Here is a 144,179-nt window from a genome sequence, read left to right on the forward strand (position 1 = left end):
CCATAACCTAAAAGAGGCAAAGTGAAATGGTTAAGAAACCTTACGGCCTCTTTTATTTCATGTTAATTTTAGGCTTTTTGATCACACTCCAATAAGATTGAACTGACTGACCAAGAGAGACTAGCATGAATCAAGATGATGTGAGTAAAAAAAACTTAGTTTTCACGGGCAGGGTGCACTGTGAGACGAGTGCAAATTACAAATAGTGCGCGCGCTGTCAAAATTTCGTCTGTCTTGACTTTCTGTGATGCTTTTTTCTTGTTTATTACACCCATTTTGAAATCACTGGTGGTCCCTGTAATCTGATTGGTTCTAATTGATGCGATTTATTCACGAATCGCACCATTTTTTGCTTTAAATCGCATCTTTTTCCCAGCCGATGAGGAGGCTAAACTAAAAACAAAACTAAAAACAAAACTACCAATCAGATTCTAAGGCTTCTTTAAAGTAACCGATCAAATTGCAAGAAAATGAAAGACAAAGAGTATCATGTAGCGATTTTGCAACTTTTGTTTCTTAACTCTTCCTTTTTCCCCCAAAAAAATGGAAATGAATTTAATTTCAGATCGGCTCAGTACTGCATCAATAAAATATTTGAACTGTCCAAGTCCTGTATTTGGGCGATTTCAAAATGGGTGTAATAAGGTGGTAATTGAGTTCCATTGAGAGAAAACAAAGGAGAAAAAAAGTCACACATTCCAAATAAAAAAATTGATTTAATCTCTCTCTTTTTATATTTCCAATTTCAATCCTTAAAAGCGCTTCTGGCTTAACTTTAATTTTATTCAAACTGAAAACGTTTTTCGAAATTTCCAAACCCTACTGTTTCACTTCGATGGGTGAAAGATCAACAAAATCTACTGCCAGTACGACAAGTTCCATGAAAGGGAAAAACAGAAGACAGATAGAACACTCGCTTAAGCAAGAGAGACCGAGACTTATCTTCTGGTTTTTCTTCTTCATTCGGCTAGCCAATTGACTAATTATTGCGTTGAACTTAGTTTCTTGTGCACTTAAAGGATTCTCTTTCGTTCACTTGTTGCTTAACTTTTTCAATACTTTTGCTATTTCTGTTATTGGTTTGTTACCCTAGAACCTGGTGCACTTTAAGAAATTTAATTATATTTCATTCCATAAAGACGCCAGTTTCTTGGGTGCTTTTTGGACTATCTTTTAGTTGATTTGTTTTCAGGATTCTCTCTCATTCAAAAGTCACTTTAATGTCTTGCGCATTCTTAGCATTGTCTTAGATTGGATTATTACTTTAGTATCTTTCACACTTTTAAGCTGCTCTTGTTTTCGACTGTTATATTGCTATCATGGGCACGTTAAGTTTCTCTTTCTTTCGATTGCTAGGTTAATATCTCGCACACCAAAGGCTTTCCTTTCAATCGATCACTACTTAGGTGTCCTGGACACTTTTGGGATTCTCTTTTTTTCCGATTGTTACGTTAGTGCCACACGAGCTTTTAGAATTCCATTTTGTAGATTATTACGTCAGTACTTTGCGTACTTTAAGAATTCTTTTTCGTTGGATCGTTACGTTGGTACTTCGTGCACCTTAAGAATTCTCTTTCATTGGATTAGTATCTCCTGCTCCATTAGATTGTTACGTTAGTATCTAGCTCACTTAAAGAATTCTCTGTCATTAGATTGTTAAATTAGTATCTCGTGCATCTTAAGAATTCTCTTTCATTGGATTGTTACGTTAGTATCTCGTGCACCTTAAGAATTTTCTTTCATTGGATTGTTACGTTAGTATCCCGTGCACCTTAAGAATTCACTTTCATTGGATTATTGCGTTAGTATCTCGCCCACATCAAGAATTCTCGTTCACTAGATTGTATATCGAAAAGTAACATCAAAGCAAAGACAGATTTAACAATGACCGATATGACAGAATCTACTGAGCTTCAAGCTTTTAAAAGACAAAAGGATAGATAAAAAGTTACTATAAAAATTTCCTTGTGTATTCGTGTTGTTCTATCTTGAGACGAACTCAAAGTCCCGCAAAATTTACTTTCTAGCGACTATGAAACACACCTTGTGTGCCTCCTTGTCGCCACCGTTTACTGGCATAAATTACTACAATTTGTGAAATAAAAGCTAACATACCTGGTTTATTTATGATTTAATGAGCTGTTTCGATGATTACGTTATGCTCTACCACATTCTACCCAGAATCGAGTTCCAGATTATATATCTTCTCCATCTTATTAAATCAGTTGCACGACAAGCGTGACACATAAATTCAAAGATAAATCAACTTCCGAAATACCAAGAGATGGGTTTTTTTCCTCTTTGAATGATACCTAGAAAAACCTTTCAGGAATTACTGCGTTCAAAACTAAAATGTCGAGATCCATCAATGATTCCTTTGGCGGCAAAAGTCAAAGAATGGTTACAAAAGTCTATGCCGGTGATTGACAAGCAACATACTGATTTAGCTTATTAATCTGTTGTTTAAGCGTCTCATCTTACAATCTAACATGGAGATTTGCTTTTCATTTAAATCTTTCGCTGGTGGAAAATGTGGGTTTAGTTCCTCAGAAGACCGAAGTTGCATATCTCAAGTCGTTCCTTTGCATAGTTGTAAAAAAGACATTTCAAGTCACTTCATCTTATTTTGTCGCATGCCGGCATCTTCGAGACGATGATTTTACAATTTGCCCCACACATAGATGTTGGGTGGAGTCGTGGTTCCAATAGTAGAAGTAGAGTGCCTAGAGAAGTGTCCGGCCATTGCAATGGTAGGATTAAGCCGATTCCAAAAGTCGATAAGGGAATTGGCAAGCGTGTATCACAGGTAACACTCAAGATGTCTGGAAAATTCATACAGCCTGGCTCCGGTAAGTAGGCTACTTACCATCGTGAGCAAAATTAGGCGTCCCGCCAGACTTAAGTCTCGATTGGGAATTGGTCAATACGCTACCAGAAGTCCAGGCAGAGGCGGAATTTTCTATACTAATGCCTGAACACTTTGTTGGCTTCCCGCCCGCTGGCGGTACGCGTAATTATGCCCACGGTGTTAAAGGGCCCTTCCGCACAAACTACTATTTGTGATTTGCCCCAGTCGCCCCCACCTCAAAAATCTAATGTTCCGTCCGTAAGGGACCTTTTACATAATTCCAAAATGAGTTTCGTTCCGGAACGAAATGAATTTCATACCGTGTTTATATGCAAAATAATTTAGCCTGTATAAACAAGTATTTGTGTCCTTTTCTGTCTTTTTCTATGCTTCTTTCGCTCCTAAAGAGGATTTATACAGATACAAGAGTCGTACCGCGTTTATATTATACAGTTACAACAGGTCGTCCAAAATGAGTGTTTCGTTCTGGAATGAAAACCCCAGTAAACTCTAGTAAAGTTCACATGGCAACCAGGTGGACAATCAGACATAGTTTGATGCTACTCTGGTTTACAGATTTAATAAATGTAACCGAAAAAGTTACAATTCATAGACCCAACGTTTCGACACTCCTGTCTAGTGCCTTCATCGGGAGTGATCTAAACGCTGCAACTAGAGGTCCTTTTATACGTTCACTAATTAGCTGTCTTTTTCCTGACGAGGAGTAAATAGGCGTCAGGAAGTAAGCCGCCATCATCACGATTTAATGGAGCGTAGGCGGAGTTAATATGCCAAGCCGTCCAAACAAAGGCGCTGGTGGTAACGCCGATTAGTGGTGATAGTTTTAGACTTATCCCACCCAATAGTGTGGTTAGTTAGGCATTTGTGGTCCGATAAAACTGAATTTTCTTTTTTACAAAAGAAGACCGCTTTTTGATGCTTTTTCAAACGTGTACCAAACTGACGTTTGGTCTGTCCGATGTATTCGTTGTCACAGTCATTGCAAGGAATTGAATAAATGGCGTCGGTTCGTTGTTCTTTCGTGACAGGATCCTTAGGTTTGGCAAAAATATGCGCCAAAGTCTGAAAAGGTTTTTGAGCAACTTGTGGCTAACAAAGATATGGAACGGTTTACCGGACTATATAAGGAAAGAGAACGATTTGATATGTTTAAGAGACTCATTAAAACGCACTATTTTAAAGAGACCAATAGCGACCTGTCTTAAGCTATTTTAGGTTTCTTTTATATTCTCTTTTATACTTCTTACTTGTTATGAGTTATGCTTAATTACCGATCAGCTTTAGTCAAGAAATATAACACCTTTTTTTTAAGTCAAGCAACAACAAAAAACAAAAACAAAAACAAAAGAATGAAATTGACGAATAACACGTCAATTTGTTACTGGGTTACTTGAAGTGCATTGGATGCGACACTTCAAGTGTGATTTACGAATGAACTGCTGCTTTCACGACTGAGAGAAAACTAAGTTAGAAGTTAAACTACTCGTAAGGCGTGGAATTTCGCGAAACATGGGACCGAAAGCTGTTTGAAAGGGTTCATACTTCAGACAGTCATCATCGAAAAGAGAGACTTGAGGTTGGGTAAGAGAACTTTTCTTTCGCTGTATAGCAAGCATTTCAACGATTTTGTTGAACTGCTGATGGAGTTGAAGCATTGCGTTAGAGGCTTTTTTCCTGGGTCAGGAAAGCACTTGACATGTACCTGTAACAGGTGGTTCGTCACTCCTTGCGACTGGTCGCTGTTGCCAATCGGTTATGTCCGGGTTGAAATTGGGACGAGCGCATTTTCTAAATGGAACTGAAGAGGCTACACGAGGTTTCACATTCAAAGTAATTAACAGGATTGGGAATGTCGACGTGCGGGTTAGGCGCGATGACTTTTTGATCGAAATGAACTCTAGGACCAACGAGTTTTGCCAAGGAGGTAACGATTCGCTGTAGAGCTTGAGATTTAGAAATTTCAGTTTCGAGAGAGCTAGGTGTTTTTTTCTTTGCTAAATATTAAATTTCTGCTGCTATTGGGAGTGCCGTTCCTGGAAAATCGTCACTTCAAGTCCTGATTCTGCGACTTGTGTAGGTTTTCTTAGCTCTAGTCATTGATATAGACGACATATTACTTATACCTGAACCACTGCGATGAGGAAAATGCCATTTTCTTCTTGAAATTCGAGAAGAACCGATTTGAGTGGCTGAGTGCTCAGGCGGTGGCTGAGCGTTGAATTGCGCTGTCTTTTGTTTCCCTCGGATCCAGCTTTAAGGTTGTTAACAGAAGTCTTCTTTGAGTGCAGACTCTCGATAAGGTGGTCGTGGAAGCTAAGAATATTCGACTAATCGGTAAATGGGATAATTAAATAAAACGCGGTTCTGTATACCATTCAAAGACAACAACGTACTTGGATAACTTATTCTTTATGGCGGCTACGTTTTCTTCGTCTGTATTTCTTTTCCCTTTTTCGTATTCACAACTGAAAGAAATCCAGAATTGTTTAAATTAGAGAGCTCTTCGACTTTTATTTTACCGCGCTCTTCGGTGGGCACGAAAGACGTACTTAGCCTTAAAGGTAGGTTCAGAAGGTGAAATTTAAACGCTCTTTATTTGATGTTCTGGCTTGTAAAATCGAAACATCTATCAGATGTTACACCTGACAAAATTTTTTTTCAGCTCCGAAGCAGAAGAACAATGCTTTTCGAGACTGATAACGAGTCACAAAATTTGGTAGGATAAAAAATTACCGGGCGCACTTGCCTCACTGAAGAGAAGACAGTTTTTTCCCTGAAAAGACTGGCAAAATTTTCCTAGTGCACCTGGGCCCTTATAAGTGGTGTTTGATTCTTAGAGACTAGTTGAGAATTTACCTGTATATTTAAAATGTAGCATCGATAATTAGAGAAAGAAAAGTCTCCATTTAGATTGTATTCGTCGTTTTAAATCAGGAATGATTTGTAGTGGAAGTTCGATTTTATCAGACAGAGGGTACGAGATGCTAAAAGCAACTGACGTGGAAGTATATGGCTAAAAATATGTTGCCTAACGAGGCAATTGGTAGTGTTGGACCGGTTTGTTGCTGGGGGAATATTGGTGAATATTAGTCTCCTAGTAACGAGGTTGTTGCTAAGAAAGATCTATCATGCAACCGGTTTGTTGCAGCAAAGAGCCGAAACATACGACGAGCTAAACGATGGCGTCGAAGTTTGGAATATGTTTATTGTTGTATGGTGAATCGTTCGTAGACAATAGAAATGGTTTTAGATAAAAAAAAAAATAAAAAAAAAAAAGAGAGAGGAAAGTCAAGATGAAGAATTTCCATTTGGAAATTGCTTTTAAGATTGCTGGTGAGTAGGATACAAAACAGGGGAACACTGGAACTATGATTTTTACTGCAATTGTTCATCGCATGGTAAAAAGGTAATTTTGCTTAGTTAAAGTTTGTAAATGTTTTTGTCATTCGGTGTGTTGTTTTGGTCGCATCAAGGTGTACGTATTAATCACAGTTCAAAGGCTTGAAGAGTTAATATTGTTGTCGACTTGAAATCATTTTGTACAGAAAAAGACCATCGTTTCCAAGCTTATTTATTTGGTGATCATTTCTTTTATTCTCATGACCTTACTGTGTGATTTAGGGCCATCACTGTTATTCCTGTTGCAACTTTGGCTGAGAAAAATGCCAATTGTGAGGATTTTCAGGGCGCAAACTACCTCTACGTGGACAACGGTCCAAATCGTAGCGTGCGGTCTTGACTTCTTCTTATAAATGGATGAAATTTCGTTCCCCATAGTATTCCTTATAATGTGTTCAAATTCTCATTCTTCGGACGCCTTTTGTGTGGCTAATATGTTATTTCATTGAAGTGACAGCCAGTTTTGAGAAGTAATATTGATTAACAAGATAACATTTTATTAAAAAAAAAACATGGGTTGTCATAACTGTCACAATTTGTTATTGGATTCTGAAATTGAATGCATTGATGACTTATCATTAAATCAGTGTTGTGCAGCTCTTTAGGTCATGTATAGACTATATCAAGTTGCAAATGTTTGAAGTTATGCTATTAACATATAATGCAGCATTTTGATATGAAGCTCAGTACATAATGGTGTAGAAGAGTATACTAGGAAGGTAATGAAGCAGAATCTTGTTTATTCGTCCTCAGCATCATTTTCATCAGACGTTGTTGACATGTTCTCAAGGTTTGATGTGGCAAACTGTGGGAAAAGAAGTCATTAACAGAAGGAGTGCATTAGAAGGAAGAAATGACATTTTAAGTGGGCATAAAAACTTCACAAAGGTGTATGATTATTGCTCTAGTGTGTAAATGTAAATTTTTGTGTTTTAACTATCAATGGTAATTGCCTTTCTTGTCTAATTGTAGTTGTGATTGAATTTAATTGTAAACTACATGAGTTGAAACTTACTGTTTTGCACACCTCCAACATATGATTAACAAAGACTCTGTTTTGTTGTGAGTTCTGTGAAATATAGGAAAGATAATTTGTCTCTAAAATGATGTGATCCACCTTAACCCTTCAACCACTAAGAGTGACTAACATCTAATTTCTCCTCACAACATCACCCTTGAACCAAACATTAAGGTCATGAGAATAAAGGATATGATCACCAACTAAAGAAGCTCTTGATTGTTGAACAAATTCTCCTTGTCAGAACCCTGGGAAATGTCTAGGAAGTAGTATGGAGATTATTCATACTGATGCTAGGGAGGAGAGGGTTAAATAAATACTTATAGTTGACAAGATCTGCAGAGGAAACCTGCTTTTTAGATTAAATTTGTGATGTCAGTGAATTAAATCTTTTAAAAAATGATCAAATGAATACACAATTAAGGTGTTACACTATGTTGAATTGGGTTTTTCACTGTACCAAAAGTTCACTTAAGGTTTTAAAGAATTTTTTTAGTTCCCTTTAACTCCCAGGATCGAGTGACCAAGACACAGTTTCTCCATACAAAATCAATAAAAATGTTCTAAGTTATGTGCAAGTAAGGAACTATGAATTAAAATGTATGCTCATTCTGTTAGGATTGATAAGATTTGATCAAATTTCATAGGCTGGGTATGGTACATAAATATGTATCCCTTAATTTGGAGCTTCAACATCCCCCTATCACAGCAACCTCCTCAGGCATTTGAAGTTTTGAAGATTTATTCTTGTTCCTGGGGCCAAAGTGTTGTTCAAATTCCCTACTCAAAGTGTTGGATTTAATAGTTAATTTTTGTAAAAGGCAATTGATAGTTAGTGCTATTTTTCTGTTTCGCTGTACCAGCGATCCAGTGATTTATAGTTAACATTTTTAATTGTTTGATGCAACAACACAGGTGATTTGGGTTCGTGAGAATGACAAGTGAATTTATGAACAAAATAATACAATAATTGTTTGTGCTAACAGTAGTTAGTGGGTTTTAGCTCTTGTGGTTCATATTTTAGGCATACATTAAATGACTTTCCATCTTCACTAAGGTTTTAATCATTATGCTAAACTTTGCAGACCTTTTTTTCTGAGTTGCCCAGGTTGAAAGGGGGATTTTAAAAGTTTGAATTTATTGGTGCATTACCTCTGTTCCTATCTGCTAGTTGTTTGGTGTTCATTTGTGCTACAGCATTTGCAGCAAATTCTGTAAAAAAGTAATAGTCAGTGATATCAATTCAATATCAAAAAGATGATTAAGGAAATCAAATAAAACATCAATTACAGCACAATTTGTTGATCAAATACAAAATTCTCCAATAAACCAACATTGTTATTTTCCTGCATATAACTTACAACATGTTTTGTAACGAAATGTGAGAAATATGCAGTCAGTAATAATTTAATGGACAACAATATTTGTGGCATATTACATAGAGCATTTAACCATTAGAAAGTCAATTTGCGATGTAATTAGAGAATTTTCCCTCTTCTTCTAAGTTGCCCCATGGTGAAAAAAGGATTTTAAAGTTTTGAATTTATTGGTGCAAATTACCTTTGTCTTGCAACTGTTGCATTTCCACTTTATGATCTCACTAATATTTGTTACAAATTCTGTACAAAAGTAATACAAATATGTGGTCACTGATGTTGCAGTTGACAACCATATTCATGTGGCTTATAACATAGTTCATTCATAAACATAGAAAAAGAGACACTTTTTGGTGAGAAAGCAAAAGGTATATATATTTCATGTATTTTTTTCAAATGGCATTATTTCAAAACAGGTGTGTATATGTATATGTATATGTATATGTATATGTATATGTCTAGTTATATCTGAGTGAATTCACCAAAACAGACCCAAAAAAACAACAAACTCAAAGTGAATATCGCAGAAAAAAACTTTCAAAATTAAACATTTTTTAACCCTACCCCACCCCTAGCCAAAATGATTAAGTGCATGAGAAGTGATGCCATGAAGTATGAGTCTGAAATGAATATACAGACAAAGTATAAAACAAATCCAGCCTCATAACAACTCAAAACAAGATGTCCACTTTTATGCAAAAAACAAATTCCTTGTAACTTGCAAGTCAAAAACCTACTCTACCCAATTTGCGCACAAAGCCATTTGCAACCCCACCTTGGGAAGGTTGGTGGTTGGGTTACATTTGGTTACTAGCCTTAATGTTTAAAGCCCTCTGCACTTTTTTTGGCCAGGCTCATTTAAAGGTGGGCAATGCCAGCTTTCCAGTGATTAAACCTTGCAATGTCAATTGAGCTCTCTTTTCCAAAGGCATGCTTTTGACACCCAACCACCCTCCAGCCATGGAGTGTTAGCTTAGTGAGGAGGGCATTGGGTTCTGTTAGAAACTGCAAAACCAAACATCCCCATGCCCCCCTCTTCAGGGGTTGAAGTGTGACAGGTTGCAAGGCTGATTACCAGTTTTGCAATGCAGGCTTTCAACCACAAGGAATAAGACAAGTGTTTTCTAGCCTCAGAGAAAAATGCCAGTCTACCAAAGGGTTTCAAAAATCTATCCTCTCCACCCCCTGAGGTTTCCATACAGAGTCATTTGTAAGTCACCTTTGGATTGTTTGGTGGCCAGGCTGCATGCAGGCACTAGCTTAAACATTCAATCCCCTGCATTTTCTTTAACCAGGCTGGCTTGAAGGAAGGCAATGCCCACCTTCAACCAAAACCTAAAAATCAGGTTTTTGCAGCCTCTGCTAAGCCTGCTGCTTTGGATGTTCAACAAGCCTTCAACCACAGGGTGTTCACCCGTTAGCTAAGCTCTAGCAGGGTGTGAACTCAAATGTCAATCTTGCAACATAATGGGCATGTTTTTGCCAATGCAATCAGATATATTTGTATATATGGACAAGTTGTATCTAGAACAGGAATGAAATTTGTAATTTGTGATGTATATGTATACCTACATTCAACTTAATTGGCAGTTGGGCTGGCACCCTGGTATCCATTCAAATACATACACTCTGTAATGTGTTGAAATTCTGAAAAAAAATATATATATATAGTTAGGTTGTCAGTGAAATTATCTGCAAGCATATTTGTTGCATATCATGTGATTCGTTATTTATACATGCAGGTTGATCAGAAGAGATGTTATGTTTACACACAATTTATACATACAAAAAATGGTTTAATAAATAATTAAAATGCACCAATTACATTATGAATTGTTGATTGCAGTGTTTGGAATTTTATTGTGTCTTGTGTCAGGTGGAGGACAATACAAAAAGGCTGCTTAAAACAGGTTTGATTGTAGCTCTGAATGTATTATTTGCAGGTTTCCATGTAAAAATTAATTTGAGTATCCCATTTCCTATTAACTATTGGCCTAACTATCCTGTATTCCATTAATTCCTGCAGTTGGTATTGCTATAGTTCCAATTAGATATTCTACAATCATCTGTTTAAAATATTTCCCATTCCATTGAATTTTTTCTTCAAGTATCCTGTATCTTTATAATTTTGACCTAAATATTCTCTATCTGACTGAAACTTCATTGATTGACACACATCAATCACAAACCCAGCTCCCTCTATAAAAGCAAAAAGAAAAATTTTTCCTCAAATTACTGTGCAAGAATAGATCATTGTTGAATATGTACGTAGCTTTAGGGTTTTTGTGGAATTTTGCATTTCTTTCTCAGCAAAACAAAGTAGCACTTTTAATATTGTTGGTAGAGTATCAGCAGGCTTCTAAGTGGCTACTATCAGCTTTTAGATGCAGGAGACAAAGCTGGAAATAGGATATGAAAAGCCAATAATGAATATAGGATGCAAATATCAGTCAATTTAATTGATTGCTTGTCAATCAAAAGAGGCAAATAAATGACTGTGTTTTTAGACTTTCGATTCATCCAATATTTGATAACTTTGAGGTCAACTATCTCTCCTTGCCAGAAAGCTACAACATTAATTTAATTACCCTTTATAATCCATCATTTCATCTCTGGAAACCATCCAAACAATATTTGGGCACTGCCGTATTTTTGTCTCAGCCTTTTTAAACATGCGACTATACCTTGAAGCTTCCATCAACTACACCTGTCACGCAATTCTGGCTCTAAGCGGTCACTTGGGTAAATAAACGTCTATATGTTACAGCTCGTTAAACATGATGGTTGATCAGGGAAGCTAAGAAATGTGAACAATTTTCGAGATTTTTTTTAAGGAATGGAAATTAATTTCACGTCGACAGAGATGCGTGTAGGCGAAATGTTGATGGGAAATCGTAGTGTTTCTTTCTTTTGTCCTTTATTGCTTTGGAGATTTACTAAAATCAGCAAATATGGCTTTTGTACGGCACAAACAATCATTGTTACCGCTCATTTCAGGAGATTTTAAAGTCACATGCTGAGTATTAGTTGACATACAAGCTCCCTGTGCAACAACTGCGGCTTTTAGAACCGCGAAATTCTGCCCTCTTGCTTGAGAGAAAATACCAATAGCTCTTTTAAATTCAAAAACTGCGCTACTATTCCAGAGATAGAACTAAAATAGTGTTGTCGTTGACACTTACCGCCATCGAACACTTCCGTGCAGAACTCCGCCAAAACTAACACGTACATAACGATGTACATCGTGACCCGAATACTTTTCGTTGCTCATGCTGTCTGCTAGACAAAAATTTCACAATATTCTGCAGATCTCTATTTGAATCTGCCTACCTCGATCGTAAAATATCTTCCCTTTTTTCAAGCATCCTATATCTACATGTGAATCTACATCTCTCTCGTTCGAGTGTTGCCGACGTTGACTTACCGATGTTGAATTGCGTGACTCAAAGAATGAGCCAGTAATATTTTGACCAGTGGGCTTCCTGCAAAATTTCCCGTGATGAAAAAATGCAAGGACATAGCCAGTTGGTAAAGACGATAAATTTGAGAGGAAAGTGAGATGCAAAGGTCTGTATTTATTTATAGCCTGTGGCAGCTGCCAGCTGTACCCTCCCCTGCAGTCTTTGCCTAAATTTTTCAAGGTCCCATCTGATCTTCTACCTTGTTCGGTAAGTTTCTGAAACGAGATCATAGGCATCAACCTCTTCGTCCTTATTCATACTTACAGAGGAAAACCTCTTCAATAAACCAGCTTTTGTCAGGGCAGATATTCGACTGAAGTATCCAGCGAGCTGCTGCTCTATCAACCAGTCTGTCCTATACAACATTTCTGGCCGGTGTCGTCTCTTAAACTCCATATTTGGAAAGCCATACTAGAGGCGGTTGACTTCTAACTAGTTTCCTCCCCTGTCCGGTACACGTCGAGGAGATACTTCTTTGCTTTCTGAGAAAAACGCATCTGCTTTTTGTGTTTTCCAAGGGGCCCATCCAAAGGGCCCATCCAAAGCGGTTCACCTGGCTTGTGAGGGATTGTTCGTCAGAGTTTTTGCCTCAGGTCCGACCTTGAACGTACCCACCCCTTACAGATTGGCAAGCTTCAGTCTATTTCCTCTTGCTCTAATCAAAGGCGGATTCTTTTGTCAGCCTCAATTTTTATCTTCCTATGTTAAGGTGCTTTTGGAAGGCAGTAAATATGACTGTAACGTTTTGATACATCCTTCCTCTTGACAAGAATATCTCACTTTCTTGTTCTGCCTGAGACTGATTGAGTAGTTCACGTGATGGCCCGGGTTCAGAGATCTGTGATCTGTGTACTGATAACCACCCGCTTCTACGATTAATTAGCTGAAGGCTTCCAGTATGATGATCCAAGTGAGGCCCTGAGGTGCTCCAAACTGTGCCAACTAGTCTGCGCTATAAACTTGTCGCAGTTCCAAAGTCAGAGGGAGGATCGCCTGCCTCCAAACTGTTTATGTGAGCGCCTCTACAGTATCTGCATATCCCCGGCAATCATATCATATAAAGTTCATCGCAGTCACCACTCACCAGTTAGGAGAATTGATGTTCAAATAAGCGCCCTTCTTGCCTTTCTTCCTTATTCATTGACTCTAAGATAACAGTCACAGTATGCGTACTTTAAGGTTTACAGTCACTTTGCCACCTGGAAGACTCGCCACGAGCTTTGATTTCTTCTGCCATCTTAAGATTTACCTCTCTCTCAACTTTACGTCTTCGATTTTTATGAGGAGGATACTAGCACTTACGATCCCGAAAGTCTGAATCACACACCAACCTGTGCACGATATTTGAGGCATATCGTGAAATCGTGGCCTTCGTAATCTCCAAATAAGCCAATACGAGCTAGAGTAAGCTTCTTCTCGGACTAAATGCATATTTGGAATACATTTACGTCTCTTAAGTTTTCTTTTATGTTTTACACCCACGAATTAAGGGTATGAGCTGTTGTCCCCCTGGCTAGCGCGAAAAAAATAACATTTGATTTACAGTCAGTTGTAAATAAACAAGACAACTGCGCCATCTTGACTTACTCAATTCGAGTTTTAGGTTGAATTGAGGGATTTTTAGACACTCGCTTACTTATGTAGCATCACTATGAGGACGCAATACAACTGATACACGTACACTGCATAGGATCAATACTATCTCTTGAGTTGTTGGGAGAGAGGGGAATATATTACTAGAAGTGTAAACTCTTTGAAAGTTACATGACGTTTCAGAGTTGTCTGTCTCCTACTGTCACTAAACATTGACCACCTCTCAAATTTTGTTGCATTGCAGTGAGAGCTTCATATATTTTACCCATTTTGAGGCGATTTCCCTGGTGAAAACGAGAGAAACTAGGAGGTGGTCTATCCTCCCCCGGAAAGAACCAAACCGGCAACCAGTTTGTCTGTTTGAGTTTTGGGGTAGATCCTTTAAACTGGCAAAGTTTCATTGAAATAAGTGAGATGGCATGTAGACTGCCTGGTGCTCTCGTGGACACACCCTCAAATTTTTGTCTCCGGATATTTCATTTCTAGTGTTCTAATTTTTTCACTCACCTCAGGTAATCAGCTCATATATCGAATCACCTTATATGGGAAATATTCACCTAACTGTTGCTAAGCACTGTTGCTAAGTTCCTTTTTACTTACGCCTCTGTCCATTGGAAGTAAAGTAAAATGCCCAAGAAATTGCACTTGACAGTAACGTTTCATGGTCTAGAAAAAGCGCAACACTACCAGAACAGAAAGAGAAGCCAGCTACCTACAAAATTTCAGAATGACTTCAAAATTTTGCGCACCAATTTCTTATTAAAAGCTTTTAAAATAACTGTGAGAACTGTTGCGGGCTAATTGGTCGAGAGCAAAAAGAATAAAACAATTTATCCAGCAAACTGATTACTACTATATTCGCTCTTTGAAGCAGTACGGAGTAGGGGAAGGAGGGAGGTTGGGGCAAGTAGGTTGGGGTAGGAATGATCGATGTTCTTGATTCATAAGAAACATAACTCACAGAAAGGTTTCCGAACAAAACCAGCCAGAATCCATCTCTTTAATTTCCTTTTTTAAGCAGAGCGAAGTGGAGGAGGGAAGGGGTTTGGGACGAGTAGGTTGGGGTAGGAATGAGAATTCCTCATGCACTCATACTCATAGTTCAGGTATATTAACGTTCGGAATAATTAGTGTGATGTTAAACGCCCTTAGAAATAGCTAAAGAAGGAGACGAGAAAGACACCATATCAAGAAAACGTGACATGATCGAGCCTTTTGTCGTGCATGCAATTACTTTTTCATGCCTCAAGAATGAAATTAATGTCATTTGCATCAAATGTAGGGATGAAAAACTCGTTTGGCTCCTATAATACGATAATTTGACGCTATATCTAGTGATACATGTATTAGGTTTACTATTTGACACTGGAATGCTGATCACCAGAACTTCATCACCAGAATTTATTTGATTGTAGGACGAGAATCAAGTCACATGGTTGGAGGAGAAACGATCAGAGAAATGCACGCCTGAACAATGAACAACAGTGCTTTCTGTTTTACTCTGTAACCTGGTTAAAACAGACGCTCACGATATTTTCTAAGATTTCTCTCAAGCTTTCTTTTATATTAGTGTCTTTGGAATTACTACATAATCCCTTAGGAAAGTTTCCCAAAAAAGAGGTGTGTATAAAAGTGTGGTAAAAACAAGAATATTTTTATTCTCAAACCAACTTTCTGACAATAACCTGACTTGAAAACGGTTAAATCACCATGAAAAAATTAAAACGTATCCGATGCTTAAGTGACTTATTGAACCAGTTTCAAAATATTGCTGCCGTAACTTTTCCACTTTTTAGTAATACCATTCTTGACTTTGATAGCTTTTTCCATGGTCCTATTTAGAAATCCATGTATTTTTCAGTCTTTTAAGCATTAAAATGTGATACTTGAAATGACCATAAGGAAAGGTTTTCTTTTAGGACTTTTTGTCAAAAATTTAGGATTCTGTGAACGAAACCTATAACAAAAAAATCAAAGGCTTTGAGAGAAAACCCTTTAAGACAACTGGCTCATTTTTGATGCTTAAACTACTGTTTCAACTTTCCTGATTTCACTTTACTTAAGAGCCCTTCGTCAATAATGTTTCGTGCTACTTATATCGGTCGGATAAGATCATTTTTGCGCAGAATAAAATCTCTCTCGAATACGTAACCAATACCTCCTTCTGAGAAGATCGGAAAAGAAAACGCAAAAAAAATTATAATTAATATGCCTAATTGAAGATTGCCCATTCTTTAATTACACAATAAAACAACTGAAAGAGAATTTTTTTAACTCGTTCTATTTGTTCATCCATTTAAAAGTCTCTAAGGTCTGTTTCCTTCGAGATATTCTCATCCTCTTTCCTACAACAAACGTAAAGAAGAAAAACAATTATAAATAAACAGTTATACCAGGCGCAATATGTAGGCAAATGTGTACTTGTATCTCATCGGCAGAAAGGCGCTTTCTAGATTATATATTTTACATCTAATTGGGAGAATCAATTATTACTATTTGAAAGAAACCAAAAAAAAATTATATAAAAGTAGCTTTGGCATTCAGGGTGACAAAGGATTCCCGCCGACAGTCAGCGACCAGTAAGTCAAAGTCACCTTCACATCTAATTTAACTTTCATTTATGAAATACCTGTTCTCACCGAGTCTTACCTCTGCTTGTCAAACTCGAGCCTCACATCATCTCCTATCAGCGTAAACGAAGCCCACTCAGACATTTTTCTCGAGCGGTTTTTTCTCATCCACTTCATGGCTTGATGAAGGGATTCACTGGCACTTTCTCCTTTAACAAGGTGTTTGTAGAACTGATTCATCAGCTGCTCCGTTGCTAAGTCTGGAATGGCCCACAGCGCAGCTAACACCGAGCGAGCACCAGATCCTAAGAACGCACGGGCAATTCCTATCACTCCCTCGGCTGTTATCTCACCTCTTCCACTGTGACAGCAGCTAAGTACCACCAGTTTAGCTCTAACTTTCACTCGTGAGACATCAGCCATCGTCAACATGTAAGCTTCCTGTGGTGGGATAGCATTTTGACTGTTGGGAATAGGAATGGGGGAGAGGGCAATTTCTCCTCTTTGGGCGTTGCCATGGGCAGCAAAATGTATCAGGCTCACTGAACCTATCCGCTCAAGCACCGCCTGCTTCGTTGCTTTCTCTTCTAGCAGAGGCGGAACACGCATCAGTCGTCCAACCATCTCCGCTTCCTTTCTTGCAAATGGCAATGACGGCAGCCCATTAACCTTGGGATTGCCTATTATCAAGGCACCAGTGTTGCTGTGATAGTCCTCTGGACTATCTTGAATGATCTTGAGTGTTGTCAAGGAAGGAATGACACGGATCTTATGAGTCTCCGAGAGGAATTCGGCTCCCTCCTTTTCACTCAGTGCAGCAAATGGAACTTTGTACAAACTGCGGTCAGGAACGATGATGACTTCAGGCCTCTCCAACAAATCATAAACGGGAGCTATAAACATTTTGTAACACAAAGATAGACTTGAAATAACTTCCTTGTCCTCGTCCTCCTCGACGAGTCGCAATCTTGCTGAGCTCTTTTGTGCGGGAGAGAGAGGTTGCACGTTAATCGTATTTAAAGACCGATCTTCACAATCTTTAGTAGGCAAAATACCAAGACCCCGGAAATTATCATCCAAAAATTGACTCAAAGACAAATCTTTGGGCAACCCAGCCTGAACTAGATTCTCTTCTACTGATATTCTTCTATGGTGAAGGACTCCACTTGTTTTCAAGATCCACAAATGCAAACGTTTCTGAAAATAAGAAATGTACAGACAAGTACAGTTATTTTTCGTTCTTAAAATGTTCTCAATGCCAAACCAAGATTGTGGATTAGCAAAGATATGCGTTTCAACCGAGTACTTCTCTGCCATTAAGTCTGATAGGCCTCTAGCTCGACCCAACTCCTCTACATAGAGAGCATCCCGAGCATTTCCGGTGTCACAGAGCAAAGTACAAAGCAGCTTGTAGGGAAATATTCCTGAGTGCTCCAGCAATGATGTTTTGAACTCATCATTGGCGCCCAAAAAATATCTCAGCTCCTCATACTTTTCAACGCACAGATGAAGACACGACAGAGAGTCTTTGATTTTATTTTGAAATAAATACAAAATGGCGTACTGTTCAAGGACTTCGAACTCTTTTCTTCCAGCTCCAATATCTCTGGATATGAATAAAGCTTTCTCCAAGCATACTTCCGAAGCTTCATAATCACCAACAATTCTAGACACTCCTCCAAGGTTTGTAAGATGTGCTGCTTTCACTTTCTTATCACCAATTTCAGTTGTGATGACAAGCCCTTTTTGAAGATACTGTTTTGCCTTATTGTATTGGCCAAGCGACTGAAACACAGTACCTAGGTTTCCATAAGATGATGCTTCCCCTTTTCTGTCGCCAATTTCAGTTGTGATGAAAAGCGCTTTTTGGTGATACTCTTTAGCCTTGTCGTATTGGCCAAGCGACCAAAACACAGTACCTAGGTTTCCATAACATGATGCTTCCCCTTTTCTGTCACCAATTTCAGTTCTGATGACAAGCGCTTTTTGGTGATAATCTTTAGCCTTGTCGTGCTGGCCAAGCGAATAAAACACAATACCTAGCGTTCCATAACATGATGCTTCCTCTTTTCTGTCGCCAATTTCAGTTGTGATGACAAGCGCTTTTTGGAGATACTCTTTAGCCTTGTCATATTGGCCAAGCGACTCAAACACAGCACCTAGGTTTCCATAACATGATGCTTCCCCTTTTCTGTCGCCAATTTCAGTTCTGATGACAAGCGCTTTTTGGAGATACTCTTTAGCCTTGTCATATTGGCCAAGCAACAGAAACACAGTACCTAGGTTTCCATAACATGATGCTTCCCCTTGTCTGTCGCCAATTTCAGTTTTGATGACAAGCGCTTTTTGGTGATACTCTTTAGCCTTGTCGTATTGGCCAAGCAACTTAAACACAGTACCTAGGTTTCCATAACATGATGCTTCCCCTTTTCTGTCACCAATTTCAGTTGTGATGAAAAGCGCTTTTTGGTGATACTCTTTAGCCTTGTCGTATTGGCCAAGCGACCAAAACACAGTACCTAGGTTTCCATAACATGATGCTTCCCCTTTTCTGTCACCAATTTCAGTTCTGATGACAAGCGCTTTTTGGTGATAATCTTTAGCCTTGTCGTGCTGGCCAAGCGAATAAAACACAATACCTAGCGTTCCATAACATGATGCTTCCTCTTTTCTGTCGCCAATTTCAGTTGTGATGACAAGCGCTTTTAGGAGATACTCTTTAGCCTTGTCATATTGGCCAAGCGACTCAAACACAGCACCTAGGTTTCCATAACATGATGCTTCCCCTTTTCTGTCGCCAATTTCAGTTTTGATGACAAGCGCTTTTTGGAGATACTCTTTAGCCTTGTCATATTGGCCAAGCAACAGAAACACAGTACCTAGGTTTCCATAACATGATGCTTCCCCTTGTCTGTCGCCAATTTCAGTTTTGATGACAAGCGCTTTTTGGTGATACTCTTTAGCCTTGTCGTATTGGCCAAGCAACTTAAACACAGTACCTAGGTTTCCATAACATGATGCTTCCCCTTGTCTGTCGCCAATTTCAGTTTTGATGACAAGCGCTTTTTGGTGATACTCTTTAGCCTTGTCATATTGGCCAAGCAACAGAAACACAGTACCTAGGTTTCCATAACATGATGCTTCCCCTTGTCTGTCGCCAATTTCAGTTTTGATGACAAGCGCTTTTTGGTGATACTCTTTAGCCTTGTCGTATTGGCCAAGCAACTTAAACACAGTACCTAGGTTTCCGTAGTCAGTTGCCTCCCCTTGTCTGTCGCCAATTTCAGTTGTGATGACAAGCGCTTTTTGGTGATACTCTTTAGCCTTGTCATATTGGCCAAGCGACTCAAACACAGCACCTAGGTTTCCATAACATGATGCTTCCCCTTTTCTGTCGCCAATTTCAGTTCTGATGACAAGCGCTTTTTGGAGATACTCTTTAGCCTTGTCATATTGGCCAAGAGACAGAAACACATTACCTAGGTTTCCATAACATGATGCTTCCCCTTGTCTGTCGCCAATTTCAGTTTTGATGACAAGCGCTTTTTGGAGATACTCTTTAGCATTGTCGTATTGGCCAAGCGACTTAAACACAGTACCCAGGTTTCCGTAGTCAGTTGCCTCCCCTTCTCTGTCGCCAATTTTAGTTGCGATGACAAGCGCTTTTTGGTGATACTCTTTAGCCTTGTCATACTGGCCAAGCAAATAAAACACAGTACCTAGGTTTCCATAACATGATGCTTCCCCTTCTCTGTCGCCAATTTCAGTTGTGATGACGAGCGCTTTTTGGAGATACTCTTTAGCCTTGTCGTATTGGCCAAGCGACTGAAGCAAGACTCCAAGGTTTCTGAAACAGGATTCTTCTCCGCTTCTGTCGCCAATTTCTGTTGTTATGGCAAGGGCCCTCCCAAAATATTCCTTCGCTTTTAGGTTTTCACCTAGTTTATAAAACATTATTCCAGACTCGCTGTATAAGTCAAACAGTTTCCTCCCGTATCTTTCCGCACTTATGTCGTCTGACATATGACGATAAGCGCTGAAAAGAACGGTATAGATGTCGCTGTAAAATTGTAGCAGTACTGAATCAAATTGGTCTTTGCTGTTTTGATCGGGGCTATTTAGCAAAATCAAACATTCGCTGCATATCTCGATGGCTTTCTGAATGCGATCTGAGTTGAGCAAGAACAAGGCAACAAATAAGGCGATGCTCATGAAAGGTGTCATGGCTTCTGCTGTTAGGTTTCCATTGCAATCCTCTACTGTAATCAGGGAAACATTATTTTAGTAACACATAACTAAATGAGTCGATAATCTGGATTAATAACGAGTCACTACAAGCAGGAACACACATGTTAAGTTACAAAAACGGGCTGGGTCGATTACACCCGGAAACTATTTGTAACAAGCTGAAAGTGTTAGCACAATATCCCCTTAAAACAGAAAAATAAGTGAAGATAAATACGTTTGTCACCTTTCATTTTACTCAAGTTGTGATTTTTGCAGAACATTACATGACTTTAAAGTTTCAGAACAAAGATAAACAAAACTGACAGCATTTATCTTAACTTTTGCAATGGGAACTTTTCTTATGCATAGTTTTTATAAACAACATTAATCAACGGGGTAAGTTTTTAAAGAAACTTTGGTGGGGTATTACAAAACTATTTGGCTTTACCAACTTAGTTGACGATGTAAATTGGCCATCATAATGAGTTTCTGAAGGTGACGTTTTGAGCGTTAGCCCTTCTTTAGAGCATTTGATAATCCTGAGGAATCAATGATGTTGTGTTGCCAGTATTCCGCAAAGAAACCAGTAAAGAGTGGTCTGCCGTATAAATGTAATGCTTCGTTTTCTATCTGCATTTTTACCGGCCGCCAGAAAGTATTTACAATAAAGCCTCTTGGGATCAAGCTACATGCATTCAAGTTTTAAGTGTTTCAAGTTTTTAGGCTAACAAGAGAGATAACCTTTTACAACAACTCTCTGGAAGATTTCTTGACATTCCACAATATTGCATTGGAATATTTGAAAATATTGTGAGGCCTCAGTGGTTTGACGAACTCCGGCTTTGTAGCAAATTCATTTCATTCGGTGGCGATTTTTGCAAAACATAACATGACTTAATAGTCACAGGACATGACACGACTAAAAAAACAAAAAAAGAAGATTATGGACAAGATTATAGGAAATCAGTCAAGTAACGTTCTGTTCCCCACAGAAAATACATTACCTTTCTTCGTGAACTTTTCAGCGTCATACGCGGACTTATCTTCTTACGCAAGACTTTGACGCTTTAACAAGAAGAGGTTAAGTTAATTATTAATGCAAATTACGACCACTGGAAAACCACGAAATCTCATCCTATGACATCAGCAGCGGAGTAAGTAGATTTGCTTTTTAAAAAAAATCAATAAATAATCGTCAAAACCATCATTTTCTGCATTTTTTATCCAAAAAGTTTGTTATCAGACAGGTCAGTGAGTCGATCAAACTATCAAACAGTTAAACAATTTACGCCTCCTTTGTCAGTCTTTTAATGCAAATGTTTTACTTTTCTTTCATAACCTGGATGTTCTTCTTTTATTGGAAATTGTCATTTTCATGATTGATTGGTAATAAGACTTTTTGTCGTCCAGTTCAGTCTGTAATCATACTGGCGATAAACAAATCGGACTCCCGCTGCGCAGTCGTCCGACTTTGACATCAATGGTATGATTACAGACTCTTCTCGATTCTATTACCGGTACGTATACGTGACCCTCCACGGGGTGTCAGGGAATTAGGTGAACGCACGTACACGGCACGTTATAACACGCTCGCACGCTAACGGCATGACACACTTATTGCGCAGATATGCGCATAAAAACAATTGATTTTGAAAAGCATGTTCTAGCTATTGTTCATATCTGGCTAACACTGTAGAGCTTCCTTTCTATGGCACGCTTTTTTTTTTTTTTTGCTTTTGTTTTTTTAACAAACTAAGTTCCTTTGTGTCTTATCACACGAGCTTATCTTGTAAAACCCGGCTTACTTTGTTACTTGTGTTTGTCAGCTTCTTAATAAATTATTGTGAGAATGGTGTTTGTAAAGTATATTACTCACCGAATATAAGCGAATATGAAGAAGATCTTCTGTCCTATCCGAAAGTTGTAATAAAATAAGAAACATTCACGGCAAATCACGGCTCTCTCCCTCAAGATTTTCACAAGGAATTCAGTGAGCACGAAGTGTTTCACAAGGTCCAGAGGAGCTCAGTTTGGACACATAAATTACTTTGTTAAAAATCAACTCTAATCTTTTTTAACGAAGTTAATAAGCCCAGTACTGAATCTTTGTGAATACATTAGCAACATATTCCCGGCTCCATGTCCTCTACGCGGTCGCTGTTCGTCACTCTATGCAAACCGGCATTTTTAAAATAAATAACTGACCGCAAGTTAGCCGGCGCAAAACGAAGCTTTCCGAGCGAAGCCGCGTATTATTTACTGTACACTGATCTTGGCATCTTACGAGCTAAGAGGTGTGTTATAAAATTGGCACGGTCACCGTGTTATATCGTGCAAAGTTGCCAGCAAGATCTTAACACGTTTCATTGTTTCTACCGTGCGAAGCAAGACAATGGCTGCGAAGTTAATGAGACAAGTAACTTACACGCAGCTAACGTGTTAAAGGCACGTTCCTTTGTTTTAGCGTGCTAGTGTACCGCGAGCGTGCGTTCACCTTCTTCCCTGAAATCCCGTGATGGGTCACATACATGTATGATCATAGTGAATTCAAGTAAGTTACTTAGTTGTTATAGCTGATGAAAAACCGGGTAAGATAAACCAGTCGCGGTCAGATAAAGTTTAAGAAATACTGTAATTGGTCCTGTTGGGGGCCAAAAAGATAGCCCAAATTGTTCAGCAAATTTCACACGTACCATAGAGGGTCTTTTTGTTCAAGACAACGTTCCTAACTTGGAAGATGAAAGTGTGTGTGTTAGTCTAATGATTAAAGGTGGAAGATTTAATGAGCGATCAGATGACAATGTTATAGACCAAGGTCCTTTAAAAGAATCCGCTGATAACTTGACTTATGAGAAAGAATTCAAAACTGAAAAAAATGCGAAATTCGCAATGAAGAATGACACCAGCAGTTAGAAAGGCTATGGAAAACAGACTTTGAAAACACAGAAGTAGAGACCAAAGTTTGCGCACCAGTCGAAGATAAGAGAGCCTTTTAGATCATGGAAGGGATTCTGCAGCAAGTCCATGGACACTTTCAAGTTACTTTGCCCTGGCAACACGACCCACCATACAAACTCAACAACAAGGTGATGGCAGAGCGAAGAGCTCTGTTTTTGAAGAGGTGTCTTATGAAGGAGCTTTGATGCGCAGCTTTCATCGGAGTAGTTGTGTGGCGAAAATTTCAAGCCCGCGGGGAAAGTCAAGAAGCACAGCACCTTATGGATTCTTGTGGGATAAGCTGTTAAGAAATTTCATTTCAAAAGCCATAATGCCATGACATTTTTTCCATTTATTTTTTAGAAGGATGTTTAAGAAACTTTCCTATTCACAGAGGTGTGAGCATTACCGCTGTGCAAATAAAACGTAAAGACTACGGATTGAGATCCTGACAAGAAGTAAAAGCGTAAAACTTGCACGTTTATTATCATTGTTACACAGGGTGATCTTTGCTTACACCAGCGTTCCTTGATAGATAAAGTAACAGATACCTTCAAACCAACTGACCTGAGTGTAACTGATTTGAAACCATCTGGGTTGAAATTATTAACACTAAAGCTAAAAACATCTTTTATCGTTGCGCCTATTTGCACCCATCTTTCAATCCTGTAAGGTTTAAGGAAAATTTTGAGTCAATTTTATCTCAGTTATCAAGATAAAATAAGAATATCTTTCTTAAGGCAGACTTTAATATTAACCTATTAAACTGTTAAAGCCATCCGGAATCCAATGATTTCTCGCTGATGCTGAACTCTTATTTTCTTCTTCCCTATATTTTACAACCAACCCGTATCACTGAAAGATCTGCAACCCTAATCGATGATATATTTTCAAATACTTATGCTGCAAATACTACCAGTGCTAACTTAGTCCTAAGAACCCAGATCATCTTCCCCAACTTTTGATTGTAGATAATGTTAAGGTAAATCATAAAACTCTACACTATTATAAAAATGATTATTCCAAGTTTGATGAAGAAAAATGAATCAATGATTTCGCACTTCTTGACTGGGCTAACATTTTTAATAATAATTTATATGCTAACACTAAATTTGATGTTTTTTTTTTATGATCAACGACGACTACATAGAAAGAAGACATGCAGAAAGAGTTCTTGAAGAAGAGTTGAACACAAGGGGTAAACCAGTGTGGTACCTCCCTCACTACCCAGTAAAGCATCCCTTAAAGCCCGGCAAAGGTGAGGCTGGTTCATGATTGTGCAGAAAAGTTTGGATAAATATCACTAGTAGTTGGTGACATAGAAGCAATGTCTCACCAATTCATAGTGGACCCAAAAGATTGTGACACCTTTTAAATCTTAAAAGATTTTTATGGTGGCCGAATAGGGACCTGGCAAAGGAAATGCAAGATTATCGAATGGTGAAACATCTATTCGGTGCTACATCTTCACCAAGTGTTGCTAACTTCTATCCTAGGAAGGCGCCTCAGTTGAATCAGGAGGGGGTCAGAAAAGTCAATCTTGGACCAAAATCGAGACGAGGCAATTGCCTCGTCTTTCCTCATGCTAGCTACGACCCTGTGAAGCGCAGCATGTATGAAGATGACAAAAATGTATGTAGGTGCCACAAAGAAGGCAGTCATTTTAGCAATTCAACTGCGCAGGTTGTTAGAGGAAGGCGGTTTTCGCTTGAGGAAGTGGTATAGTAATGATAGAGAAGTGCTGGCTGCGATCCTGGAGTCTGAAAGAGCCAAATCTCTGGTTAATGTATAGCTTAAACGACTTCCTACAGATAGTGCTCTTGGCCTCAAGTGGAATGCAGAGAAAGACAAGTTTGCATGGGAGGTATTGGAGAAGATATTGCAGCTAGCGAACCAGAGACCAATTACACGAAGAGGGATTGTGTCAGCTGTTTATCCCATCTTCAATCCTTTGGGATTCATCGCGCCATATGTCATGAAGGCTACGTTGCTGTTGCTAACACTCAGTAGAAAGAGTTTGAGCAGGGATGACCCATTAGAGGAAGATGACAAAAAGCAATGAAAGTGCTGGCTAGATAATCTACCAAAGCAGCAAGAAATGCAAGTAGTCCACTGTTTCAAGCTCAAGGGATTTAGTGAAGTTAAAGAAGTACAACTACGCCTCTTCTCAGACACTTCTCGTCAATGATATCCAGCCGTCATTTACCTCCATTTGAAAGATGTCACCAACCAAGTTCACTGTGCATTTGTCATGGGAAAAGCAAGATGAGGTCTCATAAATGAAATTTCAATTCCAAGATTGGAACTGACAGCCAGTGTTATCTCCGTGAGGCTCTCCAGAATTATTCGAGAAGAATTGGACATGACAGTAGATCAAGTTTACTACTTGACTGACTCAGCTTCCGTGTTGAAGTACATCAACTTTGTTAACTCGTAGGTAAGCGAACCGTAGAAACTGGTAGGGACTATGATGTGCAAATGTTAACTCACTCACTGAGTCACTCTGTGTAGACACTGCCGTAAATAAGTTTCTTTGATCTAGTTTTTTGGTTCGTTCATCTCGTCAAGCGATATAAAAGAAATCGTATGATTACAGACTCCATTCAGTCCTATTACCAGTACATTTCACTCGCTCACTGACTCACTCTAGTGTGAGACTGTTGGATATAAGTAACTTTGATCTCGTTTTTTTATGATCGAAACAGAACTTACGGTTTTACTGATCACGTGAGGAAACTCGAAAACCTTTTTGTTCCGGCCTTCAAAACGTATATGTGATGAAACTTCCTAGGATCGAGCATCCTTATTTCTTGTTCATGGTAACAACAAAATGAATGAATTACAGCCGGGACTTTTCCCAACCTTCAGAACTTCCGCTATCACAGTGTTTTGGGCATCCAGATCACGTGTGTTTAAGAATATTCCTTTCCCCCATCTGGGCTAATCGAAATGAAAAGGAAAACTTTTAATTACAGAATTTATACGTGCTTGTATGCCCGTCTATTGCGTCCTATTTAAGTTGAAATTTTCAACAGCTAGTGGTCATATGATAAAATGCTTATTGACCGTATTTAGTGGGCCGGACGGTAAAATATTTGGCTCTAGGTCATGAAGCAAGGACCTTACTGCGCTCGGTCCGTAGGTCATGACCCCGAGCCAAATATTTTTCCGGCCGGCCCTACCACTCAATCAATAAGTACACAGTATTTCGATTTTGTAGGTCACACATTTATTACTCATGATTTAATTAAACACAGAAAATGAAATGCGTCATTTCTGGAATAGGGAACGACAGGCTTTAATGTTTACCCTTTGAAATGTTTGATTTTCATCACATGATCTATCACAGTACAACTTGAGTAAGTTTCTTTCTCGAAACGTTAAGCTATCTTTGCGTGATAATGGACTCATTGTCTTCGTGAACTTTTCATTTTCAAGCTGGTGTGATTTGCACGAGCGAAGTCAAAATTGCTTAGAATACCGAGGGACTGTATTTCGGTCTGGCACGTTATACATTTCTAACTAATGGTGGATTTTAGCATCCAAAGATGAAACATCTTACTCTGTTTCACCGAAACGTCAGGCTTCAGGGTCCATCCCTTTTAGACCAGTTGGATTTGCATCGCGAGATCGAGAGTACAACTAAAGCTTCTGTCTTTAAACAGTAAGCTATCTGTGCGAGAAAATTGACCCATTGTAATCATTAACTTGTCATTAACTCGGACGGAGTGGATCGGATAATTTGCTCGAAAATAACCACATCACTGGTCTTACATTTGAAAGCGCTGATCCAGTGACTGAAATATGGCAACAAGTAAATGACATCAGAGAGAGCAGCTTGACTTTCAGTAATAATCAATAGTTGATATTTCTTTTGGGATATGGAGGGGAGAGAGGTGGGGGTAATGGAAGGGGAGGGGAGAGAGGTGGGGGTAATGGACTGGACTACAGTTACGTTGTAAGATCCACGCATCTGCAAGGCACTCCTCTGAAAACTCCCAACGACAATTCGCGCTGTTTAACATTTTTTTTCCCTCTTTACCCAGACAATTGCATGAAACGTGCAACTAGAGGCCACTAACACCGAGCGATTATCTCAATAATAAAAATTATATTTGGCTGAGGTTCTTCCAGTTGTCTTCGAAAAATAATAAACAATTGCAAGCTTGACAACCTTGACAAGCTTGACAAGCTTGCTTCCCGGCTAATTTAGTATTGGTGTCAACCTTGCTCGATTTCTCCAAATTCGGGGAAATCTCATTTTCGAGGGTCACACGGTCAAAACCAAACACGTCGTATTTGAGAATTTGTAGTGAAAGGAGGGGTGGGGGGGGGGTTAGCTGCGTCAAATTTGAATTTAAGAGCATACCGGCCAGAATGTATTATTATCGTGAATTGTGGGATAGGGGGTAAAATCTCTTAAGTATCAAGAGGGAGTGTTGGCATGGCTTTTACGTCTAACGGTTAACTCTTTCCATTGTTGTCACCAGAAATTTCTTTTACCCCTAACGGCTAATTTGTGGGCCGTTTTACGTCTCACGATTAACCTTATTAAGACCCTCTATCAAACACTGTTACTGCCAATTTGTGATTAGGAAAAATGAAAATTGTGATCAAAAGTATTTAACAAAATTAATGAGAATAGGAACTGATCAATTATCAAATAGGATTGAGAAAAAGATCAAAATGGTATGCTTTTTTTTTCCTAAAGTGATTCGTTATGTACGAGACGTGAACTAATGATTCTCTTTTTACAAAATCTTGCAGAAGATGGTGAGAGTTCAACTCCCCGGTTTCCATGCGACTGTCAAAATTCGAATACTCAGAGAGAATTAATGGAGGGAGATATGGAGAGCGAATTAGCATTTACTCTGAAGATTGAAGTGTTCCAACTCACACGAATGAATTTCGGTTTTGTACGTCACACCTTTATAACCAATAATGGAACTGAACGTGTAAAAATAAATTATTTCATTCTTTTTTAATAGAAAACTTCAGGCTTCTGTGTTCATCCGTTTCGAAATTGTAATTTCATTACAAGATCCACACCAATAGAACTAAAGCTTCTTTAAATGGTAAGCTAACTGTGCGAGATAATCAACTTTTCATGAACTGATATGGAAAACCGATCGACAGTTTACTCCACAGAGAGTCTATTTCGGTTCATAATTTCAAATCGACCATATTTCGTTCTCATACTATTCTTTATAACATGTTCAACTCTCGTAACTTAACGCCGAGTCACATAACGCGTGACGCTTTCATGAATTAATCGTTTGCTCTTTTTCGAGATGTGAGCTTTGGCCGTCTCTGCTGTCATCAGTAAAGAACATTCTGCATGATAAATGTGTTTTAATATAGGATTGACTTTAGTTTTTGATCACGTGATTGTGGAGACTATCAGTTTTTCAAATTTAACAATGTCAGGAGCCCATCTCTTGACAATGTTTAACAATCTTAGCTATTGAGGTTGAAATGTATTATATAAAACCTTAACGGGTTGAAGAAAGCCATTTAACGGTGAAGATATGAAGCATCCGATCAACGGAAAAGTACGCTTATACTATGTATGCAATAGCATTGAATTTAAAAAAAAGTTTCAGTTTCTCTAAGAAAATTAAAACAACTCTCTTCGTGGGCGCGCAGCGTCATGAATTATCTTCTTATGCGAGACTCTGGGGCTTAAACAGACATAAAAAGGATTTGTGCTTGTATGCCCGTCTATTGCGTCCCATTTAGGTCGAAATTTTTAAGAGTTAGCGGTCATATGATAAACTGCTTATTGACTTAGTTTGGTTGGGCCGTACGGGAAAATATTTGGCTCTCGGTCATGAAGCAAGGACCTCGCTGCGCTCCTACCACTCGATTAATAAGTACACGGTATTTCGGTTTTTACGTCACACTTTTATCACTTATGATGTAATTGAACATGAAAAATGAAAAATGAAAAGTGCTATTTTATTTTTAATGGAGAACGCCAAGCTTAAGTGTTAACTATTTGAAAAGTTTGGTTTACATCACAAGATTAATCACAGTACAACCTAAGTTTCTTTCTTTGAACGGTAACCTATCTTTACGTGATAATCGATTACTTGTCTTCCTAAACTTTTCATTTTCTAGCGGGTGTGATTCACATGATGGAAGCCAGAATTGCTCAAAAAACTGAGTGACTGTTTAGCCCGTCACACTTTTCTGACTAATGATGGATTTTAGCGTCCAAAAATGAAACGTCTTACCCTGTTTAACCGAAACGTCAGGCTTCAGTGTTCATCCCTTTTGGAACGATTGGATTTGCTTGACGAGATCGATGAGATCGATAGTACAACTGAAGCTTCAAACAGTAAGCCATCTGTGCGTGAACATTGACTCATTGTACTCAAGAACTTTTCATTTTCTTATGGGTGTGACTCATGAATTAATCGCTTGCTTTTTCTCGAGATGTGAGCTTGGGCCATCTCTACTACACCAGTAAAGGACATTCTGCATGATAAAGCCATTTAACAGTAGAGATATGAAGCATCCAATCAAAGGAAAAGTACACTTATACTAGGTATGCAATAACTTTAAATTTAAAAAATTTTTTCCTCTGAGAAAATAAAAACATCTCTCTTCGTCAGCGCGCAGTGTCATGACCTATTTTCTTATGCGAGACTCTGGCGCTTAAAAATAAAAATAAAAAAATTCTGCGCGTATGCCTGTCTAATGTGTCCTATCTAGGTCGAAATTTTCAACAGTTAGTAGTCATGATAAAATGCTTATTGACTGAGTTTGGATGGGCCGGACGGGAAAATATTTGGCTCTCGGTCATAAAGCAAGGACCTGGCTGCACTCCTACCACTAATCAATAAGTCCACTGTATTTCGGTTTTGTACGTCAAACTTTTATCACTAATGATGTAACTGAACATGAAAAATGAAAAGCGTTATTCTATTTTTAATGACGAACTTCAAGCTTTAGTGTTGACTCTTTGAAAAGTTTGATCTACATCACAAGATTGCTCGCAGTATAACCTAAGTTTCTTTCTTTAAACGATAACCTATCTTTGCGTGATAATCGACTCTTTGTCTTCGTGGACTTTTCATTTTCTAGAGGGTGTGATGTGCATGATCGAAGCCAGAACCGCTAAAAAAACTGAGTGACTGTATTTCGGTTCAGCACGTCACACTTTTCTGACTAATGATGGATTTTAGCGTCCAAAAATGAAACATCTTACTCTGTTTAACCGAAACGTCAAGCTTCAGTGTTCATCCCTTTTGAAACGATTGGATTTGCTTGACGAGATCGATGAGATAAGGAGCACAACTGAAGCTTCTGCCTTTAAACAGTAAGCTATCTGTGCGTGAACATTGACTCGTTGTACTCAACAACTTTTCATTTTCCTATGGGTGTGACTCATGAATTAATTTTTTGCTGTCTTTAAACAGTGAGCTGTCTGTGCGTGAAAATTGACTCATTCTACTCATTAACTTTTTATTTTCTTGCGGGTGTGATACATGAATTACTCGTTTGCTTTTTCTCGAGATGTGAGCTTGGGCCGCCTCTGCTGACATCATTAGAGGACATTCTGCATTATAAATATGTCTTAATACAGGATTGATTTTAGTTTTTGGTCACGCGATTGTGGAAACCATCAGTTTCTTAAATGAAACAATGCTGAACAATCTTAGCTAATGAGGTTGAAATATATTGTAGAAAACCTTAACGGTTTGAAAAAAGCTATTTGCATACTATGTATGCAATAAAAGTGAATTTAAGAAAGTTTCAGTTCCTCTGGGAAAATTAAAACAGCTCTCTTCGTGAGTGTCCAGCGTCATAACTTATCTTCTTGTGGGAGACTCGGGCGCTTACGGCCTTTCGAAAAATATGAAACGTAGAACCCGCCGCTGGTATCCAAAATTTTTAAGGAATGGTATCTCGACCATAAAACGCTTGTGTACAAGTAGAAAATGGAAATTCAATTCGAATCTGCCGCGATCTCTGAATCGATCGTTAAATCCTCCTAAAACAAAATTAAGTTAACAGCTACATTTCAGATCATAGCCATTGGAAAACCACATAACGGAGCACCATGGATTTCCTATGATATCAGCGTGGGACAGTCCACAAAATAAATAGAGGTCTGAATTTAACCTTATGATCATCAATTTCTCAATTGAATGATACTCAATAACCTTAATTAATGAAAATAAATAATTTGTTATAAAGGCACACAGATTTGCAAAACGTCGCCGTAGAACCAATTCATTTCACCGTGGTGACGATTCAATCGCGCCATCAACCGATTTAACGAAGGGCTACCGCTCGAAACGTGACATATTGCAAACATAAAGATCAAAAACGCAGTTACTGGGCTTTGCCATAAGAGCCTTACCTCTTTACAGTTACTAAATAACTAAAGCTGATAAAAACCGAGTGACTAGAAAAGATTTTCAATCGCACTTACCAAGTTGTTGACAATGGGGCTGATACTTTCAAAATGAAACGACAAAAATAAGGAATTACTTTTCTAACCTTCTGAACTTCCGCTGTCACAGTGTTTTAGGTATCCAGATCACGTGTGTTTATGTTATTCCCTTCTCTCCTCTGGGCTAATCGAAATAAAAAGGAAAAGTTTTGATTGCATATTTTTTGCGTGCCCGTATGCCCGTATGCCCGTCTATCACGTCCTATTTAGGTCGACATTTTCATCAGTTAGTAGTCATATAATAAATGCTTATTGACCGAATTTGGTGGGGCCAGTGTGGAAAATATTTGGCTCGGGGTCATGAAGAAAAGACCTCGCTGCGCTCGGTCCGTAGGTCATGATCCCAAGCCAAATATTTTTCCCGTCCGGCCCTACCGCTCGATCAACAAGTGCACAGTATTTCGGTTTTGTACGTCACACTTTCATCACTCATGATGTAATTGAACATGAAAAATGAAAAGTTTTATTCTTTTTTTAGTAAGAAATGTCAGGCTTTAGTGTATACCCCTTTGAAAGGTTTGATTTTCATCACAAGATCGATTACAGTACAACCTAAGTTTCTCTTTTTTAACGCGTGATAATCGACTCATTGTCTTCGTGAACTCTTCATTTTCTAGCGGGAGTGATTTGCATGATTGAAGACAAAACTACTCAAAAAGCGAAGTGACTGTATTTCAGTTTGGCACGTCACACTTTTATGACTAATGATGGTTATAAAATAATTGAGATAGTTCGCACGCTCTTATAGGTCAATTAGTTAGTTTAAATGAGAGTATGTAAACACAGTTTTTTTGGACGTCATACTTTTAAAGTTTGCCGGGGCAATTTGAAAACATTTCAAACTCAAAGTTTTCCTTATACTCGTAGAGTAGTTTCAAGTACAAATAATAAATATCGGAATTGGAGAAAAACTTGCCAAGTTTTGATCTGGGGTTAGGCTATCCCCCTTTCCTAGTGAGGAACAAGAAGGAGGAAAAAGAGGAACTAGCGCTTTGCCTGCCTTGATGATCACGAGCTGTACGGCCTCTTCGAGGAAGTTCAAGTAAAGACGACAAACATGCAACAAAATGCGCAGTAAACATCGAAATGTAAGGAAACAAGGAAAAATTTGGGAAAAACATTTGGAAAACTCGTTCTACGCACCCTACTTTCAAAGAAACCGTGGAAAACTATCTATCACTGAAAAGTTTATAAAGTATAAAAGAAGAGTTTTAAAATTTTTTTTTTCCAGCAAGTTTAGTTTCAATGTTTACTTTCACCTGTCACGTAATTCTGGCTCTAAGCGGTCAATTGAGCAAATAAACCTGTATACGTTATAGCTCGTTATACACGATGATTGATTAAGGAAGCTAAGAAATGTGAACAACTTTAGAGATTTTTTTTTAAGGAATGGAAAATTTCACGTTGAGAGAGATGCGTGTAGACGAAATGTTGATGGGAAAATCGTAGTGTTTCTTCCTTCTGTCGTTTATTACTTTGGAGGTTTGTTAAAATCAGCAAATATGGCTTTTGTACGGCACAAAACATTCATTGGTCTATGATTTGTTTACCGCTCATAGCTAAAAATATTGACGTAGAAGGGGATCATTGCGTGACAACTGACCAATGAATTCGTTCCGCGCCATGTAGAGTTTCCAATAAAATCTCGCTCAATCAATGAACTTCCACATTCATTTAGCTTTGGAAGCATTTATCCCACAAAAGTTTGACACAAATTTTACCCGGTAGGGGTTTCACCAAAAAAATTAACTCAATAGATTTACATTGTTCCGTTCTGTTTTATACCACGTCCCATTCCACCAGCTTTTGTCTATTCTTTGGTGAGGTTTCCGTTTATGGAAATTTGGTTTGAATTTGTTGCTGATCATGACACAAAGCTCGGAAGTTATAAACTTTCTTCTAACACTTTAGTTTAAGCCTGGCAGCTAGCGAGCGTAACGATCTCAGTAACGCAGTTTTCAGTTAAAGGACGAATTCTGTAAAATGTTTGTGTCTTTAAAGATGCAAGCTGCCTATTACATAATAAGACCCCATTTACATAGTCTCAGGTACCACAGACAACCCTGTCCCCCAAGTTACCCTCGGCGAGCTAACTTTTCACTTATTTCTTTTAAAAAATTCAGCCGACCGTTTACATGAAGTTATGAACTCGTCTCAGGTACAAGAGAAAACGGGGGGGGGGTGTGAAGCGGGACAACTTTTCCACTTTTCCACATGTAAACAACTTGTCTCGCCGACCCGAGACGAGACAACTCGAGCAGAAAATGCGTGCACAAGCCATGACCAGGATTTTTATGATATTTTCTTCCTGTTGTCCGCCCTTTTGTCAAATATGTAACCTGGCTGAACGAGGGTCAGCAGATGTTAAATTTCACATAAACCCTCCCTAAAGTTGTCTCAGGGCGAGGGTTGTCTCGGGTACCCGAGACCATATATATGGGGCTTAAGAGTCCGGAACGCCACAGATCTTCATTTATTCCAATTTTTACAAAATGTTCTCGAGAGAGTGACGCTGACTTTAATTGCATCTCTTCTGGCCGTGAATTATTTGAGGACATAAAACTACTCATCTCTTACTCATTTTTGTTTGTTTGTTTGCTTCTAAAACGCCTCAGCAAGCCGAATTCCTAACTCGTCTTATCTTTCTCTCTCGTATCGGTGAGGCATTTTTTATGATAGAGTTTGTCTCACATTTTACAAAAGGAGATTAAATTACTTTCTTGAAAATTTCATTCTTGAAGTGAGGTCTGAGACATTATTACAGAAAGGTAAAAAAAAATTCTGTGTTAGTTTTGATTTTAATTAATTCCTGTTGTGTAGCTCTACTAATGACAACTTTACTGAATTAAGATAGCTATCCTTGAATGTCCATGTTACTTCTTTTACTGCAGAGGTGAGGTAAAGATCCACCACTTTTTACGACTCCGAGGTAAATAATTGTTTTCGTATATACCACACAAGTACCGAAAAATAACTGTATTTCTGTCAATACACCAAAAACATGGTCTGAAACTAAACTCTCGAAGGGCGATTTTGTCTCTTCAGCTGCCCAGCTTTGAAAAGAACTTGCCCATCATTGCCAGCCAATCGGGTTGCACGAAAACCACCTCTCGCCTGGTGGTATATACTTTGTGATCGAAAACAATCCTGTCTGGACGATCAAACCACCTAATCAATATAACCGTTGGAGTTCTTGGTTCAAACCAGTTCTTGCAAGACATGACATGAACGTAACGAAGGTTATCATGTCGTTATAACATTTGTGTGAATATGAAGGTGAAATGATAAACGGGCAAAATAGTAAGATTGACAGAGTGACATAACCGTGGTTCATACTAGCAACACAGAGACGTAACAACTGAAAGAGATCGCTGTATCATTATGTTAGTGGTGTGAACAAGCAGGCATGACAGTCAAGTAGCAAAAGTTCAACACAAACATAGACGTCTATGACAATGGAAAAAAGTGACCTCTTCTTCATGCCGTTATGTCATTCTAGGGAAAGTGTAAGCCAGGTTCACTCAAACAGCAATTCTAAGTTTAGGGACTAATGGTAAAAAAGAATCCAGTTACTTATGGACCCCTTAAAATATTATATATGCTCGATGCATCAAGATTTCTTTATGCCATGGCTATTCATTTTTAGTTACAATGCTTTTCTAATACCATCTACATGTGAAGAAAAGTTGATCTCGCTCGTCCTAACAGATGGTGTGCATATAATAAAGGAAAAAAGCTCGAAAGCGCTTAACATTTTTTACAACTGAATACTCCAGGTAGAATGAAGGGCAGATGGAGCAGGCCAGAAGCTTATAGCTCCATTATGGAAGAATGGTTCGCTCCTGGATCATGGAAAGCGTAACAAGATCGACTTCGTTGGTCCATCAAACAACCTTTGCTATTTCAAGGGCTAAGAGACCAATAATGATATACTTGCAGACTATTCCGTAACGTTTCTACGCCTCTACAATACTGACACAGACACCACATGATAGCGAGTGTTCAGGAATTGCAGTGTGATTCTTCATATTCCTATCGACTAGTCGCGATCATTTTGTACTGTATGATGCGCCAAACTCACAAATGGACTTTTCCGTCTATCGTAAAGCTCTTTAAGATTTCTCTATTACATTCTCAGGAAACAATCTTGTCTCACACAAGCGTTTCTGTCTGTGCAAATTCCTGCCTCGCATCCTGTTCATCTACATTCTCGTTATTTTTTCTAGTACACTTTTCTTTCATTTGTAGAAAAATCCTCTGCACCCGATCATTGCAATGGTGAATTGCAAAAAGAGTCCACTTAGGTCTTCTACCTTAAGTTGAGCTGGAGGAGTTTCTCTCGGGCATTCATATTTTGACGCCCAGAATTCTTGGATAAAGTCCGTCAGTTCCTTAGCTTTAATTCTTTGAGGAGCCTCTTATACTTGGAAAACAAAGAATTGTTCTTTTTAACAGCAACGGAGGCTCCAGACATTACAAAAGGTTCACCAACAACTCTGAGTTCACAATGAGGATCATTCCTTGATTCATATTCCAGGCCCATGTGATCTGCGACGAAAACGTCCAGACTCCCGTTCATAAAAATCAAGCAAAATGATACAACATTTGTAATGTTGTTGTTGTTGTGTGTATGTTGTGTTTTATTTTCCAAAATGAATTTTTTCTCTAATTTTGTTCCTAGTTTGGAAAACCAGCAACCACACAGCTTGCATGCTTGAGAGAGCTGAAATAAAGATGATCAAAACAAGATTTAACTGAGATTTCGGATTTGAAGAAGCGTCAACTTTTAAAAGTACAATCCATCCGGGAAAGTAGTCACCGTAGCCCAGAGTGGAAAGTGTAGAGAACCATGCGTAAAAGCTTCTACAAAAGTCCAACCTTCCACGTACATTCCTTCTAATCCACCGAGACAAACGGTCAGAATCATGAGGGCAAGTGTCACAAAAACACTCTTCTTCTTAACGTTTTGAGGTCGTGTCCTGCTGAGCACCTTTGTCTCGATTGCGTAAACGAGGTCATAAACCAGTTTGGAAATCATTTTTCCCATTGTTTTCAGAGTTAGCATCGTCAGAGGAACACCAAGAAAGGTGTATAAAACAGTGACGATTTGTCCAAGTGGAGTCTCTGGTGTAATGTGGCCATAACCTAAAAGAGGCAAAGTGAAATGGTTAAGAAACCTTACGGCCTCTTTTATTTCATGTTAATTTTAGGCTTTTTGATCACGCTCCAATAAGATTGAACTGACTGACCAAGAGAGACTCGCATGAATCAAGATGATGTGAGTAAAAAAACTTAGTTTTCACGGGCAGGGTGCACTGTGAGACGAATGCAAATTACAAATAGCGCGCGCGCGCTGTCAAAATTTCGTGTGTCTTGACTTTCTGTGATGCTTTTTTCTTGTTTATTACACCCGTTTTGAAATCACTGGTGGTCCCTGTAATCTGATCGGTTCTAATTGATGCGATTTATTCACGAATCGCCCTATTTTTTGCTTTAAATCGCATCTTTTTCCCAGCCAATGAGGAGGCTAAACTAAAAACAAAACAACCAATAAGATTCTAAGGCTTCTTTAAAGTAACCCATCAAATTGCAAGAAAATGAAAGACAAAGAGTATCATGTGGCAATTTTGCAAGTTTTGTTTCTTAACTCTTACTTTTTCCCCCCAAAATATGGACATGAATTTAATTTCAGATCGGCTCAGTACTGCATCAATAAAATATTTGAACTGATCAAGTCCTGTATTTGGGCGATTTCAAAATGGATGTAATAAAGAGGTAATTGAACCTCTTCTCGTTCAATTTTGGACTGAAATCATACTTCTGATTTCAAATCGAACGAGCACTGCGCGATCGTTCGATTTTGAAATCACGTGTATGATTTCAGTCCAAATTGCGCTCCACTCAGTTCAGTTACCGTTATAAATTATAAACAATTATCACATAAACTGCGGTGTTGTACAAGGATTTCCGGCCCTGAGAAAATCCCTAACAACACGTGAAAAAATATCATATTTTTCACGTGTGTTGCTAGGGTTTTTAAAAGCAAAGCAGAATAAAGGGAAAGAAGAAAATCAGAGAGTGGAATGCATTGTTTATAAGATCTGTCATTCCTTCACTTTTTCAATTTTAACTCATTGCAATTTTTCAATCACTTTTCTCCAACAAATTTGAAACTTAAAGCAGCGGTTGAGCCCAGGACATTGACAGAAATAATTCACGCAGAGCAAAAATGACAAAAACATAATTAAAACGAACTAGACAAAACAAGATAAACCCACTCAAAAATTGACCAGACAACAGAAACGCTAATGATTAATAATTCCTTTCCCTCTATCCTAAGCCATTTAATAAGTAAACCCCCTCGGTGGCTGTTTGTCGGCTGTCCACGGCTAGCTGAGAGATTGTCTGAAAAAAGAATATTTGGCCGAGAAGCGAAGGCTTCGAGGGAAAATGTGAAATTTTGAGAACAATCCAGAAGCCGAGGACATTATCAGCCAGCATACCAGCAAGGCGGAAAGCGGTTTATTTATTTTAAAACCCTGCTACAATTTTTTCATATCGCGCAAAAACCCCTCTTAAAAAAGCTGGTTTTGTCTGATAGTGGATTTATCTTTGCGCTCATGCAGTATTTTACTATCACCAACACCGGATTCTACAAAACGGGTTTGTTTTTCTTCTATGCAAAATGGTAGAGATGGTAGAGATGAAAACACAAAACCTTTGTGCTGTCTTCCTCTCGCTGGCTTTGTTCCTTTTCGATGATCGCGAATATAAAACGGAGGAAAAATAGATAATTTTTAAGGTATCGTCACGGCAACCACTAATAAAATCATATTTTGGACACAAAAAAAAGACATTCATCTTTCTTTAATGTGTCGATCTACGAAGATACTCAAATAATTAGTAACATAGGGTCAAAATTGGATGACGTTCGGTTTTCGATTGTTACACTCACTCACTTTGATATTCAGATCACAAAGTTGCTTCGCTTCCGTTGGAGCCAGTGGCTGAAAAAAAAAACTCGCATGATGAGTTTCTAAAAGAAAAGTCATTGATGTTGGCTTCTTTTTTTTGCATGCACATGAATATTTCATCATTGCTTTGAGGCGTGGATATGGGAGCTTAAATGTTTTGGCGACGGTTTAGTTAGTTCCAGAGGAGAGTGTAGTTCTCGTTTGTAACGCGTGAAACTCTAAAAACCTAGTTTGGCAGCAAGAAGAGTTCCATTGAGAGAAAACAAAGGAGAAAAAAAGTCACACATTCCAAATCAAAAAAATTGATTTAATCTCTCTCTTTACATATTTCCAACTTCAATCCTTGAAGGCACTTTTGGCTAAAACCATAATTTTACTCAAACTGAAAACGTTTTTCGAAATTTCCAAACCTTACTGTTTCACTTTGATGGGTGAAAGATCAACAAAATCTACTGCCAGTACGACTAGTTCCATGAAAGGGAAAAACAGAAAACAGATAGAACTGAAAGTCACGCTACCTCTCGGACCACTGATAGCACTGCGACATACCATTGCCCGCAAGGAGATGCAATGTGTTACGACCAACTTTTGAGGGTTGGCTCTAGAACACTCGCTTAAGAAAGAGAGACCGAGACTGATCTTCTGGTTTTTCTTCTTCATTCGGCTAGCCGATCAACTAATTATTGCGTTCAACTTAGTTTCTTGTGCACTTAAAGGATTCTTTTTCGTTCACTTGTTGCGTAACCTTTTGAATACTTTTGCTAGTGTCTGTTATTGGTTTGCTACCCTAAAACCTGTTGCACTTTAAGAAATTTAATTATATTTCATTCGATAAAGACGCCAGTTTCTCGCATGCTTTTTGGACTATCTATTAGTTTGTTTGTTTTCAGGATTCTCTTTCATTCAAAAGTCACTTTAATGTCTTGCGCATTTTTAGCATTGTCTTAGATTGGATTGCTACTTTTGTATCTTTCACACTTTTAGGCTTCTCTTGTTTTCGATTGTCATATTGTTATCATGGGCACGTTAAGTTTCTCTTTCTTTCGATTGCTAGGTTAGTATCTCGCACACCAAAGGCTTTTCTTCAATCGATTAATACCTAGGTATCCTGGACACTTTTAGGATTCTCTTTTTTTCCGATTGTTACGTTAGTACACACACGCTTTTAGAATTCCATTTTGTAGATTATTACGTCAGTACTTTGCGTACTTTAAGAATTCTCCTTCGTTGGATTGTTACGTTGGTAATTCGTGCACCTTAAGAATTCTCTTTCATTGGATTGTTAAGTTAGTATCTAGTGCATCTTAAGAATTCTCTTTCATTGGATTGTTAAGTTAGTATCTCGTGCATCTTAAGAATTCTCTTTCTTTGGATTGTTAAGTTAGTATCTCATGCACTTTAAGAATTCTCTTTTATTGGATTGTTGCGTTAGTATCTCGCGCACCTTAAGAATTCACTTTCATCGGATTGTTACGTTAGTATCTCGTGCACTTTAAGGATTCTCTTCTATTGGATTGTTAAGTTAGTATCTCGCGCACCTTAAGAATTCACTTTCATCAGATTGTTACGTTAGTATCTCGCGCACCTTAAGAATTCACTTTTATCGGATTGTTACGTTAGTATCTCGCGCACCTTAAGAATTCTCTTTCATTGGATTGTTGCGTTAGTATCTCGCCCACATTAAGAATTCTCGTTCATTGGATTATATATCGGAAAGTAACATCAAAGCAAAGACAGATTTAACAATGACCGATATGACAGAATCTTCTGAACTTCAAGCTTTTACAGAAGGATGGATAAAAAGTTACTGTAAAAATTTCCTTGTGTATTCGTGTTGTTCTATCTTTAGACGAACTCAAAGTCCGGCAAAATTTACTTTCTAGCGACTATGAAATATACATGGTGCGCCTTCTTGTCGCCACCGTTTACTGGCATAAATCACTACAATTTGTAAAATAAAATCTAACAAACACTCTTACCTTGTTTATTTATGATTTTATGAGCTGTTTCGACAATCACGTTATGCTCTATCACATTCTACTCTGAATTGAGTTCCAGATTATATATCTTCTCCATCTTATTAAATCAGTTGCACGACAATGGTGACACATAAATATAAAGATGAATCAACATCCGAAATACCAAGAGATGGGTTTTTTTTCCTCTTTGCATGATATCTAGAAAAACCTTTCAGGAATTACTGCATTCAAAAAACTAAAATGTTCAGACCATCAATGATTCCATTGGCGGCAGGAGTCAAAGAATGGTTACAAAAGTCAATTTAATTGACAAGCAACATACTGAGTTAGCTAATTGATCTGTTGTTTAAGTGTCTCATCTTACAATCTAACATGGAGATTTTTTTTCATTTAAATCGTTCGCTGGTGGAACATGTGGGTTTAGTTACCGAGAAGACCGAAGTTGCATATCTCAAGTCGTTACTTTGCATAGTTGTAAAAAAGACATTTCAAATCACTTCATCTTATTTTGTCGCATTCCGGCATCTTCGAGACGATAATTTTACAATTTGCCCCACACATAGATGTTGGGTGGAGTCGTGGTTCCAATAGTAGATGTAGAGTGCCTAAAGAGGTGTCCGGCCATTGCAATGGTAGGGTTAAGTCGATTCTAAAAGCCGATAAGGGAATTGGCAAGCGTGTATCACGAGTAGTACTCAAGATGTCTGGAAAATTCATACAGCCTGGCTCCGGTAAGTAGGCTACTTACCATTGTGAGCAAAATTACGTGTCCTACCACACTTAAGTCCCGATTGGGAATTGGTCAATACGCTACCGGAAGTCCAGACAGGCGGAATTTTCTATACTAATGCCTGAACACTTTGTTGGCTTCCCGCCCGATGGCGGTACGCGTAATTATGCCGACGGTGGTAAAGGGCCCTTCCGCATAAGCTAATAGACGCTGACAAAACTTGTTTCTCTTCAACAAAAATCACATCAAAATTTGTCCTTGCTAAACTTCAAGAGTGCTGCACGCATCATCACCCCCTGGGGGACACCTTTACTTAGGAGGGCGGGGCTGCGCGCTGGGAATTTCGAAAACGAGCCCTATAAAATCATAAAAGGTACCAGAGTCTTATCTATTTGGGAGTGGCAACAATTGATGTCTACCCCTAAAAAGTACTAATTCAAAAGAAAAAATCGAAAAATCCCGAAAAATAAAAACTCCTTGATCGATGTGCTCTAGAGGCTCAAGTCAAATCATCAAATCGTCCTAGTAATGCTTATTTCAGGTTTTTTGTCGAGCGAAAAACACCCTAAAATGTACCAGCTAGGTCCCTGGTAGTCCACTTAAGTTTGAGAGACCGTTAAAGGTACACGATCGCTGATTTTGACCGCTAAAAGGTATGTAAAGCATCCCCACCCATTTCCGATCGCCTTCTGCCAGTCGCCCCCACCTCAAAAATCTAATGTTCCGTCCCAAAGGTACCTTTTACATAATTCCAAAATGAGTTTCGTTCCGGAACGAAATTAATTCATATTGCGTTTACATGCAAGATAATTTAGTCTGTAAAAACAAGTATTTGTGTCCTTTTCTGTCTTTTTCTATGCTTCCCTCGCTCCTAAAGAGAATTCGTACAGATATGAGTCGTACCGCGTTTATATTATACAGTTAAAAAAGGTCGTCCAGAATGAGTGTTTCTTTCTGGAATGAAAACCCCAATAAACTCTACTAAAGTTCACATGACAACCAAGTGGACAATCAGACATGGTTTGATGCTACTCTGGTTTACAGATTTAATAGATGTAACCGAAGAAGTTACAATTCATAGACCCAACGTTTCGACACTCCTGTCTAGTGCCCTCATCAGGGGAGATCTAAACGCTGCAACAAGAGGTCCTTTCATACGTTCACTAATTAGCTGCCTTTTCCCTGACGAGGTGTAAATAGGCGTCAGGAAGTAAGCCGCCATCATCACGATTTAAAGGAGCGTAGGTGGAGTTAATATCCCAAGCTTCCAAACAAAGGCACTGGTGGTAACGCCGAGTAATGGTGATAATTTTAAATTTATCCCACCCAATTGTATGGGTAGTTGGGCATGTGTGGTCCGATAAAGCTGAATTTTCTTTTTTTGCAAAAAGAAAAAAGAAAACCGCTTTTTCATGCTCTTTCAAACGTCTACCAAACTAACGTTTGGTCTGTCCGATGTATTCGTTGTCACAGTCATTGCAAGGAATACAATAAATGGCGTCGGTTCGTTGGTCTTTCCTGACAGGACCCTTAGGTTTGGCAAAAATATGCCCCAAAGTCTGAAAAGGTTTTTCTGCAACTTCAACGTTAAAGCTGTTCAAAATTCTCTGAATGAGTTCCGTAACACCCTGAATGTAAGGAATAACAGAAAAACCAGTCGCTGCTTCCCTTTCATCAGGAGGCTATTAGTTGTAACTGGTTTTTGGCAGTTACGGAGAAAAGCTTTTGTATAGCCATTCGCCTTTAAGACATCAGAAACATATTTCCTCTTCTCAGCCTTCGAATCGAGTGTTAAAACTGTCTTTGTTTTAATGTTATTTTTCGACATACGAAAAGTATGTCGGACAAAAATATCCACCACAAAAAAAAAAAATTATTTCTTTGTCAGCTTCAATAATGACAGGGGATTAAGTTTAGATGATAAAACAAAGGACTATGTTGGCGGAAGTACATTCGTTACATGAGGTCACACAACTTGCATATTGGAGCGCTCGAACGAAAAAATTAATTTCTCGAAAACTAAAGTACATTTTCACAAAAAAAAACTACACCAAAATTATTATGAGATATTAGATACTGTCATATCACCCCACTGCTGCTTGCACTGCATTGGTTACCGATGAAGTTCCGAATTTCCCATAAAATCGCTGTGATCTCTTTCAAGACTATTCACAATATGGGGCCTGCGTTTTTAAGTAACCTCATAAATATTCAACGATGTTCTCGCTATAACCTGCGGAGTATTGTGGGCGTTATTTTGCAAGACCATACCGCTAAGTTCAAATGCACTCTTGTGGACAGATCATTCACTGCGGCTGCTCCAAAGATATGGAACGGTTTACCGGACTATATTAAAAAAGAGAATGATTTTGATATGTTTAAGAGACTCATTAAGACGCACTATTTTAAAGAGGCCAATAGCGACCTGTCTTAAGCTATTGTAGGTTTATTTATCTTCTCTTTTATACTTCTTCCTTGTTAAGAGTTATGCTTCATTACCTATCAGCTTTAGTCAAGAAATATAACACCTTTTTTTTAATTCAAGCAACAACAAAAAAACAAAAACAAAACAAAAGAATGAAATTGACGAATAACACGTCAATTTGTTACTGGATTTCTTGAAGTACATTGGATGCGACTTCAAGTGTGATTTAAGAATGAACTGCTGCTTTCACGAGTGAGAGAAATCTAAGTTAGAAATTAAACTACTCGTGAGGCGTGGACTTTCGCCAAACATGGGACCCGAAAGCTGTTTGAAAGGGTTCATACTTCAGACGGTCATCATCGAAAAGAGAGACTTGACTGGTTGAGTAAGAGAACTTTTCTTTCGCTGTATAGCAAGCATTTCAACGATTTTGTTGAGGTGCTGATGGAGTTTAAGCATTGCGTTAGAGGCTTTTTCACTGGGTCAGGAAAGCACTCGACATGTATCTGTAACAGGTGGTCCGTCACTCCTTACGACTGGTCGCTGTTGCCAATCGGTTATGTCCGGGTTGAAATTGGGACGAGCGCATTGTCTAAATGGAACTGAAGAGGCTACACGAGGTTTCACATTCGAAGTAATTAACAGAATTGGGAATGTCGAAGTGCGCATTAGACGCGATGACTCTGTGGTCGAAATGAACAGTAGGACCAACTAGTTCTGCCAGTGAAGTAACGATTCTTTGTAGAGCTTGAGATTTAGAAAGTTCAGTTTCGAGAGAGCTAGGTGATTTTTTCTTTGCTAAATATTAAATTTCTGCTACTATTGGGAGTGCCGTTCCTGGAAAACCGTCACTTCAAGTCTTGATTCTGCGACTCGTGTAGGTTTCTTAGCTGTGGTCATTGAGATAGACGAGATATTATTCATACGTGAACCACTGCGATGAGGAAAATGTCATTTTCTTCTTGAAAATCCAGAAGAACCGATTTGAGTGAGTGAGTCCTCAGGCGGTGGCTGGGCGTTGAATCGTGCTGTCTTTTGTTTCCTTCGGATCCAGTTTTAAGCTTGTTAACAGAAGTCTTCTTTGCTTGCAGACTCTCGATAAAGTGGTCGTGGAAGCTAAGAATATTTGACTAATCGGTAAATGAGATAATTAAATAAAACGCGGTTCTGTATACCATTCAAAGACAACAACCTACTTGGATAACTTATTCTTTATGACGGCTACGTTTTCTTCGTCTGTATTTCTTTTCCCTTTTTCGTATTCACAACTGAAAGAAATCCAGATCACAAATTGTTTAAATTAGAGAGCTCTTCGGCGCTAATTTTACCGCGCTCTTCGGTGGGCACGAAAGACGTACTCAGTCTTAAAGGTAGGTTCAGAAGGTGAAATTTAAACGCTCTTTATTTGATGTTCTGGCTTGTAAAATCGAAACATCTATCAGATGTTACACCTGACAAAATTTTTTTTCAGCTCCGAAGCAAAAGAACAATGCTTTTCGAGACTGATAACAAGTCACAAAATTTGGTAGAATAAAAAATTACCGGGTGTACTTGTCTCACTGAAGAAAAGGCAGATTTTTCCGTGAAAAGACTGGCAAAATTTTCCTAGTGCACCTGGGCCCTTATAAGTGGTGTTTGATTCTTAGAGACTAGTTGAGAATCTACCTTTATATTTAAAATGTAGCATCGATAATTAGAGAAAGAAAAGTCTCCATTTAGATTGTATTCGTCGTTTTAAATCAGGAATGATTTGTAGTGGAAGTTCGATTTTATCAGACAGAGGGTATGAGATGCTAAAAGCAACTGACTTGGAAGTATATGGCTAAAAATATGTTGCCTAACGAGGCAATTGGTAGTGTTGGACCAGTTTGTTGCTAGGGGAATATTGGTGAATATTAGTCTCCTAGTAACGAGGTTGTTGCTGAGAAAGATCTATCTTAATGCGCAACCGGTTTGTTGCAGCAAAGAGCCGAAACATACGACGAGCTAAACGATGGCGTCGAAGTTTGGAATATGTTTATTATTGTGTGGCGAATCGTTCGTAGACAATAGAAATGGTTTTAGATAAAAAAAAAGAATAAAAAAAAAAGAGGAAAGTCAAGATGAAGAATTTCCATTTGGAAATTGCTTTTAAGATTGCTGGCGAGTAGGATACAAAACAGAGGAACACTGGAACTATGATTTTTACTACAATTGTTCATCGCATGGTAAAAAGGTAATTTTGCTTAGTTAAAGTTTGTAAATGTTTTTGTCATTCGGTGTGTTGTTTTGGTCGCATCAAGATGTACGTATTATAATCACAGTTCAAAGTCTTGAAGAGTTAATATTGTTGTCGACTTGAAATCATTTTGTACAGAAAAAGACTATCGTTTCCAAGCTTATTTATTTGGTGATCATTTCCTTTATTCTCATGACCTTACTGTGTGATTTAGGGCCATCGCTGTTATTCCTGTTGCAACTTTGGCTGAGAAAAATGCCAATTGCGAGGATTTTCAGGGCGCAAACTACCTCTACGTGGACAACGGTCCAAATCGTAGCGTGCAGTCTTGACTTCTTCTTATAAATGGATGAAATTTCGTTCCCCATACTATTCCTTATAATGTGTTCAAATTCTCATATAATGGTTCCTCTCGTAACTTAATTAGCACCGAGTCACGCATCATGTGACGCTTTCATGAATTCATCGTTTTGCTTTTTCTCGAGACATGAGCTTCGGACGCCTTTTGTGTGGCTAATATGTTATTTCATTGAAGTGACAGCCAGTTTTGAGAAGTAATATTGATTAACAAGATAACATTTTATTAAAAAAAAAACATGGGTTGTCATAACTGTCACAATTTGTTATTGGATTCTGAAATTGAATGCATTGATGACTTATCATTAAATCAGTGTTGTGCAGCTCTTTAGGTCATGTATAGACTATATCAGGTTGCAAATGTTTGAAGTTATGCTATTAACATATAATGCAGCATTTTGATATGAAGCTCAGTACATAATGGTGTAGAAGAGTATACTAGGAAGGTAATGAAGCAGAATCTTGTTTATTCGTCCTCAGCATCATTTTCATCAGACGTTGTTGACATGTTCTCAAGGTTTGATGTGACAAACTGTGGGAAAAGAAGTCATTAACAGAAGGAGTGCATCAGAAAGAATAAATGACATTTTAAGTGGGCATAAAAACTTCACAAAGGTGTATGATTATTGCTCTAGTGTGTAAATGTAAATTTTTGTGTTTTAACTATCAATGGTAATTGCCTTTCTTGTCTAATTGTAGTTGTGATTGAATTTAATTGTAAACTACATGAGTTGAAACTTACTGTTTTGCACACCTCCAACATATGATTAACAAAGACTCTGTTTTGTTGTGACCCTTGCGAAATGGCTTTTGGAATTCCTAGGAATTCCTAGGAATTTATTCCTAGGAATAAAGGTGTGAATTTTCACGGTAAATTCGGACTGGGAATTCCTAGGAATTCCTAGGAATTCCCAACCATAACAACTCTGTTTCTAAAAACCTAGAAATTCCTAGAAATTCCAAGAAATTCCCAGAAATTCCAAGTTTATAGCCAACAGGACTTGGAATTCCTAGGAATTCCTAGGAATTCCTAGGAATTCCAACTCAGAGAACCAATGACTTTCCCTGAAAAGCTGTAAATCTAAAAAATTCCTAGGAATTTCTGGGAATTTCTGGGAATTTCTGGGAATTTTTGGGAATTTTTAGGAATGTTTAGGAATTACTGGGAATTTTAAGCAAAAATTTGAGGCTAATGATATAAAATAAATACTTTAAATAAAAAAAAACCCAGCTAAAATTCAAGTACTCAATGAAATTTATTTAGAAGCTTAATTAAGGCTTACATGTAAAATATTTTTGATTAATTAACATCAATGTGTGGTAATATTAGGATGGAATTTGATTTATTTTTCTTTTCTTGAAAACTTCATACGGATTAATCCTCAATTATAGCTATTCGTATAAAATAGTTCTAATCAATCATTAAATTTGGTTTGACACAAATTGTGAATAAAATCTGTGGATTCTTTTCCATAAAATACAATATCTTAAGTTATATTTGAAAACCAAGCACTCTTGGGAGTGAAGGGGCTAATTACAGACAAATAAAATTGATTTTTTGATTTAAATCTTGTTGTAACTGTAACAATAAATTAGAATGAAGTTATCCTAAACTGCAAACTTAGCTGCTGTTTGTACTGTTTGTATTTTTTTTCCTGGGCTCACAATGAGTTGGCCTTGAATGAGGTTGTCAACAAGAACCTTGACCATTTTGTATCTGGATTCCTTGACATCTGAATTTGACAAAAAATAATATATTAAAATATGTATATTTAAAGCTCAGACCAGGCTTTTAAGATGGCTATGAGGAAAAGGGCATTCATTGGATTCTCAAATTGAGAACATTATTTTGTTTTTACCAAGGAGGGCTTCTTTATGTACTAAGGTTTGTTTAATAACAGTTCCTATAATGAATCTTGAATGTTCCCAAACGTGACTAGAGGAATCTTGAAACCTTACTGATAGGTTTATTTCATTGTAAAGCATAAGCTTAAGAAACTGCGGCATGCAAGTGACCGATTCGATTCTCAGAATTATTCTAGAATCAGTTGCGCCGAGCGTTATGTAAGCTTAATTCAACCCGCTATATCTATTCTTTTATAAGATTTTGATCACGTAACGAATATCGCAATTTTTACTCACCACAAACTTTCAAAATCGTAGCCTTACAGATGGCCACTCGACCCTTGTTTGTACCAGTCAATATGTCAACTGTTGTCCTTTCTTTTAACTCCACGGCGCCAACGACTTTCTTTTCTTTTACAACACTCACGCTATTCTCGTTTTCCCATTGAACCACAATAAAAGCTATCTTTAGAAATGTTATATTAAGCAAAACAGTTGAGAAAAGCGATCAACCGATGAAAAGTACATTCAAAGATGAGCGCCAAATGGAGTCGTCTTTGTTTCCGATCACGCGCATGATCACGTGGATCGTTTAGGACTTGTCATTGGCTAGAAAAGTGAATCCGCTGGCTTGCCGATTGCAGTGTTAAGAGAAGCGCCCAACTTTATTCTGACTTCTCCGACCGGTTCTCTGCTTCTAGAAGATGGATAGCTTGGTGATATAAATAAAGATGTGAGCTCACTCTATGTAGAAATAATCGAAAAGAATCGATCGTATTACAAATGCACGATTTGTGGCCGAAAGTTGTCGAGGAAACAAAGACTCGAAACTCACTTGAGTTGTGTTAATGGCCAAGGTGAGAAATAACACAAGCCAATCACAGTTTTGAATGCGACTACAAATCGTCTTTTACCCTCATATTTATAAAAGAAGGATACCACATTCGGAAGTATAAGAGATACATAGATGATCCCAGTGTACCAGTACCTAAATCTACAAAGCTTGACCGTAGCAAGCGTTCAGCAACACGTTCCAACACCGCCATCTCGATTCCTCAGTCAGTCGTTTCCAATGAACTTAAAGCAGTATTGACAACAGAGTAGAGTGCGTCTTACAAAGGAGAAACATTTGTACAAGAGACAGGAGTAGCTATATGCGATTACAGAGGTGCGTTGGAACTCTGGTCCACAAATAGTTATGCACTACCCGAAGTATAAAACAATCTTGTTGATAGCTGACAGACAGAGAAGAACAACAAGTAAACTTAAGAGCTGTTATTATTGAAGTGTGACTATCACTTTTCATTTTTATATAAAGAAGGACTTGTAATTTGCACCAAAAATAAAAAGATGTAATATTTTTTTGGGAGATCCAGTGATTGGAACATTTAAGAAATTAAGTTATGAAAGGAAACTTGGTTGGTACTTCTCACTACTAAGAAGTCTTGTTGACAAATATTTTCAGATCAGAGTTTCAAATAAAGTAAATTGAAGACGTCATATAAAAGGTGTTTTTCCTCTAAGGGAACATTGACTACCTCTGTCTTGTCTGCATGCCAAATGTTTGCAAAGTGTGTGGATGATCCACAAGTATTGGAACTCTTACAAAACATTTTTGCAAGAGTTCCAATACTTGTGGATCATCCACACACTTTGCAAACATTTGGCATGCAGACAAGACAGAGGTAGTCAATGTTCCCCTTTTCTTATAAAAATGTTTTGTAAGAATAAAAACAGCAAAACAAATTACAGTAATTAGTCATGAAAATAGAGCAAAAAACTGAAAAAAAAAGCAGCAACAACAATCATGAAAAAAGAAAGATTAATTAGGTGTTGAATTTGTTTGTCTAAGGCTTGAAATTTCTGCTAAAAGTATTGTCAACAAAAAGTCTCTGACAGCGTTTGAGGCAACTGAGTTTGACTGTTCCAAGGTTTTCTTACAAAGGCAACCAGTAATGTAGGTTAGGGAAGTAAGATAACAATGTAATTATTGTTAATTATTGTGGAAGATGGCAATTTCCATTTAACATAACTGACAGCTGGTTCATGAGAAAATCCATATTAATGTAAAGATTTACTAAAACTTAGTTTGAGTAATAAATTTCATGATCTTTAAGTTATAAACATGTACATGTATGTATATCTCTTGGTAAGTTTTGTATAGCATACCTTTTATTGAGCCAAAGTTTTAAGCCTCTGAAATTACTCTTTTTCTTAAAACCTTCACATTCAAGGTATTGAGAATTTCTTAGAATTTATGTGGACCTCAGGGTATTAAAATTGCCTCAAATTCAATTCCCAGAAATTCCCAAGAGTTCCACACTTCTTAAATTATAGGTAGTTTGTAAAGCTGAGAATTCCTAGGAATTCCTAGGGATTCCAAGTCCTCACAAAACTGGAGTCTTCCTTTCCCAGAAATTCCCAGTAATTCCAAGCTTTTTAAATCAGAGTTAATTTGCATAGTTGGGAATTTTTGAGAATTCCTAGGAATTCCTAGGAATTTTTAGGAATTCCTAGGAATTCCCAGAAATTCCCAGAAAACTGGGAATTCGGTTTGCAAGGGTCATTTGAGAATTCCTAGGAATTCCTAGGAATTCCCAGAAAACTGGGAATTCAGTTCGCAAGGGGAGTTCTGTGAAATATAGGAAAGATAATTTGTCTGTAAAATGATGTGATCCACCTTAACCCTTCAACCACTAAGAGTGACTTAAACATCTAATTTCTCCTCACAACATCACCCTTGAACCAAACATTAAGGTCATGAGAATAAAGGATATGATCACCAACAAAAGAAGCTTTTGATTGGTGAACAAATTCTCCTTGTCAGAACCCTGGGAAATGTCTAGGAAGTAGTATGGAGATTATTCATACTGATGCTAGGGAGGAGAGGGTTAAATACATACTTATAGTTGACAAGATCTACAGAAGAAACCTGCTTTTTAGATTAAATTTGTGATGTCATTATATAATCTTTTAAAAAATGATCAAATGAATACACAATTAAGATGTTACACTATGTTGAATTGGGTTTTTCACTGTACCAAAAGTTCACTTTACAGTGTAGGTTTTAAAGAATTTTGTTATTTCCCTTTAACTCCCATGATCCAGTGACCAAGACATAATTTCTCCTTACAAAATCAATGCAATACCAAGCAGACAACTAATGAGAATAAAGACAAATATTAATCAGAAGATTATTACTTGATCCAATACCAAATTCGCCAAACTAACTGAACATCAAAAGAACTGTATGACAGTCAGTTAGGAGAGTTGCCAATGAGATCCTCGGAGTTAAAGGGTTAAGATTGTATTTTCTATTAGAAATAATTGAAAAGTGTTACCATTATTTAGCTTTATTGGTAATCTTCAATTCTAGGAATCAATTTAAAAAAATTCACTTATCATGGCTGGTGATTGGCACAACAGATTACCAATGGAATTGAGTTGGGTGTCAATATTCGATAAATTTTGAATCATTACTATTAATGATTACTTAATTTTCTCCAATTGATCTAGAAATGAACTGAAAGGCGACTGTGGCATCTAAAATGTTTCCACAGAAATGTTTTCACAAACAGCTGATATAGTGAGTGTTAAGAACATAAATCCTACTTGAAATGAACTGAACTGTCTTGCAACAGTATTATTTGTTTATTGTAAGCAGAATTAAGTAGTAATTTACAAGCTATTTTATAACTATATTTTTACAGTGCCATTGTACATTTTGTCTCCTCGTTGCTGCCTGTGTAGCATGTTCTGCAAAAAAAATTGCATTTAAGTCTGAGTACTTAAGTTAAGTTTCTTTTCAATGAAAATTTCAATTGACAGACATCTTGCAGATTTTTTGGATGTTTGGTGTTCTATGATTGGATTAAAGGAAAAAACTTTCTTATAAGTTGGAGTTTTTGTGTGTATGTGTGTGTTGTGGGAAGAACTGTTCTCAGGATGTTCATGATGTCACTGCTGAACAAGTGGATGTTCTAAGTTATGTGCAAGTAAGGAACTATGAATTAAAATGTATGCTCATTCTGTTAGGATTGATAAGATTTGATCAAATTTCATAGGCTGGGTATGATACATAAATATGTATCCGTCAATTTGGAGCTTTAACATCCCCCTATCACAGCAACCTCCTCAGGCATTTGAAGTTTTGAAGATTAGTTTGTTCCTGGGGCCAAAGTGTTGTTCAAATTCCCCACTCAAAGTGTTGGATTTAATAGTTAATTTTTGTAAAAGGCAATTGATAGTTAGTGCTATTTTTCTGTTTTGCTGTACCAGTGAGTTATAGTTAATATTTGTAATTGTTTGATGCAACAACACAGGTGATTTGGGTTCATGTGAATGACAAGTCAATTTATGAACAAAATAATACAATAATTGTTTGTGCTAGCAGTAGTCAGTGGGTTTTAGCACTTGTGGTTCATATTTTAGGCATAAATGACTTTCCATCTTCACTAAGGTTTTAATCATTATGCTAAACTTTGCAGACCCTTTTTTCTGAGTTGCCCCAAGTTGAAAGGGGCATTTTAAAAGTTTGAATTTATTGGTGCATTACCTCTGTTCCTATCTGCTAGTTGTTTGGTGTTCATTTGTGCTACAGCATTTGCAGCAAATTCTGTAAAAAAGTAATAGTCAGTGATATCAATTCAATATCAAAAAGATGATTAAGGAAATCAAATAAAACATCAATTACAGCACAATTTGTTGATCAAATACAAAATTCTCCAACAAACCAAGATTTTTATTTTCCTGCATATAACTTACAACATATTTTGTAACAAAATGTGAGAAATATGCAGTCAGTAATAATAAAATGGACAACCATATTTGTGGCATATTTAACATAGAGCATTTAATCATTAGAAAGTTAATTTGCGATGTAATTAGAGAATTTCCCTCTTCTTCTAAGTTGCCCCATGGTAAAAAAAGGATTTTAAAGTTTTGAATTTATTGGTGCAAATTACCTTTGTCTTGCAATTGTTGCATTTCCACTTTATGATTTCACTAATATTTGTTACAAATTCTGTACAAAAGTAATACAAATATGTGGTCACTGATGTTGGAGTTGACAACCATATTCATGTGGCTTATAACATAGTTCATTCATAAACATAGAAAAAGAGACACTTTTTGGTGAGAAAACAAAAGGTATATATATTTCATGCATTTTTTTCAAATGGCATTATTTCAAAACAGGTGTGTATATGTATATGTATATGTCTAGTTATATCTGAGTGAATTCACCAAAACAGACCCAAAAAAACAACAAACTCAAAGTGAATATCGCAGAAAAAAACTTTCAAAATTGAACATTTTTAACCCCACCCCACCCCTAGCCAAAATGTTTAAATGCATGAGAAGTGATGCCATGAAGTATGAGTCTGAAATGAATATACAGACAAAGTATAAAACAAATCCAGCCTCATAACAACTCAAAACAAGATGTCCACTTTTATGCAAAAAACAAATTCCTTGTAACTTGCAAGTCAAAAACCTACTCTACCCACTTTGCACACAAAGCCATTTGCAACCCCCCCTCGGGAAGGTTGGTGGTTGGGTTACATTTGGTTACTAGCCTTAATGTTTAAAGCCCTCTGCACTTTTTTTGGCCAGGCTCATTTGAAGGTGGGCAATGCCAGCTTTCCAGTGATTAAACCTTGCAATGTCAATTGAGCTCTCTTTTCCAAAGGCATGCTTTTGACACCCAATGACCCTCCAGCCATGGAGTGTTAGCTTAGTGAGGAGGGCATTGGGTTCTGTTAGAAACTGCAAAACCAAACATCCCCATGCCCCCCTCTTCAGGGGTTGAAGTGTGACAGGTTGCAAGGCTGATTACCAGTTTTGCAATGCAGGCTTTCAACCACAAGGAATAAGACAAGTGTTTTCTAGCCTCAGAGAAAAATGCCAGTCTACCAAAGGGTTTCAAAAATCTATCCTCTCCACCCCCTGAGGTTTCCATACAGAGTCATTTGCATTGTTTGGATTGTTTGGTGGCCAGGCTGCATGCGGGCACTAGCTTAAACATTCAATCTCCTGCATTTTCTTTAACCAGGCTGGCTTGAAGGCAGGCAATGCCCACCTTCAACCAAAACCTAAAAATCAGGTTCTTGCAGCCTCTGCTAAGCCTGCTGCTTTGGATGTTCAACAAGCTTTCAACCACAGGGTGTTCACCTGTTAGCTAAGCTCTAGCAGGGTGTGAACTCAAATGTCAATCTTGCAACATAATGGGCATGTTTTTGCCAATGCAATCAGATATATTTGTATATTTGGACAAGTTGTATCTTTAGAACAGGAATGAAATTTGTAATTTGTGATGTATATGTATACCTACATACAACTTGATTGGCAGTTGGGCTGGCACCCTGGTATGCATTCAAATACATACACTCTGTAATGTGTTGAAACTCTGAAAAAATATATATAAACAATTAGGTTGTCAGTGAAATTATCAGCAAACAAATTTGTTGCATATCATGTAATTTGTTATTTATACATGTAGGTTGATCCGAAGAGATGTTATGTTTACACACAATTTATACACACAAAAATTGGTTTAACAACTTATTAAAATGTACCAATTACATTATGGATTGTTGATTGCAGTGTTTGGAATTTATTGTGTCTTGTGTCAGGTAGAGGACAACACAAAAAGGCTACTTAGAACAGGTTTGATTGCAGGTTTGAATGTATTATTTGCAGGTTTCCCAGAAAAAACTGGTTTGAGTATCCCATTTCCTATGAACTATTGGCCTAACTATCCTGTATTCCATTAATTCCTGCAGTTTGTATCCCTATAGTTCCAATTAGATATTCTGCAATCATCTATTTAAAATATTTTCCATTCCATTGAATTTTTCTCAAATATCGTGTATCTTTATAACTTTAACTTAAATATTCTCTATCTGACTGAAACTTCATTGATTGACACACATCAATCACAAACCCAGCTCCCTCTATAAAAACAAAAAGAAAAATCCTCCCTCAAATTACTGGGAAAGAATAGATCGTTGTTGAATATGTTCGTAGCTTTTGGGTTTTTGTAGAATTTTGCATTTCTTTCTCAGCCAAACAAAGTAGCACTTTTTATACTGTTGGTAGAGTATCAGCAGGCTTCTAAGTGGCTGCTATCAGCTTTTAGATGTAGGAGACAAAGCTGTAAATAGGATATGAAAAGCCAATAATGAATATAGGCAAAGAAATGACTGTGTTTTTATTTGATTCATCTAATATTGATTGAGGTCAACTATCTCTCCTTGCAAGAAAGCTACAACACTAATTTAATTCCCCTTTATAATTCATCATTTCATAATTTTGCGACTATGGCTTGAAGCTTCTATCAACTACACCTGTCACGCAATTCTGGCTCTCAGCGGTCACTTGGGCCAATAATTAACAATTGCTTCATACGTCAGCGTGTGTTCTTTGAGATATGAAGCACGCGGGAAATTTGGAGAGCACGAAAGATGTGTAAGAGTTGCTCAAGGCATAGCTGAGAGCAACTCTAGCTTATTGAGTGCTCTCCAAACTTCCCAAGTGCTTCATATCTCGATGAAAGCACAGCTGACGCATGAATCCATTGTTTTATAACATTTTCAACCAGATGGAAAATTTGTTTTCTCAAGGGTACGTTTGCTGACGTCATGAGCGTGCACAATAGGAATATGAAGCACGCTCGTGCAATTGAATTTGATTACACAAATTTACTAGCTATGTTATAAACCTCTGTATGTGACAGCTCGTTATCCATGATGGTTCATTAAGGAAGCTAAGAAATGCGAACAATTCTCGAGATTTTTTTTTAAGGAATGGAAATTAATTTCACGTCGAGAGAGATGCGTGTAGGCGAAATGTTGATGGGAAATCGTAATGTTTCTTTCTTTTGTCGTTTGCTAATTTGGAGATTTACTAAAATCAGCAAATATGGCTTTTATACGGCACAAAACATTCATTAGTCAATGATTTGTTACCGCTCATTTCAGGAGATTTTAAAGTCACATGCAAAGTGTAAGTTGACATACAAGTTCCCTGTGCAACAACTTCGGCTTTTACAGCCGCGAAATTCTGCCCTCTTGCTTGAGAGAAAATACCAATATCTCTTTTACATTCAAAAACTGTGCTTCTATTCCAAAGATAAAACTAAAATAGTGTTGTCGTTGACACTTACCGCCATCGAACATTTCAATGCAGAACTCCGCCAAAACTAACATCCCTTGCGAACTGAATTCCCAGTTTTCTGGGAATTCCTAGGAATTCTCAAAAATTCCCAATTATGCAAATGACCCTTGCAAACTGAATTCCCAGTTTTCTGGGAATTTCTGGGAATTCCTAGGAATTCCTAAAAATTCCTAGGAATTCCTAGGAATTCCTAGGAATTCTCAAAAATTCCCAACTATGCAAATTAACTCTGATTTAAAAAGCTTGGAATTACTGGGAATTTCTGGGAAAGGAAGACTCCAGTTTTGTGAGGACTTGGAATCCCTAGGAATTCCTAGGAATTCTCAGCTTTACAAACTACCTATAATTTAAGAAGTGTGGAACTCTTGGGAATTTCTGGGAATTGAATTTGAGGCAATTTTAATAACCTGAGGTCCACATAAATTCTAAGAAATTCTCAATACCTTGAATGCGAAGGTTTTAAGAAAAAGAGTAATTTCAGAGGCTTAAAACTTTGGCTCAATAAAAGGTATGCTATACAAAACTTACCAAGAGATATACATACATGTACATGTTTATAACTTAAAGATCATGAAATTTATTACTCAAACTAAGTTTTAGTAAATCTTTACATTAATATGGATTTTCTCATGAACCAGCTGTCAGTTATGTTAAATGGAAATTGCCAACTTCCACAATAATTAACAATAATTACATTGTTATCTTACTTCCCTAACCTACATTACTGGTTGCCTTTGTTAGAAAACCTTGGAACAGTCAAGCTCAGTTGCCTCAAACGCTGTCAGAGACTTTTTGTTGACAATACTTTTAGTAGAAATTTCATGCCTTAGACAAACAAATTCAACACCTAATTAATCTTTATTTTTTCATGATTGTTGTTGCTGCTTTTTTTTTTTTTCAGTTTTTTGCTCTATTTTCATGACTAATTGCTGTAATTTGTTTTGCTGTTTTTATTCTTACAAAACATTTTTGTAAGAGTTCCAATACTTGTGGATCATCCACACACTTTGCAAACATTTGGCATGCAGACAAGACAGAGGTAGTCAATGTTCCCTTAGAGGAAAAACACCTTTTATATGACGTCTTCAATTTACTTTATTTGAAACTCTGATCTTAAAATATTTGTCAACAAGACTTCTTAGTAGTGAGAAGTACCAACCAAGTTTCCTTTCATAACTTAATTTCTTAAATGTCCCAATCACTGGATCTCCCAAAAAAATATTACATCTTTTTATTTTTGGTGTAAATTACAAGTCCTTCTTTATATAAAAATGAAAAGTGATAGTCACACTTCAATAATAACAGCTCTTAAGTTTACTTGTTGTTCTTCTCTGTCTGTCAGCTATCAACAAGATTGTTTTATACTTCCGGTAGTGCTATTTGTGGACCAGAGTTCTAACGCACCTCTGTAATCGCATATAGCTACTCCTGTCTCTTGTACAAATGTTTCTCCTTTGTAAGACGCACTCTACTCTGTTGTCAATACTGCTTTAAGTTCAGTGGAAACGACTGGCTGAGGAATCGAGATGGCGGTGTTGGAACGTGTTGCTGAACGCTTACTACGGTCAAGCTTTGTAGATTTAGGTACTGGTACACTGGGATCATCTATGTATCTCTTATACTTCCGAATGTGGTATCTTTCTTTTATAAATATGAGGGTAAAAGACGATTTGTAGTCGCATTCAAAACTGTGATTGGCTTGTGTTATTTCTCACCTTTGCCATTAACACAACTCAAGTGAGTTTCGAGTCTGTTTCCTCGACAACTTCGGCCACAAACCGTGCATTTGTAATACGATCGATTCTTTTCGATTATTTCTACATAGAGTGAGCTCACATCTTTATTTATATCACCAAGCTATCCATCTTCTAGAAGCAGAAAACCGGTCGGAGAAGTCAGAATAAAGTTGGGCGCTTCTCTTAACACTGCAATCGGCAAGCCAGCGGATTCACTTTGCTAGCCAATGACAAGTCCTAAAAGATCCACGTGATCATGCCCGTGATCGGAAACAAAGAAGACACCATTTGGCGCTCATCTTTGAATGTACTTTGGATCGGTTGATCGCTTTTCTCAACTGTTTTGCTTAATATAACATTTCTAAAGATAGCTTTTATTGTGGTTCAATGGGAAAACGAGAATAGCGTGAGTGTTGTAAAAGAAAAGAAAGTCGTTGGCGCCGTGGAGTTAAAAGAAGGGACAACAGTTGACATATTGACTGGTACAAACAAGGGTCGAGTGGCCATCTGTAAAGCTACGATTTTGAAAGTTTGTGGTGAGTAAAAATTGCGATATTCGTTACGTGATCAAAATCTTATAAAAGAATAGATGTAGCGGGTTGAATTAAGCTTACATAACGCTCCGCAACTGAAACTAGAATAATTCTGAGAATCGAATCGGTCACTTGCATGCCGCAGTTTCTTAAGCTTATGCTTTACAATGAAATAAACCTATCAGTAAGGTTTCAAGATTCCTCTAGTCACGTTTGGGAACATTCAAGATTCATAATAGGAACTGTTATTAAACAAACCTTAGTACATAAAGAAGCCCTCCTTGGTAAAAACAAAATAATGTATTCAGCCCTTTTTTAGTAAAATCCATGACAGAGATGTACTAACTCCAATATAAAAGTCACTCAATATAACAGAGATTTCTCAATTTGAGAATCCAATGAATGCCCTTTTCCTCATAGCCATCTTAAAAGCCTGGTCTGAGCTTTAAATATACATATTTTATTATATTATTTTTTTTCAAATTCAGATGTCAAGGACTCCAGATACAAAATGGTCAAGGTTCTTGTTGACAACCTCATTCAAGGCCAACTCATTGTGAGCCCAGGAAAAAAAATACAAACAGTACAAACAGCAGCTAAGTTTGCAGTTTAGGATAACTTCATTCTAATTTATTGTTACAGTTACAACAAGATTTTAATCAAAAAATCAATTTTATTTGTCGGTAATTAGCCCCTTCACTCCCAAGAGTGCTTGGTTTTCAAATATAACTTAAGATATTGTATTTTATGGAAAAGAATCAACAGATTTTATTCACAATTTGTGTCAAACCAAATTTAATGATTGATTAGAACTATTTTATATGAATAGCTGTAATTGAGGATTAATCCGTATGAAGTTTTCAAGAAAAGAAAAATAAATCAAATTCCATCCTAATATTACTACACATTGATGTTAATTAATCAAAAATATTTTACATGTAAGCCTTAATTAAGCTTCTAAATAAATTTCATTGAATACTTGAATTTTAGCTGGGTTTTTTTTAATTTAAAGTATTTATTTTATATCATTAGCCTCAAATTTTTGCTTAAAATTCCCAGTAATTCCTAAACATTCCTAAAAATTCCCAGAAATTCCCAGAAATTCCTAGGAATTTTTTAGATTTACAGCTTTTCAGGGAAAGTCATTGGTTCTCTGAGTTGGAATTCCTAGCAATTCCTAGGAATTCCTAGGAATTCCTAGGAATTCCAAGTCCTGTTGGCTATAAACTTGGAATTTCTGGGAATTTCTGGGAATTTCTGGGAATTTCTGGGAATTTCTGGGAATTTCTGGGAATTTCTGGGAATTTCTAGGAATTTCTAGGTTTTTAGAACCAGAGTTGTTATGGTTGGGAATTCCTAGGAATTCCTAGGAATTCCCAGTCAGAATTTACCGTGAAAATTCACACCTTTATTCCTAGGAATTCCTAGGAATTCCAAAAGCCATTTGGCAAGGGATGTGCATCGTGACCCTAATACTTTTCGCTGTTCATGCTGTCTGCTAGACAAAAATTTCAGAATATTCTGCAGGTCTCTATATGTATCTGCTTACTTCGATCGTAAAATATCTTCCTTTTTTTTTTTCAAGCATCCTATATCTACATGTAAATCTGCATCTCTCTCGATCGAGTGTTGCCGACGTTCACTTACCGACTTTGAATTGCGTGACTCGAAGAATGAGCCAGCAATATTTTGACCAGTAGGCTTCCTGCAAATTTCCCGTGATTTTCATGGGTAAAGACGATAAATTTGAGAGGAAAGTGAGATGCAAAGGGCTGTATTTTTTTTTTTATAGCCTGTGGCTACTGCCAGCTGTACCCTCCCTTGCGGTCTTCGTCTAAATTTTTCAAGGTCCCTTCTGATCTTCTGCCTTGTTCGGTCAGTTTCTGAAACTAGATCATCGGCATCAACCTCTTCGTCCTTATTCATACTTACAGAGGAAAACCTCTTCAATAAACCAGCTTTTGTCAAGGCAGATATTCGGCTGAAGTATCAAGCGATCTGCTGCTCTATCAACCAGTCTGTCCTATACAACATTTCTGGCCGGTGTCGTCTCTTAAACTCCATATTTGAGAAGCCACACTTCTTACTAGTTTCCTCCCGTGTCCGGCACACGTTTAGAAGATACTTTTTTGCTTTCTGAGAAAAAGGCATAAGCTTTTTGTGTTCTCCAAAGAACCCATCCAAAGCGGTCCACCTGGCTAGTAAGGGATTGGTTGTTAGAATTTTTGCCTGAGGTCCGACTGTGAACGAACTTGTGCCTTCGTCTATTTCCTCTTGCTCTCATCAAAGGCGGATTCTTTTGCCAGCTTCGATTTGTGTCTGCCTATGCTAAGGTGCTTTTGGAAGGCAGTAAATATGACTGTAACGTTTTGATACATCCTTCCTCTTGACAAGAATATCTCGCTTTCTTCTTCTGCCTGTGACTGATTGAGTAGTTCTCGCGATGGCCCGGGTTCAGAGATTTTTACACGTTGCTGATAACCACCCGCTTCTACGATTAGTTAGCCGAAGGCTTCTAGTATGATGATCCTAGTGAGGCCCTGAGGTGCCCCAAACTGTGCCAGCTAGTCTGCGCTATAAACTTGTCGCAGTTCCAAAGTCAGAGGGAGGATCGCCCACCTCCAAACTGTTTACGTGAGCGCCTCTACAGTATCTGCATATCCCTGGCAATCATATCATATAAAGTTCATCGCGGTCACCACTCACTAGTAAGGAAAATTAAGAAAACTTCCTTATTCATTGACTCTAAGATAACAGTCACAGTATGCGTTCTATAAGGTTTACAGTCACTTTGCCACCTGGCAGACTCGCCACGAGCTTTGATTTCTTCTGCCATCTTAAGATTTACCTCTCTCTCAACTATACGTCTTCGATTTTTATGAGGAGGATACTAGCACTTACGAGCCCGAAAGTCTGAATCACACACCAACCTGTGCACGATATTTGAGGCATATCGTGAAATCGTGGCCTTCGCAATCTCCAAATAAGCCAATACGAGCTAGAGTAAGCTTCTTCTCGGACGAAATGCATGTTTGGAATACATTTACGTCTCTTAAGTTTTCTTTTATGTTGTACACCCAAGAATTAAGGGTATGAGCTGTTGTCCCCCTGGCTAACGCGAGAAAAATAACATTTGGCTTTACATTCAGTCGTAAATAAACAAGACAACTGCGCCATCTTGACTTTCTCAATTCGAGTTTTAGGTTGAATTGAGGGATTTTTAGACACTCGCTCACTTTTGTAGCGTCACTATAAGGACGCAATACAACCGATACACGTAAACTGCATAGGATCGATACTATCTGCATTGGAAGTAAATTAAAATGCCCAAGAAATTGCACTTGACAGTAACGTTTCATGGTCTAGAAAAAGCACAACACTACCAGAACAGAAAGAAAAGCCAGTTACCTACAAAATTTCAGAGTGACTTCAAAATTTTGCGCAGAAATTTCTTATTAAAAGCTTTTGAAATAACTGTGAGAACTGTTGCGGGCTAATCGGTCGAGAGCAAAAAGATTAAAAAATTTGTCCAGCAAACTGATTACTACTATATGCGCTCTTTGGAGCAGAACGGAGTGGGGGAGGGAGGGAGGTTGGGGCAAGTAGGTTGGGGTAGGAATGATCGATGTTCTTGATTCATAAGAAACATAACTCACAGAAAGGTTTTCGAACAAAACCGGCCAGAATCCATCTCCTTAATTTCCTTTTTTAAGCAGAGCGAAGTGGAGGTGGAAGGGGTTTGGGACGAGTAGGTTGGGGTAGGAATAAGAATTCCTCATGCACTGATACTCATAGTTCAGGTATATTAATGTTCAGAATAATTAGTGTGATGTTAAACGCCCTTAGAAATGGCTAAAGAAGGAGACGAGAAGTACACCATATCAAGAAAACGTGACATGATCGAGCCTTTTTTCGTGCATGCAATTACTTTTTCATGCCTCAAGAATGAAATTAATGTCATTTGCATCAAATGTAGGGATGAAAAACTCGTTTGGCTCCTATAATACGATAATTTGACGCTATATCTAGTGATACATGTATAAGGATTACTATTTGACACTGGAATGCTGATCACCAGAACTTCATCGCCAGAATTTATTTGATTGTAGGACGAGAATCAAGTCACATGGTTGGAGGAGAAACGATCAGAGAAATGCACGCCTGAACAATGAACAACAGTGCTTTCTGTTTTACTCTGTAACCTGGTTAAAACAGACGCTCACGATATTTTCTAAGATTTCTCTCAAGCTTTCTTTTATATTAGCGTCTTCGGAATTACTACATAATCCCTTAGGAAAGTTTCCCAAAAAAGAGGTGTGTATAAAAGTGTGGTAAAAACAAGAATATTTTTATTCTCAAACCAACTTTCTGACAATAACCTGACTTGAAAACGATTAAATCACCCTGAAAAAATTAAAACGTATCAAACATTACGATGCTTAAGTGACTTATTGAACCAGTTTCAAAATATTGCTATATTGCCATAACTTTTCCACTTTTTAGTAATACCATTCTTGACTTTGATAGCTTTTTAAATGGTCCTATTTAGAAATCCATGTATTTTTCAGTCTTTTAAGCACTAAAATGTGGTACTGAAAATGACCATAAGGAAAGGTTTTCTTTTAGGACTTTTTGTCAAAAATTTAGGATTCTGTGAACGAAACCTATAACAAAAAAATCAAAGGCTTTGAGAGAAAACCCTTTAAGACAACTGGCTCATTTTTGATGCTTAAACTACTGTTTCAACTTTCCTGATTTCACTTTACTTAAGAGCCCTGCGTCAATAATGTTTCGTGCTACTTATATCGGCCGGATAAGACCATTTTTGTGCAGAATAAAATCTCTCTCGAATACGTAACCAATACCTCCTTCTGAGAAGATCGGAAAAGAAAACGCAAAAAAAATTATAATTAATACGCCTAATTGAAGATTGCCCATTATTTAATTACACAATAAAATAACTGATAGAGAATTTTTTTCAACTCGTTCTATTTGTTCATCCATTTAAAAGTCTCCAAGGTCTGTTTCCTTCGAGATATTCTCATCCTCTTTCCTACAACAAACGTAAAGAAGAAAAACAATTATAAATAAACAGTTATACCAGGCGCAATATGTAGGCAAATGTGTACTTGTATCTGATCGGCAGAAAGGCACTTTCTAGATTATATATTTTACATCTAATTGGGAGAATCAATCGTTACTATTTGAAAGAAACCAAAAAAAAGGGCATAAAAGTAGCTTTGGCATTCATGGTGACAAAGGATTCCCGCCGACAGTCAGCGACCAGTAATTCAAAGCCACCTTCATATCTAATTTAACTTTCATTTATGAAATACCTGTTCTGACCGAGTCTTACCTCTGCTACAGGGTCAAACTCGAGCCTCACATCATCTCCAATCAGCGTAAACGAAGCCCACTCAGACATTTTTCTCGAGCCGTTTTTTCTCATCCACTTCATGGCTTGATGAAGGGATTCACTGGCACTTTCTCCTTCAACAAGGTGTTTGTAGAACCGATTCATCAGCTGCTCCGTTGCTAAGTCTGGAATGGCCCACAGCGCAGCTAACACCGAGCGAGCACCAGATCCTAAGAACGCACGGGCAATTCCTATCACTCCCTCGGCTGTTATCTCACCTCTTCCACTGTGACAGCAGCTAAGTACCACCAGTTTAGCTCTAACTTTCACTCGTGAGACATCAGCCATCGTCAACATGTAAGCTTCGCGTGGTGGGATAGCATTTTGACTGTTGGGAATAGGAATGGGGGAGAGGGCAATTTCTCCTCTTTGGGGGTTGCCATGGGCAGCAAAATGTATCAGGCTCACTGAACCTATCCGCTCAAGCACCGCCTGCTTCGTTGCTTTCTCTTCTAGCAGAGGCGGAACACGCATCAGTCGTCCGACCATCTCCGCTTCCGTTCTTGCACATGGCAATGACGACAGCCCATCAACCTTGGGATTTCCTATTATCAATGCACCAGTGTTGCTGTGATAGCCCTCTGGACTATCTTGAATAATCTTGAGTGTTTTCAAGGAAGGAATGACACGGATCTTATGAGTCTCCGAGAGGAATTCGGCTCCCTCCTTTTCACTCAGTGCAGCGAATGGAACTTTGTACAAACTGCGGTCAGGAACGATGATGACTTCAGGCTCCTCCAGCAAATCATAAACGGGAGCGATAAAAATTTTGTAACACAAAGATAGACTTGAAATGACTTCCTCGTCCTCGTCCTCGTCCTCGTCCTCGTCCTCCTCGACGAGTCGCAATCTTCCTGAGCTCTTTTGTGCGGGGGAGAGAGGTTGCACGTTAATCGTATTTAAAGACCGATCTTCACAATCTTCAGTAGGCAAAATACCAAGACCCCGGAAATTATCATCCAAAAATTGACTCAAAGACAAATCTTTGGGCAACCCAGCCTGAACTAGATTCTCTTCTACTGATATTCTTCTATGGTGAAGGACTCCACTTGTTTTCAAGATCCACAAATGCACACGTTCCTGAAAATAAGAAATGTACAGACAAGTACAGTTATTTTTCTTTCTTAAAATGTTCTCAATGCCAAACCAAGATTGTGGATTAGCAAAGATATGCGTTTCAACCGAGTACTTCTCTGCCATTAAGTCTGATAGGCCTCTAGCTCGACCCAACTCCTCGACATAGAGAGCATCCCGGGCATTTCCGGTGTCACAGAGCAAACTACAAAGCAGCTTGTAGGGAAATATTCCTGAGTGCTCCAGCAATGATGTTTTGAACTCATCATTGGCGCCCAAAAAATATCTCAGCTCCTCATACTTTGCAATGCACAGATGAAGACACGACAGAGAGTCTTTGATTTTATTTTGAAATAAATACAAAATGGCGTAGTCTTGAAGGATTTGGAACTCTGTTCTTCCAGCTCCAATATCTCTGGATATAGATAAAGCTTTCTCCAAACGTACTTCCGAAGCTTCATAATCACCAACGGTTGTAGACACTCCAAGGTGTCTAAGATGTTGTGCTTTCCCTTCCTCATCACCAATTTCAGTTGTGATGACAAGCCCTTTTTGAAAATACTGTTCTGCCTCATCGTATTGGCCAAGCGACTCAAACACAGTACCTAGGTTTCCATAACATGTTGCTTCCCCTTTTATGTCGCCAATGTCAGTGTTGATGACAAGCGCTTTTTGGATATACTCTTTAGCCTTGTCGTATTGGCCAAGCGACAGAAACACAGTACCTAAGTTTCCGAAGTCAGCTGCCTCCCCTTGTCTGTGGCCAATTTCAGTTCTGATGACAAGCGCTTTTTGGAGATATTCTTTAGCCTTGTCGTACTGGCCAAGGGACGTAAACACAGTACCTAGGTTTCCGTAGTCAGTTGCCTCCCCTTTTCTGTCGCCAATTTCAGTTCTGATGACAAGCGCTTTTTGGAGATACTCTTTAGCCTTGTCGTACTGGCCAAGGGAAGTAAACACAGTACCTAGGTTTCCGTAGTCAGTTGCCTCCCCTGCTCTGTCGCCAATTTCAGTTCTGATGACAAGCGCTTTTCCGAGATACTCTTTAGCCTTGTCATATTGGCCAAGCGACTTAAACACAATACCTAGGTGTCCATAACATGATGCCTCCCCTACTCTGTCGCCAATTTCAGTGTTGATGACAAGTGCTTTTTGGATATACTCTTTAGCCTTGTTGTATTGGCCAAGCGACCTAAACACAGTACCTAAGTAATTGTAGTCAGCTGCCTCCCCTTGTCTGTGGCCAATTTCAGTTGTGATGACAAGCGCTTTTTGGATGTACTCTTTAGCCTTGTTGTATTGGCCAAGCGGCGTAAACACAGTACCAAGGTTTCTATAACATGATGCTTCCCCTTTTCTGTCGCCAATTTCAGTTGTGATGACAAGCGCCCTTTGGTGATACTCTTTAGCTTTCTCGTATTGGCCAAGCGACCAAAATATACAACCTAGGTTTCCATAACATAATGCTTCCCCTTTTCTGTCGCCAATTTGAGTTTTGATGACAAGCGCTTTTTGGAAATACTCTTTAGCCTTGTCGTATTGGCCAAGCGACTCAAATATAGTACCTAGGTTTTCATAACATGATGCTTCCCCTTTTCTGTCGCCAATTTCAGTGATGATGACAAGCGCTTTTTGGTGATACTCTTTAGCCTTGTCGTATTGGCCAAGCGACCGAGATATACGACCTAGGTTTCCATAACATGATGCTTCCACTTTTCTGTCGCCAATTTCAGTGCTGATGACAAGCGCTTTCTGGAGATACTCTTTAGCCTTGTCGTGTTGGCCAAGCCACAGAAACACAATACTTAAGTTTCCGTAGTTAGCTGCCTCCCCTTGTCTGTCGCCAATTTTAGTGCTGATGACAAGCGCTTTTTCGAGATACTCTTTAGCCTTGTCGTACTGGCCAAGCGACTCAAACACATTACCTAGGATTCCATAACATGATGCTTCCCCTTTTCTGTCGCCAATTTCAGTTCTGATGACAAGCGATTTCTGGAGATACTCTTTAGCCTTGTCGTATTGGCCAAGCGACTGAAACACATTACCAAGGTTTCCATAACATGATGCTTCCCCTTTTCTGTCGCCAATTTCAGTTCTGATGACAAGCGCCCTTTGTTGATACTCTTTAGCCTTCTCGTATTGGCCAAGCGACCAAAATATACAACCTAGGATTCCATAACATGATGCTTCCCCTTTTCTGTCGCCAATTTCAGTTCTGATGACAAGCGATTTTTGGAGAAACTCTTTAGCCTTGTCGTATTGGCCAAGCGACTCAAACACATCACCAAGGTTTCCATAACATGATGCTTCCCCTTTTCTGTCACCAATTTCAGTTCTGATGACAAGCGCTCTTTCGAGATACTCTTTTCCCTTGTCGTACTGGCCAAGCGACCAAAATATGCAACCTAGGTTTCCATAACATGATGCTTCCCCTTTTCTGTCGCCAATTTCAGTGATGATGACAAGCGCTTTTTGGTGATACTCTTTAGCATTGTCGTATTGGCCAAGCGACCCAGATATACGACCTAGGTTTTCATAACATGATGCTTCCACTTTTCTGTCGCCAATTTCGGTGCTGATGACAAGCGCTTTCTGGAGATACTCTTTAGCCTTGTCGTACTGGCCAAGCGACATAAACATAGTACCTAGGTTTCCATAACATGATGCTTCCCCTTTTCTGTCACCAATTTCAGTTCTGATGACAAGCGCTTTCTGGAGATACTCTTTAACCTTGTCGTATTGGCCAAGCGACTGAAACACATTACCAAGGTTTCCATAACATGATGCTTCCCCTTTTCTGTCGCCAATTTCAGTTCTGATGACAAGCGCTTTTTCGAGATACTCTTTTCCCTTGTCGTACTGGCCAAGCAACCAAAATATGCAACCTAGGTTTCCATAACATGATGCTTCCCCTTTTCTGTCGCCAATTTCAGTGATGATGACAAGCGCTTTTTGGTGATACTCTTTAGCCTTGTCGTATTGGCCAAGCGACCAAGATATACGACCTAGGTTTTTATAACATGATGCTTCCACTTTTCTGTCACCAATTTCGGTGCTGATGACAAGCGCTTTCTGGAGATACTCTTTAGCCTTGTCGTACTGGCCAAGCGACATAAACATAGTACCTAGGTTTCCATAACATGATGCTTCCCCTTTTCTGTCACCAATTTCAGTTCTGATAACAAGCGCTTTCTAGAGATACTCTTTAGCCTTGTCGTATTGGCCAAGCGACTGAAACACATTACCTAGGTTTCCATAACATGATGCTTCCCCTTTTCTGTCACCAAATATAGTTCTGATGACAAGCGCTTTTTGGTGATGCTCTTTAGCCTTGTCGTATTGGCCAAGCGACTCAAACACAGCACCTAGGTTTCCATAACATGATGCTTCCCCTTTTTTGTCGCCAATTTCAGTTGTGATGATAAGCGCTTTGCGGTGATACTCTATAGCCTTGTCGCATAGGCCATGCGACTGAAACGCATTACCTAGGTTTCCATAACATGATGCTTCCCCTTTTCTGTCACCAATTTCAGTTCTGATGAAAAGCGCTTTCTGGAGATACTCTTTAACCTTGTCGTATTGGCCAAGCGACATAAACACAGTACCTAGGTTTTCATAACATGATGCTTCCCCTTTTCTGTCGCCAATTTCAGTTCTGATGACAAGCGATTTTTGGAGATACTCTTTAGCCTTGTCGTATTGGCCAAGCGACTGAAACACATTACCTAGGTTTCCATAATATGATGCTTCCCCTTTTCTGTCGCCAATTTCAGTTGTGATGACAAGCGCTTTTTGGAGATACTCTTTAGCCTTGTCGTATTGGCCAAGCGACTCAAACACAGTACCTAGGTTTCCATAACATGATGCTTCCCCTTTTATGTCGCCAATTTCAGTTCTGATGAGAAGCGCTTTGTGGTGATGCTCTTTAGCCTTGTCGTATTGGCCAAGCGACTGAAACACATTATCTAGGTTTCCATAACATGATGCTTCCCCTTTTCTGTCACCAATTTCAGTTCTGATGACAAGTGCTTTCTGGAGATACTCTTTAGCCTTGTCGTATTGGCCAAGCGACATAAACACAGTACCTAGGTTTCCATAACATGATGCTTCCTTTTTTATGTCGCCAATTTCACTTCTGATGTAAAGTGGTTTTTGGAGATACTCTTTAGCCGTGTCGCAACCCCCGAGCGACTGAAGCAACACTCCAAGGTTTCCGTAACAGGATTGTTCTCCGCTTCTGTCGCCAATTTCTATTGCTATGGCAAGGGCTCTCCTAACATGTTCCTCCGCTTTTAGGTTTTCACCAAGTTTATAAAGCATAATTCCAGACTCGCTGTATAAGTCAAACAGTTTCCTTCCGTATCTTTCCGCACTTATGTCGTCAGAGATATGACGACAAACGCTGAAAAGAACGGTATAGATGTCGTTGTCAAATTGTAGCAGTACTGAATCAAATTGGTCTTTGCCGTTTTGATCGGGGCTATTTAGTAAAATCAAACATTCGCTGCGTATCTCGATGGCCGTCTGAATGCGATCTGAGTTGAGCAAGAGCAGGGTAACAAATAAGGCGATGCTCATGAAAGGTGTCATGGCTTCTGCTGTTAGGTTTCCATTGCAATCCTCTCCTGTAATCAGGGAAACATTATTTTAGTAACACATTACTAAATGAGTCGATAATCTGGATTAATAACGAGTCACTACAAGCAGGAACACTCATGTTAAGTTACAAAAACGGGCTGGGTCGATTACACCCGGAAACTATTTGTAACAAGCTGAAAGTGTTAGAATTCACAATATCCCCTTAAAACAGAAAAATAAGTGAAGATAAATAAGTTTGTCATCTTTCATTTTACTCAAGTTGTGATTTTTGCAGAACATCACATGACTTTAAAGTTTCAGGACAAAGATAAACAAAACTGACAGCAGTTATCTTGACTTTTGCAATGAGAACTTTTCTTATGCATAGTTTTTATAAACAACATTAATCAACGGGGTAAGTTTTGAAAAAAACTTTGGTGGGGTATTACAAAACTATTTGGCTTTACCAACTGAGTTGACAATGTAAATTGGCTATCGTAATGAGTTTCTGAAGCTGACCTTTCGAGCGTTAGCCCTTCATTAGAGCATTTGGTAATCTTGAGGAATCAATGATGTTGTATTTCCAGTATTCCGCAAAGAAACCAGTAAAGAGTGGTCTACCGTCTAAATGTAATGTTCGTTTTCTATCACCGGCCGTCAGAAAGTATTTACAATAAAGCCTCTTGGGATCAAGCTACGTGCATTCAAGTTTTAAGCGTTTCAAGTTTTAAGGCTAACAAGAGAGATAACCTTTTACAACAACAATAACAACAATATGACATGGAATATTTGAAAATATTGTGAGGCCTCAGAGGTTTGACGAACTCCGGCTTTGTAGCAAATTCATTTCATTCGGTGGCGATTTTTGCACAACATAACATGACTTAATAGTCACAGGACATGACACGACTAAAAAAACAAAAAAAGAAGATTATGGACAAGATTATAGGAAATCAGTCAAGTAACGTTTTGTTCCCCACAGAAAATACATTACCTTTCTTCGTGAACTTTCAGCGTCATACGCGGACTTATCTTCTTACGTAAGACTTTGACGCTTTAACAGGAAGAGGTTAAGTTAATTATTAATGCAAATTACGACCACTGGAAAACCACGAAATCTTATCCTATGACATCAGCAGCGGAGTAAGTAGATTTGCTTTTTAAAAAAAATTAATAGTATAATTGTCAAAACCATCATTTTCTGCAGTTTTTATCCAAAAAGGTTTGTTATCAGACAGGTCAGTGAGTCGATCAAGCTATCAAACAGTTAAACAATTTACGCCTCCTTTGTCAGTCTTTCAATGCAAATGTTTTACTTTTCTTTCATAACCTGGATGTTCTTCTTTTATCGGAAATTGTAATTTTTATGATTGATTGGTAATAAGACTTTGTGTCGTCCAGTTCAGTCTGTAATCATACTCGCGAAAAACAAATCGGACTCCCGCTGCACAGTCGTCCGACTTTTTCATCAAGGAAATGATTACAGACTCCTCTCAGTCCTATTAACGGTACGTAGATGTGTCCCTCCACGGGGTGTCAGGGAATGAGGTGAACGCACGCGTTACAACACTCTCGCACTCTAACGGCATGACACACTTATCGTGCAGATATGCGCTTAAAAACAATTGATTTTGGAAAGCATGTTGAAGCCCTTGTTCATATCTGGCTAACACGGTAGAGATTTGTTTCTATAACACGCTATTTTTTTTTTATTATTTTTTTTATCGCGCTAAGTTCCTTTGCTTCTTAACACGCTAGCTTATATTGTAAAACCCAGCTTACTTTCTTGCTTGGGTTTGTCAGTTTCTTAATAAATTACTGTGAGAACGGTGCTTCTGAAGTATATTACTTACCGAATATATGCGAAAATGAAGATGTTCTGTCCTATCCAAAAGTTGTAATAAAAAAGGAAACATTGATGCAAATCACGGCTCTTTCCCTCAGGATTTTCACTAGGAATTCAGTGAGCGCGAAGTGTTTCACAAGGTCCAGTGTCGGAGACTTTGATTCGTGCGTGACACATGTCAGCTGATGAGTGTGAACATTATGTCAAGAGCTAGAAGCACCGCCTGTAGTGATTTTGGGACATTGATTTGTCTACATAATCAATGCAACCTTGAATGACCTTTTAAATCAGTCTTTGGCAACAGCCAATCACAATGTAAAGAATATCGTATAAGAGAGTGATTTCTTACTAATTTTGCAGAGCAGCTTTTTACACACCCGTTGTATATAAGCGAATACGAGAGTGGAATAAAACAGTTTGATTGAGTCTAGTTCGTTGGAATTCTATCCCTAGTAATCAGGGCAAAGTTTACGAAAAGAGGAGCTCAGTTTGAACACATGAATTACTTTTTTAAAACTAAACTCTAACCTTGTAAAATATAAATCCTTATCGCTTCGCGAAGTTAATAAGCTCAGTACTGAATCTTTGTGAAAAGGAACATATCTCTGGCTCCATGTCCCCTTATGTTAGTGGTTGGTCTCTCGTTCCTTCCGCTTGAGCACAAGGCAGGAGGAGAAGATAAACCAGTCGCGGTCAGATAAAGTTTAAGAAATGCTGTAATTGGTCCTGTTGGGGGCCAAAAGGATAACCCAAATTGTTCAGAAAATTTCACACGGACCATAGGGGGTCTTTTTGTTCACGACAACTTGGAAGATGAAAGTGTGATTGTTTTTTAATGAGCGATCAGATGATGATGCTATAGACCAAGGTCCTTTACAAGAATCCACTGATAACTTGACTTATTCGAAAGACTTCAGTATGTCATTGGACAGCAAAACTGAATGCGAATTTCGCGCGCAATGAAGAATGACACCAGCAGTTATAAAGGCTATGGAAAACAGACTTTGAAGACACAGAAGTAGAGACCAAAGCTTGCACACCAGTCGAAGATAAGAGAGCTTTTGAGATCATGGAAGGGATTCTGCAGCAAGTCCATGGACACTTTCAAGTTACTTTGCCCTGGCAACACGACCCACCGTACAAACTCAACAAGAAGGTGATGGCAGAGCGAAGAGATCTGTTTTTGAAGAGGTGTCTTATGAAGGATGAAGAATTGTCGAGGAAGTAACGGACGACAATAAACGACTACATAGAAAGAAGACATGCAGAAAGATTTCTTGAAGAAGAGTTGAACACAAGGGGTAAACCAGTGTGGTACCTCCCTCACTACCCAGTAAAGCATCCCTTAAAGGCAAAGGTGAGGCTGGTTCATGATTGTGCAGTAAAGTTTGGACAAATATCACTAGTAGTTGGTGACATAGAAGCAATGTTTCACCAATTCATGGTGGACCCAAAAGATTGCGACACTTTTTAAATCTTAAAAGATTTGTATGGTAGCCGAATAGGGACCTGGCAAAGGAAATGCAAGAGTATCGAATGGTGAAACATCTATTTGGTGCTACATCTTCACTAAGCGTTGCTAATGTCTGTCCTAGGAAGACAGCCCAGTTGAATCAGAAGGGGTTTGATGCAAAAGTAGAAGCGACGGTGAAGCAGGGCTGTAGCTAGAATTCAGAACAAGGCGAGGAAACTTTCGAGCGCTGAAGGCGCGAGCCGCTAGAGGGGGACTGGGGGCATGCCTCCCCAGAAAATTTTGAAATCTAGAGGCTCAGAAATGCTCTTCTTAGCATTTCTCGTGGCATTTTTCTTGGACCAAAATCAAGACGAGGGAATTGACTCGTCTTGCCTCATGCTAGCTACGGCCCTGTGAAGCGCAGCATGTATGTAGATGACATGATGAAGGCAGCGGGTGCCACAAAGAAAGCAGTTAATTTAGTAATTCAACTGCGCAGGTTGTTAGAGAGAGGCAGTTTTCCCTTTAGGAAGTGGTAAAGTAATGATAGAGAAGTGCTGGCTGCGATCCTATAGTCTGGAAGAGCCAAATCTGTGGTTGATGTATAGCTTGAACGACTTCCTACAGATAGTGCTTTTGGCCTCAAGTGGAATACAGAGAAAGACAAGTTTGCATGGGAGGTATTGGAGAAGATATTACAGCTAACGAACCAGACACCAATGACACGAAGAGGGATTGTCTCAGCTGTTTATTCCATCTTCAATCCTTTTGGATTCATCGCGCCATATGTCATGAAGGCTAGGTTGCTGTTGCTAACACTCAGTAGAAAGAGTTTGGACAGGGATGACCCATTAGAGGAAGATGACAAAAAGCAATGAAGATGCTGGCTAGATAATTTACCAAAGAAGCAAGAAATGCAAGTAGTCCACTGTTTCAAGCTCAAGGGATTTGGTGAAGTTAAAGAAGTACAACTACACCTCTACTCAGACACTTCTCCTCAATGATAACCAGCCGTCATTTACCTCCATTTGAAAGATGTCACCAACCAAGTTCACTGTGCATTTGTCAGAGGAAAAGCAAAATAAGGTCTCATAGATGAAATTTCAATTCCAAGATTGGAACTGACAGCTAGTGTTATCTCCGTAAGGCTCTCCAGAATTATTCGAGAAGAATTGGACATGACAGTAGATCCAGTTTACTACTGGACTGACTCAGCTTCCATCATTTCTTCTTCTTCTTCTCTTCAGTCATTTCATCTTCCAACATTTTTAAATGTCTTACTTAAAAGCTTGAATTATTTTTTCTTAAAAAACTGTCGAAAGGGAGGAGATGCGGTGAAATTGACCGTGAGGCCAATCATAAAAAGTGAGCAAAGGGAAAGGTTCAAGTTGAATAACCCAAGATTTCATTTTGGGAACTTTGAGGATCGATTAATCCTTTTCAAATCACGGGCGAAAAGTTTTTATTAATACAGAACAAATTTTCAAGTGCGAATCCAAAATAAATATTTAGGTATTATAGGTTTTCGCAAGTTTGACGTCGGAATCCGATATAAATATTATTTTTTCCTAGGCGTAGATTGCTTTTGAAATTCATGGCAAGGTGAAATTGACTGTAATTAGCGCTCACGTTATAAGTGAAGTCTTACATGATGCCCTAACGTCGATTGCATTTACCCTTCCATACATGGCCTATCAAATTACAATGTCTTGGCAGGTGATGTCACTAAACTCCAATCTGGAAAAAAGGAAAAGCCCGCAAGATTTGGCCGAATTACCCTTGATCTACCCCCTTAAGTTACGTTGGGGTTAACGTCTATTTAGTCACCGGAAATTCATTGTAAAGGAGAATAAAATTTCGATTAGTTCAACCTATTCAGTGAGCACGCAGATCGTCAAGTGAAGGTCTTCATGTTATTTCATAATTTTTCTTCCTTTGACAACTCGTTCTTCGTAATGTTCAGTAGAGTAGTTTGGTGGTTACTGGCATGTCGTCAATATGAGCGTTCGCTTATCTCACGGACAGGCGGAGATACTATGCTTGGCTTGTAAGGGTCATAACTTTTTAGTGACCGGCCAAGAGGGGAATTGGCATGTCTACTTTGGTAAGGGAAATCATAATGAATTTTCAAGCGGCTGGAGAAAGGTTTTTGTGGTATGTTCCAGTGGTATAGCAAGCACGATCCTGGTGCCGCCTCTACCTTGCATTCCTATTATGGATCAGGAAATTGCAGACCTATTACGGGGAGAGCTGTCTGATTGGTTGATCGGAACGATAGATTAATGCGAGGTGTCACTGTAGGGATGGGAATAAAAATTATGGCAAAGCAAGCTTAAAACGGCAGAAATTGCCAGAAACTACTATGGATGTACCAGATGTGTGTACTTTTGTTGATTTTACGCGTCAAATGTTAATTTCTCGAAATATTTCTCGTTATAAATCGACCACATTTCTCTCCCCATTCTATTCTTAATAACGTGTTCAACTCTCGTAACTTAACACTAAGTCATACAACCTGTGACGCTTTCATGAATCAATCGTTTGCTTTTTCTCGAGACGTGAACTTGGACCACCTCTGCTGACATCAGTAAAGGACATTCTGCATTATGAATATGTCTTAATATGGGATTGATTTTAGATTTTGATCACGTGATTGTTGAAACTATCAGTTTCTCAAATTAGACAATGCCTAACGATATCTCTATTACTCTAAGATTTGTACTCGTATGCCCGTCTATCGCGTCTCATTTAAATCGAAATTTTTAAGAGTTAGTGGTCATATGATAAACTGCTCATTGACTGAGTTTCGTTGGTCCGGACGGGAAAATATTTGGCTCTTGGTCACGAAGCAAGGACCTCGCTGCGCTCCTACCACTCAATTAATAAGTACACAGTATTTCGGTTTTTACGTCACACTTTTATTACTAAGGATGTAATTTAACATGAAAAATGAAAAGTGCTATTTTATCTTTAATGGGGGAGGTCAAGCTTAAGTGTTGACTATCTAAAAAAGTTTGGTTTACATCACAAGATTGATCACAGAACAACCTAAGTTTCTTTCTTTAAACGGTAACCTATCTTTGCGTGATAATCGACTCCTTGTCTTCCTAAAATTTTCATTTTCTAGCGGGTGTGATTCACATGAAAGAAGCTAGAACTGCTAAAAAAAAACTGAGTGACTGTATTTCGGTTTAGCACGTCATACTTTTCTGACTAATGATGGATTTTAGCGTCCAAAAATGAAACATCTTACTCTGTTTAACCGAAACGTCAGGCTTCAGCGTTCATTCTTTTTGGAACGATTGAATTTGCTTGACGAGATCGATGAGATCGAGAGTACAACTGAAGTTTCTGTCTTTAAACAGTAACCTATCTATGCGTGACCATTGACTCATTGTACTCAAGAACTTTTCATTTTCTTATCGGTGTGATTAATGAATTGATCGTTTGCTGTCTTTAGACAGTAAGCTGTCTATGAGTGAAAATTGACTCATTTTGTACTCATTAACTTTTTATTTTCTTGCGGGTGTGATACATGAATTACTCGTTTGCTTTTCCACGGGCCACCTCTGCTGACATCATTAAAGGACACTCTGCATTATAAATATGTCTTCAGTGCCGCTCTAGCTAAGAGCGGTCCTCTCGACTTCCCGTTGGAAAAACGTTTTCTCATATTTTTTGCCCATGAAATGGGTTTACGACACATGTTTCAAAAATAGTTGTTTAGTTGTTCTCCAATTCTCTCTTTTTACTTCGCCACAGGCCAAAAATGGTTTTTGGCCAGACCACCCCAGTGGACAGCGATCGAAAGTGTAAGTTTCACAGATTTTGTCCAGTGCGCATCTACTGCAATAATACAACTCACGGAATTCTGCCTTATTACAAGTTACAAAATGTATTCAGTTAGTTCACAGACAAAATATGAAAACTTCAGCTGAAAAATTTTTCATACCAGCGTGATCAGAGGAGACCCTTCTCTTCGACCTCAATTTGCAAATCAAACATTCACTAATTTGTACGAAAGAATTCTCAAAACACAGGCGTTAATCTGGCTGAAAAAGCATATCAGTGCATAGTTTATACACCAATGGAATCACGGATTGCCTCAAACTCGCGGGTATATCTCTAGCTTCCATCTACCAACATCTTAAAAACAGCGCAAATCCATATGTTTGCTCAATTGCGCCCGTGTCAAAGATCATTTGCATAATTTTCAAAATTGACCAAGATCTCCTTTTGACCGTTCAAACTTCGTTCGTTTAGCTTCTATGTTGAGGATTTTAGGTTTTCATAACAACTGAATGGAGAATAGATGCCGAGTTGTACTAAAACGTTGCGTAAACGTGATCGGTCGTAACGCTTGCACGCTTGCGTGACTTACAAAGTAAACTGAAGTGATCGGAAGGCGCCTTCTCGATAATTTACGTTGAAATATCAGATTATGAATTACGCACAGTGAGGTGAAGATCAAAATTGATGAATAAAATTTGGCACTCTGGTCATTACAGATATATTGTGTTGCTTAAAAGGACACACAAACAAGTTAAAATACGTTAAAGTGTTTATATTTACAATACAACACGCACACACTCTGAAAGAATTCAGAATTACCAAAACTGTTTTAACATACCTCTTTGTCGCCTTTTCAATATTTCATATCTGGGCCACAGCCTTCAAGATGGCGGCTTCGGAGAGTAAAAAAAAAAAAACGGTCAATTACACCTAATGATATAAACAATGTTGTTCCAATAATTTTTCCTTCTCAAAAGCTTTCTAAGTTATGTCACGATCGTTTTAACATATATTTAAAGAGGCTATTCTATATTTGTACCTGGAAGATCACAAAGCTAAAGATGACGACTTCACGGGCTCAGTCAGATTCTAGAGATTCATCAATCGGCACAATAATGTGGTTCTGCTGTAAACATATAAAATCTGAATTAATAAGATGCGTCGAGTCATTTACCTCAAGCGACCTAGATCGTTTAAAGCAGCTTGCGACCACTAAGTATTCCTAAAGTATACTGCTAGTCTCTCTTTGGGCAAACTCGGCTATTCAGTGTAAGTTGTAAGATGAAAGTATTTGACACACAACCAAACTATACACAATAAATTCAACAGTAAACAGAGTTTACAATATTTACACTTATTCACTTACACTTATTAAGGTTTACTGTTTACTGTTTTGAGGTTTACTATTTCCATTTGATGTTTTGAAACAGGTTTTGTTTTTTGCTTGCTATCGAGCTAGAAAAAACTCTGTCAATGAGCAAAAATTTTATAAAAAGCAAAAACCCCTGGACATATAGCAAAATACTTGCACGCATATTTCAAGTGTGTTTTAATCAACTTCTGATCTTTTCAGGGTAGAAGTAAGTACTCTCTTACTCTTCACATATTATATATTGTGTCAGTTTCATTTTAAAGTTCAAATATGTTTTCTAGTTTTCAATTTCTAATGGCGAATCCTACCATAATAGTCCGGAATTATACGAATAAATAAAATATAATAATACAAGAGTATGTAAACAAAAGTACACTTGAAGGACATTGGAATGGTCAAGTTGCTGGAGACCAAGTCCATGAGTTAGAAAGTGAAACGCTTAAAGGCTTTAAAATTAAATACATTTTCTTTTCTTAGATACCTTCCAACCCATGCTCTTCAGAAGGTGTCGTAATTTCCCGTTAACCTACTTCTTGTGCACGCGTTTATTTGCCATGAACTATGATAAAATGCTTCAAAAACTTTCACCGTGAAACGATCCAATCAGCTTCAACGTTAAAAAGGTCAATAGCAATCGGTGAGAAGTAAAAACAAAAAAGTGTCTTCTAGCGATGCACTAACTCCAGAAAGCTTACTGCGCTTTCCCAGGTTCATAAGACGCCGCCGGTTTTTATTGGAACGCCTCACTAACCACGCAGGTAAATGGGGATTGCATATAGTGTAATTCACAGCAGAGACGAATTGCTATGTAGTTATTTGACAAATGTCAGTTACACAGCACAAAATGAAGTCATGTTGTAGCTGCTACATAAAATTGGTTTTATCATACGAATGACCGATGCCTTTGGTGTTCTTTTCCCACCCCTAGTGAGTGGGGGATTATGCCCCGTTTTCGATACTTTCAATCTTAGATATTCTGCTCTTCTCCATTTCCTACATTCAGTCGGCAACGTTTAGAAAATTGTCCGACATTTATAAATGTACCGGCAGCTTCTAGGTGACGTCTGTCGTCCGAGGATACACATATCACCGTGCAACCTGCATATGGCCGGGCTTTGCTTGAGAAAAGGCATATCTTACTTTCTGAGCTTTTTAGTATGTTCAGGTTGTGCTTTGTTACCTAAATATATGTTATAAATTTCATTTTGTAACTATCTACTTGATAATGGCGAGAATGAGAAAATACAACGAAACTTTTAAATCAAACCCCATCATATGTCTAGTATATGCATTCTATGTAGAGTGCGATCACATGACAGGAGACACGATTATTTTCTAACCTTGCTAATTCTTAATATTCAAGTTCTTAAAAGGAAAGAAAAGCGAAGCCTAATGACTGTCACTGAATGGTCAAATGCCCAGTTCTAGTTCACATGAAAACAAATTTACATTTTCCCTGCGGCGATATCACTGAAGCGTTCATCCTTCAAGCGATAAGTAAAGCTCTTATGGCGCTTCAAGAGTTTAGATCAAAACAATAAATCCAATACTCGTTCTATATATATATATATATAGATATATATATATATATATATATATATATATATATATAACTGCAGACAGTACTGTTTCGGCCTTCTGGGCCTCATCAGTGCAGTGCTGATGCTAAGATGGAGGTAAGGCTATATGGCCACCCCAAGTGATCTCACATATGTGGTATCATCTAAGCCATGCCAGAGTGCTCAAACTAGAAAAACTAGTGAGCATGCATAATGCTAGCAGCAATGACTCATCCTAGTAGAGTGCTCAATTTGGACATGAAAGCAAAGCTTTGTATGCCAAAGAGCTATATCTAACTGCAGACAGTACTGTTTCGGCCTTCTGGGCCTCATCAGTGCAGTGCTGATGTTAGAACGGAGGTAAGGCTATATAGCCACCCCAAGTGATCTCACATATGTGGTATCATCTAAGCCATGCCAGAGTGCTCAAACTAGAAAAACTAGTGAGCATATATATATATATATATATATATGGCCTCGTCAATAGGTTACGTATGACGTTATTGCAAACGAGAATGATCAGTGTTAGACTTCTTGCCGTTTTCTTTCAGCCATTTATGTATGAAAATGACGATATTTTCATTAGCCGCATGCAAGATCATTGTTGCTATTCTTCTGAAGACGTTTGTTGTAGGAATCTTGGAAAAGTGAGTAAGGTATAACAAAGTTTGACGAAATAATAGCGTTAACTGGAATTAAAAAAAAAAAAGAAAAAAAAAGATAGACAAAACTTTAATAAGAAAAGAAATTTCTTCAAGAACTGCAGAATAATGCATTTCTAAGAACTGAAATGATGCAATAAAAAGCGAAAGGTCGTGGGAAAAGACCCCTTATTACACATTTGTCTATGTATTATGCATGAAAACTGATATTACTCAAAAAAACAGTAACAGTGATGCATCGGGTCATTTACCTCATGCGATCTAGATCGTTTAAAGCAGCTTATGACCACTAAGTATTCCTAAAGTATATTGCTAGTCTCTCTTTGGGCAAACTCGGCTATTCAATGGAAATTGTAAGATGAAAGTATTAGACACACGACCAAACTATACATAATAAATTCAACAGTATACAGAGTTTACAATGTTTACAGTTATTCACTTACACCTATCAAGGTTTACTGACGGTTTAGTGTCTTGAGGTTTACTATTTCCATTTGATGTTTTGAAACAGGTTTTGTTTTTTGCTTGCTATCGAGCTAGAAAAACTCTGTCACTGAATAAAAATTTTATAACAAGCAAAAACCCTTGGACATATAGCAAAATACTTGCACACACATTACAAGTGTGTTTTTATCAACTTCTGTTCTTTTCAGAGTGGAATTAAGTACTCTCTTACTCTTGTGTCGGTTTCATTTTAAAGTTCATATTTGTTTCCTAGTTTTCAATTTAGAATGGCGAATCCTACCATAATAGTCCAGAGTTATACGAATAAATAAAATATGATACAAGAATATGTAAACAAAAGTACACTGGAAGGATATTGGAATGGTCAAGTTGTTAGAGATCAAGTCCATGAATTAGAAAGTAAAACGCTTAAAGGCTCTAAAATTAAATACATTTTCTTTTCCTAGATACCTTCCAACCCAAGCTCTTTAGAAAGTGTTGCAATTTCTCGTTAACCTACTTCTTGTGCACGCGTTTATTTGCTATGAACTAAAATGAAATACCTCAAAAACTTTCACCGTGAAACAATCCAATCAGCGTCAACGTTAAAAGGTCAATAGGAATCGGTGAGAAGTAAAAACAAAAGAAGTGTCTTCTAGCGATGCACTAACTCCGGAAAGTTTACTTCCCTTTCCAGGGTTCATGAGACGCCGCCGGTTTTTATTGGGACGCCCCATTAACCGCGCAGGTAAATAGGGATTGCATATAGTGTAATTCACAGCAGAGACGAATTGCTACGTAGTTATTTGACAAATGTCAGTTACACAGCATTAAATGAAGTCATGTTGTAGCTGCTACATAAAATTGGTTTTATCATACGAATGACCGATGCCTTTGGTGTTCATTTCCCACCCCTAGTGGGTGGGGGATTAAGCCCCGTTTTCAATGCTTTCAATCTTGGATATTCTGCTCTTCTCCATTTCCTACATTCAGCCGGCAAAATTTAGCAAATTGTCCGAAATTTTGATTTTGGTTTTATCAACGAATGACCGATGCCTTTGGTGTTCATTTCCCACCCCTAGTGGGTGGGGGATTATGCCCCGTTTTCAACGCTTTCAATCTTGGATATTCTGCTCTTCTCCATTTCCTACATTCAGCTGGCAAAGTTTAGCAAATTGTCCGAAATTTTGTAAATGTACCGGCAGCTTCTAGGTGTTGTCCGTCCTCCGAGGACACACATATCACTATGCAAGCTGCATATGGCCGGGCGCTTTGCTTGAGAAAAGGCAGATCGTACCTTCTGAGCTTTTAAGTATGTTCAGGTTGTGTCTTGTTACCTAAATATATGTTATAAATTCCATTTTGTAACTATCTACTTGATAATGGTAAGAATGAGAAAATACAACGAAACTTTTAAATCAAACCCCATCATATGTCTAGTATATGCATTCTATGTAGATCATATGACAGGAAACACGATTATTTTCTAACCTTGCTAATTCTTAATATTCAAGTTCTTAAAAGGAAAGAAAAGCGAAGCCTAATGACTGTCACTGAATGGTCAAATGCCCAGTTCTAGTTCGCATGAAAACAAATTTACATTTTCCCTGCGGCGATATCACTGAAGCGTTCATCCTTCAAGCGATAAGTAAAGCTCTTATGGCGCTTCAAGAGTTTAGATCAAAACAATAAATCCAATATTCGTTCTATATATATATGGCCTCGTCAATAGGTTACATATGACGTTATTGCAAACGAGAATGATCAGTGTTAGACTTCTTGCCGTTTTCTTTCAGCCATTTATGTATAAAAATGACAATATTTTCACTAACCGCATGCAAGATCATTGTTGCTATTCTTCTGAAGACGTTTGTTGTAGGTATCTTAGAAAAGTGAGCGAGGTATAACAAAGTTTGACGAAATAATAGCTTTAACTGAAATTTAAAAAAAAAAAAAAGATAGACAAAACTTTAATTAGAAAATAATTTTCTTCAGGAACTGCGGAATAATGCATTTCTAAGAACTGAAATGATGCAATAAAAAGCGAAAGGTCATGGGAAAAGACCCCTCATCACACATTTGCCTATGTATTATACATGAAAACTGATATCACTCAAAAAAAACAGTTCCGAAACGAAATTTTGCTCTACTTTGTTACTCACTGAATGTAAATGATGAAAGGAAAAACGGGATACATGCCCTGAATCATTGAGTTGTTCTTTCGCCTGTGATATATATTCAAAACCTGAACAATGCCCATTTTTCCTCCCCGTGGCTAAATAATTCGGTATTTTTATTTTGATCACGTACATTGGTGCTCATCCCATTTCTTCACCATACAGCTTTCATTTCATTACAGCCATCAATTTCCTCGTTTTAATTTGTAACGATGTACGCACAATTGTTACTATTCTTGTGGCAGATATTCCTCAAAACTATTTCAAAGCGGAAAGACGTGCCCACGAATAAAGAAGTATCCTGCCGGAATTAATATCACAACCGCATATCAGAGCCCATTCTTTTAAAGCAAAAGGTATATGCATCGTTTTCAATATGTGATTAGACAGTAATTTCATGTGCCTTGCTTGCTTGTTAAATTGTAAATGTACGTCACAAAGTCCGTGTAAAAATCCAAGGATTCTGACCACTTGAAGGGAACAAACAAACAGACAATTCAGCATTAATGAGGCTCCAGGTGACACAAATGTAACTCTGAAGATGTAAATTATCAAATAAATGTAGTATCGACATCTAACTCGTTTTAATACCTGGCCAACTAAGCGAATGGTAATTGTGAGAAAGATTTCGGTCAGTTATTGATTGTGTGGAGAAATCAAAATCAGCCACTACTGTCTTGTTTCAGTTTTAACCTACTTTAGAGTCAACATTAAGAAACGCTTTGGGTAACATTTCAATTAGTCGAGGAAGGGTTCCACACGGCGTCGAAATGATCATGAAATGTCGAAATTATCAAATAATTGTGATGTCGCCCGGCCCCGCGGTTCGTTTTCATCGCTCGCCTGGTAATCATGAACAATGTGTATCGTTATTGACTTCTTCAGTCGGAGAAAATTAGGCCAATAAGCTCGGGGGAATCCGAATTGGCCATAGTCCAACAAATCAGTCTTATGAATGGTTTGCAGAATTCCGAATACAATGTTGCTTCTGTTTTTCTAAAACACGTTTCAGAGTAAGCATTAGAAACCCCTTATGGTAATATTTTAATTTACTACGTAAAGTCCTACAGTATTGTGCAAAAGTAATGCAAGCGGAATTCGGCGAATTTCGTTATTTGTTCTAACGATCTTTCGTCGAAAGTTCGAACGAAAATTCGATCGAAAGTTCAAGGCTTGTTGAGCGACATTTCGTCTGAACAAAGGACGCTTTTTCGATGAATTTCGCCACGACGCGAAAATTCCTGGCGGAAAGTGTCTCGTCGTTCATTAGTGTTCGAAATTTCGCTTCGAACTGACAGTAGCCATCTGCGAGTGATCAAGTTTGTTTACTATTCATGTAAGCATCACGAAATGTTATCAAACGTATTTCAAACCTTTTTCACCACGACAGAGATACTTAACATTTGAGACTAAACACAGCAATTGCGACCAAGAGACATGTATTTGGTGGAAATAAACTCTCAAATGATTGGAATAGTTTTAAACATTAACTTCAGTACTCCGCTTTTAAACCAGACAGAGCAGAGAACGTGTTTTGAGTGTTTTCAAACGTTGTCAATCGAGAAATGTGTTCCTTGTTTATTCGTTCTCAATCGCTACACAAATAGACGGCATCCATATCGCTGATGCTTTCCAGATATCATTATACCCATGTTTGTGTGATAACATCTTGCCATAACTGTTTTAACATACCTCTTTGTCGCTTGTTCAATATTTCATATCTGGGCCACAGCCTTCAAGATGGTGGCTTCGGAGAGCAAAACAAACCAGTCAATTACAGCTAATGATATAAATAATGTTGTTCTAAAGTTATATCACGATTTTTTTCACGCTATTCTATATTTGTACCTGGAAGATTATTAAGCTAAAGCTGACGACTTCACGGGCTCAGTCAGATTCCACAGATTCACGGCTGTTTCGCGGTGGAAATTGGGAGTTACTACATCACGGGCGACGAGCGGGGATAGAAAAAACGACCCAAATATGAGCGGTCAGCGGTGAAACATCTTTTATACTTCATATAGAGACATATAATTTGTTGTTCCAGAGACAATCGTGTTGTAAAGCTGAAATGTTAACAGTTTACTTCACAGTTTAAGCAATTTTTCAAAAGTGTTGATTGAAAAGGCCATAGACAGGCCTACACAGACTCCCCTGTGTGGTTTTACGTTTGCGACGCAAAAGCCTTTAATTAAAGCTTCGCTCTGACGAGTATGTCTTTGAGCGATTTACCTCTTTTGTATGATATAATCGGAGGCGTTTTGTAAATTGTTTTCAGCATTGGCTGATTTTGGATGAGGTTCCATTCTTGCATCAGTATTTGTTTTAAATTTTTAACCCCTGGCTGGTATGCTGTCACAAAAGGCAATATTTTGCCTTTAGTTTTTTTGGTTTGTTTTTTAAGTGTCGACTGCCTTGCGGCAAACGAGACCTCAGATAACGTTTTTTCAATTAGGCTTTTTGGGTAACCACGTGCTTCAAGTCGTGTTTTGAAGTTACACATGGCCTCCTGGAAATTTCTTTCCGAGGAGTTTGTTCTTAGAAGTCTGATAGCTTCTGCTTTAATAAAGCCTTTCTTAACACCTGGCGGGTGGCAAGATGAATAGTGTGTATATTGAAAGGTCTCGGTCGGTTTGTAGTGAGTTTTGACGTCGAGGATAGCTTCGTTTTGGAATCTTTCACCTTTGTAGACAACCGTGTCTAAGAATGTGATTTCAGTCTCTGAGATTTCAGCCGTGAACTTTATAGTTGGATGGAACGTGTTAGCTTGTTCTATGAATAGATCAATGTCTTGTTTACGAACATCCTACAGGGAGAAAACGTCGTCAATGTAACGCTTCCATACTCTCGGCTTGATACTGCTTTGGTGAAGCAGTTTTGTTTCAATTTATGCCATAAAGAGATTGGCGAAAGCAACCGCCATTCGTGTTCCCATGGCAGTTCCAAAACATTGGAGATAGTTTACTCCGTTGAACTGGAACGAATTTTCTTTCAGTATAAGCCCGAGCATTTGTTTTAAGTAGTGGGACGGAATGGGAGGGCTGTTATTGTGGTATTTTTCGTATGCTTGGCATACTATTGTGATACCCTCTTCCTGTGGGATGTTTGTGTACAAGCTTGTTACATCCATTGATACTAAAATAGTATCATTTGACACTTGCGTTTTCTCTATAAAGTTGATGAAATCAGTCGTATCTTTGAGATAGGATTTTTGCTTTTGAGCAATAGGCTGTAATAAATGATCCACAAAAAATGATATCCTTTCAGTTGGTCCTTCGCAGCCCGATATAATCGGTCTACCCACTGGCAAAGGTTTGTGGATTTTTGTTAAAGTGTAGAAAATCGGTATTCTGGGCGGATTGGGAGTCTGTGAAAGCCACTTTTTTGTCATATCGTCTATATGTTTGCAATAAGCTCATTAACTTTTTTTAATGTGTCAGTGACCATGGGGTTTTCAAGAGGTCGGTAGTGGTCTCTGTTGTCGAGCTGAACCTGGGCCTCTTGAATTTTGTCCCTCTTGTTGAGAATCACTGTTGTGGTGCCTTTGTCAGCACGTTTAAGGTTGATGGCAGTATTGTTTTGCAGTTCTTTGACTGCTTTGTGTTCGTTGTATGACAGGTTGTGTTTTGGCTTTGTTATTTCTATTTCAGCAAGGCTTAACTTGATATTTTCGAAGTAGCGTTCAAGGGCAATAGAAGGTTGTACTGATGGTATCCAGTTTGATTTGACGTGGAAAGGATGTGGTTCCTTGTCATTCCTGTGGAATATATATCTAAGTCTCATTCGCCTAGCGAATTGTTCGAAGTCACGCAACAATTGTTGCCTGATCTTATTTTCATTAGTCACGGGTGTTTCAATAAATTTAAGCCCTTTTGCTAACACGCTGACTTGGTGATCAGTTACTGTATTCAGTGTCTGAAAGGTTTTAAAGGTATTTTTCATTTTTCTCCCTTTCTGTAATAGTGTATTTTTTCTACGCTTTTTGCGTTTATTATTCTTGGATAGCCTTTTTGCTGCAGTGGGTTTGGCGACTGATTTTTCAGAGATGACACTGTTGTACTTTTCAACATGTTTATTATCACTCTGAAAGCGTGTACATATAAGACCTTTCAGCTCTGAAAGCTGATTTTCTATTTTGTCTATCCTGTCGACATCAGTATTTACAGTGTTCCTCAAGGGCGAACGTGATCTTTCACGTGTATTTACATTGTATTGTGATCGAGATTTGGCAATATTAGCCTTTTCAAGTTTGTTCTTGTGACTAACAAGTCTACGCTGATGGAAGCGCACTAGGGCGCTAACGTTTGTTCTTCGGCGTGACTTTTAATAGCGCTTATTTCCTGTCGAAAGGTTTCGTCAGGCGTGACGGATGCCTTCGCCTTGTATTGAAGCGACTTAGGGCAAGTCTTTTGTTGTAAGTGCCTCCGTTGGTTAATAGAGCATTAAAAGTATTGTTCCAGTTAAAGCTTGAGGAAAATTGCTTAACTTTTTAAGTAGCGAAGGGTAACTTGGTAACATTTCGGCTTTACAACACGATTTTTTTCTGCAACTACAAAGCGTACATTTAATTCTTCTTGGTACCCTTCGGATGCCACCGATGCCTTCATTGTTTATTAAAGCAGTAAAAGATATATGTACAATTAACACTTTTGAATTGCTTAACATCTTATTTAGCGAAGTAAACTGTTTACACTTCGGCTTTACAACACGATTGTTTCCTGATACTACAAATGATCTGTCTATATACGAAGTATTAAAGTTGTTTCACCACTGACCACTCGTATTTGGGTCGTTTTTTCCATCCCCGCTCGTCGCCCGTGATGTAGTAACTCCCGTGGAAATTTAGTTCGCGCATGCGGTCTACAGGAAAGCTCAAGTTAATTATTATTTCTCTGGTTAATACAAAATTATGCATTTGCATAAATCTAGCGTCCATGGCAACCCTTTGGGCTAAGATATAGTTTAGCCAATGAAATCTTGCTGCGTATCTAGTGTATGCGGGTGAAATTTAGCATGGCGGATGCTTACACATGGAAGAGGCATTTGCCGTCGAAAATTTGAGTAAAATCGGTCAAATTTTGCCTGTGTTCGACGAAAACACGTTGCTATGGTGGAGTCTAGCAAGCACACCCTATTAAATCAACTGAAAACTTTGATTTCAATTTGGAAAAGGCTCGAATTTTTTCCAGCAAAGCAAGAGTCAAAAGAGAAGACTTGAAACCTTACTGAACAACCGACAGAGGTAAGTGTTTTAATCCGAATTGTTTAAGACTCCATTCGAGGCGCTTTTAATATGTTAAGATCGGCCGTTATGCGACTCCATTTTGAATCTCGGAGGTACTGAATTTCAAGTGAAACAGTCTGTAAACGAATGGAAAGGTTTAGTTTTGGTTCCAAAGATTGTAGTAACACTTTTATTCGTCTAAATTAGAAGTTGAGCAAATAAATTACACTATATTTACACACATAGTACTCGTTCTTAGTCATGACATCGAACCGATACATTGCTATTGAAAAGGAAAGAGTTTTACTCGTTCGCTTTTCGTTTTAAAATTCTTTCTTTAGGTTTGGGAGCTTTCCCTGCTAGTTCCGGAGTCGTGGCAATGTGATGGTTGACAAGGATTTGGCGCAATCTCGTGTCCTTTTTCTTCACATGGTCAAAATGCTGGGACTGGGTATTGAATTCAGAGTGTATTCCTTCAATCCCTTGTTCACCGTAGAATCCAAGGCCCATGTGCCATTGTCGAAGAAAAGGGCAAACATGTTCTTCTAGCATATGCAGCTTTGGTGTGATTGTCATGTCTGGAAATTTTTCCCTAAGGAACTGAAGAAAATTTGTGATGTCTTCCTCTGCAACAAGAAAACAAGAAAAGGTGGACTTAAGACATGATCTTATTGCTGTATTCATGTTTTTCCATGAAAGTCAGGTTTTTTCTTTCAGTTACCTAGCTTATCAATCTTGCCATCATTGAGATAGTCTGCACTGTCATAGACAAAGTGGCAAGCAGCAAATAACTTAAAAACTTGTTCAAATTTCACGCTAATTTCTCTTGCTTGAGAAAGGAGGGAAGGACACAGCTCCTCTGTTTTTGTCAGCACAGCACTGCATTAAGTTTAATGATGTTGTCTTCCTACCAAAAAAACAAATGCAACAATTCAATGAAATTTTGTGACTCAACAAATTCCTACTCTAAGGGTAGAATTTGTGTTACCTTGAAGCAAGTGTGTACATGATTACCAATGAATGATTTTCCATGATAAGCTTGTCTCTCAACATTCATTTTCTTGAGAACCTCATCCAAATGAACCGATAGTGGTCCATTGGCTTTCTCAAAGGCAGCCAATTCCATTTGTTCATCTGCAAGCTTTTCCTATAATGTTGAGATAATACTATTTAAATCTGGGTTATTTGACTTACTGCTTAGTTGCTATAATTTGATAATTTGAGCCCTTGTAATATTACAAATAAATGATCTATAAAATAAAATCGTAACTTCTTTAACTAAAAAATTAAGATGGGTTTGAAACATGTAAAATGGATTTGGAGGATTGTACAGCTATGATACTGGAAAGCACCAATATATTATTTTTACCTCCTCCTTTGCATTTCCAAGGAGTTTTGGCTATCTCCTCCTGTAGTAGTGTAAAGTAGGCAGGCATGATATCAACATTAGCATGCAGACTTTGTAAATTCAGCAACTCCTGTAAATAATTGGCTTTTCCATTAAATTGTTGTGCTTGTCTGGTATGTAGTTGGGCAGCTCTGAATGCCTGGATTTTCTCATCATTCTCTTCACTGTCTCCTGCTAGAACCATTTGAATTTTTTTGTCCAGCTCAAAGCACTGGTTCTCTAGTTTGTCAAACAGTTTCTTAAACAAACCCAAGCTAATGTGAAGTCCAGGAACACAAACCTGAAATAGACAACCATTTAGTTAGGTGGCCTGTAAGTCCCTCTTCAAAGCAATAAAATAAACTCTTGTATCTTACTTTGTCCAATTCAATGTCCAGCAGTTTCTTGTGAATCACATTGTGATAAAACTTCTGTCGACTTGTAACAGAACCATCTGTTACAAACTTATCATAATCCTCTTGAATGTTTTCAAGACTTCGTTTTTCAGCATGCCCATGTTTATGGCAAGAGACTTGCATTACTTCATGATTTATCTTGCACCAAAGACATGGATATTTGCCTGCAAATACAATTCTTATGGTGGAAACCTGTTTCACAGAAATAGTTATGTAGAGTAGAGGCTACATTTATATTCTTTTATTGAATTGCTAAATCATTATTATTTGTATATGTGAATTATTGTCTGGATCATACCTGAGGCACCAGCTATTCCAAATAGCTTGCATAGGAACTCATAGTCACCAAACAGGAAAACCACTTTCTTTTTACCTCTAGAAATGGGCAAAACAAAAATAAAAATTTAATATTATGCTATTTCAAGTCTCTATTCTCCTGATTAACTAAAAGTGTGGTAAATTTTTTTTCACTTACGCCCAGGTTGCTTCTTTCAAGGTGTTTACTTGTTCTTTATATTTCATTAAGGCTGTCTTTAAATTAGCCCAACTATCTTTTGCATGGAACATGGCAAAGACCACTGTGTTGGTTTTAGAATTTGGATGCCTCAGGTTAGCAACCTGGAAGGCCATTTTAAATGACCCACCACCAGCATCTCCTCCAAGTTTTATGTGCGCTTTATTTTCTGGGATTGCATTGTTCCATGTCAGCCTTCCATTCCTAAAATGATAACCAACTATAATTAGACTATAATTCACAGCAATAGGCAACAGAAAATGATAAGCAACTAGCACAAAATATGTGTGGAGTTCAACATTTTGTCTGGACTGGTTGATCAAGTACCTCTTTGCAAATTGGGCACATATACTCATGCTTGATGTTTTCAACAAACTGTTCTGGGTAAAGAGGTTCTGATCCTCTAAAGCTTTGTAGATTCTTTACCTCCTCAGAGAATGAGAGTGAGGCTGGGTCAGGTTGGAAGCTTAAAGTGCCAGACATTCCTTCCACCATTTCCACTTGTTCCTTGGGTTCAGCTGAGTCCTCTCTGGGTTTTATTCCAGGTTTAGTCTTCTTCTTCCTACCAGGTTTCTGTTGATCCTTAAAGAAACTGCAGATCTTACAGTTTCCAGTGCGTTTGTGTGGAGGCCACACATTGATTGCAAGGCGTGTGCCTCCTCTTAAAGCAAGCTTGTAACACTTGTGGCAGAACTTAGGAGGGCACATGTCAAGGTCATCTTTACGAACTTTGACACCAAAGGCTGTGAAAATAATCTCCGTCTTATCGGCGCAAAGAAAACTGTTCTCATACTTATCTTTTGCCTTCTTCAATCGCTCTCCACCAATTCGGCAAATTTTTTCCAATATTTGTTGATGTTCAGAGAGACCAAAGTTAGTCATCTGAATGCACTAATCGAACCGAGTTGTAAACTAAACTTGGATTAAGCAACGCAGTTCTAAGTTGACTCAAGATATGTTCCGAAGTTCCTTTTTCCGGCCTTTTATTGCTTCAGAAGGGTACACCCTTAGGGTTTGTACCTTGTTTCAGGAAGGGGTGTCTATTTATCTCTCTCGATCGGTTCTTTAGGGGGTGCGGGAATATTTGCATTCTTGTGTTATTGCGTGTAGTTCATTCCATTTGAAGGGAGAGGGAATATTCGCCAAAAACCATGTTAATCACGGCCAAGAAAAACGATTTAACTATCAGATCAAAGCACAAATGGTAACATATAATTGTAAGGTTTATTATCCGTGATCATGATTGAAATGTTGACCGAAAGAAACGTCTTGTCCGTGCTTTCACTATTTCACGTAGCTCCCCGTGACAGATCGATGACATACACTTTTCAAGGAGGAAATCACACGCACGTAGTTCGACTTTCTTGCACGTAACAGAAGGCCGTGGACATTTTATCAGTTTGTCATAAATCGTGTATTCTTTGTTTAGCCCATGGGTAAGCATGAGATCATTCAGAGGATAAATTCGCGTAGTTTAGGGGCATTAGTTCGAGGTCAAAGGGGAGATGGACGCCATATTTACTATTTCGGTGGTGATGTGTAATCGCAGATTACACCGCTCAAAACAATTCGGATTAAAACGTCATGGTAAAGAAACTGATGGCAAAGGAGAGAAGTAAAGCCTGAGTTGTTCCTTTATTGAAAGAAAAATTCGAATCAATCAGAATCTTGCCTGAAAATAAGAAGACCTCAGAAAGGCGATAAGTCATCTCGCGTCAAAACAAGATGCCATTAAGCCGTCGCATAGTTAACTATCCCGCACACGCAATCTTCCCTAGGAGAACATTAACCAGGGAAGCAAAATACAATGTCTGCGCATAGGTTAGCTATTTCCTTGGGCTTTGCGCATATACTTTTTGCGACCTAGTTATCAGTGGGCTCTTTCTTGTTGAGCCGTTAAACGTACATTTTCAGCGGTTTCAAATTGAAAATGTCAATGTGACATGCGCGAACTAAATTTCCACTGGCGGGCGTTTTGAAACAGCCGTGAGATTCATCCATCAGCACGATGTCGTTCTGCTGTAAATATTTAAAATCTGAATTAATGAGATGCGTCGGGTCATTAACATCATGTGATCTCGCTCGTTCAAAGCGGCTTACGACCGCTGATCCTTCTTTTAGGGCAAACTCAGCTGTCCAATGGAAGTTGAAAGATGAAATATTTGACACACAACCAACATTTGATGTCACTTTATTTTCTTCTCCGACCAAACTATACACATAAGATTAAACAGTATACAAAGTTGACAATATTTACACTTATTCACTTACATTTATTAAGGTTTACTATTAAGTGTTTTGAGGTTTACTATAGGTATTTCCATTTCTTTTTCTCATACGGGTTTTGTTTTACGCTTACTATCAAGCTAGAAAGAACGCTGTCACTGAGTAATAACTTTTATAAAAAGCAAGAACTCCTGGACATACAGCAAAACACTCACGGCCGGAAATGTTTCAAGTGTGTTTTAATCAACTTCTGTTCTTTTCAGAGTGGAAATACTCTCTTTCTTTTACTTTGAACACATTTTCTACGTTCTGTTGCAGAATAATATATTTTTGTCAGAATAAAATAGCGGATTTATGTAAAAATTCGAAAATTTTCTTACAATTCTCTTGCAAGTCTTTGAGTTTATCTTAAAACTGCCATCTCTAAGGTAATGGATAATTAGGGGCGATAATAAGAATTTACATGACGAGCTTTGGGCCCGAAAAAAATTCGCAGCATGTATTCTACAGAGGCGCTGTCATTCTGTCAACAACTTAGATAATTACATCAACACTTGCAGTTTGTAGGTGTGTCTGCGGTTAATTAAAGCAGGACATGCCATTAAGATCAATCAACAGGTCACAAAGAATTAAAAGCGCTCTTGAATTATAAGGAAAAGGAAAATACTGTACTAGGTTAAAGCAGTAACAAAACGGAGAAAACGATTTGCGTTGAGAAGAATGCCGCAAAATCGATACAAATGTATGTAGCCTCTTTAACTGTATTTAAGATTCGTGGCAAAATAGTGTTCTATTTAAATACTCTTGCATTTCTGGGAATCTTGTAACTCAGTCTCGTTATAAATAAGAAGTATTACTGAAAATAAATTTCAAAGTTTAGAACCCAGATCACTTGCTTCGTTTGCATGTACATTGCGAACGTCATGTATTGTTTACTTGTGCGCCACGCACAGCTCGGCAAGGAATCTTCCGACTATTGTGGTTGGGTTTTATAAAAGTTAAAGGTTCACTTAATAATTAATATTTCATTTAGGCGCGAGTTTCAATTTAGAAAACACAATGAATCTTGGATCGGAATCATTTGGCGCGATCTCATCATGGAGACCGAAGTCTTCGATCGATCGGTTAAACTTTGTAGAGTCGAGGGATCCAATCTAGACCCCAAAAAGCACTGGTACGTGCTAACGGAAAGTTTATGTGGGCTCAGGCCGAATGCTTTCGCAAAGAGTGAAATATTTCGTCGATTTCCTGATGAAATACGGTCTGTTCCGCCAGCAGGCCTCAAGCCCGCCAAAAATGGCTGTTCATTCAACACCAGGCAACCAGGCAACTCGTATGTTGTTTCTTCGTTTGGTCTCTGTGCCGGACTACTCAGACAGAGAGAATTTCCAGCAAATGGATTTGTGCGATCTCAAAACATTATTCCTGTAGTTAATGCGGTAAATGGAATCGCCCTCGACTTCGAAATACCGGACAGTTTAGGCGGGAAATACCCAATGGAAGTAATGTCAAAATGTCAGTCTATAATAGCGGAGCTTGATCACGAGATTCGGGAACTTGAAAGAAGTAATAATTATTTAAATTAATATATGCCTTGCTACCCTCCATTAGCAGCCTCTTCTCCTTCTTCTTCTTTAAATAATGAGTGCCACAGGGACAGCAGAGACATCAGCAGTTTCAGCAGCCCAGGCAGCACCAGTGGCCCTTACAACATCAGTGGCCCCTACAGCACCAGTAGCCCTTGCAGCACCAGCAGCACCGGCAGCCCAAGCAGCACCAGCAGCCCAAGCAGCATCAGTAGCCCCTGGAGTATCAGCAGCCCATTCAGCACCAGTAGCCCCTGCAGCACCAGTAGCCCCTGCAGTACCAATACCACCAACAGCAGTGTTATTGAAGAAACATTAAACAATCCAACTCTAGGTTCCACTTTAAAGAAGAGAAAAGTTGCCAGTGAATGCAGGAAAGCGAAGTCTGAGTTAGATGGTGTGTTGGAAAAGTATCACGAGACCCTTGCCTGTATATTAGGCAATAGTTTTTTGTATGGCACTGATGCAGAGAAGGCAAAGGTCTCAGAAACCATATCAGAAGTGGTCAGTTTAGTCAAGGATTCTCATGGAGTGAAGAAAGGAGTAACAGATCTCCTCTTACCAACCACCTATCAAGACCTGATGAAGAGTATGCATGTGCCTGACTGGGTCTTGCTCTATTTTAAATTGCAAGCAAAATTACCAGATGCTGCATGGCAAACTCTTCTTAATCTCACTCAGCTTGGAGGAAGTGGGATAAGTTTGACCGTATCACCTCAGGGTATTATTTTCAGAGTATAATAACTTTTTATAACTTAATGAAAAGTTTAAAGGTCCCCCCCCCCAAAGAATTTCATGGTTCCCAAAAATTTTAATCCAGATTTTAATCTTATGGGCAAGTAGCTAAAATCACAAGACCTAAAATTTTATATGGTAAGAAGATAAGAAAGACCACCAAGATGATCCCAGGTGATTCCAGATAACCACACCTCTCACCCTTCCACTTAAGTCTTATTTTGTAGTTAGCAGGAAATAAGTTATCTTAATCACAACTGCAGTGTAGCTATACTTCTATGGCAAGCAAAAGAAGAGGGTATGTCAAATTGGTGTACAGATTTTCTGCTTGAAGAATTTGTTGTAGTTTCAAATGTAATTCCCATCCATAAGTCAAAATCATTGTATGATCGCCATAAAATGATCATTGTTGACAATAGTAAAAATGGAAAAGACTGTGTTTTGTATAAAGCTAGTTTTTAAGGTTGTACGCAAAATGCTGTCCATCCAAAAGATACCTACAGATTTCCATTCCTATGGTGTGGACCTTGTGTCAGTACTAGTATGGGCCATACGAGAACAATGCCTGTTCTCACCAGATACTGATACAGTGGAGTTTAATATAAAACTGGATGGACGTCCTCTTGGAGGTAAATATTTTTCCAGTAAATACTTCACATAGTAGTTATCAAGTAAGGCATTGTTTGCCTTGTGGGTAAGTTATTACTGAATATAAGTTTTCCCAGGAATACAAACTAAAGCTACCAATTATATGTCTTAACATTTATTTTGGTGTTTGCTAACTCCTTTAATTTAGGAAGGAATCAAGTGGCTGTTGGGCTTGTACCCATTGACTTTGCCAACAAGAGCTCAGAAAGTGCCCTTTCTGTGTATCCAGTGGCTATTGCCAATTGCAAAGAAAATAGGTTAGTCCCATATTACTACCTCTCGATAAATATCATAACAGACTTACTGGTGCTTGCAGCCATAAGACATGTCATCAATGATTTTTGGTCAGTAAAAGTCTGATCATTAGTGATAAAAGATTTAAATTAATATGAGAATTTCTCAGAAATTGTTGATGATTTTACATTAGTTTGTAAGAGCAAGGTTTTTACTGTGTTCTCTCACTTATGTTTATAATAATTATTCTAGGGGAACAACTCAAACAACTGATATCCAATTTGAATGTCCAGAAATTGAAAAAGGTGGAATCACTGTTGATGGGAAAAAGTACCACATCAATTTCACTGGTAGGTGGATATGCATGAGCCTTATAGCCAGGGACTTGCAATATGTTGTTCAAAATGGTACATTACTCAGAATAATACCCCTCACACTTCTTAAAGGAGGTGAATGTTAGTTTTTGTACTGACTGAAGTTGATTGAATCACAGTCAAAAGTCCTTTCAGTTGTTCCAAAGGCAAACACATCCTATACACAATTAATGTGAGAATTAAATCATTATTAAAATTATGATTCACTTCATACATGGATGTCAGCTTTTCAGTTAATTCTTATCACTTCTCTTGATTAAAAAAAATTGCAGTTACCGGTACCCTTGATTACAAAGCCTTACTTCTTTTACTGCAAAGGGACAATGATCTAGACTTTGTTCTTGGTGGGAAAGGGTATGGTGAATTCTGTGCCTTCTGTGATGCAGTGAGGGTAAGTGCACACAGCAAATTGAATTACTTTGTTTCTCACTTTAAAATTGGATTGCAATTCCCTGTATGGCATTTACCTAGTTGTGTAGCTCGGATTTTCTTTTTAATATTTGTTGTCAGATATTGAGTGTCTTCCAGAATTTTTATTTTTTGGGGGTCCATGTGGAAACCTTATGTAATCATCTTGTCTTTTGCACCTAAAAAACTCTACGTCAAACAATGCAAAGTGACTTCCTTGTTAAAAATGTTGTTGTGTGAAGTTCAAGGACTGTATTTGTCACTGGTAACAGACTCTATCCTTGAGGGTTGATTTTAATGGTCAAAATACAAATTGTCATGCATCAATTGAAACATTTCAATTTATAGGGATGCACATGCCATGGTGTTGACCCTGATGAGACCTGTCTCCACTGTCTAAGATCTAAAGCTAATATTGGCAGGTAAGTAAAACACTTTTAAGAGTTTGGCTTGGTACTCAATCTTTGGGGCCGCAAACAAGTGGTTACATCTTATTTTGTTTTATATATTTTTGTTTTTGAAACATTCCTATTAGGTCTACAGGCCTATGAGATGATCCTCCATTTTTGCTTGAAGAAGACCTTAGCAGTGTAAATCTTTGCTCTTTGCATTGTGAGATGCGTAATTGTGAACAACTATTGGGCTCATTGGGCCTCTTTGCTCATCGTGTTGGCTCATTAGATTCACTCAATGAAGTCTTGTCCCACCATGGGCCTGAAAGCTCTAAAGGCTTTCCGAGGGTAACAGTGAAACTAAAACCTGGACAGCAAACAGCGGTGGAGAGGTAAAACATCAAAGTAGCATCTTTTTCAGGTTGGCTAACTGAAATAACATATTTGTACTCAGTTACCAATTTTGTTCTTAACCTATAATGACTTTTTATCATTTTCTGAGAAGCATTTTTCTTCATTCAATCTTAGTTTCAACACTTACATCCGCTACAAATTTGAAAAATATACTGTTGTAATGTACATGAATTACTTGGTATCAATTTAATTATGTCTGAAACATGAACAAGAAGTTAAGAGCTATCAAGCTAGATTTATGGAAGCATGTTGCTTGAGACAAGTTAATTGATAATTTTGTCCATTCAAGGACGATGAGTGAAAGCTCCTAAAACTCATGTTTCACAGACATCATTTCTATACACGTCTATAAGACAATATTATTGTCCTCTAAACATGTAACAATGTGAATTCACTTTAAATAAATAGAGCTCATATCATGGTCAACTTTGTTTAACATTTTTATTGGATTTGAAGGTAGGATTTGTTTTATTAAATGTTTTAACTGTATTAACTAATTAAGTTTACTGAATTTCATGGTATTTTCCAAGGGTCTTTTGAAAGAGAGGTTCTGAAGAATTTTGACACAATTATTGTGGAGAGATCACTGCCAATGACTAAAGTAATTAATTATTACAAACAGTGCCCAGGTTCAGGAAGGGAACTCATCTTGGGTTATATTACATTTTTTGAAGAACGAAAAATGGTAGGTGGACATTGCACAGCTTAACCACTATAATTTCAGTGATTTTAGCCAATAAAATTAGTTTTTAGTCAAGGAAACATAGTGTCTCTTTTGTCTTTTTTGTAGTACATAACTGATATGCTGGAATCGGGAGAGATAACTCATGATTATGGTTTTGAACAGAGAAAGGCCAGCATAGAAAAAAATTGCGGTAAGTTTAAAATAATCATGCATGATAATAATAGACTCATTATGCTTGATAATAGTAGACTTAATTTCATGAGGGTAAATTATTTTAACTCTGTGGAATTTAAAACTGTCTAACCTGTGGCCCTTAATTAATAAATATGTAATAACAATCAATAAAAGCAAAAATTGCTATACAAGGAGCTACAATGTCAGATGAAGTAAAATATGAGATAATTTTAAGTGGGATTGGGATTGGAAGCATAACATTTACATGAGGATAAATTTCACAGAAACAAACTTTTTTAATCATACATTGACACATTTATTTCAGAATTTGAAAAGTTTCTAAGCAGTAGGAGAGAAGAATGGGAAATGAGGCAGAAGGAGACTGAGGCAAAGTTCCTAGAGTTAAGCAGTTTGTCTGAAAAACTGGCAGCTATTCCAAGTGAGCCTAAGAAGAGAAAGAGGAAAGCCAAAACAGATAGTTACCCTCAGCAGCAGGATCCCTTTGCAACCTATGCAGCTGAAATTCAAGTCAGTTTCTTCAAAAAAGTAGTGCATCACTATTTTTCCTTGTGTGTCATTGTTTCGTTTTTTAACATGTTTCTTGCAGATATAACCAGATTATTTGGGGTGGTACATCAATGCAAAAAACAAGTTTTAACATAATTTGTGTGCTTCAAACTGGTCTTTTCTTTACCTGTACATAATTTGTGCAGTGAGAATAAGTTTTAAAGACAGTAGAAATTAATGCCAGCATGTAGTTTTTAAAGTACTTCTTTCTGAACAATTAGGCTAATAGAAAAGTTCTTTGGTGACAGTCAGAGAACAGAAATGCAAGCTCTTGTAAGATATTAGATAATGTAAAATGTTGCTTTTCAAATTCATTATGTCATAGTTTTGATTGACATGTCTTTCTCATAATACTCCTGACTGGGAAGAATGTTAGGATTAGATCTTTTCCAGTACTCTTTGAAAAAGGTGTGCATGCAGTGACTGGAGAGACATTGCTTTGACAATTTGTGACACAGTCTTTGCTGAAGATGAAGAAGAGCTAATAGATGTACACAATGTAAAGGTAAGCTGTTTTGTGATTCAGGGTTTTTATCAGTCATGGGTGTAAAAATGTCAGATGTAGCATACTGTATGAATAACACTGCTAAGTAGATAGAAATTTTTTCTTTCTATTCTTCATTTCAAACAATTTGTAGTAGAGATTAAATGAAAAGAAATAATGAAAACAGAATTAACAGAGTTTGGAAGTTATGTAAAACTTTTTATCTTTTCACAAGAATTTTATATTTTAGTGTAAGGAGTGGGGCTTCCTTTTGAAAAAGCTGTTTGGCATGCATCTTGGCACAGGAGACTATGGCCACCTTGTTATTGACCACAGTGCAATGCTGCTGCGCTATTTCCGTTCCTTTTACAAGTATTCTGGGCAAGGTTTTGAGGCATCCCACAAACTACATCGCAGTTTGTACTCGAAGGCTGCTAGTCATGACTCATCTGGCCCAGGCCAGTCATGTAAGTTAAGTCAAACAAGGCAAGTCAACCTCATTCATTCCTCATGGTGCAGTGTCATCATACATATTGACAATAACTGACATGAATCAGTATAAAGATAAACCTTTATTGAAGCCTGAAACTGATAAAAATTATTATCATGATTAAAGATTTTTTATAAGTCAGGTGGGTCCTTTTACTCCCTATGACTCATTACATTTAAATGACAATCCATAAAATTTTGCTGGTGTACTAAAAATATTTGGGTTTTTTTATCATTCAGTGGAACAAATTCTAACCCATTGGTTTTCAACCATGTTGTTGTCTTTGAGATACACCTTTCGTGAAGCCAAGAACTGCATTGTGTTTGGTGAGTGTATGTGGAGATAGAAAGAGTTTCAGGAGATGCTTAAAATATTATTTTTCTCATACTCATTCATTGCTTTTACTCTAGGAAAGAAAAAGTTCTCCTTTCATGGGTGCAGGTGGAAGGCAATCAATCCAAAAAAGTGGTCTCAGGAGCATCAGGATTGGATTTTGATAGTAGACAATTTGTTTACTCAAATATTTGGTGATGACTACTTGAGCTGTGGTTACGATAGAGATAAGGGGACAAGTATCGATGAAACTATTTTGTCAACTCTTGTAGATTATAATCACGACCAGTGGGAGAGTGGTTATTTAAATCAACAGACAGCAGCATGCACACGTACACCTTCTAAGGGGTATGCTCCCAAACAACTTACATTCTTACCTACTTCCCATGAAGCTCCCATAAAGTCCATTGGAAGTGAAATCTCCCAAGAGGATGTTGTAATTCTTGATGAAGGAGGTGACAGTGATCATGAGGAGCCAAACAGCCTCAGCAATAGAATTGAGCAACAGCTATCAACTGCCATATCCTCAGCATCCACCAGAGCTGAAATAGCTGCCCTAGCCACTTTGATTCCCCCAGTATCCTCTGCCAGTGGCTCTCTATCCCTCATGACTGGTCCTGTACCTGAAAGTAATTCAGTGTTTACAAACCCTATATGTGTAGTTGAACGTCCATGCCAAGCTGTCCTTGAAAGAGCTGAGACTCTCCTGACTGATGCAAGAACAATCCACTTGGTGTTGTCATTTCAGGGCTAGGACAGTTCTCTGAACAAGGTTTGAGAACTCTGAAGACGTTTTGTGCTATTTCTGAAACAAAACACAAGGTAACTGCAGAATCTAAATGGCTCGCTGAACTAAATTGCACTCAAGAAGAGCTAAAACTTATTCAGAGAGTTCTATGGAACAAACCAACAGCAAATCCCATTCTGGCATGTGACTATAAAGCTATTGATGTCCTTTCCTTCTCTGATCTTGCAGAAGAAAGGTATATTGACAGCTTTGTCATTGATGTCTCCATCAGCAAATACATTGAAGAGAGCTATTCACAAGGACATGAGAACACATTGTATTTACCCACTGAATTTTTCCAGTGGATGCATGTCCAAGATAAAGGTTTCAAACTTGGGAAGTTAAAAGAAAGAGCTTCTCAAATAACTTTGTTTGATAATATTTGCCAAATACTAGTGCCAGTCTTCTTGGTAAACTGATGGGGCCTGATCTATGTCAACTTTGCTGGTAAGCAGGTGCATTTTGATGATGGCCTTATGTCTGTTGTGCCTCCAGTAGCCCTTCCGTTTGTCAAAGATGCTTTGAATCTCCTTCTTGAATTATACCCAGATCACCCATCCCTACAAACAAAGTTTTGGCTCTCAATCCAAGGTTTTCTGCGTTTCGGAATGCCTTCTCAGTTGCCAGTTGATGATAAGATGGTTGGTGTTGGAAGTTGTGGGATTGGGGTCATCATGGCTGCCAGAGACTTCATCCAAGATGGGCCAAAAACTGTCAACAATATCAAGTGGAGATATTCCAATATGCATAACCACAGAAAGGAACTCATGTTGCAGATTCTAAAGTGGGCAGGGTATGCTAGCTAGATATTCCAGAGTTGCTACATATCCATTTGTGTTCAGCCCTGGGTAGTGTATAGTTTTTATCATATCAGTTTCTCCTTGATAGTGTATACCTGAGGATTTAAGTTTTTTCACCAAACTTGAGTTCTCTTGGGTAGTGTATACCTGAGGATTTCAGTCCTGATCAAACCCAAGCTCTCTTGGGTAGTGTATACCTGAGGGTTTCAGTTTATTCACCAAGTCTGAGCTCTCGTGGGTAGTGTATATCTGAGGGTTTCAGTTTGTTCACCAAACCAGAGCTCTCTTGGGTAGTGTATACCTGAGGGTTTCAATTTGTTCACCAAACCTGAGCTCTCTTGGGTAGTGAATACCTGAGGGTTTCAGTTGTGATCAAACCTGAGCTCTCTTGGGTAGTGTGTACCTGAGAGTTTCAGTTTGTTCACCAAACCTGTTAACTCTTGGGTAGTGTATACCTGAGTATAACATAAAATTTTCCTCTCCGTTGAGACTGTCACCTTGCCGTGGTGGAGGGGCTAGAGTGTCTCAATGATCCTTTGACCTATAACTGACAGTGGATGCCTAGACTTTCAGTCTAGGTCAAGGGAGAGAGTCCAGACAAAGAGCAGTCTCCAGATATTAATTAGTGTGACTTAAGTGTGACAATCTTTCATGCCCTCCTGGGTACTGTATACCTGAGGGTTATTTTTAATCTCTTCTATACCCTCTTGGGTAGTGTATACCTGAGGGTTATTTTTAATCTCCTCTATACCCTTTTGGGTAGTGTATACCTAAGGGTTACTTTTAATCTTTTTAAAATCCTCTGGGTAGTGTATACCTGAGTATAACATAACATTTTCCTCTCCGTTGAGACTGTCACCTTGCCGTGGTGGAGGGGCTAGAGTGTCTCAATGATCCTTTGACCTATAACTGACAGTGGATGCCTAGACTTTCAGTCTAGGTCAAGGGAGAGAGTCCAGACAAAGAGCAGTCTCTTGATATTAATTAGTGTGACTTAAGTGTGACAATCTTTCATGCCCTCCTGGGTACTGTATACCTGAGGGTTACTTTTAATCTCTTCAATGCCCTCTTGGGTAGTGTATACCTGAGGGTTATTTTCAATGTCCTCTATACCCTCTTGGGTAGTGTATACGTGAGGGTTATTTTTAATCTCTTCTATACCCTCTTGGGTAGTGTATACCTGAGGGTTATTTTTAATCTCCTCTAAACCCTTTTGGGTAGTGTATACCTTAGGGTTACTTTTAATCTTTTTAAAATCCTCTGGGTAGTGTAGACCTGAGGGTTATTTTTAATCTCCTCTATACCCTCTTGGGTAGTGTATACCTGAGGGTTACTTTTAATCTCTCTCATACCCTCTTGGGTAGTGTATACCTGAGGATTACTTTTAATCTCTTTCATCCCTCTTGGGTAGTGTATACCTTAGGGTTACTTTTAATCTTTTCAATGCCCTCTTGGGTAGTGTATACCTGAGGGTTACTTTTAATCTCTTCAATGCCCTCTTGGGTAGTGTATACCTGAGGGTTACTTTTAATCTCTTTTATACCTTCTTGGGTAGTGTATACGTGAGGGTTACTTTTAATCTCTTCAATGCCCTCTTGGGTAGTGTATACCTGAGGGTTACTTTAACCTCTCTCATACCCTCTTGGGTAGTGTATACCTGAGGGTTACTTCAAATCTCTTCAATGCCCTCTTGGGTAGTGTATACCTGAGGGTTACTTTAACCTCTCTCATACCCTCTTGGGTAGTGTATACCTGAGGGTTGCTTTTAATCTCTTTAATGCCCTCTTGGGTAGTGTATACCTGAGGGTTACTTTTAATCTCTTTCATACCCTCTTGGGTAGTGTATACCTGAGGGTTACTTTTAATCTCTTTCGTACCCTCTTGGGTAGTGTATACCTGAGGGTTACTTTTAATCTCTTCAATGCCCTCTTGGGTAGTGTATACCTGAGGGTTACTTTTAATCTCTTTCATACCCTCTTGGGTAGTGTATACCTGAGGGTTACTTTTAATCTCTTCAATGTCCTCTTGGGTAGTGTATACCTGAGGGTTACTTTTAATCTCTTCAATGTCCTCTTGGGTAGTGTATACCTGAGGGTTACTTTTAATCTCTTCAATGCCCTCCTGGGTAGTGTATACCTTAGGGTTACTTTTAATCTCTTTCATACCCTCTTGGGTAGTGTATACCTGAGAGTTACTTTTAATCTCTCCCATACCCTCTTGGGTAGTGTATACCTGAGGGTCACGTTTAATCTCTTCAATGTCCTCTTGGGTAGTGTATACCTGAGGGTTACTTTAACCTCTCTCATACCCTCTTGGGTAGTGTATACCTGAGGGTTACTTTTAATCTCTTTAATGCCCTCTTGGGTAGTGTATACCTGAGGGTTACTTTTAATCTCTTTCATAACCTCTTGGGTAGTGTATACCTGAGGGTTACTTTTAATCTCTTCAATGTCCTCTTGGGTAGTGTATACCTGAGGGTTACTTTTAATCTCTTTCATACCCTCTTGGGTAGCGTATACCTGAGGGTTACTTTTAATCTCTTCAATGTCCTCTTGGGTAGTGTATACCTGAGGGTTACTTTAACCTCTCTCATACCCTCTTGGGTAGTGTATACCTGAGGGTTACTTTTAATCTCTTCAATGCCCTCTTGGGTAGTGTATACCTGAGGGTTACTTTTAATCTCTCTCATACCCTCTTGGGTAGTGTATACCTGAGGGTTACTTTTAATCTCTTCAATGCCCTCTTGGGTAGTGTATACCTGAGGGTTACTTTTAATCTCTTCTATACCCTCCTGGGTAGTGTATACCTGAGGGTTACTTTTAATCTCTTCAATGCCCTCTTGGGTAGTGTATACCTGAGGGTTACTTTTAATCTCTTCAATGCCCTCTTGGGTAGTGTATACCTGAGGGTTACTTTTAATCTCTCTCATACCCTCTTGGGTAGTGTACACCTGAGGGTTATTCTTAATCTCTTCTATACCCTCCAAGGCAGTGTATACCTGAGGGTTACTTCAAATCTTTTCTATACCTCTTGCCTGAGGGAGTTAAGGTATAGCTTGTTATATATAAGGAAGGTTGTAGTAACTTGAACTTAGGTGTTCCAGTTATTTTCCACATGTGAACTACACAATTCTCAACCGAAGGATCTTTAAGTGAGATGAACTTGTAGTTTATTTGTCTTTTTCCTCCCAAAATATATATATATATATATATTTTTGTTTTTGTTGTTGTTTTTTTTTTTTGTTTAAGTATTGTGCTTTTTTTTGGTTTTCCCCAAGGTTGCTTTACAGATAGGGTGAATTCCAGTTTGATTTGGCATTGTAGACAAAAAGGCGTTTTTAGTCTTACCTCACAAATTTTATTTATTAGATTTAGTACGTGTACAGGACATTTATGCAATGGATCCTCAATTCAGTAACATTAGGTACATTCCTCAACTGAACTGACTTTAAAAATAAAAAGTAACTGGAATTAGAAAAACATTCTGTGTAACTTAAAGAATTATTCAAGATGAACACGACTTACAAATAGTCTGATGCTCATTTTTCCCACGAGACTTGTATGATACAAGTTTGGCCACCAAATGACATCTATCTCGCGGGTAGCCCGACCTTCTCCGTACCCAACTATTAGATTACTTATGCACGTTATCCTAGCTCTTGGTATTGCCCCGTGGGCTTTTCTTTTGGCAGCAAGGAGAGCTTGTACGGGATCAGCGTCCCCTTGTTTTTCGTGCTCTGCGACTAGTACGTGTCCATTCCACGATGCTCTCTCTTTCAAAGTGACAATGTTTTGTTTGGCCAAAGCATGTTTAGTTACGCCAAGGTCAAAAAAACGGTCTAACACTTTCCTTGTGGAGGAGTATAAAATGGGCGCTCGCCAGATCTTTGAGGAACTGTTGAAACTATTTTGTGGGAACCATGTTGTATTCCAAAGTCTGCCAATTTCCTGTGAAAGGAAATGAACCTGATTGAGTATATATCGGTAAATCAACTGACACTTATAATCTCTAGGCTTTGAGACTTGGCGAGTGTAGTGTTCCCCTGACAATACAATGTACAATGCAGTGCAAATGACTTAATCTCTTCATCCATATTATGTAGAATTTTGCGAAATGGAGCTTTTAGATTATAGGCAGACGCAATAGATCACACTGTGCGAAAGAAGTGACATCAAATACTTACATCTTTAAGGGGTTTGGGGACTTGTTAAAGGCGATTTTTTCCTGCTTATCTCGACTGAATCGAAACTAAACAATCATTTAATGGAGTAAATAGTCTTGCCAAAAAGAAGCGGAAGCTAGGTCACGGAGTGACTGGTAAATATATTTTTCAGAGCTTTGTTAGACGCTACTGCATTCACATGCGAGTTTTACCTCACTTCTAAGTTTTACCGTTCTTTGAACCAACTTAAGTATATGATGACCTACCCATTTGTTACTTGAGTGAAGTTACTTTTATGCTTGTAATGGTGAATTCCGTTCAAGTGATCCACAACTCCAGTCAACCACGTTTTGTATTCGCTTCTAACAGCGCGGGATCTTAGACCTTGAGCTGCTATGAGCTGCACTTCTTTGTCGTCTTGGAAAAACGCGGCTCTTCTTGGGATTGGCCTGTCTTCGTGGCATTTCTCAGAGTGCTTTACAAGCGCTTGAAATGTTTTTAACTTTTTGGAGCATTCGTCGCAATGTAAGTGCATATCAGCCATACTTATCGAGCAGAGTATCGGACAGCACTGTGCATAGCACGCCTAAGGTAGTGATTGTAGAAAGCTAGTTCCTGTGACGTAATTTTAAAGGTAAATATTTGAACAAACTAGTGAGAAGCACTCTTCAAGGCGTGACATATTTCATGTATGACATAACTATTTTGGGGTTATGTCATGCCTAATATATGTTACACTTTTTTTTTTACGCCCGTTTCCTGGACGCATTGCCATTTTGATTGTGGTTAGGTAAAGATACAGGTATTACTCGGTACTATATCGATCTAAGTCCATTTGACATTGCTCTTGTCCTGTTACAATCATGGAGTCAAATAAGCAGCGAAAAACTCAAAAGAGAGAATATTCGGAACAGCGTCAAGAATATTATAAGAATTTGAGAAAACAGCAAAAAAAGGAAGAGAAAGGAGAGAGCTAATTTATCAGAAGGAGAGTTAAAGCGAGGCCAAGCAACCACAAGATCCAGACGTCGCTTAGTCATAGATCTACCAAAAGAACCATCAAAGAAGAGAAGACTGGGTGATTCTGAGCAAAACTTGCCCAGGGGGAAAATGATGGTTTCGGCATCTCTTCAAAAGAATCAGGGAAAAAAAGAGAAAGAAGTCATTGAACGTCCAGCAGCACTAAAGGCCACTGAAGGCACGACTTTCAAAGAGCTTGCACCGGAAAATTTGGTTCGAGACCAAGGTGCTCGGTCGATCGGTAGCGGCACTTTCGGAGATTGTTACCCAGGAAAATACCGCGGCATTTCTGTGGTGATTAAAGAATACAAAGAGAAAAGAGATTTTAGCTTTTCCTTTTTACAAAGAGAAGCAAGACACGAGGCGCAAGTTTTGCAACAATTAGGGGATCATCTCGGCATCCCACTTTTGTTTGGCGTCGTCTTGAAGAAAAAGCTCGTCAGTCTCGTGCTAAAATACTATGGGGACGGTGGCGAAAGCCTCGCAGTTTACAAAGCGGCGAAAAACAGTAGCGTTTCCGAGCAAAAGGATTGGAACAGGATTCTTCATAACACAGCAGTCGCGTTAGACCACATTCATAAGTGTGGATTTACGCACAATGACCTCAAATGCAATAACGTTGTTTTAGAGAAACGTGAAGACCAGCTTCTTCATCCCGTTATAGTCGATTTTGGCAAAAGTGTTGCCTTCACGAAAGCTAAAAAATGGCCGTCCCAAAACCGTCGCATTTAAAAGGCCATTATAAGAATAGTTACATTGCGCCGGAGCTTGTAGACGGAACGGGAAAACCATCAATTGAAAGCGATGTTTATTCTCTGACTTACACAATTAACAAAGTTTATGGACTTTTAAAGTTCAAGATCATGCCCTGCATTAAGAAGGGTTTGTCGGAGGTATCCACAAATAGGCCGTCGATCATAGAAATAAGATCAGCTCTACGTGCCGCTTTTTAGGCTTTTTTCTTGTTTCTTCGTAATATGTATTTTATGCCGTGACATTTGGCAGGGACTATATCCAGACATTGCCCGCGAATTATTGTTGCCCTGTTCAGACATTGTTTATAGAAAGACAATAAGCCTAAAGCATTACTATTTAGGTTATTTGAATTAGACCCGTTGAGTTTTTCTGCGGCATTTCCCTGGACTATCGTTTCGTTGTGCAAATAAATTAGTCGAAATTAGTGTTGTATCTGGAAATTCATTAAACATGTAATCATCGGAAGTTGCGGTTTTTCTCATTTAATCGAGTGGAGCCTAATTGACTTTTTCTGGCGATTATCGGATGTCCTGGGGTGTTCAGCGAATACTTCATGCCACCTTGAGGTGTCAAACCTTGGCTGGAATTACATATGCAAATGAGCTGGCTGCACATTGAATGTGCAGCCAGCTCATTTGCATAAATTTTTTTCGGGCGCAAAGCTCGTCATGCAACGTTATTTGCCACGGTACCATGGTGCTTTACGTCGAAATACCTCAAAGTTAAAAGAGTCTAGGTAGTTAAGAAAAAAATTGAAGCGTTTGGAGTTAACTTTCTACAAAATTCTTATACTTAAAATAAGAAAATAAGATCGTAAACAGATGTAAAAGACATCTAACGTCTTAAAATCAAGTTGATTTGTGGCTTCAAAAAGAAAAAGCCGGCAGCCGATTAATTTAATTTTTTCTCTAGATTTGAACCAATTTGATTCAAGAAAGGATGAGGCATCTTCTCTTTTTGGGTAACAATTGTGTCAACAAACATTGAGCTATTCAATAATTTTCGTTCTAAATCTGATAATGACAGTATAGACGACGTCATGGTTAACAGCAAATCGCCCAGCTCAGTCCTCTCTCACAAGTACAGAAATTTAGTCAAGGTATCCATAGGGGCGGGAACTTGGACAGATCGAGTTAACACGCTCCACCACCAGTCTAATGACTTCCATCAAGATCTCATGGAAGTGATGACGATGATGATATTTGCTGATCATTCGACTGAAGCCTATTGCATCAATTAAGGACAACAAAACAAGGAACATCACCAATCCGTTAAAAAACCGTTTTCGGACAAAATGAGCTAAAATTCTTAGAAACTTGAGACGAAAATTATAATGCAGGCCAAGTTGGGTCAACAAAAGCATATTTTGTGTGGAAACTGAAATGACCTTTAAAATGACCTTTGGTCGAGTCAGCCCACAGGTGGCCCATGATGATACGCGTCATGGCGAAAATGTAAGAGTTTGAACAGGAATATTTACAACCGCTCTTAGGAAGTAAAAATTCAGTCAAATACCTCGCCTTACTTCCACAGAACATCGCTAAAGTCCGACTGCTCACTTTGTTGAAAAGAGGACATTTTAGCGAGTTATCCATCTCTAGGTTTCCTATTCCTACTCTCCTAGGAGATTACGACTATTTCAAAGATTCTTATATAATTAGCTCTATGAAGGAGCGCCAAATTTTAAGTGGAGCTGGTGCTCGACAATGGGAGACCAGTGAATAAAGGGGGTCAGTTTCAGAAGAAACTGTGGAGCTGCTGCGGTGGAAGAGTATTACGGGGGTAATCGTGTATTATCAAGTGAGTTGATGACGTAAATTGGCCACCGTAAAAAGTTTAAAAGCTGACGTTTCGAGCGTCAGCACTTCGTTAGAACGACTGACAAAGGGCTGACGCTCGAGACGTCAACTTTGAAATTCTTTACGGTAGCCAATTTACTCTGTTAGCACACGAATCGAATATAACATGTTGCTTTAGTTTTTGCAATTTCTTACCTGTATAAACCAGGTGCCATTATCTGGATTTCGATATGATACGTAACCCGGCGCGGTGGCAAAGGCCAGGACAAAGTCGGCTTCCCGTGAAAACACGCTTCACGGAGTCAGTACTGAATGCAGTATCACATGGCAGGGAGCTTATCTGTGCCTGTGACGTCGTCGCGACCACCTGCTGTAAAATTGATATCATTAGCAGGTGAGGACATTGAATTATCAGCGTCGTCTCGACATCCTCAACAAGTTTGGATGTCGAACGCTTTGGGTTTATGCAAAACCTGAAAAACACAGATCCAGGTACAGAGTATCTCCTGCTCTCACCAGCGACCACTCGTTCCAATTTTCCAGGACGAAAAGTAATATTGCACGGTCATTGCGCGTTGCTTTAGCTGCTACGTTCATGTCACTTTAGAAAGAACGAGAATTCCCCCCCCCCTCCCCCAGAGGCTCACCAATATCAAAGGCATGTTAGTTGGGGAGGAGGCTCATCTAAAACTTGTGTTCTTCTCGTATTGTCACTAAGATCAATCCATTATGCAGTATGCATTTCTCGGTGAAAACCTTTAACATTCAAACTGACCAGCAGTCTCCAGGAAAGAGACCTATGACACTCCACTGACAGACTCTAATGATGACGTCAGTCCTTAAAGTCTTCATCAGCCAGTCAGGGAGGGAAGGGGTTGAAACTTCAAATTGATCTGCGCATTACTTCATGTTAGGCAGATGGTACAGCTGTTAGGAACTTCTTATGACCTGGTCCAACATCTGTTGAACGAGCAAAGCAAAGGTAACTGGTCCTCTCCCTTGATTCAATAATTCATACAAAGAGTATACCTCTTTCCTATTGATCAGTGAATGCTGTTAAAAACGGTTGAGGGAGTGTTGTATCAACATTGCTCTATTAGTACTGGTGTAATTGTAGCGTTGATGGTAATCCACGAAAAAAGTACCCATTTTGGTACGTCAGCCCCTCTTTCTCGTTTTCTGGGCAAGGCCCGGCTCTTCTGTTCATTCCGTGCTACTATCCAACACTTGAAAGTGCATCGTGCAGTTTTGTCACAATTTTCTTCTCTTACCGTCACTCTACCTCTCAGTTCCCTACTCTGACAATTTAAAGTTAGCAAGAACATTAACAACCATGTTAATATTACATTTTTATCGATATTAACGAACACCACAGTATCTGAAGTTTTCGTTGATCTGAGCTGCAAGACATATCAATTTTGCTCGACTGGGTCTGGTGAATATTAGTCCAGGCCTCATTTTCTTCCTTGATTCGTATACTTTGCAACCCGTCATTATTCATCACCGGAGGATTTCGGTTATATCATTATAAAGCTTATCTGATCCCCTGTGGCCCTGTAGCATTCTCATGATTCCTCCTCATTTGCAGTCAATTTTCAAAAGTCCCTCATTATGTCCTGTTAGCGACGACTGACTCCCATCTTTTTCCCTGAAAACTATGTGATTCCCCCCAAAATCCTCCCCCCTAGCCCTAACCCTAACCCTAACCCTAAACCTAACCCTAACCCTAACCCTAAACCTAACCCTAACCCTAACCCTAACCCTAACCCTAACCCTAACCCTAACCCTAACCCTTACCCTAACCCTTACCCTAACCCTAACCCTAATATGTATACATATTAACTATTATCATTAACAACTGTGTTTTGGAGACAGTATATTATGGAATTTATGAGCTACAACTGAAAGGCATTTCTTGCGTATGTTCTATCTAAGGGTAAGCGACAGTAAAAAAACGAGGAGAGGGGTGAGGGTTGGGGTGGGGGAGTGAATACTACGCCCTTTCGCCTTTCCCAGCCCCCTCTCTCCACCGTCGATTCTAACTCCAAATCAAACATAGCTGGTTGAATGAACGATCGCACGCTTCTCAACGTTAACCCTTTAACTCCTAAGATCTGGTTGTCAATTCTCCCCAATAGCTGCTAAACATTTCCTTGTAAATAGGTTACAAGAATTTGGTATTAGTTCGAGAAGACAACTTCTACCTGATAAGTTTTAGTACTCTCATTACTTGTTTGCGGGATAATGTATGAATATCATCGGGAGAAGTTATATGTTAATCACTCTTAGGAGTTAAAGGGTTTATTACACCCATTTTGAAATCACTGGTGGTCCCTGTAATCTGATTGGCTCTAATTGGTGCGATTTATTCACGAATCGCATCATTTTTTGCTTTAAATTGCATCTTTTTCCCAGCCAATGAGGAGGCTACACTAAACACAAAACAATCAATCAGATTTCAAAGTTTGTTTAAAGTAACCAATCAAATTGCAGGAAAATGAAAAGCAAAGAGTATCATGTGGCAAATTTTGCAACTGTTGTTTCCAAAACTCTTATTTTTTTCCCCCCCAAAAATGGATGAATTTAGTTTCAAACCAGCTTAGTATTGCATCAATAAAATATTTGAACTGACCAAGTCCTGTATTTGGGCAATTTCAAAATGGATGTAATGAAGTGGTAATTGAACCTCGTGTCGTGCAATTTTGGTCTGAAATCATACTTGTGATTTCAAATCGAACTCGCGCTGCGTGCTCGTTCCATTTTGAAATCACGCCTATGATTTCAGCCCAAATTGCACTCACTCAGTTCAATTACCATTATTAACTCGCCCTAATAAGACGCCTGCTGCTGCAGGTTAACAACATGCTGGCTCAATTTACCTAAACACTTCTAGAAAAAGTAAACAATGCCACTCATATGTATCCATATTAACTATTATCATTAACAACTGTGTGACAGTATATCATGGAATTTATGAGCTACAACTGAAAGGCATTTCTTGCGTATGTTCTATCTACAATTTATTGATATGGCTGAAATAAAGATAAAACTAGTCAACTCGATTAAAACTACTCCGAAAAATTAGCTCTTGAAAAAGAAGAAAAAAGATGCCATATAATGAATCAAATGGAACGAGCTGCAATGAAAGATAAGCTTCGATGAACGAGCGATAGGCTAGCTTAGGTATGATTTTGACATGATTCCCTTTGCTTCACATACGAGGAAATAGAATGAGAATGTAATGAAAAAAAGAGAAAAAGAGACGAACCGTACGACGGTTATTGCGATGAAACTTCTAGCCATGAACATCCATGGCACATCCATGGCACATCCTCTGGAGCTATTATAAGCAATTCTAGAGAAAAAAAACTAATTGCGCTACAAACACAGAAGCAAGAGACAATACTTTTGTAACAAACCTCTAAAGCTGCGTTGTATATATGCGTAAATCTCGTCAAAAGTCTTTAGTGGACCCAAAAGATCGCAATTTTAACGATTTCCTTTCCGTTATTGGCATGATACCGAAGAGTATTTCCTAACTTAACCAAACTGCGTAAGTCTCTGTCTATTGAATCGCATTGTAATGTCTCGCAAATATATTTTATCACACAGCCCCCTTTTCATGAAAGACAATTAAACTTTTTTTGAATTCCGGTAGAAGAAGATATCGTTTCTTAGAAGCTGAAACGGAACTTCTTATGCTGTCCGTACAAATATGAGGTAAGAATATATATATTGTGTACGACAGCTTAATAATTCTTTGCAGGAACAAGAATACAATTACACCTTAATGCAGTTTTTGTGTCTTTTATATATACATAAATATATATTCTCGTCATACAGCTGTGGTCTGACTTCCTCGTGATCTTTCGCAAGCAAAGTCCGAATTCCAGCTTAATTAGCTTTGGGCTCGTTTACTTCCTTACATGGAGCCTAGATTGTTTTGTTAAAAACCGTGAAAGGTAGGTTCATAACGTATACCAAACATGGCTTCGGCTAAGACTTTCACTGTTGTAATACTGCTGATGTTATTCTGTTTAACTTCTGACTGTGACGCCTGGCGAAGACGCCGTCGTCGTCGTCGTGTTCCCGTGCCATGTCCAGTTAAAAACTGCGATATCACTTTATGGTCATACTGGAGTTATTGCAGCACAGGCCAATGTGGACAGCAAGGCTCTCAAAGTAGAACAAGAAAGTAACAGTGTGGTACGTTTGATTTAGAGGTAGCCGAATATTTTTTTTACTGTAATTCCCGCTGTTAAATACAGGATATGTGTTTATGCAGACTTAGTGCGCGGAGATGATACTATCCTAGCTTAACTTTCTACTCCACATTGTAGAGAAGGTCCTCACTAAGATTCTAAGAAACCCGCCTTTTCTTTTCAAACACTGTAGTTTAATGAATTCCTTGATGTCAAGTAAAAACTTGGCCGCAGAGACTCTATGGAGAGCTACGCCTGCATTACTGACCGTCAATACATACAGTTGCATCTAATCCTATCCGCAACGCAAAAACAGAATAGAGTATTGACTGCTTGAGCTTGCCACGACACTTAGCGTCTCACAGGGAACTTCCCCACATTCATTTCCGCCGAGTTGTATGGCGAATATGATTCCAAGAGATGCGCAATACGATCGCATATCCTGTTCGTTTCAACAAATAACATATTTCCTTATCCTCTCTAGCTGTTGTCGGAGTTTACGGAAATTACTCGAAAAACTGGCATATTTTCCTTTCATGTTTAGGGGGTAAGCAGACCAGCACCCGCCGCCGGCTGATTTCAGAGCAGTGTGGAGGTACATGCCCCGGTGCATTTAACTTAACAATAACACGAGCCTGTCCTCAGATCAGTCGCTTAAATGGAGGCAGCTTAATGAATGGAGCATGTATATGCAAAGTGGGTTATTCTGGTGATTGCTGAGAGGACGATGAGAACACTAAGAAAGGTAAAGTCCACACAGAAATATCCATAACTGCATATGTATGCATGGTTATAAACAACGCGTTTCCTATAAGGCTTGAAAGCTACTTCAGAGATGGCCTGGCAAAAGAAAATAGCAGTATCGAATCCAACTTTTCTTAGAGGAGGACCTTAAAGGTTAGACATGACTGTTGACAACATAGCAGGTAATTTAGTGTTAACAACTGGGTTGAAAACGTAAATTAGCCACCGTAAAGGGTAAAAAAGCTGACGTTTCGAGCGTTAGCCCTTCGTCAGAGCTAACGCTAACGCTCGAAACGTCAGCTTTTTTATCCTTTACGGTGGCTAATTTACGTTTTCAACCCAGTTGTTAACACTAAATTACCTGCTATACTCTCCCACCGGCGCAGCACCACAGTTTCTTTAGAAACTTACCCCTTTATTGTTGACAACATAGTTTGCGCCAACAGTAGACGCTTTAAATTGTGCAGAAGACAGTATATCAGTAAGAACTGATTCCACAAAATTTACATTGTGAGAAATTAAAACAAACAGTTAAGCGCTAAAACTGCAATCACCTCCCCTTCCTTGCATAATATTTTAGATCTATATCTTGCTCGTTTACTTTGCTCAGATCACAGCTGCCACAGGTGCAATCTCCATCGGCTCTTAGTATCATGTAATAGCCAAGTTCCTAGATGTTTTTGATTGTGGATTTTAAGGTTCGTTGCTCATTCACCGAGCTTCATTCATTTTGAATGAATCTGACACAGATTCATTCAAAATCAAGGTCGAGATGTCTGTTTTGGGATTCGTAAGTTTTATCGTTGTCATCATCATCATATGTGTATGGTGGTGTTGTTGTTAGAAATGAACCCAGGCCTCGAAAATCAATATGGATCTATCCAAAGTTGCCTTTTTTTTTACCTTTTTACACAATATGCTCAGTAAATGTTTAGCTTAAAACGCTACAAGCGAGATTAATTGAAACGGAAGTCACATGTTTGTAGAGCTCCTTTAACTTAAATTTGTGTAAGGGCAAGCCTTTGCTACGCTACTTATTCTAAGGAAAAGTGAATAAGCCAATGGGCGAACGAAAAATGTTAGCGATAGCCTGTTACATGTTATACATGAACTCGAACGGGGATTTTAGCCATCAATCGATTTAAGCCCGAACCATATAATCAGTTAAGGGAATATGCTTATTTTTCTACTCTCTGCTGTGGTCGAACTACTAATGGATGGAGCCTTTACTTATCACCCCATAAACGCAGAGATTCACGTCTTTTATCATGAGTTCCACAACCTATAGCTTTCTTTCTCTTCAAAATATATTTTTCGTGAACAAATAAAAAATATTTCGTAAAATAAAGGTCGTTTACGAGCAAATGACAAATCAACTGAGCACGAGTTCAGGCCCTGATAACAGCCGCAATTTTTTCAAGGAGCGCGCAACCCATGCGCAAAGCATTATGTGCAGTAGGAATAAGCCATCGGAAAGACTTTGAAATTAACAGGTTTATTGAATCTCCAAAATCTCTGTCGACGCTGATGCACAAATGAAAAGTATCAAAACTTAAAAAGAGATAATCATAGCCTTAATTTTGAAGTATTCTGCTCATTTTCCATGTATATGTTGTTTGATCGCGGCGTACTCTGAATGAAATGTTGTCAATGATAAAACTCGAGTGCAACGTCAATATCAAGCTAAGCTTGTTAGAGTTCTCACTCGAATGATGGCTCAAGTCATCAAGAGGTGTTTAAGTATCTGTACATTGAAATGACCTTTTTAGGCTGCTTTTTATTGCTATAACCAGGCGTTAATTTTACTCTCTAGTATTTATGTACGGGTATTTTGCGCTCTTAGTTCCAAACCCTATCCTCTATGCGTCCTTTCTTAACCATCGAAAAAATTGCATACATCAAGAATAAATCAGATGATCCTCTTTTGGATTCAGTAAATACAACTTATGCTGACAAAGGAAGGACGAACGATGTGTTTTGCTTTAGAACTCGTTGAATTGCTCTGGTTTTTCTCTTGAATATATACCTCTGGACTGAAAATGTGTCAGAGCACACCATCCCAGTATTTATCCAACATTTAAAGTGCTTTAGTGTTTAGGTGTGTGCCTAAGCTTAAAGAAGTTTCATGTATATTCACAGTGTTCAATAACCCGACACAAGGCTAATGAAGAGCTCTTTGTGCTCGTCATTCCATTTTTTCTGTTATAAAATGGTTTCGAGAGCAATTTGTATTCAACCAGCACGACTATAATTGGTAACGATTATGAACGAAAAAAAAGTAGAAGTCATAAGGCCCTCGAGAGCCTACCCCGAAGCATCTTAGAAATAATTTGACTACTACTATATGTTTTAATTTTTTGATCAAATTTCAACTTTATGATCCACTAGAGATTGATTTGCATTCTCTTAGCCATTGAGCATGTTGAAATTTCCGCAATAATTGCATCATTGATGATATTTACTGAATAAACGATTAAGATTTTTGCCTTAGTCTGTCTGTTTTTCCTTGAAAATTTGGAAGACAAGAGACATGACAAGAGACACTTTACTGTGTGTGGTAAATGTGAGGGGTGGGGGGAGGAAGGTGGTTTTTTTGAGTATACAAAAAAGCAGGTTATTATTATATTTTTTTACCATCGATGTTAGAATTAGGGGCGTGGCACAAATTCGGGTGCGGAAATTTTTCATCAGCGTGTTGTGCATTTCTTTTCAAAGTATTGATGAGGCTACCGGAAAAAGTCGCATACTTTGAAACAACTTAGAATCTATAGAGCATTTTAATATTACACCAAATGATGTTGTCATTAAAGGAAAATCTACTTCGTCACCACCGATTTAAAGTTGCAATGTTTTTCTTTTGTTTTGGAGGCGAGCTCAGCTATTTTAATTAACCTAGTCAATGACCGTTATATTTCCTCGACCATGAATAATTCGCGGGTTCGTTTCACAATTTGAGGGGAAAGAAACTTCAGTTCACGCAATCGAATTGCATTCTATACAGCTAAGACCAAAAGAATACGATGTTTTTTCACTTGGCTTGGTTTGGTAGCGTTATTACAAATCATCATTGTCATGGAAAAGAAGTTCGACGGCAAGAACTACATATTTTTGCACTCAATTTATACGCAACAACAGATCTCATTGGGTGAACAGTAAAATGTATGACTCATTATGATGCATAGATAGTTTTAACAGGAGCTGAGCAGCGCAGGAAAAATTCAATTTAAATAACCATGACAAAATCCCCCCCCTCCTTCCCCCAAAGATATGTCCATAAATGCATACAATAAAGAAACACAACACAGTAAACAGAAACCTCAGCAACTTAACATTTGTGTTCAAACTTCTGAAGCCTGCGTTCTGCATACAAGGGGTCATATGATACCTCGTAGTTTTAATCTCCCTGTTATTACGCCATTCAAAGTGGACCCAGACCTTTCAATTTAAAAGTTAACCACTTCCTTATTGGTAGAAAAACGAAAAATGGTTTTTTAATATGACCCAACCGCATGTGACAGCGTCCATCGGGTTGTAGTGTTCAAGTGTCGCCAGTAGATTACAAAGTAATCCTTACAAAGTAATCCTTACAAAGTAATCCTTACAAAGTAATCCTTACAAAGTAATCCTTACAAAGTAATCCTTACAAAGTAATCCTTACAAAGTAATCCTTACAAAGTAATCCTTACAAAGTAATCCTTACAAAGTAATCCTTACAAAGTAATCCTTACAAAGTAATCCTTACAAAGTAATCCTTACAAAGTAATCCCTACAAAGTAATCCCTACAAAGTAATCCCTACAAAGTAATCCTTACAAAGTAATCCTTACAAAGTAATCCTTACAAAGTAATCCTTACAAAGTAATCCTTACAAAGTAATCCTTACAAAGTAATCCCTACAAAGTAATCCCTACAAAGTAATCCCTACAAAGTAATCCCTACAAAGTAATCCTTACAAAGTAATCCTTACAAAGTAATCCTTACAAAGTAATCCTTACAAAGTAATCCTTACAAAGTAATCCTTACAAAGTAATCCTTACAAAGTAATCCTTTCAAAGTAATCCTTACAAAGTAATCCTTACAAAGTAATCCTTACAAAGTAATCCTTACAAAGTAATCCTTACAAAGTAATCCTTACAGAGTAATCCTTACAACTTCCTTTCCATAAGTAACAATAATTATTGAATTCCGGGAAAGTAAGATATCGTTTCTTAGAAGCTGAAACGGAAAGTCACGCTCGCCGTAGCGGAAAATTCCCAAAATATACGCAGTGTGGAAAGCTTACATGCTGTGTCGTATAAAGTTGTTACATACCAGGAAATTGTTTTAGATGTTCATTCCCGAATACGTGACACGTAAAGGCTAACTGCCAAATTAAGATACTCTTCACGGGACTCTTTATTTTGTTTTTATTTTTTTCTTAATTTTATCAAATCTTAATTAAATTTACTCTCCCCCAGATCAGATTGGAGCGTCAGAGGTAAGCAGAGATGACAAATCAGTTAGGAGTCCAATTTCCATGACAAACTCGAGCGGAGGTGCGATTGGGGAAGGTTGCACTGTGAATTTTTCTTACTCCGTTTCTGAGTTTGTTGTTCGCGTTGAACCAGAGCCTCTTCAAAGCAGAATGGAGCTACTGCCGACGAGCCTCCTCCTTCATATTCAGCATTTCCTGAGCCTTGCTCTATTGAGCCGGTTTCTTTTTTACAATTTCCTTTATAGAGGAAATTTTTTTGCCCATTATGATATCAATTTCATGTTTGTAATGTTGTAGAACTCAATATTACGTGTACCTCCGCCAACGTCATTTACTGCATAACTTGCTTTTATTGCAATAAGTTATACATCGGCGAAACAGGAAGACGACAAGGTGACCGATTCCGAGAACACCTTCGCGACGTGGAAAGAAATGAAAAGGACGCATCCAGACCAATCGCTGGACACTTTCATCTTCCTAATCATTCTAAACAAAATATGGCAGTTTGCGGCCTTCGATTACATCTAGGCAGTTCGGAAAGCCGCAAAACACTAGAACAAAAATTTATCTTCCAAATCGGCACTCTTAATCCCCACGGTATCAACGAGTGCTTTTCATTCAAATAATTTTTTTTCGCAAAATACCGACTGCTGAAATTGTCGCCGCTGTCGAGGAGAACATCTCTCGACTCAAAGACGACCGTAGGCACTTGGTAAGAGCAGAAGTGAGCAGTATAGTCAGGCGTGCTAAACCTCCTCCCAAAAACATTCAAAAGGATGTTTTCAATGGGCTTACATTGCATTACATTACAGGCTCGTATTATCTGCTGACAAGGGCAATTGTGTTGTGGTTATGGACAAACAGCAATATCACGACAAAGCTTTGTCTCTGCTTATGACAAAAGTATATATGTAGTCTTTAACTCTGATCCCACCGGTAAAACTCAAAGAAAGTTAAAATAAATGTTGCTTGACTTGAAAAACGTTGTTAAACGTTGTTAATTACAGAATAGCCACAACGTTAAAGTTGCTCAAAAACCTTTTTCAGACTTTGGGGCATATTTTTGCCAAACTTAAGGATCCTTTCTCGAAAGAACAACGAACATACGCCATTTGTTCTACTCCTTGCAATGACTGTGACAACGAATACATCGGACAGACCAAACGTCAGTTTGGTACACGTTTGAAAGAGCATCAAAAAGCGGTTTTCTTTTGCAAAAAAGAAAATTAAGCTTTATGGAAGCACACATGCTTAACTAACCATACAATTGGGTGGGATAAGTCTAAAATTATCCCCACTAATCGGCGTTACCACCAGTGCCTTTGTTTGGAAGCTTGGCATATTAACTCCGCCCACGCTCCTTTAAATCGCGTTATACCTCGTCAGAAAAAAGGCAGTTAATTAGTGATCATATCAAATGACCTCTTGTTGCAGCGTATAGATCACCCCTGATGAAGGCACTAGACAGGAGTGTCGAAACGTTGGGTCTATGAATTGTAACTTCTTCGGTTACGGTCATTAAATCTTTAAACCAGAGTAGCATCAAACCATGTCTAATTTATTCTTGTTTTCTTGTCACCACACTCCCACCAATAGCGTAGCTCCACTTTCTGCATATAAACCCACACACAACTCACAATTCCTCCAATCGCTCTGACGAAGGGCTAACGCTCGAAACGTCAGCTTTTTTACTCTTTACGGTGGCCAATTTACGTTTTCAACTCAATTGTTAACACTAAATTACCTGCAGAGCTCAACAGCGTTACACAATGTTGATTATTGTGATGCAATCGGCGCATTAAAAACAGACAAATTTTCACTACCATATGACTGTGCTACAAATAAATAACATGCAGTCATTAGTATAATTATGCAAACCCTCAATAACTGACATGTGTGACATATACATCAAAAGAATTATGTTTTATTTCTGTGTTTTGAACCATCGCAAGAAAGGAGATAAACAAGTTGTTGAAGTCCTAAATGTAATAACTGTCCTAAATGTAATAAAGTCCTAAATGTAATAACATTTGGTCCTAAATGTAATAAAGCCCTAAATGTAATAACGTTCGGTCCTAAATGTAATAAGCCTCCTATGCAATCGTTTAACTGCGCTAACATTGAGATGTTAAAGTGACAGCTGTTGCACCAAAGAATCCTCTGACCAATATTTATGGAATATTGCGGGCTCACTGATATTAATCAGCGGCTTTTTATTTGTTAAAGACGTAGGTTGAGAAGCATTGGCTACAAAACCTTATTCTAATACTGATGTGCATCAAATTGACGGACGCAGAAGCAACGAGAACGTTGACTAATAGCTCTCTCTATATCATTGGCTCAGACTCTTAAGTGTAACAGATTTTGACGAAATATTTCTGTCCTCAGTGCTGAAGTTAACACTTGAAGAACCAAATTGCAAGGAAAAAGAAGTCCACCGACTTATACGTTAGACAAATTCTGGGCTCAGAAGGGCATTTTTTGTACTGTCTTCCCTTGCCAGATTTGTACGAGTTTGCATAAAATATATTCATATGCGTTATTGACCGAACGTGAGGTCAAAATGGCTATATATTTGCCGAGTTCTTTTCTTTTTTTGCGCTTTTATGGACTGAGACGAAGTCACGGTCCATAAAAAAGTAGAAAAAGAACGAGGCTAATATCCAGTAATCTTGACCATACAAGAGAGTTTATATTCTCTTGGCTTAATCATTAAAGGATTCATTGTATAGCAAAAGATTTCGCTTTGATAAGAATCAAGAATGGCCTGTTTATTTCGAGAGCCGATAGTGAAAGCCAACTGTGTTTGCAGCACAATAAACCCAAGAGGGTCATTTATTTTTTCTATGTATATATGAAAACATTGTCCAAAAGTTACGAACTTTGTAAGTTTTCTTGCGTGGGATCAATACGGGGGATCCCGAACGGGCGAGGGTGGGCCCATCATGCCCGCTCAGGTAGCCAATCAGAACACAGGATTCACTTCATCTTGCCCGCGTGCGCTGCTAGCTATATGATAATGTGACTTGCAGAGCAAGATATCGACTGACCAATGATATGTTATCCCATTTCACGATCACAGGTCTCGACATGTTGCCTTTTTCCACGCAAGAGTCAAATTGAACCATTGAGCTACACCATTCAACACATGATGGTCAGTTGGTGGTCTAATGGACCATTCATTTTTTTACTTTAGCCCCTTATGACGGGTTCATCATTAAAAATGAACTCAAATGCTTCATTAGAATCAATTGACACTGAATAACATTGATGTGCAAAATTTCAATAACGCTACTGATAATAACAATAACAGAAATCATTCAAACTGCTCTAAAATGGTGCATCACTTCTAAAGACTTTAACACGAACGATAACAACAACAATAGCATGCTAGTTCATCATAAATTGTAATAAATTTCTTTTCCAAAAAGTCTTAATGGTTACGTGCCAATCGATTCCATCCTATTGAGCTTCCAGCCAAGCACTTGCCCACTTTGCGCTGGAAATGATTTTCTTCAACTCGATCAATAAACCGCTTTAAGGACCATACTTCGACTGCTGATATTTCTTATGTCTAGCGAGTAAAAAGACGCTGATTGATATCAGCGGGCCCATAATGTGACATGTTTACTGGTCAGCGGTTTCTTTGGAGCAACAGCTGTCACTAACATATCAATGTGGATGTCCGCCATAACAACAATGCACTGCAAGAGTTAAACGATTGCATTAGAGGCTTATTACATTTAGGACTAAATGTTATTACATTTAGGACTTTATTACATTTAGGACCAAATGTTATTACATTTAGGACTTTATTACATTTAGGACAGTTATTACATTTAGGACTTCAACACAAGTCACGTAGGGGCCGGCTCCGAAAGGTCTATGGATGAAGCTTTTAAAATCGTTCTCGTTTATGGAAACGTTGAACTTGTTTGTAAAATTTGTTTGCAGCTCTCGAAAGAGTCTTAAATAAACGTCCTTATTGTCTTCGGGCTTTTTCTCAATGCAGTAGAACAGGCCTCCTCCAAATAAGGCATACGCAAAAAGCAGTGAGGCTCAAAACAGACTTTTCATTAGCAGTTTCTTCATTTTTTTTCCACTCTTCTACTTAGCACTATGGAATAAAATATGGTACAAATTTATTGGAATAAAGGCTGAGGTAGTTATCACTCCTTGACTCGTGCCATTTTGAAGGATACATGAAAACGCATTGTTTTTTGTCTTAATTCCGGTCAGGAAATCAAAACAAATCCTGCTTTTATCAGTAAGGACTTATTCTAGCATATTTTTGTAGAGAAAAATGAGACCAGAACAAGACCAAAATATTAAAATAAACAAACGTTAAAAAAAGGCAATAAGAAAATCGTAAGCAACCCTTTTTGCTTTCTTTCTGGTTTTTCAGAAGTTTTGTCTTCTTAGGTCGCTGTAAATTTCTCTCCTTCACCACTTAGAGTGTCATAAAGAGTCTGAAGGTAATTCAGTTTATTACAAAAAACACAACCTCCTTCTTTCGCGTAGTGGGCAGCTTATGTACATCAATTAGGTCAAGACAGAAAAAAAGGCGTGTTATTATTAAGTAACATCTAACCGTGAGTGACACCATTACGGGAAATGATGATACCTTGCCGTGGTGATTACGACTGAACGGTCGACGTTGATAATGAAGTTACTTTTTGAATGGTTCGGTGAAAAATATAAGGAAAATGTCTCTCCATTTACGACAGAAATGATTGCCGCGGTGCAAAAGAAAATTTAAGATAGCTTTATTTCGGTTATCTGGCAGGAAACATTTGCAAGATTTATCGCCCGAGGACTTGATCTGATGAGGGAAGGTGCTTTATGATTATAAGATTTGATAGTAAGAGAAAATTAGAGAGTGGAATGCATTGTTTAAAATCTCTGTCATTCCTTCACTTTTTCAATTTCAACTCATTGCAATTTTTACATCACTTTTCTCTAACAAATTTGAAACTTAAGCAGCGGTTGAGCCCAAGACATTGACAGAAATAATTCACGCAGAGCAAAAATGACAAAAACATAATTAAAACGAACTAGACAAAACAATATAAACCCACTCAAAAATTGACCAGACAACAGAAACGCTAATGATTAATAGGCTCTCCTTTCCCTCTATCCTAAGACATTTAATAAGTAAACCCCCTCGGTGGCTGTTTTGTCGGCTGTCCACGGCTAGCTGAGAGATTGTCTGAAAAAAGAATATTTTGCCGAGAAGGGAAGGCTTCGAGGGAAAATGTGAAATTTTGAGAACAATCCAGAAGCCGAGGACATTATCAGCCAGCATACCAGCAAGCCGGAAAGCGGTTTATTTATTTTAAAACCCTGCTATAATTTTTCATATCACGCAAAAACCGCCCCCTAAAAAAGCTGGTTTTGTCTGATAGTGGATTTATCTTTGCGCTCATGCAGTATTTTACTATCACCAACACCGGATTCTACAAAACGAGTTTGTTTTTCTTCTATGCAAAATGGTAGAGATGGTAGAGATGAAAGCACAAAACCTTTGTGCTGTCTTCCTCTCGCTGGCTTTGTTCCTTTTCGATGATCGCGAATATAAAACGGAGGAAAAATAGCTAATTTTTAAGGTAGCGTCACGGCAACCACTTATAAAATCATATTTTGGACACAAAAAAAAGACATTCATCTTTCTTTAGTGTGTCGATCTACGAAGATACTCCGAAACAAATAATTAGTAACATAGGGTCAAAATTGGATGACGTTCGGTTTTCGATTGTTATATTCACTCACTTTGATATTCAGATCACAAAGTTGCTTCGCTTCCGTTGGAGCCAGTGGCTGAAAAAAAAAAAAACTCGCATAATGAGTTTCTAAAAGAAAAGTTATTGATGTTGGTTTCTTTTTTTTTGCATGCACATGAATATTTCATCATTGCTTTAAGGCGTGGATATGGGAGCTTAAATGTTTTGGCGACGGTTTAGTTAGTTCCAATGGAGAGTGTAGTTCTCGTTTGTAACGCGTGAAACTCTAAAAACCTAGTTTGGCAGCAAGAAGAGGTCCATTGAGAGAAAACAGAGGGGAAAAAAAGTCACACATTCCAAATCAAAAAAATTGATTTAATCTCTCTCTTTACATACTTCCAACTTCAATCCTTAAAGGCACTTTTGGCTGAAACTATAATTTTACTCAAACTGAAAACGTTTTTCGAAATTTCTAAACCTTACTGTTTCACCTTGATGGGTGAAAGATCAACAAAATCTACTGCCAGTACGACTAGTTCCATGAAAGGGAAAAACAGAAATCAGATAGAACTGAAAGTCACGCTTCCTTTAGGACCACTGATAGTACTGCGACATGCCATTGCCCGCAAGGAGATGCAATGTGTTACGACCAACTTTTGAGGGTTGGCTCTAGAACACTCGCTTAAGAAAGAGAGACCGAGACTTATCTTCTGGTTTTTCTTCTTCATTCGGCTAGCCGATCAACTAATTATTGCGTTAAACTCAGTTTCTTGTGCACTTAAAGGACTCTCTTTCGTTCACTTGTTGCGTAACCTTTTGAATACTTTTGCTATTGTCTGTTATTGGTTTGTTACCCCCGAACCTGGTGCACTTTAAGAAATTTAATTATATTTCATTCGATAAAGACGCCAGTTTCTCGCATACTTTTTGGACTATCTTTTAGTTGATTTGTTTTCAGGATTCTCTTTCATTCAAAAGTCACTTTAATGTCTTGCGCATTTTTAGCATTGTCTTAGATTGGATTGCTACTTTTGTATCTTTCACACTTTTAGGCTGCTCTTGTTTTCGATTGTTATATTGTTATCATGGGCACGTTAAGTTTCTCTTTCTTTCGATTGCTAGGTTAGTATCTCGCACACCAAAGGCTTTTCTTTCAATCGATTACTACCTAGGTATCCTGGACACTTTTAGGATTCTCTTTTTTTCCGATTGTTACGTTAGTACCACACGCGCTTTTAGAATTCCATTTAGTAGATTATTACGTTAGTACTTTGCGCACTTTAAGATTTCTCCTTCATTGGATTGTTACGTTGGTAATTCGTGCACCTTAAGAATTCTCTTTCATTGGATTGTTAAGTTAGTATCTCGTGCATCTTAAGAATTCTCTTTTATTGCATTGTTACGTTAGTATCTCATGCACTTTAAGAATTCTCTTTCATTAAATTGTTACGTTAGTATATATCTCGCGCACCTTAAGAATTCACTTTCATCGGATTGTTACGTTAGTATCTCGCGCACCTTAAGAATTCACTTTCATCGGATTGTTACGTTAGTACCTCGCGCACCTTAAGAATTCTCTTTCATTGGATTGTTGCGTTAGTATCTCGCCCACATTAAGAATTCTCGTTCATTGGATTATATATCGGAAAGTAACATCAAAGTAAAGACAGATTTAACAATGACCGATATGACAGAATCTACTGAGCTTCAAGCTTTTACAGAAGGATGGATAAAAAGTTACTGTAAAAATTTCCTTGTGTATTCGTGTTGTTCTATCTTTAGACGAACTCAAAGTCCGGCAAAATTTACTTTCTAGCGACTATGAAATATACATGGTGCGCCTTCTTGTCGCCACCGTTTACTGGCATAAATCACTACAATTTGTAAAATAAAAACTAACATAACACTCTTACCTTGTTTATTTATGATTTTATGAGCTGTTTCGACGATCACGTTATGCTCTACCACATTCTACTCTGAATTGAGTTCCAGATTATATATCTTCTCCATCTTATTAAATCAGTTGCACGACAAACGTGACACATAAATTCAAAGATGAATCAACCTCCGAAATACCAAGAGATGAGTTTTTTTTCCTCTTTGCATGATATCTAGAAAAACCTTTCAGGAATTACTGCATTCAAAAAACTAAAATGTTCAGACCATCAATGATTCCTTTGGCGGCAGGAGTCAAAGAATGGTTCTAAAAGTCAATTTAATTGACAAGCAACATACTGAGTTAGCTAATTGATCTGTTGTTTAAGTGTCTCATCTTACAATCTAACATGGAGATTTGCTTTTCATTTAAATCGTTCGCTGGTGGAACATGTGGGTTTAGTTACCGAGAAGACGGAAGTTGTATATCTCAAGTCGTTACTTTACATAGTTGTAAAAAAGACATTTCAAATCACTTCATCTTATTTTGTCGCATTCCGGCATCTTCGAGACGATAATTTTACAATTTGCCCCACACATAGATGTTGGGTGGAGTCGTGGTTCCAATAGTAGATGTAGAGTGCCTAAAGAGGTGTCCGGCCATCGCAATGGTAGGGTTAAGTCGATTCTAAAAGCCGATAAGGGAATTGGCAAGCGTATATCACGGGTAGTACTCAAGATGTCTGGAAAATTCACACAGCCTGGCTCCGGTAAGTAGGCTACTTACCATTGTGAGCAAAATTACGTGTCCTGCCAGACGTAAGTCCCGATTGGGAATTGGTCAATACGCTACCAGAAGTCCAGACTGGCGGAATTTTCTATACTAATGCCTGAACACTTTGTTGGCTTCCCGCCCGATAGCGGTACGCGTAATTATGCCGACGGTGGTAAAGGGCCCTTCCGCATAAGCAAATAGACGCTGACAAAACTTGTTTCTCTTCAACAAAAATCACATCAAAATTTGTCCTTGCTAAACTTCAAGAGTGCTGCACGCATCATCACCCCCTGGGGGACACCTTTACTTAGGAGGGCGGGGCTGCGCGCTGGGAATTTCGAAAACGAGCCCTATAAAATCATAAAAGGTACCAGAGTCTTATCTATTTGGGAGTGGCAACAATTGATGTCTACCCCTAAAAAGTACTAATTCAAAAGCAAAAATTGAAAAATTCCAAAAACAAAAACTCCTTGATCGATGTGCTCTAGAGGCTCAATTCAAATCATCAAAATCGTCCTAGTAATGCTTATTTCAGGTTTTTTGTCGAGCGAAAAACACCCTAAAATGTACCAGCTAGGTCCCTGGTAGTCCACTTAAGTTTGAGAGACCGTTAAAGGTACACGATCGCTGATTTTGACCGCTAAAAGGTATGTAAAGCATCCCCACCCATTTCCGATCGCCTTCTGCCCCCCCCCCCCCCCCCTGTCAGCACCTTGAAACAAAGATTTGTCCCCCAGTGGAAAAAAAAAGTGATTTGCCCCAGTCGCCCCCAGCTCAAAAATCTAATGTTCCGTCCCCAAGGTACCTTTTACATAATTCCAAAATGAGTTTCGTTCCGGAACGAAATGAATTTCATATTGCGTTTACATGCAAGATAATTTAGTTTGTAAAAACAAGTATTTGTGTCCTTTTCTGTCTTTTTCTATGCTTCCCTCGCTCCTAAAGAGGATTCGTACAGATATGAGTCGTACCGCGTTTATATTATACAGTTAAAAAAGGTCGTCCAGAATGAGTGTTTCGTTCTGGAATGAAAACCCCAATAAACCCTATTAAAGTTCACATGACAACCAGGCGGACAATCAGACATGGTTTGATACTACTCTGGTTTACAGATTTAATAAATGTAACCGAAGAAGTTACAATTCATAGACCCAACGTTTCGACACTCCTGTCTAGTGCCCTCATCAGGGGTGATCTAAACGCTTCAACAAGAGGTCCTTTCATACGTTCACTAATTAGCTGCCTTTTCCCTGACGAGGTGTAAATAGGCGTTAGGAAGTAAGCCGCCATCATCACGATTTAAAAGAGCGTAGGTGGAGTTAATATCCCAAGCTTCCAAACAAAGGCGCTGGTGGTAACGCCGAGTAATGGTGATGATTTAAAATTTATTCCACCCAATTGTATGGTTAGTTGGGCATGTGTGGTCCGATAAAGCTGAATTTTCTTTTTTTGCAAAAGAAAACCGCTTTTTCATGCTCTTTCAAACGTCTACCAAACTAACGTTTGGTCTGTCCGATGTATTCGTTGTCACAGTCATTGCAAGGAATACAATAAATGGCGTCGGTTCGTTGGTCTTTCCTGACAGGATCCTTAGGTTTGGCAAAAATATGCCCCAAAGTCTGAAAAGGTTTTTCTGCAACTCCAACGTTAAAGCTGTTCAAAATTCTCTTGATGGGTTCCGTAACACCATGAATGTAAGGAATAACAGAAAAACCAGTCGCTGCTTCACTTTCATCAGGAGGCTATTAGTTGTAACTGGTAATTGGCAGTTACGGAGAAAAGCTTTTGTATAGCCATTCGCCTTTAAGACATCAGAAACATATTTCCTCTTCTCAGCCTTCGAATCGAGTGTTAAAACTGTCTTTGTTTTAATGTTATTTTCGACATACGAAAAGTATGTCGGACAAAAATATCCACCGCAAAAAAAAAATTATTTCTTTGTCAGCTTCAATAATGACAGAGGATTAAGTTTAGATGATAAAACAAAGGACTATGTTGGCGGAAGTACATTCGTTACATGAGGTCACACAACTCGGGTATTATTCACGGTGAAAATTTGCATATTTGAGCGCTCGAACGAAAAAATTAATTTCTCGAAAACTAAAGTACATTTTCACAAAAAAAAACTACACCAAAATTATTATGAGATATTAGGCTGCAAAATATGGAAGTATGGGGTGAAATCGAATTTTGGGCGACTTGCCAAAATATTTCAAATTTTTTCGATGGATGCTGACATCCTCTCTTAAGATGACAGAGCGGATTAACATGACTTGTCAATCAGTCTACTATCACCTGCATAATATCAGACAAATAAGGAAGTTCTTGACGCCTGCCTCCACCAAACTACTTGTACAAGGCGTGATCATGGCAGGCATTGATTATTTCAATGGACTTCTCTATGGTGTACCTGCTATGCGTCTTTCCAAATTAAAACGTCTTTAGTATTCTGCTGCGCGACTTATCACTCATACACCCAGATACTGTCATATCAGCCCACTGCTGCTTGCACTGCATTGGTTACCGGTGAAGTTCCGAATTTGCCATAAAATCGCTGTGATCTCTTTAAAGACTATTCACAATATGGGGCCTGCGTTTTTAAGTAACCTCATAAATATTAAACAATGTTCTCGCTATAACCTGCGGAGTTTTGTGGGCGTTGTTTTGCAAGACCCTACCTATAAGTTCAAATGCACTCTTGGGGACGTATCATTCACTGCGGCTGCTCCAAAGATATGGAACGGTTTGCCGGACTATATTAGGAAAGAGAATGATTTTGATATGTTTAAGAGACTCATTAAGACGCAGTATTTTAAAGAGGCCAATAGCGACCTGTCTTAAGCTATTGTAGGTTTATTTTATCTTCTCTTTTATACTTCTTACTTGTTATGAGTTATGCTTAATTACCTATTAGCTTTAGTCAAGAAATATAACACTTTTTTTTTAAATTAGAATGCACGTGTAGGATTCGTGCACGATGTGGTGCTCTACAGCGGTTACATATACGAAAGTCAAGTATGGATTGCAAAAACCTATAGGAGGGCGTATGTTGGTGCTTGCGCGGGACACTAGTAACACTGGAACGTAAAATCATGATTCGTGTAACTGAAGTAAGAGCTAATTGAAATTTCGGAGCATGTCATTTATATTCTCATTTTTTTCCTTTTTTCGGTTCATTTCTATTTAGAATGAAAAAATTGACATGACTGAGTAGTCTTTTCAAACAAAAGTGCACAAAGTAAAATTTGCACGCGCCTTAACTGGCGGCGAGTGTCGAATGATCAGCGGATAGAAGTGGATAAATTGAAACAGAAATTTACCAACATAAGAGTTTAGAATTCAAGCAAAGAAAAAAAAAAGGATGAAATTGACGAATAACACGTAAATTTGTTACTGGGTTACTTGAAGTGCATTGGATGCGACTTCAAGTGTGATTTATGAATGAACTGCTGCTTTCACGAGTCAGAGAGAAAACCAAGTTAGAAATTAAACTACTCGTGAGGCGTGGACTTTCGCGAAACATGGGACCCGAAAGATGTTTGAAAGGGTTATATTTCATACTTTGAAAAGAGAGACTTGAGGTTGGGTAAGAGAACTTTTCTTTCGCTGTATAGCAAGCATTTCAACGATTTTGTTGAGCTGCTGATGGAGTTGAAGCATTGCGTTAGAGGCTTTTTTCCTGGGTCAGGAAAACACTTGACATGTATCTGTAACAGGTGGTTCGTCACTCCTTGCGACTGGTCGCTGGTGCCAATCGGTTTATGTCCGGGTTGAAATTGGGACGAGCGCACTCTCTTAATGGAACTGAAGAGGCTACACGAGGTTTCACATTCAAAGTACTTAAAAGGATTGGGAATGTCGAAGTGCGGATTAGGCGCGATGACTTTGTGATCGAAATGAACTGTAGGACCAACGAGTTCTGCCAGGAAGGTAACGATTCGTTGTAGAGCTTGAGATTTAGAAAGTTCAGTTTCGACAGAGCTAGGTGCTTTTTTCTTTGCTAAATATTAAATTTCTGCTGCTATTGGGAGTGCCGTTCCTGGAAAATCGTCGCTTTAAGTCTTGATTCTGCGACTTGTGTAGGTTTCTTAGCTCTAGTCATTGATATAGACGACATATTACTCATACGTGAACCACTGCGATGAGGAAAATGTCATTTTCTTCTTGAAATTCGAGAAGAACCGATTTGAGTGGCTGAGTCCTCAGGCGGTGGCTGGGCGTTGAATTGCGCTGTCTTTTGTTTCCCTCGGATCCAGCTTTAAGGTTGTTAACAGAAGTGTTCTTTGCGTGCAGACTCTCGATAAAGTGGTCGTGGAAGCTAAGAATATTTGACTAATCGGTAGATGGGATAATTAAATAAAACGCGGTTCTGTATACTATTCAAAGACAACAACGTACTTGGATAACTTATTCTTTATGGCGGCTACGTTTTCTTCGTCTGTATTTCTTTTCCCTTTTTCGTATTCACAACTGAAAGAAATCCAGAATTGTTTAAATTAGAGAGCTCTTCGACTTTTATTTTACCGCGCTCTTCGGTGGGCACGAAAGACGTACTTAGCCTTAAAGGTAGGTTCAGAAGGTGAAATTTAAACGCTCTTTATTTGATGTTCTGGCTTGTAAAATCGAAACATCTATCAGATGTTACACCTGACAAAATTTTTTTTCAGCTCCGAAGCAGAAGAGCAATGCTTTTCGAGACTGATAACGAGTCACAAAATTTGGTAGGATAAAAAATTACCGGGCGCACTTGCCTCACTGAAGAGAAGACAGTTTTTTCCCTGAAAAGACTGGCAAAATTTTCCTAGTGCACCTGGGCCCTTATAAGTGGTGTTTGATTCTTAGAGACTAGTTGAGAATTTACCTGTATATTTAAAATGTAGCATCGATAATTAGAGAAAGAAAAGTCTCCATTTAGATTGTATTCGTCGTTTTAAATCAGGAATGATTTGTAGTGGAAGTTCGATTTTATCAGACAGAGGGTATGAGATGCTAAAAGCAACTGACGTGGAAGTATATGGCTAAAAATATGTTGCCTAACGAGGCAATTGGTAGTGTTGGACCGGTTTGTTGCTGGGGGAATATTGGTGAATATTAGTCTCCTAGTAACGAGGTTGTTGCTAAGAAAGATCTATCATGCAACCGGTTTGTTGCAGCAAAGAGCCGAAACATACGACGAGCTAAACGATGGCGTCGAAGTTTGGAATATGTTTACTGTTGTATGGTGAATCGTTCGTAGACAATAGAAATGGTTTTAGATAAAAAAAATAATAAAAAAAAAAGAGAGAGGAAAGTCAAGATGAAGAATTTCCATTTGGAAATTGCTTTTAAGATTGCTGGTGAGTAGGATACAAAACAGGGGAACACTGGAACTATGATTTTTACTGCAATTGTTCATCGCATGGTAAAAAGGTAATTTTGCTTAGTTAAAGTTTGTAAATGTTTTTGTCATTCGGTGTGTTGTTTTGGTCGCATCAAGGTGTACGTATTAATCACAGTTCAAAGGCTTGAAGAGTTAATATTGTTGTCGACTTGAAATCATTTTGTACAGAAAAAGACCATCGTTTCCAAGCTTATTTATTTGGTGATCATTTCTTTTATTCTCATGACCTTACTGTGTGATTTAGGGCCATCACTGTTATTCCTGTTGCAACTTTGGCTGAGAAAAATGCCAATTGTGAGGATTTTCAGGGCGCAAACTACCTCTACGTGGACAACGGTCCAAATCGTAGCGTGCGGTCTTGACTTCTTCTTATAAATGGATGAAATTTCGTTCTCCATACTATTCCTTATAATGTGTTCAAATTCTCATACAATGGTTCCTCTCGTAACTTAATTAGCACCGAGTCACACATCATGTGACGCTTTCATGAATTAATCGTTTTGCTTTTTCTCGAGACATGAGCTTCGGACGCCTTTTGTGTGACTAATATGTTATTTCATTGAAGTGACAGCCAGTTTTGAGAAGTAATATTGATCAACAAGATAACATTTTATTAAAAAAAAAAAAACATGGGTTGTCATAACTGTCACAATTTGTTATTGGATTCTGAAATTGAATGCATTGATGACTTATCATTAAATCAGTGTTGTGCAGCTCTTTAGGTCATGTATAGGCTCTATCAGGTTGCAAATGTTTGAAGTTATGCTATTAACATATAATGCAGCATTTTGATATGAAGCTCAGTACATAATGGTGTAGAAGAGTATACTAGGAAGGTAATGAAGAAGAATCTTGTTTATTCGTCCTCAGCATCATTTTCATCAGACGTTGTTGACATGTTCTCAAGGTTTGATGTGGCAAACTGTGGGAAAAGAAGTCATTAACAGAAGGAGCGCATCAGAAGGAAGAAATGACATTTTAAGTGGGCATAAAAACTTCACAAAGGTGTATGATTATTGCTCTAGTGTGTCAATGTAAATTTTTGTGTTTTAACTATCAATGGTAATTGCCTTTCTTGTCTAATTGTAGTTGTGATTGAATTTAATTGTAAACTACACGAGTTGAAACTTACTGTTTTGCACACCTCCAACATATGATTAACAAAGACTCTGTTTTGTTGTGAGTTCTGTGAAATATAGGAAAGATAATTTGTCTGTAAAATGATGTGATCCACCTTAACCCTTCAACCACTAAGAGTGACTAACATCTAATTTCTCCTAACAACATCACCCTTGAACCAAACATTAAGGTCATAAGAATAAAGGATATGATCACCAACTAAAGAAGCTCTTGATTGTTGAACAAATTCTCCTTGTCAGAACCCTGGGAAATGTCTAGGAAGTAGTATGGAGATTATTCATACTGATGCTAGGGAGGAGAGGGTTAAATACATACTTATAGTTGACAAGATCTACAGAAGAAACCTGCTTTTTAGATTACATTTGTGATGTCAGTGAATTAAATCTTTTAAAAAAAGATCAAATGAATACACAATTAAGGGGTTACACTATGTTGAATTGGGTTTTTCACTGTACCAAAAGTTCAATTAAAGTTTTAAAGAATTTTGCTAGTTCCCTTTCACTCCCAGGATCGAGTGACCAAGACACAGTTTCTCCATACAAAATAAATACAATACCAAGCAGACAACTAATGAGAATAAATACAAATATTAATCAGAAGATTATTACTTGATCCAATACCAAATTCTCCAAACTAACTGAACATCAAAAGAACTGTATGACAGTCAGTTAGGAGAGTTGCCAATGAGATCCTCGGAGTTAAAGGGTTAAGATTGTATTTTCTATTAGAAATAATTGAAAAGCATTAAAAGAGATTTCTTAAAAGATAAAACGGTAAAAACGAACGATAAAATCCGACGTTTCGGAGTAGTCATGACTCCATTATCAAGGTAAAAGTTTAAAACATGCAAATAACAGTATTTAAGCGATGTGGCGCGAAAAATTAACATAATAGGTACGAAGATTATACAAATACTTTCGCACGAATAGAGTCCATATAAGTTCATATAAGAACTTTAAAGCCAAACCTGAACGTGCAATCGGACTCTATTCGTGCGAAAGTATTTGTATAATCTTCGCACCTATTATGTTAATTTTTCGCGCCACATCACTTAAATACTGTTATTTGCATGTTTTAAACTTTTACCTTGATAATTGAAAAGTGTTACCAATATTTAGCTTTATTGGTAATCTTCAATTCTTGGAATCAATTAAAAAAAATTCACTTATCATGGCTGGTGATTGGCACAACAGATTACCAATGGAATTGAGTTGGGTGTCAATGTTCGATAAATTTTGAATCATTACTATTAATGATTACTTAATTTTCTCAAAGTGATCTAGAAATGAACTGAAAGGCAACTGTGGCATCTAAATGTTTTCACAAACAGCTGATATGGTGAGTGTTAAGAACAAATCCTACTTGAAATGAACTGAACTGTCTTGCAACAGTATTATTTGTTTATTGTAAGCAGAATTAAGCAGTAATTTACAAGCTATTTTATAACTGTATTCTTACAGTGCCATTGTACATTTCTTCTCCTCATTGCTGCCTGTGTAGCATGTTCTGCAAAAAAAAAATTGCATTCAAGTCTTAGTACTTAAGTTAAGTTTCTTTTCAATGAAAATTTCAATTGACAGACATCTTGCAGATTTTTTGGATGTTTGGTGTTCTGTGATTGGATTAAAGGAAAAAAACTTTGAGTTTTTGTGTGTGTGTGTGTGTGTGTGTGTGTTGTGGGAAGAACTGTTTTCAGGATGTTCATGATGTCACTGCTGAATGAATGGATGTTCTGTGTTATGTGCAAGTAAGGAACTATGAATTAAAATGTATGCTCATTCTGTTAGGATTGATAAGATTTGATCAAATTTCATAGGCTGGGTATGGTACATAAAGATGTATCTGTCAATTTGGAGCTTCAACATCCCCCTATCACAGCAACCTCTACAGGTACTTGAAGTTTTGAAGATTAGTTTGTTCCTAGGGCCAAAGTGTTGTTCAAAGTCCCCACTCAAAGTGTTGGATTTAATAGTTAATTTTTGTAAAAGGCAATTGATAGTTAGTGCTATTTTTCTGTTTCGCTCTACCAGTGATTTATAGTTAACATTATAAAATAATTTGAATAGTACACGCGCTCTGATTGGCCATAAAACCATTTTACATGAGCCTATGTAAACACGGTTTTCATACTGAATCTACTCGCGGAGTTCTCCATGCTATTTATTTAGCAGTAACTCAGTTTCTTTAAGTTTCTTTTGAGTACAGTAATGGAAGAAGAAGATTTTCCTAATTTTTCTTTGGAGTTTAATTTTCCCAGTATTCAAGAAACGGCCAAAAAGCCAAATGAACAACAACAACAAGCATGTCGCTTTCCTTCATTGCAAGAAGAGGCTCTTTCATTAGTTATTTTATAAAAGAAATGTGAAATGGTTTCCGTGTTTACATAGCCTGATGTAAACACTTGGGAAGTTGGGAGAACATTTGATAAGCTGGAAACCACTCCACTTCATGTTGTGGCTTCCTACACTTATCTCATGTTCTCCCAACCTCCTGCATGTTTACATCAGGCTATGTAAACACAGAAACCATTTTCACATTTCTTCATTTTTAATTGTTTGATGCAACAACACAGGTGATTTGGGTTCATGAGAATGACAAGTGAATTTATGAACAAAATAATACAATAATTATTGTTTGTGCTAGCAGTAGTTAGTGGGTTTTAGCAGTTGTGGTTCATATTTTAGGTATAAATGACTTTCCATCTTCACTAAGGTTTTAATCATTATGCTAAACTTTGCAGACCTTTTTTTCTGAGTTGCCCCAGGTTGAAAGGGGGGTTTACAAGTTTGAATTTATTGGTGCATTACCTCTGTTCCTATCAGCTAGCTGTTTGGTGTTCATTTGTGCTACAGCATTTGCAGCAAATTCTGTAAAAAAGTAATAGTCAGTGATATCAATTCAATATCAAAAAGATGATTAAGGAAATCAAATAAAACATCAATTACAGCACAATTTGTTGATCAAATACAAAATTCTCCAACAAACCAAGATTTTTATTTTCCTGCATATAACTTACAACATATTTTGTAACAAAATGTGAGAAATATGCAGTCAGTAATAATAAAATGAACAACCATATTTGTGGCATATTACATAGAGCATTTAATCATTAGAAAGTTAATTTGCAATGTAATTAGAGAATTTTCCCTCTTCTTCTAAGTTGCCCCATGTTGAAAAAAGGATTTTAAAGTTTTGAATTTATTGGTGCAAATTACCTCTGTCTTGCAATTGTTACATTTCCACTTTGTGATCTCACTAATATTTGTTACAAATTCTGTACAAAAGTAATACAAATATGTGGTCACTGATGTTGCAGTTGACAACCATATTCATGTGGCTTATAACATAGTTCATTCATAAACATAGAAAGAGAGACACTTTTTGGTGAGAAAACAAAAGGTATATATATTTCATGTATTTTTTTTAAAATGGCATTATTCAAAACAGGTGTGTATATGTATATGTATATGTATAATTATGTACTATATGTATATGTATATGTCTAGTTATATCTGAGTGAATTCACCAAAACAGACCCAAAAAAACAACAAACTCAAAGTGAATATCACAAAAAAAAACTTTCAAAATTGAACATTTTTAACCCCACCCCATACCTAGCCAAAATGATTAAGTGCATGAGAAGTGATGCCATGAAGTATGAGTCTGAAATTAATATATGGACAAAGTATAAAACAAATCCAGCCTCATAACAACTCAAAACAAGATGTCTACTTTTATGCAAAAAACAAATTCCTTGTAACTTGCAAGTCAAAAACCTACTCTACCCACTTTGCACACAAAGCCATTTGCAACCCCCCCTTGGGAAGGTTGGTGGTTGGGTTACATTTGGTTACTAGCCTTAATATTTAAAGCCCTCTGCACTTTTTTTGGCCAGGCTCATTTAAAGGTGGGCAATGCCAGCTTTCCAGTAATTAAACCTTGCAATGTCAATTGAGCTCTCTTTTCCAAAGGCATGCTTTTGACACCCAACCACCCTCCGGCCATGGAGTGTTAGCTTAGTGAGGAGGGCATTGGGTTCTGTTAGAAACTGCAAAACCAAACATCCCCATGCCCCCCTCTTCAGGGGTTGAAGTGTGACAGGTTGCAAGGCTGATTACCAGTTTCGCAATGCAGGCTTAATCAACCACAAGGAATAAGACAAGTGTTTTCTAGCCTCAGAGAAAAATGCTGGTCTACCAAAGGGTTTCAAAAATCTATCCTCTCCACCCCCTGAGGTTTCCATACAGAGTCATTTGCATTGTTTGGATTGTTTGGTGGCCAGGCTGCATGCGAGCACTAGCTTAAACATTCAATCCCCTGCATTTTCTTTAACCAGGCTGGCTTGAAGGCAGGCAATGCCCACCTTCAACCAAAACCTAAAAATCAGGTTTTTGCGGCCTCTGCTAAGCCTGCTGCTTTGGATGTTCAACAAGCCTCCAACCACAGGGTGTTCACCTGTTAGCTAAGTTCTGGCAGGGTGTGAACTCAAATGTCAATCTTGCAACATAATTGGCATGTTTTTGCCAATGCAATCAGATATATTTGTATATATGGACAAGTTGTATCTTTAGAACAGGAATGAAATTTGTAATTTGTGATGTATATGTATACCTACATGCAACTTGATTGGCAGTTGGGCTGGCACCCTGGTATCCATTCAAATACATACACTCTGTAATGTGTTGAAATTCTGAAAAAAATATATATAAACAATTAGGTTGTCAGTGAAATTATCAGCAAACAAATTTGTTGCATATTATGTAATTCGTTATTTATACATGTAGATTGATCAGAAGAGAGGTTATGTTTACACACAATTTATAAACACAAAAAATGGTTTAATAACTAATTAAAATGCAACAATTACATTATGGATTGTTGATTGCAGTGTCTGTATTGTGTCTTGTGTCAGGTGGAGGAAAATACAAAAAGGCTACTTAGAACAGGTTTGATTGTAGGTTTGAATGTATTATTTGCAGGTTTCCAAGAAAAAATTAGTTTGATTATCCCATTTCCTATGAACTATTGGCCTAACTATCCTGTATTCCATTAATTCCTGCAGTTTGTATCCCTATAGTTCCAATTAGATATTCTGCAATCATCTATTTAAAATATTTTCCATTCCATTGAATTTTTCTTCAAGTATCCTGTATCTTTATAATTTTGACCTAAATATTCTCTATCTGACTGAAACTTCATTGATTGACACATATCAATCACAAACCCAGCTTCCTCTATAAAAGCAAAAAGAAAAATCCTCGCTCAAATTACTGGGCAAGAATAGATCGTTGTTGAATATGTTCGTAGCTTTTGGGTTTTTGTGGAATTTTGCATTTCTTTCTCAGCAAAACAAAGTAGCACTTTTTATACTGTTGGTAGAGTATCAGCAGGCTTCTAAGTGGCTACTATCAGCTTTTAGATGCAGGAGACAAAGCTGGAAATAGGATATGAAAAGCCAATAATGAATATAGGATGCAAATATCAATCAATTTAATTGATGGCTTGTCAATCAAAAGAAGCAAAGAAATGACTGTGTTTTTATTTGATTCATCTAATATTTGATAACTTTGAGGTCAACTATCTCTCCTTGCCAGAAAGCTACCACACTAATTTAATTACCCTTTATAATCCATCATTTCATAAATTTGTGATTATGACTTGAAGCTTCTATCAACTACAACTGTCACGCAATTCTGGCTCTCAGAGATCACTTGGGCCAACAATTGCTTCAAACGTCAGCGTGTGTTCTTCAAGATATGAAGCATGCGGGAAGTTTGGAGAGCATGAAAGATGTGTAAGAGTTGCTCGAGGCGTAGCTAAGAGCAACTCTGGCTTCTTGAGTGCCCTCCAAACTTCCCAAGTGCTTCATATCTCGACGAAGGCACAGCTGACGCATGAACCAATTGTTTTATAACATTTTCAACCAGATGGAAAATTTGTTTTCTCGAGGGATTTGTTTGTGACGTCATGAGCGTGCACAATAGGAATTTATAAAATAATTCAAGCAGTACGCGCGCTCTGATTGGCCATAAAACCATTTTACATGAGCGTATGAAAACACGGTTTTCATTCCTCTTTCATTAGTTATTTTATAAAAGAAATGTAAAATGGTTTCCGTGTTTGCATAACCTGATGTAAACGCTCGATAAGCTGGAAACCACTCCGCTTCGCGTCGTGGTTTCCTTCGCTTATCTCGTGTTCTCCCAACCTCCCGCGTGTTTACATCAGGTTATGCAAACACGGAAACCATTTTACATTTCTTCAATGAAGCACGCTCGCGCAATTGAATTTGATTACACAAATTTACTAGCTATGTTATAAACCTCTATATGTTACAGCTCGTTATCCATGATGGTTCATTAAGGAAGCTAAGAAATGTGAACAATTTTTGAGATTTTTTTTAAGGAATGGAAATTAATTTCACGTCAAGAGAGATGCGTGTAAGCGAAATGTTGATGGGAAATCGTAGTGTTTCTTTCTTTTGTCGTTTGTTACTTTGGAGATTTACTAAAATCTGCAAATATGGCTTTTGTACGGCACAAAACATTTATTAGGCTATGATTTGTTACCGCTCATTTCAGGAGATTTTAAAGTCACATGCGGAGTGTTGGTTGACATACAAGTTCCCTGTGCAACAACTTCGGCTTTTACGACCGCGAACATCTGCCCTCTTGCTTGAGAGAAAATACTAATAACTCTTTTACATTCAAAAACTGTGCTACTATTCCAGAGATAAAGTAAAATAGTGCTGTCGTTGACGCTTACCGCCATCGAACACTTCAATGCAGAACTCCGTTAAAACTAACATGTGCATTACGATGTGCATCGTGACCCGAATACTTTTCGCTGTTCATGCTGTCTGCTAGACAAAAATTTCAAAATCTTCTCTAAGTCTTTATATGTATCTGCTTACCTCGATCGTAAAATATCTTCCTTTTTTTTAAGCATCCTATATCTACATGTAAATCTGCATCTCTCGATCGAGTGTTGCCAAAGTTGACTTACCGACTTTGAATTGCGTGACTCGAAGAATGAGCCAGCAATATTTTGACCAGTAGGCTTCCTGCAAATTTCCCGTGATGAAAAAACCCAAGGACATATCCAGTTGTTTTCATGGGTAAAGACAATAAATTTGAGAGGAAAGTGAGATGCAAAAGTCTGTATTTTTTTTTATAGCCTGTGGCAGCTGCCAGCTGTACCCTCCCTTGCAGTCTTCGTCTAAATTTTTCAAGGTCCCTTCTGATTGTTCGGTCAGTTTCTGAAACTAGATCATCTGCATCAACCTCTTCGTCCTTATTCATACTTACAGAGGAAAACCTCTTCGATAAACCAGCTTTTGTCAAGGCAGATATTCGGCTGAAGTATCAAGCGATCTGCTGCTCTATCAACCAGTCTGTCCTATACAACATTTCTGGCTGGTGTCGTCTCTTAAACTACATATTTGAGAAGCCACACTTCTTACTAGTTTCCTCCCCTGTCCGGCACACGTTTAGAAGAGACTTCTTTGCTTTCTGAGAAAAAGGCATAAGCTTTTTGTGTTTTCCAAAGGGCCCATCCAAAGCGGTCCACCTGGCTAGTAAGTCAATTCGAGTTTTAGATTGAATTGAGGGATTTTTAGACACTCGCTCACTTATGTAGCATCACTATGAGGACGCAATACAACTGATACACGTACACTGCATAGGATCAATACTATCTGCTGAGCTGTTGCGAGAGAGGGGAATATATTACTAGAAGTGTAAACTCCTTGACAGTTACATGACGTTTCAGAGTTGTCTGTCTCCTACTGTCACTAAACATTGACCCCCTCTCAAATTTTGTTGCATCGCAGTGAGAGCTTCATACATTTTGCCCATTTTAAAGCGATTTCCCTGGTGAAAACGAGAGAAACTAGGAGGTGGTCTATCCTTCCCCCGGAAAGAACCAAAACCGGAAACCAGTTTGTCTGTTTGAGTTTTGGGGTAGACCCTTTAAACTGGCAAAGTTTCATTGAAACCAGTGAGATGGATGTAGCAAGACTGCCTGGTGCTCTCGTGGACACACTCTCAAATTTTTGCCTCCGGATATTTCGTTTCTAGTGTTCTAATTTTTTCACTCACCTCAGGTAATCAGCTCATATATCGAATCACCTTATATGGGAAATATTCACCTAACTGTTGCTAAGCACTGTTGCTAAGTTCCTTTTTACTTACGCCTCTGTCCATTGGAAGTAAAGTAAAATGCCAAGGAAATTGCACTTGACAGTAACGTTTCATGGTCTAGAAAAAGCGCAACACTACCAGAACAGAAAGAAAAGCCAGTTACCTACAAAATTTCAGAATGACTTCAAAATTTTTCGCAGAAATTTCTTATTAAAAGCTTTTAAAATAACTGTGAGAACTGTTGCGGGCTAATTGGTTGAGAGCAAAAAGAATAAAAAATTTGTCCAGCAAACTGATTACTACTATATTCGCTCTTTGAAGCAGAACGGAGTGGGGGAGGGAGGGAGGTTGGGGCAAGTAGGTTGGGGTAGGAATGATTGATGTTCTTGATTCATAAGAAACATAACTCACAGAAAGGTTTCCGAAAAAAACCGGCCAGAATCCATCTCTTTAATTTCCTTTTTTGCGCAGAGCGAAGTGGAGGAGGGAAGGGGTTTGGGACGAGTAGGTTGGGGTAGGAATAAGAATTCCTCATGCGCTGATACTCATAGTTCAGGTATATTAACGTTCGGAATAATTAGTGTGATGTTAAACGCCCCTTAGAAATAGCTAAAGAAGGAGACGAGAAGGACACCATATCAAGAAAACGTGACATGATCGAACCTTTTTTCGTGCATGCAATCACTTTTTCATACCTCAAGAATGAAATTAATGTCATTTGCATCAAATGAAGGGATGAAAAAACTCGTTTGGCTCCCATAATACGATCATTTGACGCTATATCTAGTGATACATGTATTAGGATTACTATTTGACACTGGAATGCTGATCACCAGAACTTCATCGCCAGAATTTTTTTGATTGTAGGACGAGAATCAAGTCACATGGATGGAGGAGAAACCATCAGAGAAATGCACGCCTTAACAATGAACAACAGTGCTTTCTGTTTTACTCTGTAACCTGGTTAAAAAAGACGCTGGCGATATTTTCTAAGATTTCTCTCAAGCTGTCTTTTATTTGAGCGTCTTTGGAATTACTACATAATCCCTTAGGAAAGTTTCCCAAAAAAGAGGAGTGTATAAAAGTGTGGTGAAAACTAGAATATTTTTATTCCAAAACCAACTTTCTGACAATAACCTGACTTGAAAACGATTAAATCACCATGAAAAAATTAAAACGTATCAAACATTACGATGCGTAAGTGACTTATTGAACCAGTTTCAAAATATTGCTGCCGTAACTTTTCCACTTTTTAGTAATACAATTCTTGACTTTGATAGCTTTTTCCATGGTCCTATTTAGAAATCCATGTATTTTCAGTCTTTTAAGCACTAAAAAGTGGTACTGGAAATGACCATAAGGAAAGGTTTCTTTTAAGACTTTTTGTCAAAAATTTAGGATTCTGTGAACGAAACCTATAACAAAAAAACTAACGGCTTTGAGAGAAAACCCTTTAACCCTTTCACTGCCACAGTTCTGACAAAGACTGTTTTCTGACTGCCAGGTTTTTTTTACTAGTAACCTCAAAAAATCACTCTCAATCTTTAATGGCTTATATCTCAGTCAGTTTTTAAGATATTAAAATGAAATTTTCAGGATAGTATCTGGAATAAACAAATATTTTTTCTACGTTGTCAGGGGGGGTGATCGGGTCATGTGACCTGACTTTCATTGCAAGGCATTATGGGTTTCTTAAAAATAACTATTTTACATTAAATTTCCCTTTCATTTCTCTTTGTATTTTTTACCTAAAACACTGAAAGGACTTAACTCAGCTGAACAATCTCTTCATCATAACTTTACAAAGTTACATTCAAGCATAAAGGCTAATATTCTTCCTAAAAAGTGATTTTTA

The 144,179-nt window shown here is 38.1% G+C and overlaps 3 protein-coding genes, 3 long non-coding RNA genes and 3 pseudogenes across 6 annotated transcripts; 2 read left to right on the plus strand and 7 right to left on the minus strand.

Moving 5' to 3' along the window:
• Window positions 1–6,742: 6,742 nt before the first annotated feature.
• On the minus strand, window positions 6,743–12,077 carry LOC136283799 (uncharacterized). The gene is made up of 6 exons (XR_010718912.1): window positions 11,845–12,077; window positions 10,235–10,309; window positions 8,847–8,905; window positions 8,439–8,498; window positions 7,284–7,337; window positions 6,743–7,073 (listed from the first exon to the last, which is right to left on the minus strand). It is a non-coding gene; the product is annotated as an uncharacterized lncRNA (long non-coding RNA).
• Window positions 12,078–16,012: 3,935 nt separating this feature from the next.
• On the minus strand, window positions 16,013–20,309 carry LOC136283692 (tetratricopeptide repeat protein 28-like). Its single transcript, XM_066172892.1, has 3 exons — window positions 18,073–20,309; window positions 16,366–17,952; window positions 16,013–16,061 (listed from the first exon to the last, which is right to left on the minus strand). The coding sequence occupies exons 1-3, from the start codon at window positions 20,307–20,309 to the stop codon at window positions 16,013–16,015; spliced, it is 3,873 nt and encodes a 1,290-aa protein (XP_066028989.1).
• A 26,489-nt stretch (window positions 20,310–46,798) lies between these two features.
• Window positions 46,799–47,390, minus strand: LOC131796065 (uncharacterized). The gene is made up of 2 exons (XR_009341081.2): window positions 47,340–47,390; window positions 46,799–47,129 (listed from the first exon to the last, which is right to left on the minus strand). It is a non-coding gene; the product is annotated as an uncharacterized lncRNA (long non-coding RNA).
• Window positions 47,391–52,048: 4,658 nt separating this feature from the next.
• LOC136283800 (uncharacterized) lies at window positions 52,049–53,468 on the minus strand. The gene is made up of 3 exons (XR_010718913.1): window positions 53,407–53,468; window positions 52,998–53,057; window positions 52,049–52,198 (listed from the first exon to the last, which is right to left on the minus strand). It is a non-coding gene; the product is annotated as an uncharacterized lncRNA (long non-coding RNA).
• A 9,649-nt stretch (window positions 53,469–63,117) lies between these two features.
• Window positions 63,118–85,199, minus strand: LOC136283798 (tetratricopeptide repeat protein 28-like). The gene is made up of 7 exons (XM_066173010.1): window positions 85,108–85,199; window positions 84,952–85,006; window positions 78,085–78,171; window positions 77,884–77,938; window positions 68,947–70,001; window positions 64,243–68,226; window positions 63,118–63,939 (listed from the first exon to the last, which is right to left on the minus strand). The coding sequence occupies exons 5-7, from the start codon at window positions 69,964–69,966 to the stop codon at window positions 63,928–63,930; spliced, it is 5,016 nt and encodes a 1,671-aa protein (XP_066029107.1). The 5' UTR covers window positions 69,967–70,001; window positions 77,884–77,938; window positions 78,085–78,171; window positions 84,952–85,006; window positions 85,108–85,199; the 3' UTR covers window positions 63,118–63,927.
• A 251-nt stretch (window positions 85,200–85,450) lies between these two features.
• On the minus strand, window positions 85,451–87,201 carry LOC136283693 (uncharacterized; annotated as a pseudogene).
• Window positions 87,202–88,786: 1,585 nt separating this feature from the next.
• On the minus strand, window positions 88,787–91,682 carry LOC131788329 (uncharacterized; annotated as a pseudogene).
• A 2,933-nt stretch (window positions 91,683–94,615) lies between these two features.
• LOC131787429 (uncharacterized) lies at window positions 94,616–102,143 on the plus strand (annotated as a pseudogene).
• Window positions 102,144–107,412: 5,269 nt separating this feature from the next.
• Window positions 107,413–108,051, plus strand: LOC136283694 (calcium-dependent protein kinase 1-like). Its single transcript, XM_066172893.1, has one exon. It carries the CDS (start codon window positions 107,413–107,415, stop codon window positions 108,049–108,051), a length of 639 nt encoding a protein of 212 aa, XP_066028990.1.
• Window positions 108,052–144,179: the final 36,128 nt, after the last annotated feature.

Source organism: Pocillopora verrucosa, chromosome 10 (genome assembly GCF_036669915.1).
Source record: "Pocillopora verrucosa isolate sample1 chromosome 10, ASM3666991v2, whole genome shotgun sequence".
NCBI classification, from domain to species: Eukaryota; Metazoa; Cnidaria; class Anthozoa; order Scleractinia; family Pocilloporidae; genus Pocillopora; species Pocillopora verrucosa.

What these genes read in the sequence shown, in the direction of transcription:
- LOC136283692 (XM_066172892.1), bottom strand. Translation starts at nt 20,309, where the DNA reads ATGTCAGACGACATAAGTGCGGAAAGATACGGGAGGAAACTGTTTGAC. An exon ending in AACCTAGGTACTGTGTTTCA is followed by an intron (nt 17,953 to 18,072) that starts GTCGCTTGGCCA and finishes AGGAGTGTCTAG; the next exon opens with AATTGTTGGTGATTATGAAG. An exon ending in CTCGAGTTTGACAAGCAGAG is followed by an intron (nt 16,062 to 16,365) that starts GTAAGACTCGGT and finishes CGTTTGTTGTAG; the next exon opens with GAAAGAGGATGAGAATATCT.
- LOC136283798 (XM_066173010.1), bottom strand. Translation starts at nt 69,966, where the DNA reads ATGACACCTTTCATGAGCATCGCCTTATTTGTTACCCTGCTCTTGCTC. An exon ending in CGCTTGGCCAATACGACAAG is followed by an intron (nt 68,227 to 68,946) that starts GTTAAAGAGTAT and finishes CAGTACGACAAG; the next exon opens with GGAAAAGAGTATCTCGAAAA.
- LOC136283694 (XM_066172893.1), top strand. Translation starts at nt 107,413, where the DNA reads ATGGTTTCGGCATCTCTTCAAAAGAATCAGGGAAAAAAAGAGAAAGAA.